Source organism: Sminthopsis crassicaudata, chromosome 1, assembly GCF_048593235.1.
Source record: "Sminthopsis crassicaudata isolate SCR6 chromosome 1, ASM4859323v1, whole genome shotgun sequence".
Lineage (NCBI taxonomy): Eukaryota > Metazoa > Chordata > Mammalia > Dasyuromorphia > Dasyuridae > Sminthopsis > Sminthopsis crassicaudata.
In genome coordinates, this window is record NC_133617.1 from 303,844,175 (window position 1) to 303,988,353 (window position 144,179).

The 144,179-nt window shown below is 33.2% G+C and overlaps 1 pseudogene; it reads right to left on the minus strand.

Moving 5' to 3' along the window:
- Positions 1–44,337: 44,337 nt before the first annotated feature.
- On the minus strand, positions 44,338–104,621 carry LOC141549804 (glutamate decarboxylase 1-like; annotated as a pseudogene).
- Between the last annotated feature and the right edge of the window lie 39,558 nt (positions 104,622–144,179).

The following is a 144,179-nucleotide window of genomic DNA, read 5'->3' on the forward strand; positions in this document are numbered from 1 at the left end:
GTACGGGATAATCTACCTATCAGATCTTTGGAGAAAGGAGGAATTTATGACCAAAGACGAAATAGAGAAAATTATGAAAGGGAAAATGGACAACTTTGATTACAGTAAATTAAAGTTTTTGCATAAACAAAACCAACAGAAACAAGATTAAAAGGAAGTAGAAATCTAGGAAAAATCTTTATAGAAAGATATATTTTTAAATATTCAAGGGACTATGTCAAAATTATAATAATACAAGTCATTTCCCAGTTGATAAATGATCAAAGAATAGGAAACAGAAAATTTTCAGATAACTAAATTAAAGCCATCTATAATCATATGAAAAATGATCTAAATCACTATTCTTTAGAGAAATATAAATTCAGATAACTCTGTGTTGTCACCTAATACCTCTCAGATATGAAAACATAATGATATATGTTAGAAGGAATGTAGAAAAACTGGGAATGCAGTATTGATGGAATTCTAAAATTATCCAACCATTCTGGAGAGCAATCTGAAACTATGCCCAAAGGGCTTAAAACCTGGTCATACCCTTTGGCCCAGCAATACCACTACTAGATCTATATCCCAAGGAAATAATAAAGAAAGGGAAAGGACCCATATGTGCAAAAATGTTTGTAGCGACTCTTTTTGTGGGAGCAAAGAATTGGAAAATGAGTAGATGTTCATCAATTGTAGAATAACTGAATAAGTTGTATATGGAGATAAGGGAATATTACTGTACTATAAAAATGATGAACAAGATGATTTTAGAAAGGCCTGGAAAGATTTTTGTTAATTGATGTTGAGGAAAACAAGCAAATTCTGGAATACATGGTACACAAATGCCCTAAATTGATAAATTTGTTAGAGTAATGTAAATTTAAACAAGTATGAAGCACTACTTCACACCTCTCAGATTCACTAGTATGACAGGAAAAGATAATAATAAATATTGGAGGAGATGTGGGGAAAACTGGGATACTAATACATTGTTGGTGGAGTTATGAACTTATCCAACAATTCTGGAGAGAAGTTGGACCAAATAGACCAAAAAGACTATCAAACTAGGCATAACCTTTGATTCAGCAGTATTTTTACTGGGCTTGTATTCCAAAGAAATTATGAAAAAGAAAAGGACTCACATGTACAAAAATGGTTATATCAGCCCTTTTTGTAGTGGCAAGAAATTGAAAATTGAATGCATGCCCATTAGTTGTGGAATGGTTGAATAAGTTATGATATATGAATGCATTAGAATATTATTTTCTATCTGAAATGATGAGCAGGCTGATTTCAGAAAAACCTGTAAAGACTTACTTGTCATGATACTAAGTGAAATGTGTAGAACCAAGAGAACATTGTACAGAGTAATAACAAGATTATGTAAAGATCAACTGTGATAGATTTGGCTCTTTTGAACAATAAGGCATTTCCAATAGACTTTCATGGGAAAATGCCATCACATATGTTTGTTGCTATTGTTGTTTTTGCTTGTTTCCCCCCCATTTTTTCATTTTTGATCTGCTTTTTCCTAGGCTACATCATGAATATGGAAATATGGTAATAGGTTTAGAAGAATTGCACATGTTTAATCTATATTGGATTGCTTTCAGTCTATGAGGGGAGTATAGAGGAAGAGGTAGAAAAATTGGAACACAGTGTTTCACAAAAGTGAATGTTGAGAATTATCTGTGTTTTTATTTAATAAAATAAAAAGCTATGAAAGTGAAAAAAAAGAATTCATTGATCATCTACTGAAAGAGATCCCACAATAAAAATCTGAAAATGTATTATAGCATAAATCCCAAGGTGCCAGAAAGAAACAATTAATTGCATCAAGGAACTAGTCAGGATTTCCCAAGATTTGCCAGCTTCTACCAAAAAAAAAGGATCATAGAGCCTGGATAAACTATATTCCAGAGGGCAAAGACCTTGGAGTGCAACCAAGAATCGATTATCCAGTAAGTCTGATCATCATCTTTCAGAGGAGGAGATGGATCTTCAAGGAAGGATTCAAACATTTATAATAAAAAGGCCAAAACAAAACAGAAAAGTTGATCTTCAAATATAAGAATCTAGAAAAGCATAGAAAGATAAACAGGAAAGAAAACAACAATAACATATTATTTAAAGGTTAATTTGTTTACATCTCTACATGGGAAGATAATAGCCTTGAGAAAATGTATCTTTTAGTGGGGAAGTTAGAATGGATATACATAGACAAAGGATATAAATATAAATTGACTGTTATGTGATAATATTTAAAGGAAAAACATTTAAGTCATATAGAAACATTGTATTGGGAGAAGTGGAAAGGGGGGGGTAAAATGAAGTAAATTAGTTCACATGAAAAAGCACAAAAGAATTATTATACACAGGTAATAATCATAATTGTGAATATGAGTAGGATGAACTCTTACATAAAATGGAATAGATTGCAGATTAGATTTAAAATTAGAACATTACAATATGTTGTTTATAAGAAACACATTTGATATTAAGGACTATCAGAGAGATACACATAGAATAAAGGTAAAAGGTTGCAGCAGAATATACTATATTTCAAGGAAGAAAGAAAAAAGAAAGGAAGGAAGGAAAGAAGGAAGGAAGAAGGGAAGGAAGTAAGGAGGAAAGAAAGGAAATTAAGATGAAAAGAAAGAAAGAAAGAAAAAGAAGGAAAGAAAGAAGGAAGAAGGGAAGGAAGGAAGGAGGAAAGAAAGGAAAGGAAGGTGAAAAAAAAGAAAGAAAGAAAGAAAGAAAAAGAAAGAAGGAAGGAAGGAAAGAAAGAAAGAAAGAAAGAAAGAAAGAAAGAAAGAAAGAAAGAAAGAAAGAAAGAAAGAAAGAAAGAAAGAAAGAAAGAAAGAAAGAAAGAAAGAAAGAAAGAAAGAAGGAAAGAAGGAAAGGAAAGAAGGAAAGAAGGAAAGAAGGAAAGAAAGAAAGAAAGAAAGAAAGAAAGAAAGAAAGAAAGAAAGAAAGAAAGAAAGAGAAAGAAAAAGAAAGAAAGAAAGGAAGGAAGGAAGGAAGGAAGAAAGAAAGACAGAAAGAAAGAAGGAAGGAAGGAAGGAAGGAAGGAAGGAAGGAAGGAAGGAAGGAAGGAAGGAAGGAAGGAAGGAAGGAAGGAAGGAAGGAAGGAAGGAAGGAAGGAAGGAAGGAAGGAAGGAAGAAACAGCAGGTGCAAAATTCTGATCTCAGACCAAAAAGAACAAAAAAAAAAAAAAAAAAAAAAAAACATAGATTTAATTAGAAGAGATGAGGAATGAAGTTATATCTTGTTAAAAAACAATGAAGTAACATCAATACTAAACATATACAAACGAAGTGGTACAGCGTCCAAATTCTTAGAGAAAAAGTTAAGTCCACTACAAGAAGATACAGACAGTAGTTGGTTTTAGAAAGATGCTTCTTACCATTTTAAGGAAAATTCCATGTATTTCTATGATTTCTAGTGTCTTTTAGTAGGAATGGATATTGTACTTTGTCAAAACTTTTTCCTGCATTTATTGAGAACATCATATGACTTCTATTAGCTTTATTATTGATATGGTCCATTATGCTGTTAGTTTTTCTGATATTAAACTAACCCTGGTTTCTGGGTATAAATCTTACTTGGTTATAGTGTATTATCCTGATGATAATTTGCTGGAATGTCTTTAATTTAAAATTTCACATCAATATTAATTAGGGAAAATTTTCCATAAATTTATTTCTCTGCTTTGACTCTTCCTGGTTTAGGTACCAGCACTATACTTGTTTGATACAAGCAATTTGGCAGGATGTCTTCTAACTATTTTCCCAAATAGTTTATTTTAAAATATTGAAATTGATTGTTTTTTAAATGTTTGGTGGAATTCACTTTTAAATTCATCTGGCCCAGAGATTTTTCCCCCCTTAGGGATTTTATTGATATCTTGTTCAATTTTTTTTTATTTTTTCCTAAGATGAGGTTATTTTTTTTCCTGTTAATCTAAGTAATTTGTATTTTTGTAAATACTTTTTTTTGCTTAGATTGTCAGATTTATTTGGATATAGTTGGACAAAATGGCTCCTAATTATTGTTTACTGTCTTCTTCATTGGTAAATTCACTCTTTTCATTTTTTTTCTTCTTTTTTTTCTAATGAAATTATTTATTCTATTGGTTTTGTTTGATGTCTTTTTAAGTATAGTAGGAAAATGAAGCACATTCAAGGGAGATTCTAAGATTTCTCATGTTCATGGCATACAAACAATGGTTGAAGAAAATAAGAATGAAATGTCTTAAAGATATATATATATATGTGTGTGTGTGTGTGTGTGTGTATATATATATATATTTATACATATATATATATATGTGCATGTGTTTGTGCATGCACATATTCTTAAATAATGTAAGAATTTTCAGTACATTAAGAGCTATTGCATTTCAGAGGTAGCTAATTAGATCAGCAAGTCCTTAGTAAGATGAATTAAAAACTATGAATGAAAATTGCAGAAAAGCAAGTTTTGCCTTAGTGTAAAGGAAAACTTACTAGTAATTTGTGCTGCTCCAAAGTGGATTGTACTACCTCAGGGAGTATTAGATTTTCCATCATTAAAGGCTGTTAATTAGAATCTGGATAACAGTTTGTCAGGTACATGGAATAAACCATTCTTGCCTTTTCAAGTCATTAATAATTTGATCTTTGATGCCTCTTCCAAATTGGAAATTTTGTGATTCTCTCTACAAATATCTAAACTGTACCAAATACGTTGAAACACCTACACTTTTTCATTTACAATAATTTTTTGTACACATTTGCCTATCTAGTTATTGCAGATTCTGGTTGTGTCTATGGCTAAAGATATAGGTATTGTGATGCAATGGTCACTTAAATTTAGTTTATGAGTTATGAACTATGAGAAAAATGCTTCATAGACTACAAAATGATATGTAAATGGGAATAGTTGATGGAACAGAGAGAGGCTTTTCAGAAATAAATCAATAAGCATTAAACACTGGAGATACAAAGAAAAAAATTGCACAGTTACTGAATTACAAGGGTTTGAATTCTGTAGTTCTGTAGAAAACATATATATATATATATATATATATATATATATATATATATATATATATATATATATCTCCAAGAATGGCATTCGGAGCTGAGGGGTAATCCAGAAATGCTTCATAGAGAAAGTGATATTTGAGTTCAGCTCAGATAATGAAGGTCCTTAAAAATCACATAGCAATTTTAATTTTTTTTCTAGAAGTGATAAGGAGCCATTAGAGATTACTTAGTAGTGAAGTTGTATGGTCACATCTGTGCTTTTAGAATAATCACTTTGACAGCTGTATGGATAATGTGTAGGAAATGGGAGAGACTTGAAGAAGTCTAAAAATTAATATTCTATTGTAATATTTCAGGCAAGAGTTAATGATAATTTGGAGATAGAGTATACTCTCTACAGAATATGATTTTTTTAAATATGAAATTTAAATATATTTTTCACATTTTACATCAGAATTTCTTTCATTACTCCTGCTCCTCCCTGAGAGCCATCCAATATGACAAACGATATTTTTGAAGAGAAAAAATTAGTAAAACTAATCAAAATACTGAAAAAATCTGAAAATATATGGGATATATTATAATCACTGACTCCAACTTCTGCAAAGCAGTGGAAACATTCAAATTTTTTATAATTTTGAAACATTCACTTTCACTTTTGATTAATTTGTAGTTGTTCACATTGTTGTAGTCAAGACTGGAGGAGGTGTTTGGATCGGATTATTTCACTCTTCATTTTATTGTTCAAATCTTTCCATGCTTTTCTATGTTCACCATATTTCTTATTTCTTATTAAGTAGTACTGTAATTTATTTAACTATTACCCCAATCAAAGGGCTTCTATTGTATTTCACATTCTTTGGAACCAGATAAAATTCTATTGTATGTGTTATATATATATATATATATATATATATATATATATATATATATATATATATATATATATATATATATAAAGGTATATACATATATATATAATATATATGTATATACATATATACATATATATAAATATACATATATATAATATATATTTATATATATATTATATATATATTAATATATATATATTATATATATATAAATATTAATATATATTATATATATATATATATATATATATATATATAAAATATACATATATATATATATATATATATATATATATATATATATATATATATATGGAACCTTTTTATTTATCATTTACTTTCTTAGGGTAGAAGTCTTTTGATGGAGATACTGTCAAGGGGAATATAACTTTTTCCTCATTCATATAATTTTAAAATACTTCTAAATATTCTAGTACCACTAACTAATTCACTAGTGTGTAACTTCCCACAAATTCTCCAACTTCAATAATCCCCACCTATTTTATCATTTGTAATGTTCCTATGGTATAAATATTTATATGTCCTTGATTATTAATTTCATTCCTACCCCTGCCCTACCCATGCTTTTTCTACTTACTATGTAATCTTTCTCTGTGTTTATACTCTTTTATCTTATTGAATGTCACTTTTGCCTTATTGATTCTGAATCCTCTTCTCCTGAACCAGTCTATGGAAATGAAACATTTATTCAGAAGTAGTAATAGTTTACCAAATATGAAATAGAATACTAAATCCCTGAAGATTATAACCATTTAAAGCTCCTAGAATATCTTTATTGAATATCTTTTCCCACACTATGGTGGTAATCTTTACTTGAATCCTATGCTCCTAGTGAATCAAGATTTTCTCTTTTCTCCCCTTGTTTCAATTATTTCCTTTATAAATGATCCCATGTTCTTATAAGTAGTCTTATTCCTGAGACCATAGAAGTTATTTTCCATTCTTTACTACTGATTTTGTTAGAATACATCACACAAACCTCTTTCTGTTCTTCCTCCTTTATTTGTATTTTAGTCACATACACAAATACTGACTCACCTGGAGATACAGTATAATGAGATATAGTCCACAATATTATGAAACTGTTCCTTCACTCTATGCTCTGCTACTTAAGTTACACTTTTAACCTTATCTTACTACTCTGTGAAAGAAATCTACTAATGGTTACTCTGCTATCATTGTTGCTATTGTTATCATTGCTGTAAAAACTACAGTTGTCTTTTCCTCTTTTCTTGGAGTAACTAATTTCATTATTCATGATTTCCTTATTTGTTGTATTGGTTTACTTTGCATTTCTTTCTGTTTTCTTTGGTGTTTACAAAGAAAATCCTAAAATTATTTTTGTAGAAATATTTCAAATACCTTTCTTGTTTTAGTGAATGGCTATCTTTACCACTGATTACTAGATTTGGGTTTGTAAGGTGTGTCATCTTGGGTATTGTCAGGCTTTTTGGTTTTAAGATAAAATGTCTATTCCCTTCTGCTATTCCCTATGACTTCCAAATGATATTATTTGAATTTACTTTCCTTTTTATTTGAAAATATATATTTTGGTAACTTACAAAATATATTGTTTATCATAGGAATTATTCAACTTAACAACAGTGTCTTGGTGTATACAACATAATTTTTGTGTTTGTGTGTCTTTCTGGAAAATTATATAGATTCTTTTGAAAGACAGTTTACTAGTCATGTTCCAAAATTATGTGAGATTGTCTTTTGTTGTTTTGTGCATTATGATGTTCAAGATTTTTATTAGTTGTAATGTTATTATGGGAGATTTGTAATTGTATTCATTTAGATGAATATATTTAACTTCTAAATTATGTATTTGAGTATTTTTGCTTAATGCTTCTCCTTCCATACTATATTTTAATTTTTTCTTCGAAATTGTATTTGCAGTCCCAAGGTCTCAATATATTCTATCATTTCCTTAGTAAGACCTTCCTATTGTGCATTAAATTTTTTTAATTCTGATAATTACTATTTTCCCTATCAAGGCTATAAGTTAAAATTTGACACATATTATATCGGCCTGAGACTTTGAGAATGATTCTGTTTTGATTCCATGCTTTCTTAGAAACTGAAAGGAGAGCCAAGATGGCGGAGAAGAAACACACGACTCTGTGAACGTCCTCACTCCCTCACAACCAATTAGATAAATCAGCCTCACAAATAGCCCTGGACTGATAGATACCACAAGTACTGGAAGCATGATTTACCAGCTGAAGAGAATCTGGAGTTTCAACAGAAAAGGTCAGTTCCCAGGGGAGGAAGAAGAGAGGCCAGCACAGACGGCTGGGTGCTAGCATACTGCGCCGATCAAGCTGGGAAGGGCTCTGGGATCAGAGAAGCCACTGAGATAAAGGAATCTGGCACAGGCCGTTAGCTCTTCTCTGCTTATAATATAGCAGTTCAGAAGAGAAAGCTAAAATACTTTAAAAAAACTCGGATAGATTAGATTTTCCAGGACCCTGGGGGTAACTCAGCAGATCTTGGCACCAGGGGGTGTGGCCTCAGCTACCACCTGAGAATAGTTAAGAGATTGACAAGTGGGTGGATACGGCCCAAGGCAACACACTTTGCCTAGCTTAGCTGGAGGGAGTGGAACTCAGATCCGGAAGTACCAGAGAAGCGGAACCTTGCAACTAGGGACCACGGTTTCTGGCAGACACTTCCAGTTTCAGCACAGGGGCTTCTCACGTCACCTGCTGCAGACATCCACTCCCCACCGGGACTCATAGGCTGGGCTTCGTGCCATATTTACTGTTGAATCTCAACCTCAGGAAAGCCAGTAAAACACAGCGCCCTCAAGGCACAGCAGTGCTAGTCACCTCTGAGGCACTTCCAGGGAGGGGATGGGGAACTCTCTCCCAGAGCTCTATCTTAGCTCAGGCACAAGAGCCGCTGCATCCATCCGGTCTGGGAGGAAGCTGGTAAAGAAGTAAATAAATAATTTCCTACCCCAGGGACAGACCCCAAAAGATTTTTTAAATATGAACAAAAAAGGCAGAAAAACCATAGATTCCTTCTACACAGAGAAAGAGCGGGTATCCAACCCCGAGGAAGTTAACAGCAGAGAGACAGCAGATAACAACCTAAAGGGGAACGATTCCTGTCCCCCATCACATAACTCTCTCCTAGATGAGACTATTAAAAAGTTAAGAAAGCTTGAAGAAAAATGGGGAAAGGAAAGGGAAGCTATGATAGAGAATAAAAACGTCCTGAAATTGGAGTTGGAAAAAATAAAGAATTCACAGGAGATGCAGGGAAACAAAATTAGTGAATTAGAAAAGGTTAAAAAAACACAGGAAAGTAGGATTTCTGAATTGGAAAAGATAAAAAAGTCTCAAGAAAATAGAATTTCTGAATTGGAAAAAGAAAATAATTCTCAAAAAAAAAAATTAGGGAAATGGAAAAAAACTCAATAGAGCAAAATAATTCATTTAAAAACGAAATTGGGCATTTACAAAAAGAACTAAAAACTGTGAAAGAAGAAAATAACTCCTTAAAAGTCAGGATGGAACAAATAGAAATGAATGATTCACAGAGAATCCAAGAATCAGTATAACAAAACAAAAAAAAAAAAAAAATGAGAAGCTGGAGAACAATGTCAAATACTTACTGGGAAAATCTATAGACCTGGAAAATAGATCTAGGAGAGATAATGTGCGGATCATTGGAATTCCTGAAAACTATGACCAAAAAAAGAGCCTAGATTCTATTTTACAGGAAATTATCAAAGAGAACTGTCCAGAGATAATAAAAACAGAAGGGAAAGTAGATGTGGAAAGAATTCATCGAACTCCTACTGAAATAGACCCTAAAAAAAGAACACCACAGAATATTGTGGCTAAGCTGCAGAATTACCACACAAAGGAGAAAATCCTGCAAGCAGCTAGAAAAAAACAATTTAAATACCAAGGTGCCACAATAAGGGTCACTCAAGATCTGGCTGCCTCCACATTAAAAGATAGAAGGGCCTGGAACCTGATATTCCATAAGGCAAAAGATCAAGGACTGCAACCAAGAATGAACTACCCAGCTAAGTTTAGCATCTTTTTCCATGGAAGAAGATGTTCATTGAATGAAATAGAGGAATTCTATATGTTTCTAAGAAAAAAACCAGACTTAAACAAAAAATTGATCTACATCCACAAGACTGAAGAGAAACAGAAAAAGATACACAGAACCCTTGAGAACTGTAACTTTGTTGTGGGTATATAAAAAGTACTCAAGGATAATTTGATTTTACTGATATAAAAGAAAAAAGGGGGGGTAGTAAAGAGAAGGAGGTTGTTTCAGAAAAAGGGGAAGGAATGATAAAAAGAGGAAAACTACATCCCAGGAAGAGGCATAGAAAATACACCATATCTGAGGGAATTTAGTGAGGGGGAGAATCATTGTGTGAATCTTATTCTCATCAGGAGAGGCTCAAAGAGTAAATAATTAACATATTTGTTTTTCAGAGAATTTCCTCTCACCTCAATAAAAGGGGGAGAGGAAAAAGAAAAAGGAAAAGGAGAATAAGTGAAGGGACTTGGAGGGAGGGGGGAGGGATACTAAAAAAATAAGGGGGAGGGTTGCGCATCACAAGGGGGCTCTGTAAATTAAATATCAGGGAGGGGGATCAGGGGGGTCAAGGGAAAAAGCATAATCTGGGGATAATATGATGGCAGGAAATACAGAATGAGTAATTTTAACTGTAAATGTGAATGGGATGAACGCTCCCATCAAATGGAGACGGATAGCAGATTGGATCAAAAATCAGAACCCTTCAATATGTTGTCTGCAGGAAACACATTTAAAGCAGGGAGATACGTACAGAGTAAAGGAAAAAGGTTGGAACAGAGTCTATTATGCTTCAGGTAAAGCCAAAAAAGCAGGGGTAGTTATCCTTATCTCAGATCAAGCAAAAGCAGAAGTAGATCTAGTTAAAAAAGATAAGGAAGGAAACTATATCCTGCTGAAAGGTAGCATAAATAATGAAGCCATATCAATACTAAACCTATATGAACCAAACAGTATAGCATCTAACTTTCTAAAGGAAAAGTTAAGAGAATTGCAAGAAGAAATAGACAGTAAAGCTATAATAGTGGGAGATCTCAACTTTGCACTCTCAGATTTAGACAAATCAAACCACAAAACAAACAAGAAAGAAATTAAAAAAGTAAATAGAACATTAGAAAAACTAGGTATGATAGACCTTTGGAGAAAACTGAAAGGCAATAGAAAGGAATATACTTTCTTCTCAGCAGTTCATGGATCCTATACAAAAATAGACCATATATTAGGACATAAAGATCTCAAAATTAAATGTAGGAAGGCAGAAATAATAAATGCCTTCTTCTCAGATCACAATGCAATAAAAGCTACATTCAGTAAAAAGTTAGGGGTAAATAGACCAAAAAGTAATTGGAAACTGAATAATCTCATCTTAAAGAATGACTGGGTGAAACAGCAAATTATAGAAACAATTAATAATTTCACCCAAGGGGCGGAGCCAAGATGGCGGAGAAGAAACACACGACTCAGTGAACGTCCTCACTCCCTCACAACCAATTAGATAAATTAAGTCTCAAAATTAGCTCAGGACTGATAGATACCACAAGGACTGGAAGCACGACTTACCAGCTGAAGAGAATCTGGAGTTTCAACAGGAAAGGTCAGTTCTCAGGGGAGGAATAAGAAAGACCAGCACAGACGGTGGGGTAGGGGCACACTGCGCCCATTGCGCTGGGAAGGGCTCTGGGATCAGAGAAGCCACTGAGGTAAAGGAATCTGGCACAGGCTGTTAGCTCTTCTCTGCTAATTATTTAGCAGTTCAGAAGAGAAAGCCAAAATGTTTTAAAACTCAGATTAGATTTTCCCTGGACCCTGGGGGTGACTCAACAGACTCGACACCAGGGGGTGTGGCCTCAGCTACCACCTGAGAATAGTTAAGAGATTGACAAGTGGGTGGATACGGCCCAAGGCAACACACACTGCCTAGCTTAGCTGGAGGGAGTGGAACTCAGCTCCAGGAAGTCCCAGAGAAGGGGAACCTTTGAACTAGGTACCGCGGTTTCTGGCAGACACTTCCAGTTTGAGCACAGGGGCTTCTCACGTCACCTGCTGCAGACATCCACTCCCCACCCGGACACATAGGCTGGGCTTCGTGCTGTCTTCACTATTCTACGCCCTCGAAGCACAGTAGTGCTAATCACCTCTGAGGCACCTCTAGGGAGGGGGTGGGGAACTCTCTCCCAGAGCTCTCTCTTAGCTCAGGCTCAGGAGCCCCTGCATCCATCCGGTCTGGGAGGAAGCTGGTAAAGAAGTAAATAATTTCCTACCCCAGAGACAGACCCCAAAAGATTTTTTTAAGTATGAGCAAAAAAGCTAGAAAAACCATAGATTCCTTCTACACAGAGAAAGAGCGGTTATCCAACCCCGAGGAAGTTGACAGCAGAGAATCAACAGACAACAACCTAAAGGGGAACGATTCCTGCCCCCCATCACATAACTCTCTCCTAGAAGAAGCTCTTAAAAAATTGAGGGAGATCGAAGAAAAATGGGGAAAAGAAAGGGAAGTTATGATAGAGAATAACAACGTCCTGAAATTGGAGTTGGAAAAAATAAAGAATTCACAGGAGATGCAGGGAAACAAAATTAGTGAATTAGAAAAGGTTAAAAAAACACAGGAAAGTAGGATTTCTGAATTGGAAAAGATAAAAAAGTCTCAAGAAAATAGAATTTCTGAATTGGAAAAAGAAAATAATTCTCAAAAAAAAAATTAGGGAAATGGAAAAAAACTCAATAGAGCAAAATAATTCATTTAAAAACGAAATTGGGCATTTACAAAAAGAACTAAAAACTGTGAAAGAAGAAAATAACTCCTTAAAAGTCAGGATGGAACAAATAGAAATGAATGATTCACAGAGAACCCAAGAATCAGTATAACAAAACAAAAAAAAAAAAAAAAATGAGAAGCTGGAGAACAATGTCAAATACTTACTGGGAAAATCTATAGACCTGGAAAATAGATCTAGGAGAGATAATGTGCGGATCATTGGAATTCCTGAAAACTATGACCAAAAAAAGAGCCTAGATTCTATTTTACAGGAAATTATCAAAGAGAACTGTCCAGAGATAATAAAAACAGAAGGGAAAGTAGATGTGGAAAGAATTCATCGAACTCCTACTGAAATAGACCCTAAAAAAAGAACACCACAGAATATTGTGGCTAAGCTGCAGAATTACCACACAAAGGAGAAAATCCTGCAAGCAGCTAGAAAAAAACAATTTAAATACCAAGGTGCCACAATAAGGGTCACTCAAGATCTGGCTGGCTCCACATTAAAAGATAGAAGGGCCTGGAACCTGATATTCCATAAGGCAAAAGATCAAGGACTGCAACCAAGAATGAACTACCCAGCTAAGTTTAGCATCTTTTTCCATGGAAGAAGATGTTCATTGAATGAAATAGAGGAATTCTATATGTTTCTAAGAAAAAAACCAGACTTAAACAAAAAATTGATCTACATCCACAAGACTGAAGAGAAACAGAAAAAGATACACAGAACCCTTGAGAACTGTAACTTTGTTGTGGGTATATAAAAAGTACTCAAGGATAATTTGATTTTACTGATATAAAAGAAAAAAGGGGGGGTAGTAAAGAGAAGGAGGTTGTTTCAGAAAAAGGGGAAGGAATGATAAAAAGAGGAAAACTACATCCCAGGAAGAGGCATAGAAAATACACCATATCTGAGGGAATTTAGTGAGGGGGAGAATCATTGTGTGAATCTTATTCTCATCAGGAGAGGCTCAAAGAGTAAATAATTAACATATTTGTTTTTCAGAGAATTTCCTCTCACCTCAATAAAAGGGGGAGAGGAAAAAGAAAAAGGAAAAGGAGAATAAGTGAAGGGACTTGGAGGGAGGGGGGAGGGATACTAAAAAAATAAAGGGGAGGGTTGCGCATCACAAGGGGGCTCTGTAAATTAAATATCAGGGAGGGGGATCAGGGGGGTCAAGGGAAAAAGCATAATCTGGGGATAATATGATGGCAGGAAATACAGAATGAGTAATTTTAACTGTAAATGTGAATGGGATGAACGCTCCCATCAAATGGAGACGGATAGCAGATTGGATCAAAAATCAGAACCCTTCAATATGTTGTCTGCAGGAAACACATTTAAAGCAGGGAGATACGTACAGAGTAAAGGTAAAAGGTTGGAACAGAGCCTATTATGCTTCAGGTAAAGCCAAAAAAGCAGGGGTAGTTATCCTTATCTCAGATCAAGCAAAAGCAGAAGTAGATCTAGTTAAAAAAGATAAGGAAGGAAACTATATCCTGCTGAAAGGTAGCATAAATAATGAAGCCATATCAATACTAAACCTATATGAACCAAACAGTATAGCATCTAACTTTCTAAAGGAAAAGTTAAGAGAATTGCAAGAAGAAATAGACAGTAAAGCTATAATAGTGGGAGATCTCAACTTTGCACTCTCAGATTTAGACAAATCAAACCACAAAACAAACAAGAAAGAAATTAAAAAAGTAAATAGAACATTAGAAAAACTAGGTATGATAGACCTTTGGAGAAAACTGAAAGGCAATAGAAAGGAATATACTTTCTTCTCAGCAGTTCATGGATCCTATACAAAAATAGACCATATATTAGGACATAAAGATCTCAAAATTAAATGTAGGAAGGCAGAAATAATAAATGCCTTCTTCTCAGATCACAATGCAATAAAAGCTACATTCAGTAAAAAGTTAGGGGTAAATAGACCAAAAAGTAATTGGAAACTGAATAATCTCATCTTAAAGAATGACTGGGTGAAACAGCAAATTATAGAAACAATTAATAATTTCACCCAAGGGGCGGAGCCAAGATGGCGGAGAAGAAACACACGACTCAGTGAACGTCCTCACTCCCTCACAACCAATTAGATAAATTAAGTCTCAAAATTAGCTCAGGACTGATAGATACCACAAGGACTGGAAGCACGACTTACCAGCTGAAGAGAATCTGGAGTTTCAACAGGAAAGGTCAGTTCTCAGGGGAGGAATAAGAAAGACCAGCACAGACGGTGGGGTAGGGGCACACTGCGCCCATTGCGCTGGGAAGGGCTCTGGGATCAGAGAAGCCACTGAGGTAAAGGAATCTGGCACAGGCTGTTAGCTCTTCTCTGCTAATTATTTAGCAGTTCAGAAGAGAAAGCCAAAATATTTTAAAACTCAGATTAGATTTTCCCTGGACCCTGGGGGTGACTCAACAGACTCGACACCAGGGGGTGTGGCCTCAGCTACCACCTGAGAATAGTTAAGAGATTGACAAGTGGGTGGATACGGCCCAAGGCAACACACACTGCCTAGCTTAGCTGGAGGGAGTGGAACTCAGCTCCAGGAAGTCCCAGAGAAGGGGAACCTTTGAACTAGGTACCGCGGTTTCTGGCAGACACTTCCAGTTTGAGCACAGGGGCTTCTCACGTCACCTGCTGCAGACATCCACTCCCCACCCGGACACATAGGCTGGGCTTCGTGCTGTCTTCACTATTCTACGCCCTCGAAGCACAGTAGTGCTAATCACCTCTGAGGCACCTCTAGGGAGGGGGTGGGGAACTCTCTCCCAGAGCTCTCTCTTAGCTCAGGCTCAGGAGCCCCTGCATCCATCCGGTCTGGGAGGAAGCTGGTAAAGAAGTAAATAATTTCCTACCCCAGAGACAGACCCCAAAAGATTTTTTTAAGTATGAGCAAAAAAGCTAGAAAAACCATAGATTCCTTCTACACAGAGAAAGAGCGGTTATCCAACCCCGAGGAAGTTGACAGCAGAGAATCAACAGACAACAACCTAAAGGGGAACGATTCCTGCCCCCCATCACATAACTCTCTCCTAGAAGAAGCTCTTAAAAAATTGAGGGAGATCGAAGAAAAATGGGGAAAAGAAAGGGAAGTTATGATAGAGAATAACAACGTCCTGAAATTGGAGTTGGAAAAAATAAAGAATTCACAGGAGATGCAGGGAAACAAAATTAGTGAATTAGAAAAGGTTAAAAAAACACAGGAAAGTAGGATTTCTGAATTGGAAAAGATAAAAAAGTCTCAAGAAAATAGAATTTCTGAATTGGAAAAAAGAAAATAATTCTCAAAAAAAAATTAGGGAAATGGAAAAAAACTCAATAGAGCAAAATAATTCATTTAAAAACGAAATTGGGCATTTACAAAAAGAACTAAAAACTGTGAAAGAAGAAAATAACTCCTTAAAAGTCAGGATGGAACAAATAGAAATGAATGATTCACAGAGAACCCAAGAATCAGTCAAACAAAACAAAAAAAATGAGAAGCTGGAGAACAACGTCAAATACTTACTGGGAAAATCTATAGACCAGGAAAATAGATCTAGGAGAGATAATCTGCGGATTATTGGACTTCCAGAAAACTATGACCAAAAAAAGAGCCTAGATTCTATTTTACAGGAAATTATCAAAGAGAACTGTCCAGAGATAATAGAAACAGAAGGGAAAGTAGATGTGGAAAGAATTCATCGAACTCCTACTGAAATAGACCCTAAAAAAAGAACACCACGGAATATTGTGGCTAAGCTGCAGAATTACCACACAAAGGAGAAAATCCTGCAAGCAGCTAGAAAAAAACAATTTAAATACCAAGGTGCCACAATAAGGGTCACCCAAGATCTGGCTGCCTCCACATTAAAAGATAGAAGGGCCTGGAACCTGATATTCCGTAAGGCAAAAGATCAAGGACTGCAACCAAGAATGAACTACCCAGCTAAGTTTAGCATCTTTTTCCATGGAAGAAGATGGTCATTCAATGAAACAGAGGAATTCTATATGTTTCTAAGAAAAAAACCAGACTTAAACAAAAAATTTGATCTACATCCACAAGACTGAAGAGAAACAGAAAAAGGTACACAGAACCCTTGAGAACTGTAACTCTGTTGTGGGTATATAAAAAATACTCAAGGATAATTTGATTTTACTGATATAAAAGAAAAAAAGGGGGGTGTGGTAAAGGGAAGGAGGTCGGTTCAGAAAAAGGGGAAGGAGTGATAAAAAGAGGGAAACTACATCCCAGGAAGAGACATAGAAAATACACCATATCTGAGGGAACTTAGTGAGGGGGAGAATCATTGTGTGAATCTTACTCTCATCAGAAGAGGCTCAAAGAGTAAATAATTAACATATTTGTTTTTCAGAGAATTTTCTCTCACCTCATTAAAAGGGGGGAGAGGAAAAGGGGAAAGGAAAAGGAGAATAAGTGAAGGGACTTGGAGGGAGGGGGGAGGGATCCTAAAAAAAAGAGGGAGGTTTGCGCGTCACAAGGGGGGTCTGTAAATTAAATATCGGGGAGGGGGATCAGGGGGGTCAAGGGAAAAAAGCATAATCTGGGGATAATAAGATGGCAGGAAACACAGAATTAGTAATTTTAACTGTAAATGTAAATGGGATGAACGATCCCATCAAACGGAGACGGATAGCAGATTGGATCAAAAAGCAGAACCCTACAATATGTTGTCTACAGGAAACACACTTAAAGCAGGGAGATACATACAGAGTAAAGGTAAAAGGTTGGAACAGAGCCTATTATGCTTCAGGTAAAGCCAAAAAAGCAGGGGTAGCTATCCTTATCTCAGATCAAGCAAAAGCAGAAGTAGATCTCGTTAAAAAAGATAAGGAAGGAAACTATATCCTGCTGAAAGGTAGCATAAATAATGAAGCCATATCAATACTAAACATATATGCGCCAAGTGGTATAGCATCTAACTTTCTAAAGGAAAAGTTAAGAGAACTGCAAGAAGAAATAGACAGTAAAACTATAATAGTGGGAGATCTCAACCTTGCACTCTCAGATTTAGACAAATCAAACCAGAAAACAAACAAGAAAGAAATTAAAAAAGTAAATAGAACATTAGAAAAACTAGGTATGATAGACCTTTGGAGAAAACTGAATGGCAATAGGAAGGAATATACTTTCTTCTCAGCAGTTCATGGATCCTATACAAAAATTGACCATATATTAGGACATAAAGATCTCAAAATTAAATGTAGGAAGGCAGAAATAATAAATGCCTTCTTCTCAGATCACAATGCAATAAAAGCTACATTCAGTAAAAAGTTAGGGGTAAATAGACCAAAAAGTAATTGGAAACTGAATAATCTCATCTTAAAGAATGACTGGGTGAAAGAGCAAATTATAGAAACAATTAACAATTTCACCCAAGATAATGATAATGATGAGACATCATATCAAAATCTTTGGGATGCAGCTAAAGCAGTAATAAGGGGAAATTTTATATCTTTAGAGGCTTATTTGAAGAAAATTGAGAAAGAGAAGATTAACGAATTGGGCATACAACTTAAAAGGCTAGAAAAAGACCAAATTATAAACCCCCAACCAAAAATTAAACTCGAAATACAAAAATTAAAAGGAGAAATCAATAAAATTGAAAGTAAAAAAACTATTGAATTAATAAATAAAACCAAGAGTTGGTTTTATGAAAAAGCCAATAAAATAGATAAACCTTTGGTAAATTTGATCAAAAAAAAGAAAGAGGAAAATCAAATTGATAGTCTTACAAATGAAAAGGGGGATCTTTCCACCAATGAAGAGGAAATTAGAGAAATAATAAGGAGTTACTTTGCCCAACTTTATGCCAATAAATTTGACAACTTAAGTGAAATGGATGACTTTCTCCAAAAATATAGGCTCCCTAGATTAACAGAGGAGGAGATAAATTGCTTAAATAGTCCCATTTCAGAAAAAGAAATAGAACAAGCTATTAGTCAACTCCCCAGGAAAAAATCCCCAGGGCCAGATGGATTTACATGTGAATTCTACCAAACATTTAAAGAACAATTAGCCCCAATGTTATATAAATTATTTGAAAAAATAGGGGATGAAGGAGTCCTACCAAACTCCTTTTATGACACAGACATGGTACTGATACCTAAACCTGGTAGATCGAAAACTGAGAAAGAAAATTATAGACCAATCTCCTTAATGAATATTGATGCTAAAATCTTAAATAAGATATTAGCAAAAAGACTTCAGAAAATCATCTCCAAGATAATACACTATGATCAAGTAGGATTTATTCCAGGAATGCAGGGCTGGTTTAATGTTAGGAAAACTATTAATATAATTGACCATATTAATAATCAAATTAATAAGAACCATATGATCATCTCAATAGATGCAGAAAAAGCATTTGACAAAATCCAACATCCATTCCTACTAAAAACTCTTGAGAGTATAGGAATAAATGGATTATTCCTTAGAATAATCAGGAGTATATATTTAAGACCGTCAGTAAGCATAATATGCAATAGAAATAAACTACAACCTTTCCCAGTAAGATCAGGAGTGAAACAAGGTTGCCCACTATCACCATTACTATTCAATATAGTACTAGAAATGCTAGCCTCGGCAATAAGAGCCGAGAAAGAGATCCAAGGAATTAGAGTAGGAAATGAGGAAATTAAACTATCACTTTTTGCAGATGACATGATGGTATACTTAGAGAACCCCAAAGACTCTGCTAAAAAGCTACTAGAAATAATTCAAAATTTCAGCAAAGTGGCAGGATACAAAATAAATCCACATAAATCCTCGGCATTTTTATATATCACTAACAAAATGCAACAGCAAGAGATACAAAGAGAAATTCCATTCCAAACAAATGTTGAGAGTATAAAATATTTGGGAATCCATCTACCAAAGAAAAGTCAGGAATTATATGAGAAAAATTACAAAACACTTGCCACAAAAATAAAATCAGATTTAAATAATTGGAAAGACATTCAGTGCTCTTGGATAGGCCGAGCGAATATAATAAAGATGACAATACTCCCCAAACTAATCTATTTATTTAGTGCTATACCAATCAGACTCCCAAGAAACTATTTTAATGACCTAGAAAAAATAACAACAAAATTCATATGGAAGAATAAAAGGTCGAGAATTGCAAGGGAACTAATGAAAAAAAACTCAGAGGAAGGTGGTCTAAGTGTACCTGATCTAAAGCTATATTATATAGCAGCAGTCACCAAAACCATTTGGTATTGGCTACGAAATAAACCGGTAGATCAGTGGAACAGATTAGATACAAAGGACAAAAAAGGGTACATCTATAGCAATCTAATCTTTGACAAACCCAAAGATTCCAACATTAGGGATAAAAATTCATTATTTGGAAAAAACTGTTGGGAAAACTGGAAATTAGTATGGCAGAAATTAGATATGGATCCACACTTAACACCATATACCAAGATAAGATCAAAATGGGTCCATGATTTAGGCATAAAGAGGGAGATAATAAATAGATTAGAGGAACAGAGGATAATCTACCTCTCAGACTTGTGGAGGAGGAAGGAATTTATGACCAGAGGAGAACTAGAGATCATTATTGATCACAAAATAGAAGATTTTGATTACATCAAACTAAAAAGTTTCTGTACAAATAATACTAATGCAAACAAGATTAGAAGGGAAGTAACAAATTGGGAAAATATTTTTAAAAACAAAGGTTCTGACAAAGGTCTCATTTCCAAAATATATAGAGAACTGACCATAATTTATAAGAAACCGAACCATTCTCCAATTGATAAATGGTCAAAGGATATGAACAGACAATTCTCAGAGGAAGAAATTGAAACTATATCCACTCACATGAAAGAGTGTTCCAAATCACTACTGATCAGAGAAATGCAAATTAAGACCACTCTGAGATACCACTACACACCTGTCAGATTGGCTAAGATGAAAGGAACAAATAATGACAAATGTTGGAGGGGATGTGGGGAAATTGGGACACTAATACATTGCTGGTGGAGTTGTGAAAGAATCCAGCCATTCTGGAGAGCAATCTGGAATTATGCCCAAAAAGTTATCAAACTGTGCATACCCTTTGACCCAGCAGCGCTACTACTGGGATTATATCCCAAAGAAATACTAAAGAGCGGAAAGAGACATCTATGTGCCAAAATGTTTGTGGCAGCTCTTTTTGTTGTAGCTAGAAACTGGAAGATGAATGGATGTCCATCAGTTGGAGAATGGTTGGGTAAATTGTGGTATATGAAGATTATGGAATATTATTGCTCGGTAAGAAATGACCAGCAGGAGGAATATAGAGAGGCCTGGAGAGACTTAAATCAACTGATGCTGAGTGAAATGAGCAGAACCAGAAGATCACTGTACACTTCAACAACAATACTGTATGGGGATGTATTCTGATGGAAGTGGAAATCTTCAACATAAAGAAGATCCAACTCACTTCCAGTTGATCAATGATGGACAGGGGTAGCTGCACCCAGAGAAGAAACACTGGGAGGGGAATGAAAATTGTTAGCACTAATATCTGTCTGCCCAGGTTACATGTACCTTCGGATTCTAATGTTTATTGTGCAACAAGAAAATGATATTTGCACACATGTATTGTACCTAGACTATATTGTAACACATGTAAAATGTATGGTATTGCCTGTCGTCGGGGGGAGGGAATAGAGGGAGGGGGGGTAATTTGGAAAAATGAATACAAGGGATAATATTATAAAAAAAAAAAATATATATATATATATATATATATATATATATATATATATATATATATATATATAATAAAAAAATAAATAAAAAAATAAATAAATTAATTAATTAATTAATTAAAAAATAATAATAATAATAATTTCACCCAAGATAATGACAATGATGAGACATCATACCAAAATCTTTGGCATGCAGCTAAAGCAGTAATAAGGGGAAATTTAAATCTTTAGAGGCTTATTTGAAGAAAATAGAGAAAGAGAAGATTAAAGAATTGGGCATACAACTTAAAAGGCTAGAAAAAGACCAAATTATAAACCCCCAACAAAAAATTAAACTTGAAATACAAAAATTAAAAGGAGAAATCAATAATATTGAAAGTAAAAAAACTATTGAATTAATAAATAAAACCAAGAGTTGGTTTTATGAAAAAGCCAATAAAATAGATAAAGCTTTGTTAAATTTGATCAGAAAAAAGAAAGAGGAAAATCAAATTGTTAGTCTTACAAATGAAAAGGGGGATCTTTCCACCAATGAAGAGGAAATTAGAGAAATAATAAGGAGTTACTTTGCCCAACTTTATGCCAATAAATTTGATTACTTAAGTGAAATGGATGACTTCCTCCAAAAATATAGGCTCCCTTGATTAACAGAGGAGGAGATAAATTGCTTAAATAGTCCCATTTCAGAAAAAAGAAATAGAACAAGCTATTAATCAACTCCCCAGGAAAAAATCCCCAGGGCCAGATGGATTTACATGTGAATTCTACCAAACATTTAAAGAACAATTAGCCCCAGTGTTATATAAATTATTTGAAAAATTAGGGGATGAAGGAGTCCTACCAAACTCCTTTTATGACACAGACATGGTACTGATACCTAAACCAGGTAGATCGAAAACTGAGAAAGAAAATTATAGACCAATCTCCTTAATGAATATTGATGCTAAAATCTTAAATAAGATATTAGCAAAAAGACTTCAGAAAATCATCTCCAGGATAATACACTATGATCAAGTAGGATTTATTCCAGGAATGCAGGGCTGGTTTAATATAAGGAAAACTATTAGTATAATTGACCATATTAATAATCAAATTAATAAGAACCATATGATCATCTCAATAGATGCAGAAAAAGCATTTGACAAAATCCAACATCCATTCCTACTAAAAACTCTTGAGAGTATAGGAATAAATGGACTATTCCTTAGAATAATCAGGAGCATATGTTTAAGACCGTCAGTAAGCATAATATGCAATAGAAATAAACTACAACCTTTCCCAGTAAGATCAGGAGTGAAACAAGGTTGCCCACTATCACCATTACTATTCAATATAGTACTAGAAACGCTAGCCTCGGCAATAAGAGCCGAGAAAGAGATTCAAGGAAATAGAGTAGGAAATGAGGAAATCAAACTATCACTCTTTGCAGATGACATGATGGTATACTTAGAGAACCCCAAAGACTCTGCTACAAAGCTACTAGAAATAATTCAAAATTTCAGCAAATGGCAGGATACAAAATAAATCCACATAAATCCTCAGCATTTTTATATATCACTTACAAAATGCAACAGCAAGAGATACAAAGAGAAATTCCATTCCAAATAAATGTTGAGAGTATAAAGTATTTGGGAATCCATCTACCAAAAAAAAGTCAGGAATTATATGAGAAAAATTACAAAACACTTGCCACAAAAATAAAATCAGATTTAAATAATTGGAAAGACATTCAGTGCTCTTGGATAGGCCGAGCAAATATAATAAAGATGACAATACTCCCCAAACTAATCTATTTATTTAGTGCTATACAAATCAGACTCCAAGAAACTATTTTAATGACCTAGAAAAAATAACAACAAAATTCATATGGAAGAATAAAAGGTCGAGAATTGCAAGGGAACTAATGAAAAAAAACTCAGAGGAAGGTGGTCTAAGTGTACCTGATCTAAAGCTATATTATATAGCAGCAGTCACCAAAACCATTTGGTATTGGCTAAGAAATAGCCCGGTAGATCAGTGGAACAGATTAGATACAAAGGACAAAAAAGGGTACATCTATAGCAATCTAATCTTTGACAAACCCAAAGATACCAACATTAGGGATAAAAATTCATTATTTGGAAAAAACTGTTGGGAAAACTGGAAATTAATATGGCAGAAATTAGATATGGATCCACACTTAATACCATATACCAAGATAAGATCAAAATGGGTCCATGATTTAGGCATAAAGAGGGAGATAATAAATAGATTAGAGGAACAGAGGATAGTCTACCTCTCAGACCTGTGGAGGAGGAAGGAATTTATGACTAGAGGAGAACTAGAGATCATTATTGATCACAAAATAGAAGATTTTGATTACATCAAACTTAAAAGTTTCTGTACAAATAATACTAATGCAAACAAGATTAGAAGGGAAGTAACAAATTGGGAAAATATTTTTAAAAACAAAGGTTCTGACAAAGGTCTCATTTCCAAAATATATAGAGAACTGACCCTAATTTATAAGAAACCGAACCATTCTCCAATTGATAAATGGTCGAAAGATATGAGCAGACAATTCTCAGATGAAGAAATTGAAGCTATATTCACTCACATGAAAGAGTGTTCCAAATCACTACTGATCAGAGAAATGCCAATTAAGACAACTCTGAGATACCACTACACACCTGTCAGATTGGCTAAGATGACAGGAACAAATAATGATGACTGTTGGAGGGGATGTGGGGAAATTGGGACACTAATGCATTGTTGGTGGAGTTGCGAAAGAATCCAGCCATTCTGGAGAGCAATTTGGAACTATGCCCAAAAAGCTATCAAACTGTGCATACCCTTTGACCCAGCAGTGCTACTACTGGGCTTATATCCCAAAGAAATACTAAAGAGTGGAAAGAGACATATATGTGCCAAAATGTTTGTGGCAGCTCTTTTTGTTGTAGCTAGAAACTGGAAGATGAATGGATGTCCATCAGTTGGAGAATGGTTGGGTAAATTATGGTATATGAAGGTTATGGAATATTATTGCTCTGTAAGAAATGATCAGCAGGAGGAAGACAGAGAGGCCTGGAGAGACTTACATCAACTGATGCTGAGTGAAATGAGCAGAACCAGAAGATCACTATACACTTCAACAACAACACTGTATGAGGATGTATTCTGATGGAAGTGGAAATCTTCAACATAAAGAAAAGCCAACTCACTTCCAGTTGATCAATGATGGACAGAGGTAGCTACACCCAGAGAAGAAACACTGGGAAGTGAATGTAAATTGTTAGCACTAGTATCTGTCTGCCCAGGTTACATGTACCTTCGGAATCTAATGCTTATTGTGCAACAAGAAAATGATATTCACACACATGTATTGTATCTAGGTTATATTGTAACACATGTAAAATGTATGGGATTGCCTGTCATCGGGGGGAGGGAATAGAGGGAGGGTGGGGATAATTTGGAAAAATGAATACAAGGGATAATATTATATATATATATATATATATATATATATATATATATATATATATATATATATATATATATATATATATATATAATAAAAAAAAAGAAACTGAAAGGACTCTACGCTTCACTGTGTTTTAGTTAAGCACCTTCTGGCTTACAATATTTACTCAGAAATTTTGTTTAGCTTTCCTGGGGACCATCTTCCCATCTCTGTTGATTTATCTGCTTGTGTTCAAGATTTTTAACAGAATTTTCTTTTTCCTGCAATCATTGGTAAATTTATTTTTTTTTTCTTCTCCTCTACTTTATATTCTAGTATTACATACTCTCAGTTTTCTTTCCCATTAGTTGTTTATTCCCCTAGGACCAGATTTTAAAGTCACTTTAGCCTTCTCAATTTTAGATATGCTTGATGTATTTTTCAAGGACTTTAGTCTCTATCTCAAGAGATTTATGTGTGAGGAAGGTAGAACACATTTTATTCCTCTTTCACCATTTTCTCCATCTCTATTGGAAATACCACCACCACCACATCCTTGCACCTTAGTCCCTTCTTTTCCATATATATATATATATATATATATATATATATATATATATATATATATAAGCTAGGTACTACTGTAGCACAAATATAGATTGCTTCAAGCAGAGTAAAATCACTGCTTTCTTTCACTGCTACCTCATCTGCAAAGAAGTGGTGTGTGTGTGTATGTGTGTGTGTGTGTGTGTATGTGTGTTGTGTATTAGTGTGAAGAGCATTGAGTTTCATTGCTGTCTCAAAAGGTGTGAAGGAAATGTTGTGTGCTAGCAAAGATTCCAGCAATGAAATTGTTGTGTAGATCACAGGATATAAATTCATAGATCCTTTTGTACAGTTCCATGAAGTCTGCTGAGGGAGGAGATGCTGATTAAGAACTATGTACTCCATATTTAGCCTACTCTGCTGCAAATTCACCAAGTCATTGCTTCACAGGCTGGGGAGACAAGTACAATTTGACTTCTGTTCATATCTAGTATTTATTTTGAGGAAAATTCAGAAGCTATGTGAACTTAGTGGGAGAGAATCCCTAATTTTTTATATTTTTTAGTTGAACAGAATTTTCTTGAATTCCATGCCATTTGAAGAGAAAAGAACTTACCTCTGTGGTCCATATAACTAGAGGACCAATCAAGAAAATAACAACAACAGGAACAAAATGGAAAAGACTTATTATTAGTTTTCATTATTTCTATAAGTTTATCCCTTCCCTGCCCCCAGCCCAGGGATCTCAAATAGGTCTGAGAAAAGAGGAATCACCATTCCAACATACTTCATGTGTGTTTACCTTCCAGAGGGGGCAAGGTCAAATGGTGATATAATGTTGAATTTGGAGCATTGTCAGACTCTGTAAAATAGTGATACTCATGAGAAACAGTGAAAAAATTGTGCCAAATGCTTATAGACTTTTAAAAGTATTTTTGTATAATCTCCCCCTCCCATATTTTGTTATGAACTTTCTAGTCTTCTGCATCTTCTAAATTTTACTAGAAGTGAAAAAATGTGTATCATATTGATTTGTTATTTGTTGGCTATATGGCTTATATGAGAGCTGAGCACTTAGTTTCCCCACTGTTCTGGAATCCAAATAAAAGCTGCTGAATATAAGTATTCGATTTTACCATAATGATATACCACAGAAAAATATAACACTTTCTTGTTCATGACATTAATACTATTGACCCCCTATAATTAACTACTCACTTTTAATTTATGTAAAGAAAAATAATGATCCCTCACATGTAGAAATATGTCCATATACAGTGAGACCTTTATTTTGACAAAGGCTGTTTTTATATATATCAAAGGTAGACAGAATAGATATATCTAGCCTTTTCTCTTCCCTACCCCACCACCTTTCTCCAATGAAGAATTTCATTCTCCCAGGAGGGAAAGGAGAAAATTGGGGGGGCAGAATCCATTATACTATTTTCAGAGAGAGGTACATCAGGCTAGAAGCATATTTATTTCTTCCTTCAAGTAGTGTCAATGTGCATAACTGGGTTTCATCTCACTTCTGATTGTTTTGTTATTTTAGCAGGAAGAGATCTCAAATGCTATTTTCAAGGCTTGAACCCCTTCTCATCTAAAACCAGTTTCATAAAGAAATCAGAGAAGGTATGTGTAGGAGAATATATGCTAGACAAAACAGGAGTTCTCTCATTGAGAGTGAGATGACTTAGTTTAATAAAAAAATTGTTTCCTGGACTTACATCAGCTGATGCTGAGTGAAATGAATAGAACCAGAAGATTGCTGTACACTTCAATGCTGTATGAAGAGGTATTCTGATGGAAGTGTATATCTTCAACATAAAAAAGATCCAACTCACTTCCAGTTGATCAGTGATGGACAGAAATAACTACACCCAGAGAAGGAACACTGGGAAGTGAATGTAAATTGTTAGCAGTACTGTCTATCTACCCACGTTACTTATACCTTTGGAATCTAATACTTAATGTGCAACAAGAAAATGGTATTTACACACATATATTGTATCTAGTTTAGATTGTAACACATGTAAAATGTATGGGATTGCCTGTCATTGGGGGGAGTGAGTGGAGGGAGGGGGGATAATTTGGAAAAATGAATACAAGGGATAATATTATAAAAAAAATTACTCATGCATATATACTGTGGAAAAAAATTCTAAATTAAAAAAATGTTTCCTGGATTGCACCTAAGGGGAAACTCCTCAATATCTCTAAATTATTGCAAAGAAATATTACAAGGAAAGATATGATGGAAATGCTCTCTCATGTCTTCCCAAAATCTTTTCCTCCAACAATCTAAAGTGTGGTTGGATTTTACCATCTTTTTTTTTTTTCTCAAAGCTGCAAGCTAGAAGCACAAAGTAACTTGAAAGATTCTGAGATACTGAACTTCCAAGAGTCCCAAAAGGGAACTGACTTTAATGGATCTGGAAAGAATAATGGAAAACTGGGGCTATCTTTCCTCTTGCCAACTCTGACCTTCCCCTCAAGTACAGCAGGGCTTTCACACAGAGAGAAACACAGAGACACACACATCAATAAGGAAAGAGTTCCATAATAATGGATTTTGAGACAATGGTTACATTTATTTTTTTAAGAAAATAGTGTTAGGGGGCAGAGCCAAAATGACAGGGAGAACACATCTGTCTTTCTGAGCTGTCCTTTACTCTCAATCTATTTTTATGAAACGCGGCCTTGGAATTAGTACCTGATTGTCAAAACCCAGCAATATTAAGAGTATAACACATTATCAACAGAAAATAATCTTGAAATTCACCAGCAAAAGGCCTGTTTTTGCTAGCACGTGGAGACAGAATGGGACTAGGCCAGGCACAAACTCAGGCAGATAGGCAGTGAGAACACTGGAAACAGCTTACACTGAGTAGACATGAAGGGGGTGGAGAATGTTTTTCACTGGTGGAAAATCTGTGGGGAGTACTTTAACACAGTGTGGGCTACTCTGCTTTGGCAGCAAGCCAGTAGATCAGCAGAGAAGCTAAAAACACAGTGGGTAAAGACTATAATCCCAAAAGGTTAGAGTCTCTCAGGACCTGACCACACCCATCTAACACTGGGAATGTAACCACTAATGCCAGTGCAGTGCTGATCCCAGTGTAATCATTGCTGTCCCACTGTTGCTTCACTGCTACTACCTGTTGTCTGTTGAGGAAGCTCAGTAATCCCACATTGCCCCCAAAGTAGACTGTAGCTTTTGTGGTGGTGGTTGTTGTTAAAATGAGTAAAAAAGGCAAAGTGGGCTCTAAATATAGATAGCTTCTATACTTAGATTTCAAACCCTGAGAAAAATAAAAGTTTTTCTCTAGATCCAAAGGTGGGTATGATCTGGTCCCCACCATATAAGGCTCTCATAGAAAAAATTTAAAAATATCTTAAAAGAGAGCTAGATGAAAAATTAGGAAAGGAAAGGAAAGCTTTGCAAGAGGGTCAGGATAAGTCACTAAAGGATAAAGTGGATAAAGAAATCAACTCCCTGAAAAACAGAATTAGTAAATTAGAAAACTCCATAAAAATAAAATTGGTGAAATGGAAAAAATACATAAAACAGAATACTCATTTAAAAACTCAATTGGAAATTATAAAAACAAATTTTAAAAGTTAAATTAGAGCCAATTCTCTTTATATATTATAAATTAGAGTAAATTATCTCTATATTTTGGAAATGAGGTCTTTATAAGAATCTTTAACTGTAAAAATGTGTGGGCCAATGTCTAGTTTCTGTCATACTAATTTCTAATTTTACCAGCAGTTTTTGTCAAATAGTGCATTCTCATCCCAAAAGTTAGGGTCTTTGTGTTGAAACACTAGAGTGCTATAGTTATTAACTATTTTGTCTTGTGAACCTAACCTATTCCACTGATCAGCTAGTCTATTTCTTAACCAATACCAAATGGTTTTGGTGACTGCTGCTTTATACTATAGTTTTTGGTCTGGTATAGCTAGGCCACCTTCATTTATTTTTTTTTCATTAGTTCCCTTGAAATACTTGACCTTTTGGTCTTTCAGATGAATTTTGTTGAAATTTTATTCTATTAATCTTATATTGTTATTTCTCCTATTAATAATAGGAAGGAAAGAAAAAAGGAAACAATAAGGATTATAGAACAAAAAGCAATAAGTTATTTTCCTCCAAAAGAAATGATGGAGGTTATGGTGGCAGTTCATAATCAGGTCATCAGTTATTCTTGTGAATCCTGGATAAGTTTACCAGTGAAAATCATACATGGTCACAGAAAGAGATCAAAAAATTTACAAACATAGTACCTACCAAACACATAGCAAGGAACTGGCCAGATTGTGAAGATCTTTTATTTGATACTACAAGTAATCAAAAGTTGATGGACTTTGTTAAATGAGTATGATGGTGACATGTTGAAACCAGTGTTAAAAAAATCTCTAGAAGTTATTTGGTCATGAATTGGATTATAGTGAGACTTGAGACTTGAGACATCTCGACAAAGTAGCAGTAGCTTAGATGAAAGATTTTAGTCTGGCAGTGGTGGTGGATGTGTAAGTAGGAAACATCTGGCATGTTTTGGAGAAGGAAACCACAAGATTAACCACTGATGATAATATGAAGTAAATGAGAATGAGAAGTAAAGGACGACATTCATATAGAAATCCTAGGTGAATATAAGGATGGAATGTAAGAGAAAAAGGGCAATAGAACCTAGATATTAGCAAGCCTGCAAAATAACTCATCACAGTTTTAAGTAAGTTAAAATTTTAAGTACTAACTTCAATGCCATATTGAAAACAAAAAGCCAATGACACTGTCTCCTATGATATTAAATCCATATCACCATTATTGATGACAATGTTTATGCAACTAATATTTGTAAAAACATATCTCTTCCAACATTTGTCATTTGCTTTTTCTATCTCATTGACCAATCAATAGGGTGGAAGGCAGTATTATTTTAATTTACATTTATTCAATCAATAGTGATTTAAAATATTTCTCTGCCTGTACATAGCTTTAATTGTTTCATCTCAAAATTTTCTTATTTTTGATCATTTATCAATTAGTGAATGGCTTTTATTTTTATAATTTTGACTCAGTTCTCTATATATATGAAAAATGAGATCTTTATTAGAGAAACTTCAAAAAATTATAATTATGTTTGCTAAATGTATTTTCTCCCAAGATATTTACCATTTATCCCATTTATTCTTCTTTTACCTTGTCTTCCTTAAAAGTGTTTTGCTTCTGACTACCTCCCAAATTCATGAGACAAGTATAATCATTTATACTTTATCAAAGAGGAAATTAATGCTCATATAAGTCATGTTACTTATTAAATTAACGTCGCTAGTGATTGAAATAGGATTAAACCTAGAAATTCTTTACTGAGGATATTATATCTACTATGATATAATTATACTGAGTCCTCTTTCCAAAGAAATTTACATGTCTCATTATCTTAGTAATATTTACTGCCTGCCTATAGAGTAGTCAAGTCTTAACTACCTGAAGTAGTAAGGAATCTTGAAAGAGAGTAAGAGTCATTATGTGCCAGTTATATCAAAACATTATCATCCTTTCAAACAACCCCTAAATTATTGGGGTAGCCAAAGTCTCTGGGATCCTTTACATCAGAATCAAATGAAAAGATGTGAAGAGAGCCAACTAAAAATACTGAATTATATCATTGTATTACATGTCAAATATTATTTTTGTTTTATATTTAATGTATCCAAAATTCTTTCAGAAACTTGTAATTTACAGGGACCTTAGTTACTAGTCATATATGTCAAATAATACAGAAATATTGTATTTTGTTTTGTTTTAAATATTTCAAAAATTTTGTTTTAAATATTTCTAATTATCCTCAAGCAAAAAAATGTGTGTTTATTGATCAATGGAAAAGAATTATTATAAAATATCAATTATGTTCATCTCCTTAGCTATTGACTGAATCATGAATTACTTGATTATGACAGGCCAGAGTGGTATAAATAGAATGGTGCCTAGTATACTCTGGATTATCTGATATAACATAACTCTCAATTTAGTTTTCCTTGTTGCCCTATGGCTGAAACTGAAAGTATTATGTTCTCTTTTTCAGAAAATATGAAGATCATCTCTCATTTTATATGCCTTAAAGTGTTTGGATGCAAGGAAAATAGGGATGCTGTGATTTCAAAGGAGGAATGTGGTATCTTTGAAAGATTCAATGTGTCATGCAATATTCCCAAATGTCCACAGTGGTAAAATACTCTCAGTTTGATATCATGGATGCCAAGAGGCAAATTCAGGCAAATGGTATCTGTTCTAAATACTTGTATGCCTCTGCAGTCCTAAAATCATGTATGTATGTAGTTTCTCTCAGCCAATCTGACATATGTTATTTAAGCCTATTTTTCCAGGGGAGTCAGGGATTTCCTAAATTTGCCATGCTGCCTCAATGTTAGTGAATTTCAGAAATATAATTCAAGAAAATAATGTGGATTTTTACTAATATTTTTGATGGTGGCACTGAGATATCAGAGATAGCTATCTTAAAAACCATATATGTATGTAAATACACATATATACATATTTACTATTTTCTTTTTTGGTTTTTAACTCTTTTGGGATACAGACAAGTAATGTTATTGCTAGATCAAAAGATATACATGTTTTATATGCTTTTGGGCATAGTTCCAAATTGCCCTATAAAAATGTTTGAGTCAATTCATAACTCAACCAATATTGATTAAAGTCTCAATTTTCCCACATTTCTTCCAGTATTTATCATTTTCACTTCTATAAGCAATGCTCCCTCTCTTATTTCCCTTGCATTTTATTTTATTGAAGGATAAGATAGATTTTTTTTTCCAAGTGAATGTGTGCTATTCCCTTTTTGAGACAATTCCAGAAAGAGTATGGTTCATACATTTCCCTCTCCCTTCCACATCTTCAAACAAATATGCGTTTCTTTTATGTAAGATAATTTATTCCATTCTATCTCTCCCTTTCTTTTCCTTCCAGTGAATTTTTCTCACCCCAATTTTATTATTGTTATTATTTATTGTTATATTATTCAATCATCCTCAGCTCATATCCAATTATGTCCTTTATCTATATATACTCCTTTAAACTGTCCTATAAAAATATCATTATTTCCAAGCCATTCTCCAATTGATAAATGGTCAAAGGATATAAACAAACAATTCTCAGATGAAGAAATTGAAACTCTTTCTAGTCATGAAAAGATGCTCCAAGTCATGATCAGAGAAAAGCAAATTAAGACAACTCTAAGATAGCATTACACACTTGTCAGATTGGCTAGAATGTCAGGGAAATATAATGCGCAATGTTGGAGGGGATGTGGAAAAACAGGGACACTGATACATTTTTGGTGCAATTGTGAATACATCCAGCCATTCCAGAGAGCAATTTGGAACTATACTCAAAAAGTTATCAAAATGTGCAGTGCTACTCCCGGGCTTATATCTCAAAGAGATCTTAAAGAAGGGAAAGGGACCTATGTGTGCAAGAATGTTTGTGACAGCCTTCTTGGTAGTGGCCAGAAACTGGAAATTAAGTGGATGCCCATCAATTGGAGAATGGATGAATAAATTGTGGTATATGAATATTATGGAATATTATTGTGCTGTAAGAAATGACCAGCAAGATGATTTCAGAAAGGCCTGGAGAGACTTACATGAATTGATGCTGAGTGAAATGAGCAGGACCAGGAGATTGTTGTATACTTCAACAACAATACTATATGATGATCAATTCTGATGGATGTGGCCCTCTTCAACAATGAGATGAACCAAATCAGTTCCAATAGAGCAGTAATGAACTGAACCAGCTACTCCCAGCGAAAGAACTCTGAAAGATGTCTATGCACCACTAAATAGAATTCCCAATCCTTCTATTTTTGTCCACCTGCATTTTTGATTTCCTTCATAGGCTAATTGTACACTATTTCAAAGTCTGATTCTTTGTTTACGGCAAAACAACTGTTTGGATATGTGTACATATATTGTATTTAATTTATACTTTAACATATTTAACATCTATTGGTCAACCTGCTATCTGGGGGGTGGGGAAGGAGGGGAAAAATTAGAACAAAAGGTTTGGCAATCGTCAATGTTGTAAAATTACTCATGCATATATCTGGTAAATAAAAACTATTAAAAATAAATAAATAAAATAAAATCCTTATGCCTCAAAAAATATTATTTCATATAATGGTGGAAACAAATTAATCTCATTAAATCCTTTATTTTCCTTTTCTTGTTTAATTTTTATGCTATTTAATTATTCTATTTGAAAACCAAATTTTGTTTTCAGCTCTTGTCTTTTCATCAGAAATGCGTGAAAGTCCTCTACTTCATTCAATTTTCATTTTCCCCTTGAAGGATTATTATTCAGTTTTTTAGGAGGAGGTGATTCTTCGTTATAATTCCAACTACTTTGCCCTTTGAACTATCATTTTCCAAGACTTCCAATCTTTTAACTTTTGAAGCTGCTAAATCTTATGACATCCTGGCTGTGGCTCCATGATACTCTAATTCTTTCTGACTGTTTGTAATAGTTTCTTTTTGAGCTGGAAGTATTGGCTTTTTTGAAGTTTTCTATGTTCTGAGCACCACAGTAATTTTTTAGAGTTAGATATTTTCTCTATTGTTTTCTCATTTCTTCACTTTAAAATGGGGTTCTGCTTCAAAGGTGGAGTGTATAATATACCAAGCTTCAGGGATTTTGTGCACCTTTTCCCAGAAATATTTCTGGGGCCCTGTAAATTTTCAGTTATTTCAAGGTGGTAAGATCTAAAATTAAGTGTGTTTACGATTGTCCTCAATTGTGCTTTGGTCTATGACTGACCACAAGCACTCTTTTCTTTGGAACTGGGAGGAAAGGTAAAAGGGACTCTTGAGAACTGTATTTCTGTTGTGGATATACATTAAGATTACATGTATAATTTGATTTTAATAATGATATAACAATAAAAGAGGAAATGGAAAGGGAATAGTGTCAGAAAAAGGGAAAAGGGGAGATAAAAAGAGGGAAACTACATCCCACAAAGAGGCAAAGAAAACATATCATATCTGAGGGAAGTTAGAGAGGTGGAAGAACATTTTGTGAACCATACTCTCATCAAAATTGGCTCATAGATTGCTTTATAGAAAATTCTCCTTCACTACAATAAAAAGGGGGAGAGGAAGAGGGAAAAGGAAAAGAATAATAAGGAAAGGGAACAAGAAAGGGAAAGGGATTTAAAGGGAGGAGGAAGGGATAATAAAGAGGGAGGGCTACGTGATGCAAGTGGGGCTGTAAGTTTAATACAAGGGAAGGGGTTTGGGGGGCAAGGAAAAAAGGCATAATATTGAGATAATATGATGGTAGGAAATACAGAATTTGGAATTTTAACTTTAAATGTGAATGGGAATGAACTCTCCCAATAAGCAGAGGCAGATAGCGGACTGCATCAAAACTCAGAACCCTACAATATGTTGTTTACAGGAAACACACTTAAAGCAGGGAGATATATACAGAGTAAAGGTAAAAGGCTGAAACAGAATCTATTATGCTTCAAGTGAAGTAAAAAAAAAAGCCGGGGTAACCATCCTTATCTCAGATCAAGCAAAAGCAAAAATTGATCTAATCAAAAGAGATAAGGAAGCAAACTATATCTTACTAAAGGGTAGCATAGACAATGAAGCAATTTTAATACTAAATATATATGTACCAAGTGGAATAGCATCTAACTTCCTAAAGAAGAAGTTAAGAGAGTTGCATTAAGAAATAGACAAGAATGTGCCAAAATGTTTGTGGCAGCTCTTTTTGTTGTAGCTAGAAACTGGAAGATGAATGGATGTCCATCAGTTGGAGAATTGTTGGGTAAATTATAGTATATGAAGGTTATGGAATATTATTGCTCTGTAAGAAATGACCAGCAGGAGGAATACAGAGAGGCTTGGAGAGACTTACATCAACTGATGCTGAGTGAAATGAGCAGAAGCAGAAGATCACTGTACACTTCAACAACAATACTGTATGAGGATGTATTCTGATGGAAGTGGAAATCTTCCACATAAAGAAGAGCCAACTCACTTCCAGTTGATCAATGATGGACAGAGGTAGCTACACCCAGAGAAGAAACACTGGGAAGTGAATGTAAATTGTTAGCACTAATATCTGTCTGCCCAGGTTACATGTACCTTCAGGATCTAATGCTTATTGTGTAACAAGAAAATGGTATTTACACACATGTATTGTATCTAGGTTATATTGTAACACATGTAAAATGTATGGGATTGCCTGTCATCGGGGGGAGGGAATAGAGGGAGGGGGGGATAATTTGGAAAAAAAATGAATACAAGGGATAATGTTATAAATATATATATATATATAATAAATTTAAAAAAAATAAATAAAAGTAAAAAAAAAAAAAAAGAAATAAAGAAATAGACAAGAAGACTATAATAGTGGGAGATCTCAAACTTGCACGCTCAGAATTAGATAAATCAAACCACAAAACAAATAAGAAAGAAATTAAAGAGGTAAATTGAACATTACGAAAGTTATGCTCTGATAAAGGCCCCATTTCCAAAATATATAGAGAATTGACTCTGTATAAGAAATCAAGCCAATCTCCAATTGATAAATGGTCAAAGGATATGAGCATACAAATATTGGATGAAGCAATTTAAACTATAATAGTGGGAGATCTCAACCTTGCTCTTTCAGAATTAAATAAATCAAACCACAAAAAAAGAAAGAAATTAAAAGGTAAATATAATATTAGAAAAATTAAGTATGATAGATCTTTTGAGAAAACTGAATGGAGACAGAAAGGAGTATTCTTTCTTTTCAGCAGTTCATGGAACCTATACAAAAATTGACCATATATAGGACATAAAGACCTAAAAATTAAATGCAGAAAGGGTTATCAGATTAACAGAGGAGGAACTAAATTGCTTAAATAGTCCCATTTCAGAAAAAGACATAGAACAAGCTATTAATCAACTCTCTATGAAAAAGTCCCTGGGACAGAAAGATTAACATGTGAATTCTACCAAACATTTAAAGAACAATTAACTCCAGTACTATAGAAATTATTTCAAAAATAGGGAATGAAGGAATCTCAGGTACTGATAAGTAAACCAGGTAGGTTGAAAACAGAGAAAGGTATTTATAGATCAATCACCCTAATGAATATTGATGCTAAAAATCTTAAATAAAATATTAGCACAAAGACTATAGAAAATCACTCCCAGGATAATACACCATGACCAAGTAGGATTTATACCACCAATGTGCGGCTGGTTCACTATTAGGAAAAATATTATAGGAAACCCTTTGATTCAGGAGTGTTACTACTAGGCTTATATCCTAAAGAGATCCTTAGGAAGGGACCTGTATGTGCAATAATGTTTGTGGCAGCCCTCTTTGTAGTGGCCAGAAACTGAAAACTGAATGGATATCCCTCAACTGGAGAATGGCTGAATTAATTGAGGTATATGAATGTTATTGAATATTATTGCTCTGTAAGAAATGACCAGCAGGATGATTTCAGAAAGGCCTAGAGAGACTTCATGAATTGATGCTGAGTGAAATGAGCAGGACCAGAAGATTCAATATATTACTTCAAGAACACAATACTATATGACTATCAATTCTGATGGACATGACCTTCTTCAACAATCAATGAAAGAAGATACTAAATCAGTTCCCATAGAGCAGAAATGAATTATTATGATGTTGTTTAAAAAATTAAAAATGAGGTAATATCCATTTGAACAAAAGTATTTTATTACAAAACAAAAAAAGGAATAAATGAAATTGTCCATCTTCTTCCCTGGAAGAAAATGCTCAGCTTATCTGGGTAGTTTATTCTTGGCTGCATTCCAAGTTCTTTTGCATTTTGGGAATATCAGATTCTAGGTCCTTTGATCCTTTAATGTCGAAGATGTTTGATCCTGAGTGATCGTTATTGTGGCTCCTTGAAATTTATTTTTTTTTCTGGTTGCTTGTAATATTTTTTTCTTTAGTCTGATAATTCTGAAATTTAGCCACAGTATTCCAAAATCAGGATCTCTTTCAGAAAGTGTTAAGTTTTCAATGCCCATTTTACATTCTGATTCTATTACATCTGGGAAGTTTTCTTAGATGATTTCCTGAAAAATAATGTCTAGGCTCTTTTTTTTTCATCATGGTTTACCTCCTAAATTTATTTTCCAGGTATGTTTTTTTTTTTTTTTTTTCCGCAAGTAGGTATTTAACATTTTTTCTATTTTTTTCATTTTTTTGGTTTTGTTTGATTAATTCTTGATGTCTTATTGAATCATTCATTTCCATTTTTTCAGTTCTAATTTTTAGTGACTTATTTTCTTCATTTACTTTTTTTAACTTATTTTTGTATATGTTCAATTGAATTTTTAAATGAGTTGTTTTGCTGTATAGATTTTTTTTTCTATTTCACATAATTTTTTTAATGAATTATTTTCTTTTTCCAATTCAGAAATCCTACTTTCCTGGGAGTTGTTTACCTTTTTCAATTCACATTTCAGGGAGTTGTTTTTTTTTGTTTGTTTTTTGTTTGTTTGTTTGTTTTTCCTTTTTCATACCTTTCTTTTAATGAGTTATATGCCATTTCCATACTCTCTTTTGAACTTCTCTTTCCTTTCCCTATTTTTCATCTAAGTCTCTTTTAAGATATTTTATAATTTCTTCTAGGAGAGCCTTGTGTGGTGGGGACCAGGTTATATCCCCCTTTGGAGTTTTGTCTGGAGTCTGTCTGCTATTAATCTCCTCAAGGTTGGAAATCTGCTTTCTTTCAGTATAGAAGGTGTCTATAGTTAAAGCTTGCTTTGCTGTTTTACTCATTTAAAAAAAAAATCCATGTCTACCTTCATGGAAAGGAGGTTCTCAGCTTCCTCTACAGAACAGTGACAGATAGACAGTACCTGTCCTGTGGAAGTGTGACTGCTCTGGGAAGAGTGGCTGGGCTGCAGAAGTGTGACTGCTCTGGGAAGAGTGGCTGTGCTGCAAAGTAAAGCTGTGCTGTGATTGTGCTGAGTCACTTCCAGTGCTGGGTGGGTGTGGCCAGGTCCTGTGAAATTTTGGCATTTTAAGCTACATTCTGTCTTTGATGTTTGTGTAATTCTCTGCTGATTTACTGCTTTGCAATCAAAGCAGAGTAGCCAACCTGTGGTAGAGTCCTTTCTGCAAATTCTCCATCTATGGAGACTGCACCATGCCCTGGTCCACTCAGTGTGTACTAGCCTCCATGTTCTGCCTTCCTGTCTGCATTGGCCTCCTCTTGCAGATCAAGAGAGACCTTTTCTGGCAATCTTCCAGATTATCTTCTGCTCGTAATTTGTTGTATTTCCAATATTCATGAATTCTACCAATCAAACACTATTTTGGAGGCTGAATTTTGTAGTGAAGGTAGAAGGGGAGATCAGAATGAAGTGTGTGTCCTCTCACCCAGAAAGTAATTATTGATGGTAATACTATGCCATATTCCAAGTCCTCCAAACTCTTAATGTAGAATCTGCTAAATCTTATCGTGAGGATCTAAAATACATTTTTTTTCTGACTACTTTCAATATTTTCTCTTTAACATGGGAACTTTTAGATTTGGCTACAATATTCCCAGGTGATGATTGGTGGATTCTTTTTATTTTACTTTTGAAAGTTATTATACATACACACACACACACACACACACACACACACACACACACACACACACACATATATATATATATATATATATATTTACTTTCCTGGGAGTTGTTTACCTTTTATACCTAAATATATAAATATATATATATATATATATATTTACCTTCTGATTCTAGAATAGAATTGATAGTTTTTTTGAAAGATGATTTCTAGGCTTGTAGTTTTTAATTTTAATTTTTATTTTTTTTAAATCATGGCTTTCATATCATTCAATAAGAACTTTTCCATTGTCTTTTTTTTTCTTATTCTTCTGGTTTTACTTTATTGTTTTTGTTTTTTTTTTTTATTTCTACTAAAGTCATTAGTTTGCATTTGTTCATCAAATTTTTACAGAACTGTTTTCTTAAGGGAATTTTTGTACTTCCTTTTACATTTGGCTAATTCTGTTTTTTAAAGTATTTTCCCCATTTTTGTTTTTAAAGGCATTCTTCTGTTAATTGATTTTTTGCACTTCTTTTACCATTTGGTCTATTTTATTTTAAGATACTATTTTTCAGTACTCTTTTACCAAGCTATTGACTCCTTTTTCATGATTTTTCTAGCATCACTCTTATTTCTCTTCCTATCTTTTCTTCTACCTTTCTTACTTGAGTTTGGAAATCCTTTTTGAGCTTTTCTGTGGCCTGATACAAATTCAAATTTTTCTTGGAGACTTTGGATACTAGAGCTTTGATTTTGTTATCTTCTTATTGCATGTTTTATATTCCTTGTCATTAAATTATTTTATGTCATTTCTCATTTTCCACTGTATTTATTAACTTTCAAGTTAATAAATAAAACAATTTTAAAAGTTTAATAAATAAAAGTTAAACTAAAGAAAGTCTCTGCTTCCATGGTTAAAAGTGGGTTTGTATTCCAGAAAGATCATTAAAAATGGAAAGCGACCAACAAGGGCAACAAGTATAGTACCAAGGAACTTGAAACTGATTATTTGTCCATCAGTTGGAGAATGGTTGAATCAGTTATTGTATATGAATGAAATGGGATATTATTTTTCTATTAGAAACAATCAACAAGGTCATCTCACTGTCAATTTCCTAGTTGTCTTTTCTATCATTTAGAAATTTACTATATGTACCTATTTCATCCAATTCATATACTTGTTACTGTAAGCTATTTGTCCAAAGATCATTCAGTCTGCTGTTGATGAGTTCTTCATCTGGCTCAAAATTTTATTTTCAAAAACAGTCTACTTTAAGCGACTTGAATTTTTTCATTTCGTTAAATTGATCTAGGTAGTACAGTGGCTAGAGGGCTAATCCTGACCTCAGGATAACCTGAAGTTAAGTGTAAGAAACTTAATAAATGAATGACCCCAAACAAGTCATTTAAATTTTGTCTGGTTCAATTTATTAAACTGTAAGCAAGTTCTTCTCCCTTCTATTAGCTCTCCCTCCCCTTTTCTTTCCCTTTCCCCCTCCTACTTCACTATAGGGTAAGACAAGCTTCTCTGTGAAGCTGAATGTATATGATATTCTCTCTTTGAGCCAAATCTAATGAGAGATTCACACTATGCTTATATCCTTTTTTCCCTCAATTATATCTTTTTTTTCTTCTTTATGAAATGTAATTTGCCCCATTTTAATTCGATTTTCTTCTTCTTTAAATAGAATCATCTTTCCTCATCTAGTTTTCTTTTTTATATCATTGTAATAAAATTGAATTATACCTGCACTCACTATGTATATCCATAACAGAGTTACAGATCTAACCATATAGGGATATAAACTTTTAACATTTAAAAGAAAGTTCTTTTTTTCTTTCCTCTTTACCTTTTTATGCTTCTCTTGAGTTCTGTATTTGAAGATCAAATTTTCAATTCTGTTCTGTTCTTTTCATCAACAATAAATGATATTTTCAGGAAACATTCTGGTTTCCTATGGTTTGCCTATAGAGCTGGAATTGAAAGCTGTTTCACTGATCTACCCCTCTATTGAGCCAGAACTGAGAGTCTCAGTTACTTATTTAAAGTGAATAAGACCTTCTTAATGGCTTTCTCACAACCTCTCTTCTGTGGTACTGAACCCCTTTTTAATTCCAGTGAGCTAATCTTTCTTGAAGTTTTTCCAGTCCTTCTGGAGCTGGAGAGTGCTTTCATTCTATCAGATTCTGTTCAGAGGCTTTGTTTCACGTGGTTTTAGAGAGAAAGTGGGAGAGATTTTTCTGCTTTCTGGCTTCATTCTGACATCTTGACTCCATCCTGGAAGTCCATACATGCTTTCAAATCATGGAACTCTTTGGCAGTGTGCTAAAACTTAAGTTGATTATTTCCCCAAGTTCTCAATTCTGGGGAGGGGCCCAGATTGACCCAGGTTCATTTCCTTTTTAGGTCTATTAATAGTTCCCTAGATTTTATCATGGAGCCTGTTCAATTTCTTTTTATACATTGTCTTCCCTGTCATGATGTGACCTCCTTTAGGGCAATTTTTTTTTTTTTTGCTTACTTTTCCATGCTCAGACCTTAGTTTTATGCCTCGCACATAGTAAATGTCAAATAAATGCTTGTTCCCTTGTTGGCCTGCCACACTCCCTTTATATCTAATCATAACTTATTATCTGATCTCTCAATTCAGTTTTTGATTTCTTGCCTCTGTCTTTTTATAGCCCGCTCTCCAAAGCTGGCACACACACTTCTTCATCTCCAATTCTTGACTTTTTGCTTCTTTCAAAGCTCATCTCACGTGATACTTTCTACATAAGTCCTGTTCTATCTTTCACCCAGTTTCTTAGTGCTTTCTCTTTCTTCATGTCATATTTATATATGCATGTATATATTGTATTCTACCAAGTACACTCTATTCTTTGAGTCAGACACTTACTACATCCTGAGCATGTGTTAATTACTTACAATGTGCCACCTACTGCTTCAAGCCTGAGGATCCAAGATTTGTTTTGTTTTTGCCTTTCTGTTAAAAGTACCTAGCACTGTACTTCTCCTACTTGGCCCTTAAATATTTGTTAAATTGAATGAAAAGAACTATCTATTATAGCACCAAAGGAAAGAACTAAGACAAATGGGTTCATATTATATTAGAATTATTTCAATTTAGTAAAAGAAAAAAATTTGTTTCAGTCAATTATTTTTAAGAAATGGGATTGATTTCTTTGTAATAGTAAGCTTCCTGTCATTAGGAGATCTCAGGTAGAGATCGGTTGACCATCTGTCAAAATCTCAGCTGTGGTGATTTTCACCTTGAGAGGAAATTTGATTAATTGACTCATGACCATAAGAGTCTGTGAAGTAGGTGTTACAAGATAAAGAATTCGTGGGAATTCCAGAAGTGACTCAGAGATCATTCTCTCCTTTTTGCACTTTTTACCACTTTATCCAGATGTTGCTGCAAGCACCATTGGAATCATGTAATATGCTATACCAGAAATGTTAAATTTTGCACTTTGGGCTTCCTACTATAAGAAAATCTCACATGTGAGTATGGTTGGAGGGTAGCTTTCACAATCAAACTATAACAATTAGGTCAACATTTTTTCTATCTTCTTATTTCTCCAAAGCTTGTGAGACCATGCAAAATCTGAAGTGCCAAAGAATTTATCTTAAATTAAAGGTTCTCTTATTGTGGACTTTGGAGAAATGATCAAGATCTAGTAAATAATAATAATTTTACTTAGGAACAAAATAACTGGGAAAGTGCCAAATTCTATTTGAAAGGAGGGAAAATACATATATCAATGAATAAAATGTTATTTTATTTAAAGATCTTGGTTGAACCAAACATTAACATTTAAATGGAAAATAAGAATAATAAACCTAAATAGGTGCATTTCCTTAAGGAGGCAAAAGAATGATTCCAGTTTGATATGAAATGGAATATTATGAAATTATTGGGGAAAATAAAGAGTATGATAAATGATCAAATTATCTAACAAAAGTCTATATATACTTTATTCCTTTTATCTGTTATGGAGACTACATAATATAATAATAAAATTATTATATAATACAAATTATTATGTGATACAAATATATAAATACATAATAATACATAAAATAATACAATAATACAATGCTAGGGGGAAAAGGCAAAAATAGTCCTGTTCTCAAGGAGCTCACAATTTAATAAGTTGATGTACAGTTCAATGATTTTTACAAAGTATTATTACATTCAATGACACTTATTATTGTGCTGTGATCTAGAACAATATCTTATAACTCAGTATTCCAGAATTCTAATTAAAATTTATTTTTGGTCTTTTGGTCTTTAATTACTAATATAATTTATATCAGTGCATCCCCCTATTTTAATTGCTCAGTACATTAGGCTAATTATCAAAATAGTCCTAAACTAAAAAAAAAACTAATGAGTAATGGTATGCATCAAAATTTAATATTTAAATAATTTTTCATTTTCTTAAAATTTTGTTTTTATAAGCACAATAATTAACTTTTGAGTTACTAAACAATCTTAAACATACAGTCTTTCATAGCATTCCATTCTATGAAACAATGCAATGAGAATGGAGAAAAAGAAGTGGAAGAATAATGAAATGAGAAATTTTAAAATTGCATGTGTGGATGTAGAGAAATGTGATGTTAAAAGAATTAAGAATAGGAATATAGTCAGCTAGAAAATATCAATGATAGTATTTTCAACTGGGAAATTGAGGAGGAGGAAAGGAGCTCATTCTGCCTGGCAAATCTGCTACTTGTGTGCCTCTGTATAATGTTAAACTTTTTTGATTAAGGAATATCACCTGTCTCACCAGGTTGTTGAGAAGATAAGACACTATTTGTAAAGTACTTTGTAAGCCCATTGGTTGTTATGTAAAATTTTGCTAGCTATTAAATGTATCAACTTTTCTCTATTCTAGTCCTATTCTTCAGAAACAGAATATTTAACAAATATTTAATGTTTCACCTAATTTGTCACAAGATGGAAGAGAAATATTTCATAAATATTGCTACTGACAGAACAAATTAAGAATTGTTACAAATAGAGGGAAAATATAAATGTACAAAATAGAACTTGATCTCCATTTTAACTAGTACTAGTGACAAGATTACTAGTAGATACATATTCCCTTGATTACATCCTCTAAACATGGCAAAAAAAATTAAAATTAAAATTAAAGGAGGCAGGAAAAAGGCTCAAAAGAAAGTCTTCTAATAAGAAATTTACATTCATAAAATATGTGATTATTACAAGTGTAAGTAACAGGCATCATAAAGCCTCCCCAAGCCTTTCAATTTCATCAATTACAAAATCAACATCAGATTGTTTGGTAGCAGGGTTAGAGAAGACCATTCAAAAAAAAATTGACTTTATCTACATGTGGCTGATGGTTGACCATGGTTGTACCTTCTTCTATCATCAGAGCTTTAATCTTGGGTGCAATCTGTGTACAACATACAAAAAAAAAAAAAAAAAAAAATATATATATATATATACATACAATTGAACACTATTTTTTTCCACTCTGGATATTTAAAATCATGCATTTAACTTGAGGGGAAACTATGGTAACTGCAAGCTATTAAGCATATTTTAAAGGAAGATGTGTTTAACTCAACGGAGGGAGGAAGAAAGAGCTATAGTTTGCATTCATGTTTGCATCTTTATGTACATAATTCACCATTGTGAATTTTTATAGGAAGATGTAAAACAGCTAGGAAGCATCAAAATAAAATGAGTCACACTTAGACTGTAAAAGTTTTTATGTATGTAGCAAATAAATAACTGAAACACCTGGAAATGGTCAAAACAAAATATTGTAAGGCACATTAGAATTTCTGTCAGAGACAATAATGTTAGATTTTAGTCCTTATTTTATTGCAACATAGGAACCTCATGTATATTGTAATATAAGTATATTTATTTAACAAGTTTACTTTTTAAGGTAGTAAAACATTTTATCTATTCATGTCAAGAAAAAGGGAACCAAGAATTATTTTGGATAGTTTCTTAGAATAGCACTATGCAAACTAAAGTTAGGTTAAAGTTAGGACCCTATGTAGATAACATTGGGGCAAGAAATGCCCCTGCCCTAAGGGGAAATAAGGAGTAAAGAAAACTTGAATTGATATAAAGGAATTCACCATTACTGCTATTTTGTTCATTTTCTTACTTCTGAAACATTGCAGGGCAGTTTGTTATTTGATTTGCTACATGAACCTTGATTAAAAGGTCATTCTAGATAATAATTAGATAAATTAACCATATTGTAGTTTACTTTAAAGCGAATATCTACCTTTCTCCCCAAATGTATTATAGTTACATTGTCACAAAAGAGGGGGCAACATAAAGAATTAGAAAACCAGGGGTCAAAACTTTTCACTAATCTGGATTACCCATGTAACATATGAAATCACTTAAACTGATGGAGTCTCAATTTCCTCAATTGTAAAATAAGCTTAGTGGACCAGATGGCCTAATAAAGAAAGGAAATTGAGAGATTAGAAAATTACATCAATGACTTTCCTTTGTCACAAGAAGTTACAAGAAAGACATTGAATATGAACATCAAGAAAAGATAGTCAAGTAGCAAAAATTAGAAACAATAAGTAGGCAAGTGAAGTAGTAACTTATTATTTCTAATATTAACTTGTAGTTCATTATAGTACTTAGTATGTGCTGAACTGGTGGAATATTTCTGTGGCTATTTTGAATCACGTGATATTCTGACCACTGAAGGCTGTTTGCCAGACTGCTGAAACGTGATAGTTCTTAAAACTGGCGTCTTTCCATTCACCTGGATATGCTGAGGCAAATGCTGCTGTTTGTGTTTGCCTTTTCTATTATTCTGGGCATCAGAACTCATGCTAGTTTGTTGATATGGTGCTTGTTCAGACACTTCCTCTCCTGTATTGCACTTCTCTTTTTTTTTTTTTTTTTTTTTTTTTTTTTTTTTTTTTTTGAGTTAGACAGACCTTTCCTGCCAATCTTCAAGTATCTGGGAATCAAAGATTGTTTTACTGCATCTTTTTGCTGGTGCTGCTGTTCTAGGATTACTTTATGGTTGTTAGATTGAATATAAATAATATAGAGAATATAGAAGTGAAGTGAATATAAAAGAATTACCATGATTTAATGCTTAATTCATCATTTTAGCTTCCAAAAGTTTCTTTTTTTCTTTTTTTTAATTTATGCAACCTAATTTATGTTTCTTTTTCTTTCTTTCTTTTTTTTTTTTTTTTTTTTTTTTGTATCACTAGTGTTTGTCAATGTTGTAGGCCATTATTATTTAGTGTCAAAACCAGGCACCACAAGAATTTTTCTTATGATATTCAAGTTTGTATATTTACTTATATGTGCTTGAATGAACAGAATAAATCAACAATACAAATAAGTTTTCCTCACTTGATGATAATAGTCTGAAATGTGATAAGGCTCAGCTTCCTAGAAAAAATTAATTCTCTTTGCAACTTGTCTCAAATTTCAAGTTTACTGTGAAATGGTATTGCCATTGGTTAAAAAAAATTAAGCAATATTCTTTCTAATTTCTAAGAATAGAAAGATAATTCCCATCATTCTTAAATATCAACACAATATACTTTTAATTTCTATAACACAATGAAACCAAAATTGATAAAGTGAACAAAATTCTGTTGTGTTTTATGTCACTGATGGTAAAGAATAAAAATTTAATAAAGGTCTTAGTATCCTGTTATCATTCCTATATTAAGAATGACACTTTCACTGCATTATTTATTTTAGTTTTATTTCAGCAGAGGGCATAGAATACTGCTTATCTGTCTTTGCTACATTGCCCAATCCAAGAGGATTTGAGAAATATCCAGAAGGATAATTGGCTTTATTCTCGAATTCAGTAGGTCAATTCCATATATTAAGCTTGAAAGTCATAAATTTCATTAGTACTATCCTCTCAACATAGAAGATTAGGTATATAGTTTAAAATACAACATCAAAAAGCAAATCAAAATAAAAACTGACCTTTTGAAGTTCTTGTTGCCTCTCATACTCACTTGAGACACTTTTAAGTCTTGGTAGAATGCACCAGAAACAAACATTAGTGAGTTCAGGCTTGAAAGAAAGGATGAAATATAAAGAATACAATAAAATTGTTAAAGTTTTTAGATTCTTAGTTGCCTTAATTGTTGCAAAGCTGATCTTACTTGTTTTTAGAAAAGGTCTACAGAATTATTTTAATTTCTAAGAATAATAACTTACATTCAAGCAGCATTGTAAGAGTCAAAAATGCTTCATAAAAATTATCATATTTAGTTTATAAAATTCTTCACTTCTAGTTTTCTTTAAAAACTGGGGGTAAATAGAAAAAAAAAAAACCTGAAATAATCACATGATTGTCTGAGAAAACTAATAGTTTTTGTTTTAAAAATACAATTGTTTCAATTATGCCTACTCTTCTTTTTACTACCATTCTTTTGTAAATAACATTCATTTAAACCTGAGAATGAAAAAATGGGCTATAAAGAAAAATTAGTTTAAATTCACCAAACAGTGTTGTTAATTTGTTAATTTATCTCTGTTACAGAAATATTATATGACCTCACTTATGGATATCTACAATGTCCATTTTTCATGCTGATAGGGGTCAAAGATTCCTTTCTAATTCCCATCCCCATGAATCCCAATGGGAGATATCCAGGCTTCCCAGCCCCCACCAGATCTGAGCTAACTTGGGCTATCCCATGTAGCATGCTGTCGTCTCCAGAAGCTGCCAGATCGCTCTCTGGGAAGAGATCTGCTATGTCTACTCAAATCTTTCAGACAGATTCTTCTTCCTGTAGTGAACCGTTGTCTCCAGTTTGTTGCTGTTAACTCTTGTCCAGAGAAGTGACTTCCCTTCCTGCAGAGAGCCCCGTCAGGCCTGATGTAATGCAGAGACCTCTCCTCTTTAACTCTTGTCCTTCTCCAGTCCAATCTGCTCTCCAGGCCCAATGTTGCCTCTTTTATCCTCCCAGAGAATGGGCGTGGGATAATGCAAGGGCTTCTGGGAAGAACCACTTCAGCCAATGAGCTTGCTCCTTCTATCAAGTCAACCTGAGTTCTCACCTTGTAATTGTCCAGACAACCTGAATTCTCACCTTGTCACTGTCCAGACAACCTGAGTTCTCACCTAGTAATCCTAACATCTCCCCCTTTCTTTTGATTTAGAACATAGGACAGTCATGACCTTGAAACATAAATCCATCAATATGGGAAGTATTACACATAATTACATAAATTACATAAGCACATAGTAACATAGTAACATAACACATGCTAGAAGTATATAACAAATAACATAATCAAATAATAATAAATTGAAAAATTATAAATGTCCATAAGTCCATTGTCCATTAGTCTCATCTTGTGTGAGCAAGTCCAATGATTCCTGCTGGTTTTAAAGTTCTTTAACAGTCTATTTATTAGCCATGCTCTTTCGGTGTAAGATGTTTCTTAGATCTTCTTCTTTTATTTTGAGGTCTTTCTCTTTTTCTGTCTCTCTCTGATGGACAAGGCGAATATGACTCGTTGGCACCCATCTGATTCCTTCTTCATCTGAAAAAATACAAGCAAACCCTCTCTCCCAGGCAGTTAACCTATCTAATTTCCATCTATTTACCACTTTCTAAATCTCTTCACATCATCTGGCAATTACATTGGAGTTGTTTGCACTGGACACAGCCCTGTTGGTTTAAAAGGCCTGTATTCTCCCCAAGTATAGTCCATTTTTGCAATCTGATTGCCTTCTGGCTCACTTATCAGGTAATCCCTTTCTGCCATGTGATTGCTTTTCTGCTGGTTGATCAAATCAGAGTCCTGACCTTCTAAAGGCTCTTTGGGTGTAATATCAGCTGCCATCATGCCCCAAGTCTTTTTTGCCTGGGGCCCTGGACCTGGGCCCCTCATCCCATTTCCCTGAATTATTCTACACTCTGATGCCCAATGAAGTCCTCTGTTGCATTTTGGACATGGGGTTTTAGATCTTCTTTCACCCTGTCTTCTCACTGTATCTCCATACCTACACTGAGCTCTTAGATGTCCAATTTTTCCACATTGAAAACATCGCCGAATTTCTCTAGAAGGCCCTTGCCAGGAGGGACCCTGCCTTTCCACATTCATCATTGTCCGGGTGTAAAAAGCATTTGTTCCCACTGTAGCACAGTGTCTTATGATCTCCTCTAAAGGAGCATCTTTGTCTAATCCCCATATAATTCTTTTGCAAATCTCATTGGCATTTTCCTTAGCCAGATGTCTGGTCATTATTTCTGTAGCTGAATTTTCTCCAATAGTTCTTTTGACAGCAGTTTGCAAGCGTCCCACAAAATCTGCAAAAGGTTCATTGGGATCTTGCTCTATTTTAGTGAAAGCCTCTCCCCGATCTTTCTGTCCAGGGAGGACACCCCAAGCTTTTATTGCAGCCTTAGCAATTTGCTCATATATTGTCATGGTATAATTAATCTGTTCTGAATTCTCTCCATACTGACCTTCACCAGCTAAGTGCTCAAAAGTAAATTGTGTGTTAACTCCTATTTCCAAATTGCATCTGACTTGAATTTTACATAATTCATGAAATTCCACAAGCCATAATAAATTTTCTCCACGTTCCAGGCATGTCCTTGCTATGGATTTCCAATCATTTGGGGTTAGGACTTCATAAGACAAACCATCTAGTAACATTTTGACATAAGCTGATGTAGCCCCATAAAGGGTACAACCTTTTTTTCAAATCTTTAATTTTATCCAAATCTAAAGGTGCATATTTTCTCCTTTTATGGCCTACAGAGTCAATCTCTTCAATCACAGGATATGCATGTATAAAATCACTTATATCCTGTCCTTCTCTCTTAGCTTTAACCAATGCTTTTTCTAATCTTGTCATAGGCTTAGACTGCTTCACAGACAATTCTGTTTGTGTTTCTGCCTCTTCCTCTCCTCCTTCTTGCTCCACCCCTGAAGGGTTAATTGAGGGAGGAGATAGGAGGTGCTCCTGTTGATGTTGCTCAGAATTATACTTAACTTCATTGTTATCTGATTCATCCTTTTCAACTAGTTTAGTTGACACTTCCCCATTTTGCTCCTTCATCTCTTCCTTTAGAATAACATTGTTTAAAGCCAATTGGATTACATTGTATATATGAATTGTATCTTTGGAAATTGAGTTTGGCCTGGAATTGTAGTGTTCACCTAATTGCTTTCCTACTAATTCCCATCCATCTGGATCCAATTCTTTTTCCAGAGAAAAAGAAGGACATATGACCTTCACAGTTCTTAAAAGTTCAGTAATCTCCTCTAAAATTATAATCAATCCTTGGCTTTTCATAACCTTGATGATGCTCTCTAAACATTTTCCTTGAACAGAAGGTGTTTGCCCCATTTCACTATAAGAGATTGCTGGTTTAGCCCTTAACAAGTTAAGTTCCTTATTTATCTATTAGCACACTCACTTAATCTTTAACAAAGTTTCCTTGTTACTCATGGTTCTGGGTCAGAGAGACTGAGATCTGGATCGGAAGCTTTTCCACTGGAATCAGGACTGTGTCTGTTCCTATTTGGGAGCCAAATTGAGAAGGTCTGGTCTAGCTCCTCTTGTCAGGATAAGCAAAAGTCCTGGCCCCATGTGTGGAAGCCAATTGTAGCGTGCTGTCATCTCCAGAAGCTGCCAGATCGCTCTCTGGGAAGAGATCTGCTGTGTCTACTCAAATCTCTCAGACAGATTCTTCTTCCTGTAGTGAACCATTGTCTCCAGTTTGTTGCTGTTAACTCTTGTCCAGAGAAGTGACTTCCCTTCCTGCAGAGAGCCCCGTCAGGCCTGATGTAATGCAGAGACCTCTCCTCTTTAACTCTTGTCCTTCTCCAGTCCAATCTGCTCTCCAGGCCCAATGTTGCCTCTTTTATCCTCCCAGAGAATGGGCGTGGGATAATGCAAGGGCTTCTGGGAAGAACCACTTCAGCCAATGAGCTTGCTCCTTCTATCAAGTCAACCTGAGTTCTCACTTTGTCATTGTCCAGACAACCTGAATTCTCACCTAGTAATCCTAACAATCCCAGACCCCACTCTAATGATCTGTTCAGGTTTTCCCAACCCCCAGCACAAACAGTTCCTTATCTAAAAATTCATTGAATTCTATTCAATTCTAACCCTGGCCAAACCAGCCAGGAGCCTTGGACTCCACCCACCTTCAAGATTACCAAAAACCCCCATTATAAAAAGGGGAACCCTGGAGCCCACTCTTTGCAGGAGCTCCAAACATGGCTTCCTTACATCAGCCATGCCAAGGGTTCCTGTCCACCCAGCGCCAGCCTAGCCCTGGCATCTTTCTTCCTTTACCCTTACTTCCAAAACCCCAAATAAACCTCTCTTATTAATCTAGGTTTTCAGGTCTGTAAATTCCTTTACAGGGTACTTTGAACCACTACTAGACCTCTTTTAAATCTGTATCCTTGTGCTGAAACCAAAGGGGTTGCAGGGGAGCTCTATTTGACTCCCTGTACCCAGAACCTGTCACTAGACCTCAATTAACTATGATTTCATATAGGTACACCTTAACTAACTCTCATTAATGCTACCTAGAAAAATTGCATTTTATATAGCCTAGAGGGAAAATTAATATTAGATTGTTCCAGATACCATGTCAAAAAAAAAAAAGAGATTGCATTCAATTTTTAGCTTAACTGGTTTTGAAATTTAGCTTATTAAGAAAATTTCTTCAGTTGAAATAACTTTTATATTTAACTAAATGTAATTAAATTGAAGTCCACATCACACAGGAAGCAGCTATTTTAATTACATGGAAAAACAAGATGGGGGTAGACTAGGAAACAAAACCAAAACCAAAACATTTTTATTGGCTCACCAGAGTACATCTCTTTGAAAAATTGAAAAAGTGAAAGAAAACAGATATAAGAGGATAGGAGGCAGGTTTTAAATGGGAGGAAAGTGAAGATGAAGACAAACAAAAATAAAATATAAGAATGGGACAGAAGGAAAAGGAAAAGAAAAGAAAAAGGAAAGGAATGGTGAGGAATGGAAAGGTAAGGCAGGGTAAAGCAAGGCAAGACAAGGCAAGGCAAGGACCGGAAAGGAGTAGGGAAGGAAAGGGGGGAAAAAAAGGAAAGAAAAGAAGGGGGAGGTGAAAAGTAAAAATGTGAAAGGAAAAGAGAAAAATTAAAGGAAAAAGAGAAAGGGAAGAAAAGAGAAAAGAAGGGAAGAAAAAGACCACTTATAAATTTACTTCTGCATCAAATACAAGTTCAAAATTTTCTTTTTTCTTGAGAATCATGTAAAGATAATCTGCCAGCTCCATAAATGTCTTTATCTGAGCTTCAAACCATAGGTATCCTGCAATGAATACTGGCTCTGTCATTCTTAAAATCTTTATTATAAGTGGTAGTTATTTTCCATATATTTATAAAACTCTGTTTTGCATACATGAGTTAAAATTCTTGAAACATATACATTTCATAAAACAGGAACTGCCAGGTATATGCCAAAGGAAGACTTAAACACATTAAATAGAATAAAAGCCCATTTAAGTTTCTAAACTTTTCTTTTTTCAATTACAATATAAGTGGTGGGATACAAAGACTTGATAGGTTATTTTAGCTGTAATGCTATATAATCCTGTGAATCTATGTATAAGTGAAGGCAAACCAAAGATAAAATGTCAAATTGTCATCAATAGTAAAAAAAAAAAAAAAAAAAAAAAAAAAAAAAAAAAAAAAAAAAAACATATGGTAATTCTACATCACCTCTCCTAATTAAATTATTCCTTTTGCAACATTAAATTGCTTTGTTCAGATATGGAATTTCGACAATGAGGAATTTTAATGCATTTACAATTTCTGGGGGTTTTGAAGGATAGTTGTGGAATGCTTAGTTGGAGAACATATTCTCAAAACTAAGCAGTGTCTTCTCTGAGTTCATTTCATGTCCTGAAATTCAAATTAATGTCAATTTGTTCTACATAGTAATAGGGTAAAAATATTTCAATCTCTTTTCAATCTACTCACTCAATCCCCTCCCTCAACTTTCTTAGCTAAGGAACTTACTTCACTTCACATTTCACCTTTTAAAAAATGGATTTTTTTTAAAAAAGATCAACTCTTTCTTCTGAGTTAGTCTCATTCAACTAATGGTCCCTGGATATTTTAAACTGGATATCCAGTAAGCACCTCAAACTCAGCAATACAAAACAAGCATTAATTTTCATTCTTCCCAAATCCACTTCTTTTTCAAGTTGTTTTATGTTTAGCGCTATCATTTACACTATCATTCTTCCTGTCACCCAGTTTCTCAGTCTTAGTATCATCTTTTACTCTTCATTCTCATTCACTCTGCATATTCAGTTTGTTGTGGGATCTTACAATTTGTATCTCTTATCTTAAAATGACTTCCTATTCAGTAATATTCAGTCACATACCCCATTCCATCCTAACATTATTTTTAAGCTCAAATATCAAATATTGGTTGATATTAAAAATCTTCACAACCTGTACCTTTGTATCTTTCTAATATTTTACACTTTACTCTTCTCTACATCTACAATCAAGATACATACATGTAACACATGATACCTTGTCAATACCATTTCTCTATCTGTCTTTCATCCTTGGAATGCTGTTTCCTTACTTCTGCCTCTTGCCTTCCCTCATTTCCTTCAAGACTCAATTCCAATCCCCTTTTGTAGGAAGTTTTTTTTTTTTTTTTTTTTTCTGTCCTCACCTCCAGAGACTAGAGCCTTCTTTCTTATGAGATAATTTTTTTTTTTTGTACTCTGTAGATATCATGAATATCAAATTGCCTATGCATTGCCTCCCTTACTATAATGGAAGCTCTTTAAGGACATGGAACATGTTTTTGTCTTGCTTTGTATCTACAGTGCTCAGTCCAGTACCTGATAACACAGTAAGATTTTAATTACTGCTTATTGACTATGTAAAATTTTATGTATCCCATCTAATGTTATTCCAAATAATTTATTTTAATTTAAAGGAAAGAAGTCAAATATTTCATGGTTGTAAGTTCTTTTTTTCTTTCAGTTGCCCACATTACAGACACAAAACTGGGAAAATTCTTTATAGTCAGTGTTTCTGATAAAGGTCTCATTTCTAAAATATAAGAAGAAATCAAGTCATTCCCAAATTGATAAATTGTCAAAGGATAGGAAGGGAGAATTTTCAAATGACAAAATTAAAACCATCTATATTCATATGAAAATATGCTCTAAATTATTATTGATTACAGAAATGTAAATTAAAACAACTCTAAGGTACCACCTCAGATTGTCTAAGATGACAGGAAAAGATAATGATAAATGTTGGAGGGGATGTGGAAAAACTAGGACACCAATGCATTGTTGGTGGTATTGTGAACTGATCCAACCATTCTGGAAAGCAATCTGGAACTATGCACGAAAGGGTATAAAACTGTGCATACCCTTTTTCCCAGCAGTGCCATTACTGGATCTGTATCCCAAGGAAATCATAAAGAAGAGAAAAGGATACACATATGCAAAAATGTTTGAAGCAGCTCTTTTTTGTAGTAGCAAAGAATTGGAAAATAAGCAGATGGCTATCAATTGGAGAATGGCTGAATAAGTTATGGTATATGAAGGGAATGTAACATTATTCTCTATAAAAATTATGAACAAGTTTGTTTTAGAAAGGCCTAGAAAAATTTACACAAACTGATGTTGGGTGAAACAAGCAGAACCAGGAATACATTGTACACAATAACAACAACAATGTGTGATGATCAACTATGAAAGACTTAGTCCTTCTCAGTGGTTCAGTGATCCAAAGGAATCCCAATATTCTTTGGACAGAAAATGACATCTGTTTCCAGAAAAATAATATGGATATTGAATGTAAATCAACACATGCTATGTTCACTTATTTTTTCTGTTCTTTTTTTCTCTTCCATGGTTTTCCTGAGTGCTCTTATTTTTCTCTCCCAACATGATTCATAAAGTAATGTATATTGAAAATAAATAAATAAAATAAAAAAGAAATAGTTGTTTAGCAGTCATGGACTTTTGTAGCTTTGATTTCTTCATGCCCTCCTCCTTTTTTTTCAAGCAGACACAAAGGGTACGGCACATAGGACGATGATTACATAACAATAGGTTAATCAGCAGACATTTATGAAATATTTACTATGTGCTAGACACTATGCTGAATGGGTGGGAAAAAGAAGTCAAAAGAAAAAGGAGAAAAGACAAGAAAGGAGTACATATTCTCAAGGAGTATATATTCTAATGTCAGAGACAACATTGAAATTGTTGTATATAAAATATATATCCAGAATAGGTGGAAGCTAATTTTAAAAAGAACAGACTAGCACTCTGAATTTTGAAGGAAATAAGGATAAAGAAGTGAAGAAGGATAAAACCTCTACATAGGTATAGAGTCTGAATATAAAATGTTATGTGCTAGAAACTCCTAGTATGTTACTTTAGTTAGATTGTATGTTGAAAGGATGTAAAAGATAGGAAGGTGTCAGGGTTTGAAAATCTGTAACTTACAAACAGAAGAACATATCTGATACTAGAAATGTAATGAGCTACTTGAGTTTACAGGGAAGTGGGTAATAGGTAAAGAGTGTGTCACATGATAACTGAGTAGAAGATGCAGTAGAGTGGTAAGTTGTAAGAAATTTCAAACCTTAAATCATAGATTTATCTCAGACCTGAAAGTGTAATTCAATATAAAAGTGAAACAAATGTTAGATGGACTTTAAAGCTAAAATACTTGAAGGCAGAGAGTGTATGACATCACTATTCACTATTTAGCACAGAAATGGCATGGCCAGAAAAGACAGTATTTCCAGTATATATTACTAAAGAACAGTGTGTTAGAATTACGATTATTGGCTACTTTGCAGTATCAGAGTTATGGGCTGCATGTGCTCTTTTCACACCTCCTATCATGTGTAATGGGCACATATGTTTCTGGTCATTTGGGTTTGGGGCATGTTCCTTTAATGCCTGTGTCCCATACATGTATGTTCTTTGGAAATACTTCTCTGATTATATGCTCTTCCCTATTGGTAATATGGTAACTTATTATTATTATTATTATTATTATTATTATTATTATTATTATTATAACATATTATAATATATATTATAATTATAATATCATATCCAATGCATACATTGGAAATCTCTTTACTATTTTATTTCCTATACTGTTTAATACAGTATCATTTGTTTAAATTAATGATTGGCTAGTAAAAGTAAAAACCTTAGTGCTAGATTATGAACATTGATTTGTTTAGGTGATGATCCATGAAGCTGCTTTTTATATAATAGATTTTCTGGGAGCTTACAATTGAAGGTGGTGCCCAAGAAGGTATGATAAGCTAACATAACCATTTCCCCCAAATAATTCAAAACCCAAATGATATAGATGGTAAACCTTACCTTTGCTTTCCACATTAACCAGAGTTTGAAGGTATCAACATGTCACCACATTGAATTGTCTTATCTCCAGTGTCATAGCCTATATCATAGTATTTATCTGGCTGGAATAGATATTCTGCACACATTTGGTTACATGATTCAAGAAGGCCCTGGAAAAAGAATTATATATTTAGTAAATAAAATGTATTTATCTCAAATTTTTGTAACTATTTTTTTAATCAATTTGCCATTTACACTAAATAATTTGCTATTTTAATGCAGTTTTACTGGGCTTTGTCTACTAATATAGATCATTAGTAATATTTATTCTCATTGATATACATAAAACATACAGTTGATCCTTACTGTACATGTATTCCATATTTTCAAATTTGGCTAAAACTTGTTTTTACACTAAATTAATATTTGCAGAACTTTTTCAGTCTTTTATGGACATGTAAAAATTGCAAAAACATTGAATCACTCAACATACATACATGTTCCAAGCTGAGGGCCAAGAAGATAATGCTATACTTCCATGTTTTAGCTCTTTATAAAAAATTCTATTATCATTTTTCTTAGTACAAATTTTATTTTAGTGCTTGTTTGGGTAATTTTGCTATTCAAAATATTCCCCAAATATAGTGCTGAAATTCTGTCTAGTGTTCCTAAATGCAAGAAGGCTGCAGTATGCCTTGTGACGAAATTAGTCGTAGGTTAACTCTTGTTAGATTATTTTCATTCTAAAATGAGCTATAGCTTAAACTATATATGTTATATGTTCAGTTGTCCCTGAATTCATTATATAGAGAGAGCCAAAGCTCTGGAGATCTATACTTGAAACAAGTTGTTAACTCTGAGGAATTGATGAGGCAATGGTTCTCTAAGTTCACACATAATCAGTATGCTGTAATGATGTAATTACAATAAGGTATATAAGAGCCAACAATGACTGAAAGAGACGCATTTCATCTCCCACCATCCTGGTGGCTCTCCTGTCTCCTGCATTTCTCCACTGACACCAAGGCCCATTTGTAGGAACCCCAGAAAGCTGGCCAGGCCCCAGGTGAAGAAGACAGACTGTGAAGGAGATGATACAGACTTTGGACTTTATTCCTGACTATTCTTATGGTGATTATTCTGCTGAAACCAACATTACAATTATAAATGAAGAAAACAATGCTATTCATCCAAAAAAAAAAAAAAAAGAAAAGAGGAAATTTGCTGATCTGCATAAAGTAAATGTTATGACCAGAGACTTGCATGAATCTAACTCAGTACTGTTCAGGATTCATTAATTCAATGTTCAAGGTGACTTTATAAAATATAATTACTGCAAATGCCAAGAATTTAACTATATATACACAGCACTTTCAAAAATTACTGAATATTAATAATTGAAGTAATTGGAGTGACTCTTTGTAGAAAATAGTATCCTACATGTACTTCGATTCATTTTAAGATGCAGAGATACTTTCAAGAAATTGGGGAAATATTATCCAAAGCAAAGGCACAGAGGCGGGTTATGTAACTCCCTCAAAAATCTGTACAGAGGACAAAACCAACATGCTGGAAGGTTACTCTGGATCTTTTCCCTTTTCTTAGGTACTCAGACACTACTTGAATTTTTTGTGTGGTATCACTTGCTCTTGATAACTGAAAGATCTCTTCCTTTTCTGATCATGAAGGTTCTTATTGTTATCCCTACTACATATAGAATTCTGATTAAATCAGTTCATCTTTCTATTCTAACCAACTCTTTAATACTATTTGGTATAGATAAGGTGATAACTTTGCCTACGAGGAAGCACCCTGTAACAATGAAATCACAGGTCCAGTTTTATTTCCAATCCTTCTTCTCAATGTCATTTGAAATATGTACTTGCACGATTATAGTAACCATGTAATTTAAATAATTTGACTTTGGGGTGGAGCCAAGATGGTGGAGAAGACACATGTTTCTTTCTGAGCTTTCCTACTACCCTCACACTAATTATGAAATTCAGTCTCTGAAATCATTGTGGACTGACAGAATCCATGAATAGTGAGAGTACACCAAATTGCTAGCAGAAAATAATTTCAAAGATTACCAGGAAATGCCTGTTTTGGTTGGGTGTGGGAGGAGGCCAGGCTCAGGCAGAGAGACAGAGAGCATGGAGACCAGTGCATACTAAATAGACTTGAGGCAGGGTGCAGTCTCTGTGGGGCAGAGAATTAGATGGAGGACTCTACCACAGTGTTGCCTTCTCTGCTATAGTTGCAAGTTAGTAGATCCGCAGAGAAGTTATAAAATATTTAATACAAACACAAGAGGTACAGAGTGTACCCCCAAAGGCATAGAGTCTCACTAATACTAGAGAGGGGATAAGGGAAAAAGGAAAGAGAAAAGTATAATCTGATACAATAAGGTGGCAGGAAATACAGAATTAGTAGTTTAAACTATAAATGTGAATGGAGTGAACTCTCCCATAAAGCAGAGGCAGATAGCAGATGAGATTAAAAGCCAGAATCCTACAATATGTTGTTTACAGGAAACACATTTAAAGGAGGGTAATACACACAGAGTAAAGGGAAATGGCTGGAGCAAAATCTATTATGCTTCAGCTGAAGTAACAAAAAGCATGGGTAGTCATCCTGATCTCAGACAAAGCAAAAGCAAAAATTGACATAATTAAAAAAGATAAGGAAGGAAACTATACCTTGCTAAAGGGTACCATAGATAATGAAGCTATATCAATACTAAACATATATGCACCAAGTGGTATAGTATCAAAATTCCTAAAGGAGAAATTAAGAGAGCTACAAGAAGAAATAGCCAGCAAAACTATAATAGTGGGAGATCTCGCCCTTGCACTCTCAGAATTAGATAAATCAAACCACAAAACAAATAAGTAAGAAAGAAGTTAAAGAGGTAAATAGAATCCTAGAAAAGTTAAATCTTTAGAGAAAATTGAATGGAGATAGTAAGGAGTATACTTTCTCCTTGGGAGTTCAAGAAATCTATACAAAAATCGACCATATATTGGGACATAAAGACCTTAAAATCAAATGCAGAAAGGTAGAAATAGTAAATGCATTCTTGTAAGATCATAATGCAATAAAAACTATATTCAATAAAAAGCCAGGGGAAAATAGACCAAAAAGTAATTGAAACTAAATAAGCTCATCCTAAAGAATGAATGGGTGAAACAAAAAATCATAGACACAATCAATAATTTCATCCAATAGAATGACAATAATGAGACAATGTACCAAAATTTGTGGGATGCAGCCAAAGCATTAATAAGGGGAACTTTTATATCTTAGAGGCTTACTTGCAAAAAATAGAGAAAGAGAAAATCAATAAATTAGGCTTGCATCTAAAAAAGCTAAAAAAAAAAGAGCAAATTAAAAACCCCAAATCAAATACCAAACTTAAAATTCTAAAAATAAAAAGAGAGCTTAATGAAATTGAAAGTTTAAAAAAACTCTATTAAACTGAAAAATAAAACTGAGTTGTTTTTATTAAAAAAAAACAATAAAATAGATAAAACTGGTAAATTTGATTAGAAAAAGGAATGTGAAATATCAAATTGATAGTCTTAAAAGTGAAAATGGAGAACTTTTCACTAATGAAGAAGAAATTAGAGCACTAATTAGGAGTTACTTTGCCCAACTTTATTTCAATAAATTTGATAACCTAAGTGAAATGGAGGAGTATCTAAAACACTAGATTTCCCAGATTAAGAGAGGAGGAAGTAAATTGGTTAAATACTCCCCTTTTAGAAAAAGAAATAGAACAAGTTATTAATCAGCTCCCTAAGAAAAAATCCCCAGGACTAGATGGATTTACTTGTGAATTCTTCCAAACATTTAAATATCAATTATTTCTAGTACCATATAAACTATTTGAAAAAATAGGGAATGAAGGACTCCTATCATATTCCTTTTGACACAGACATGATGCAGATATTTAAACCAGGTTGGACAAAACAGAAAAAGAAAATTTTAGACCAATCTCCCTAATGAACTTTTTATTTATTATAGATTTTTATTGACAAAGCATATGCATGGGTAATTTTTTCAACATTGACCCCTGCAAAAACTTATGTTCCAACTCTTCCCCTCCTTCCCTCCACTACTTCTGCTACATGGCAGGCCATCCCATACATGTTAAATATGTGAAAGTATGTGTTAAACACAATATATGTATACATATTTATACATTTATCTTGCTGCACAAGGAAAAAAACATATTGAGAAAGAAGGTAAAAATAACCTGAGAAGAAATACAAAAATGCAAACAAACAATAACAGAAAGAGTGGAAATGTTATGTTGGTGGAATTGTGAACAAATCCAACCATTCTGGGGAGCAGTTTGGAATTATGATCAAAATGTTATCAAACTGTGCATACCCTTTTATCAGGGCTTATATCCCAAAGAGATCTTTAAAAAGAGAAAAGGACCCACATGTGCAAAGATGTTTGTGGCAGCCCTTTTTGTTTTGGCTAGAAATTGGAAATTTTATGAATCCCCATCAATTGGAGAATGGCTGAGTAAACAGTGTATATGAATGTTATGCAATATTATTGTTCTGTAAGAAATGACCAGCCAGAAGAATACAGAGAGACTTAGAGAGACTTACATGAGCTTATTCTAAGTGAAATGAGCAAAATCAGGAGCTCAGTATACACTTCAACAACAATATGATGTGAGGAGCAATTCTGATGGAAGTGGCTATTTTCAACAATGAGTGGATCCAAATCAGTTCAAATTGATTAGTAATGAACAGAACCAGCTAGACTCAGGAAAAGAACACTGGGAAATGCTAAAGTTGAGGATTACTTCTAATAGGTTTTTAAGTAGATTTTTGGGGTTGTCTAAGTATACCATCATATCATCTGCAAAGAGTGATAATTTGGTTTCCTCATTACCTACTCTAATTACTTTAATCTCTTTTTCATATCTTATTGACACAGCTAGCATTTTTTAATACAACATTGAATAGTAAAGGTGATAGTGGGCAACCTTGTTTCATTCATGATCTTATTGGGAATGATTCCAGTTTATCCCATTACATATGATGATTACTGATGGTTTTAGATAGATGCTACTGACTATTTTAAGGAAGAGTCCATTTATTCCTATACTCTCTAGTGTTTTTAATATGAATTGGTGTTGGATTTTATCAAATGCTTTTTCTGCATATATTGAGATGATCATATTTTTTTGTTAATTTGGTTATTGATATAGCTAATTATGCTGATAATTTTCCTAATATTGAACCCAGCCCTGTATTTCTGGCATAAATCCTATCTGATCATGGCTTTTTTTTTTTCCTGGGGAGGATTTTCTGTAATCTTCTTGCTAATATTTTATTTAAGATTTTTGCATCAATGTTCATTAGGGAGATTTATGTATAATTTTCTTTCTCTGTTTTCAGCCTAGCTGGTTTAGGTATCAGTACCATGCCTGTGTCCTAAAAGAAATTTGGTAGGACTCCTTAATTCCCTATTTTTTCAAATAATTTACATAATATTGCAGTTAATTGTTCCTTAAATGTTTGGCAGAATTCACATGTCAATCCATCTGGTCCTGGTGATTTTTTCTTAAGGAGCTGATTCTATTTATTTTTCTAAAATAAATAACCAATTAAGTTCTTCCTCTGTTAATCTGGGCAACCTATATTTTTGAAGATATTCATTCACTTCATTTAAGTTATCAATTTTATTGGCATAAATTTGGGCAAATTAACTAATAATTATTGCTCTATTTTCCTCTGCATTAATGGAGAGTTCTCCCTTTTCATGCCTAAGAATAACAATTAGATTTTTCTCTTTCCTTTTTCTAATCAAATTTTCCAAGAGTTTATCTATTGTGTTAGTTTTTTTCATAGAACCAACTCTTAGTTTATTTATTAATTCAATAATTATGTTTTTTATTTTTTCAATTTTTTTTTTTGGTTTTGCTTGAATTATTCTTGGTATCTCCTCAGGTCATTCATTTCCATTTGTTCAGTTCTCATTTTTAATGAAGTATTTTTATTTACTATTTTATTTCTTTTTATAATTGTTAAATTGGGTTTTTAAATGAATTGTTTTATTTTATGGAATTTTTTTCCATTTTTTCCAATTTTATTTTTTAAGGAGTTATTTTTTTTCCAGTTCACAAATCCTGTTTTTTCAGGGAGTTGTTTTCTTTTTCCACTGTATCTTTCAATGAGTTATATGACTTATCCAGATCCTCATCTTACAGAAAATCATCGCCAGGAAAAAATGCCATGACCAAGTAGGATTTATACTAGGAATGCAGGGTCGGGTTCAATATTAGGAAAATTATCAGCCTAATTGACTATTTCAATAACCAAAATAACAAAAACATATGATCATCTCAATAGATGCAGAAAAAGTATTTGATAAAATTCAACATCCATTCCTATTAAAAACACTAGAGAGTGTAGGAATAAATGGACTCTTATCTAATATAGTCAGTAGCATTTATCTAAAACCATCAGTAAGCATCATATGTAATGAGGATAAACTGGAACCATTCCCAATAAGATCAGGAGTGAAACAAGTTTGCCCACTGTCACAATTACTATTCAATATTGTATTGAAAATGTTAGCTTTGGCAATGAGATGAAAAAGAGATTAAAGGAATTAGAGTAAGTGATGAGGAAAACAAATTATCACTCTTTGCAGATGATGTGATGGTATACTTAGAGAACCCCAGAAAATCTACTAAAAACCTATTAGAAGTAATATACAATTTTAGCAAAGTTGCAGGATATAAAATAAATCTACATAAATCATCAGCATGTTTATACATCACTAATAAAATCAAACAGCAAAGAATACAAAGAGAAATTCCATTTAAAATAACTGGCAATAGTATAAAATATTTGGAAATCTATCTGCCACAGGAAAGTTAGGAACTATATGAGCAAAACTACAAAACACTTTGCACACAAATAAAATCAGATCTAAACAATTGGAAAAAATATTAAGTCCTCTTGGATAGGTCAAGCAAATATAATAAAGATGACAATGCTACCTAAATTAATTGATTTATTTAGTGATATGCCAATCAAAATCCCCCCAAAAAAACTACTATACTTACCTAGAAAAAATAATAACAAAACTCCATCTGGAAGAACAAAAGTTCAAAAATTTCAAGGGAACTAATGAAAAAAAAAATCAAATGAAAGTGGCCTAGCTTTACCAATTAAAATATAAAACCACATTCATCAAAACCATTTGGTACTGGCTAAGAAATAGACTAGTTGATCAGTGGAATAGGTCAGGTTCACAGGACAAAATAGTCAATAACTCTAGCAATCTACTATTTAACGAACTAATAGATCCCAGCTTTTAAGATAAGAATTCATTATTTGACAAAAACTGCTGGGAAAATGGGAAATTAGTATGGCAGAAACTAGGCATGGACCCACACTTAACACCATATACCAAGATAAGATCAAAAAAAGTCTTTAGGCATAAAGAACAAGATTATAAATAAATTAGAAGAACATAGTATAGTTTACCTCTCAGACTTGTGGCCAAGGAAGGAATTTTTGACCAAAGGAGAACTAGAGATCAGCATTTATCACAAAATAAATAGATAGTTTTGATTACAGAAAGTTAAAATTTTTTGTATAAAAAATTAATGTAGACAAGATTAGAAGGGAACAAATCAACCGGGAAAACATTTTTACATTAAAATATTCTGATAAATGCTTCCTTTCTAAATTAGTGAATTGACCCAAATTTAAAAGAAATCATGCCATTGTCCAATTAATAAATAGTCAAAGGATATGAACAGACAATTTTCAGATGAAGAATTTGAAACTATTTGTAGTCATATGAAAATGTGCTCCAAATCACTATTGATCAGAGAAATGCAAATTTAGACAGCTCTGAGATACCACTGCACACTTCTCAGATTGTCTAAGATGACAGGAAAAGATAATGATGAATGTTGGAGGGGATGTGGGAAAACTGGTACACTGATACATTGTTGGTGGAATTGTGAATGAATCCGACCATTCTGGAGAGCAATTTGGAACTATACTCAAAATGTTATCAAACTGTGCATACCCTTTGATCCAGCAGTGTTACTACTGGGCTTATATCTCAAAGAGGTCTTAAAGAAGAGAAAGGGTCCCACATATGCAAAAATGTTTGGAGCAGCCCTTTTTGTAGTGGCTAGAACTGAAACCTGAATGGATGTCTATCAATTAAAGAATGGCTGAATAAATTGTGGTACATGAATGTTATGGAATATTATTATTCTGTAAGAAATGACCAGCAGTATGATTTCAGAAAGGCCTGGAGAGACTTACATAAACTGATGCTAAGTGAAATGAGCAGAACCAGGAAATCACCATACACTTCAACAACAATACTATATGATGATCAATTCTGATGGACGTGACTTTCTTCAACAATGAGATGATACAAACCATTTCCCATTGTTCAGTAATGAAGAGAATCAGCTACACCCAGAGAGAGAATTATGGGAAATGAGTGTGGACCATAACATAGAATTTCCATCCTTTCTGTTGTTTGCTTACATTTTTGTTTTCCTTCTCAGCTTTTTTTTCTTTCTTTCTAGATTTGATTTCTCCTGTTCAGGAAGATACCTGTATAAATATGTATAGATATATTGGATTTAACATATACGTTTACATATTTAACATGTATTGGACTACCTGCCATCTAGGGGAGAGGGTGTGTGGAAGAGTTGGACTACTTATCATCTAGGAGAGAGTGTGTGGAAGGAGGGGAAAAGTTAGAACAAAAGGTTTTGCAAGAATCAATGTTGAAAAATTGCCCATGCATATGTTTTGTAAATAAAAAGCTATAATAATAAAATATTAAGAGAAAAAATAATTTTGATTTTGGAATTCAATGCAATCTAATTCACTTAGAAAAATGTGAAATACCTAGTTTGAACTTGAAAACTTTATCAGATGTTTTCACTGGGACTATACTTCATTAATGATTCATCAAAAAGTAATCACCTCAACTCAAAAAGCAAAGGAAAATGATTATCCCTTTAAAATTAGGCTTAGAATATAGGAAATATATGAGATATACTTAATGATAGGTGCACTATTTCTTCCTATGATAATAGAAAGTAACAATGAATAACTGTATAAATTGCACTCCTATAAATTGGTATGCATAGATAAGATCAGTAAGACCTACAGCTCCTCCACCAATAAAACATTGGGGTTCTCTATTTTGTTCTTGCTCAGAATGCATATTCAAGCTTAATGTTCTCATCTGAAAGATTACTGAGGGCTTTCCTATCCACATTAAAAAGTCAGTGAATGAGTCAGCTCAAGATAGTTCAGGAAAATGTCATTCCACAACAGAATATTGCCCATTCATCCATCAACAGAGTAGGAGGGCTTTACTCCAGGTCCCATTGGTCTCAATCAGAAAAGCAAATCATTCACAAGGAACACCATATTCTCCATTATGAATCACCTCTGTCAGTAGTAACTATTTCTTTGTACTCTTATTTTTTGTGGCAGGAAATACTCAGATTACTGCTTTATGGAAGATGCATGAGAAATGAAAAATCAATTCCTTTCCTTCAAGCTTTCCTGCCCAATAACTATATCTTCAATTCATTGTTTGAGAAAGGAGATTTTTTTTTACTCTTTTGCTCAAGCCTAACATGTTTTGTCTCTTTAATGTTGAATAGCTATCATTCTCCCCCCAAAAAAATTACAAACAAATCTAGTTTAAATGAGTTATAAGCTGTAATCTGACAATTATCTATGACTTTCTGAAATATATTAATACAAATGTACTGTTAAATGTTCTTGTTTAACTTAATGTCTGTTTCCTCACTTTCTAGATTAAAAAAAATTCAACTTCAAAACCAAAAGAGCAACATGTCCATATTAGTTCTTTTATACTTTTGCTCATAATATGACTAGAAAATCTTATAAATTGTCTACCTAGTTATGGTACATTGCAGTTTGGATATGTGATCCAAACTGACATAATCCAGAGATATATTTTCTCTTCGAAGAAGTTCTACAATGATGTTAGTGGAGGAATAATAGTTAATATGTATATAATACCTTAAGATTTACAAAACAGCTTATATATATATATATATATATATTATATTTCACATAATATTATCAATACATATGTTACATATTATCAGTGTATATATAGTTTTCTTAGGTGACTTTTAACACTTTGAGAACTAAAAAAATGAAACAATAAAACAACAAGGCTTTCTCAAGTCTCTTGGTATTTTCAGAAATTAAAAGGTAGAACTGATGCTGAGTGAAATGAGCAGAACCAGAAGACCACTATACACTTTAACAACAATACTGTATGAAGATATATTCTGATGGAAGTGGATATCTTCAACATAAAGAAGATCCAACTCACTTTCAGCTGATCAATGATGGACAGAAACAACTACACCCAGTGAAGGAACACTGGGAATTGAATGTAAACTGTTATCACTACTGTCTTTTTACCCAGCTTACTTATACCTTCAGAATCCAATTCTTAATGTACAACAAGAAAATTGGATTTACACACATATATTATATCTAGGTTATACTGGAACACATGTAAAATGTATGGGATTGTTTGTTATCTAAGGGAGGGAGTAGAGGGAGGAAGGGGAAAATTTGGAAAAATGAATACAAGGGATAATGTTATAAAAATTACTCATGCATATGTATTGTCAAAAAATTTATAATTATAAATTTAATAAAAAAATAAATTAAAAGGTACCAGGAATCTAAAATATAATCAATTAGCTTGAGAATCCCACCCACTTCCATGCAACATTACTTACTTCCTATTTCTCAGTCTTTGTTATTCCTTTCAAACACTTAAGGAACAAATCCTCTCTCTGTTCATGATTATTAGAATCATTATCTTAAGAGAATAGTCTCTTAACTTTTTCGAGATGCAACAAGGTAATCATTTGGGGGAAATAAAATTGCTCTCTCCACTTTATTTTCATATGTTAAGAAAAATAACTAAGAGATGGAATTCCACAAATGAAGAAAGCATACAAAAGCATGTATATAACCTATAATCCCAGTGACTTCACTGATATTTGTAAAAACCCATGATTTTTCCTGGATCAGAACAACAGAACACAGAAGAGGGATCCCATCAACTTATGTGGATTCCAGGTCACAGAATTGGCCCTAATTGACAATTCACTTGTGAATTATATAGAACTCGTATTAAGACAGAAACGAATATTAGCATATTTTTAAAGCACAAATGTGAGCATGTCACCCCCAACCCCAGCTCCTTACTTAGTAAGCACCAATATCTTCTATTACTTTTAGGTTCAAGTATAAATCTCGCTGTTTGTCATTTTAAATTCTTCAAAAGCTGATCCCTTCTTTCCATTCCAGTTCAGTTCTTCTAGTTTTCTTCTCTCCACGTTCTGTGTGGTCTAGTCATATTAGATGACTTGCTGTACCTAACATATGATGCTATTTATCTTGTGTATGCCTATGTATGTCTATGCTATTTCATCCATTTGCTTTTTTTTTTTTCTTTCCTTGGTATTAACACTTAGCATAATACCTAATACATAGTAACTAACTAACAGGTGGTGTTGTTAATGATGATAACAATGATTGATATTTGCCATGCTTGGAACATTCTCCTCCCTCACTGTCATCTATTATAATTCCTCTTCCTGCTAGACTCAGAAGCCTTTTCCACCAGTTGACCCAGGTACTTGAATCTTTCCCTTCTCCTGATTACATTCAGTCAAGTTTGTATGTATCTTGTATATGACTATACATATATATATATATATATATATATATGTGTGTGTGTGTGTGTGTGTGTGTGTGTGTGTGTGTGTGTGCTGTATCATCTCCCTTATATTTTAGCCTTTTATTATATCCAAAGTAAATGCCTTCCATAAAATGAAAAGTGTGTGTGTGTGTGTGGTTTGTATATTGTGTGGTGTGTTTGATTGATACCTACTATTCTTTCATTCCCCAAATCTTTTTCCTTTTAGATTCTTCTCCTTCTCATAAACTTTATGAATTTTCCATATGATTATATATGTACATATTGTATCATGTCCCCAACATTTTTGCCTTTTATGATATGTCCAGGACTTAGTACCATTTCTTACATATAATAAAAGTTATTTTTTTGCATGTTTAATTGATATCAAAGCCAAATCTTTTCCCAAAATAGTGTAATAGCATTTATTCATTTTTTAATTCCATGAAGCTTCCATGAGTGCTTTTTGGACATCAGCAATCCACCTCCCCATGCTGCCTAAAATAAATATGGACAGGAAAATGTTTATATTTTTTCTTAGTTTTAAAAATGTTGATATTTTATTCATTTGCTCAATTTAGCAGATTAATTATAAATTGGGCTGGAATAATACTTCTTTTAAAAAGCATAACACTAATGCTTACTATTCTCTGAGTGTAATTCTATTGCATGGTCAAAGTTTTTATTTATAAATTTATGAAAAATTCTTGAAAACAATTAATATAGATGAAATACTTATTTTTCCATCAAATTTGGTGATAAAATACAACAAAACTCAAATTCTATTCCATTAATTTTTACTGGGGCAAAAGTCTCATTGACAGAACACTGCCAAAGAACAGCTTTATGAATTGCTCATTTCAAAGAGTTTAGATTCTCTTAAATGACTTAAATGATTTTAAGTTAAAGGAGTGTAAGCTATGACTCTATAGTATTAATGAGATGGTCAACCAAGTAAATAGACAGACTATTATGAACACTTAAGATTTAGAATTAGAAGACAAAGAGATCTGAAGATTTGAAAGTGACATATAACAATAAAATGAGAACTAGCCACATTATCATTTTAAAGGCATTTTTCAATATTGCTTTTTCATTTTTTCCAAATTGCCCCAATAGGACAATTTAACACCATGCACACATATATCTATAAGTAAATGAGGTTTGAAGAAAATTATTTGCCTTGCCTTCAGGGCACACAAAGAATTGTAGATGACACATTTTTATAGTAGTTTTTTTTCCCTCAAGGGAATGTATAAGTTACAAACAAGTATATGCCTTCCATCCACATGCATCCAGAGGCTGTGCCATTCACAAACATCAGGAATATCATCTAGAGGATCAAAAGCACCATACACAGTAGTACCTGCTATGGCACTGACACAAAAAGGGAGTAAGTCCCTGTAAAAAAAAAATAAGGTCACTGGCATATGTGTCAGCAGTCTTATAACTTATGAAATAAAACATTAATTTAACTATTGATCCTTCCAAAATAAGTCTTTAACTATTCTTGACACTGATATAATTATTAAATATTTAGATAAATTTATCTTATTGTAAATGTCTTTCATTTAGTCCATTAAAGTGTTGAGGTTTTTTTGTTTGTTTGTTTGTTTTGTTTTTAAATACATTTCATCTATGTGAAAAATATATATATATATATATCTAGTAAGCATGAAAAAAGAATACCACAGATCAGACCATAGGGTGATGGTTTACTGATTCTCTTTTTGATTTTTGCCAGAAACAAATATAGCAGACAAGTAATCCATCATGTCTTATAACAGTAGAGGTAGTGCAGCTCCCTTAGGAGTCAACTTTTAAAGACAATTTTATTTCTTAGGTGTTTCTTTTTTCAATTGCACAGTATGGACAATTAAATGCATTCGTATCACTTAATATTTCATCCACAGGCTTTTTAAAACATACCCTTCTCTTGGTTTGGAGTATATTTTCTTCTAATTCTAATGGAATCATCTTCCCCCTTAAAAGTGCAGATCATCAGGAAAGACACATACATTGGGTAGCTATTAATTTTGGGAAACTAAAGAATAAGTACATAAGTTTTGAAGGGCAGGTTCATTGTATGACATTTTCCAAAGAACATCAACTTTAATAGAAATATCTTAAGTATCTAGCAAATTGACCTATACACACTGGGTGCTCAAAATCATCCTTTTGATTATAAAATGGTCTTTTTAATCAATTGCATTATGCATATACTATTTTTAAATTTTTAGCATTTCTTAGTTAATGGATTTTCTTTTTTCTTTTATAATCAGCTAAAATCTTACTTTCAAATAAAGCTTTGATAATTATAAATTACTTTACATAAATTATCTCATTTTAACTTCAGGATGACCTTTTGGCATTCTATTATCATTTCCCCCATTTTATAGATAAGAAATCTGAGGCTCCCAAGAGGCTTCAGTAACTTATTCAGAATCATTCAGTTAGGAAGTATGTGAGGCACACTATAAATGCAAAGTATTCCTGAATCTGAGTCTTATAAATTACCAATAATGGCATACTGTGGCTTTCCCATTGAGATATTTCAACATTGTAATGACAAAAGCAAAAGAAAATAAGGAAAAACAAATTCGTTTTTTCAGTCCTCTGAAAGTGTGAACAAGTTAATTTTCTAGTCTGTGATTATAGGATAAAGATATTGAGCTAAATGGGATCTCATAAGACATCTAAAAATCACATTTTATATTTGAGGATATCAAGGTCTTGGACTATAACATCTTCTAATACAGTTCTTTTACATCTCCTACTGAACATAGCAGTGTCCTATATATAATAGCCATTCAAAGGTAATCATGCATTGATAATTATATTCAATGCCAACATGGTCATTCTATAAGATTCTTGAGAGGGTGAGTGACCTCTGCAATATCACAAATCTATAGCTCCATAATATACAATGCTTTGAGAAAAGTTTTCTCTGAGATTTTTTTTGGGGGGAAGGAGCAATAATTTTGTCACTTGCTCCTCAGGAAAACTCTTTCAGTGGTAGAATTACTAGTATATCAAGTTGCTAGCACAATGACTATATCTTATAAGTGTTTTTTTGTTTTGTTTTGTTTTGTTTTTAACACAGTAGATACACAAAAATACTTGTGGAGGGATTGTTGGGTTTTATTTTCTTTTGTCACTAGGCTATTTGGAAATCCCAAATTTTTTTACACAAACACAAAATCAATCAAAGTGGACATCTTTCAAGCTCACTATTTCTAAAAATAGTTCCAGAACTCTGAATATGCATATGGCCCTTTAATCCAATGTGCAGAGGTGGAAACTTGCTTTCAGAAACCAATTCATAAACTCTCTAAGGCTCATCATTAAATGATACCACTTACCAATTTCTGCAGGTACTCTTTATTGAGGAAGAATGTGTTGCATTTAATCTAGCAAATGAGAATTGCGCTAATATTTTTTTCTGGCAATGTGAACAGGTTTTCTTTTAAGTATCATATATATTACTTAATCCAACTGTTATAAACCTAGATTCTTTAACAGTAAGTACGATGACTCTATATATTGAATCTCCCTTAAAATATTTGGACAGGCAGAAAGAATCAATGTCTTCTTCTTCTAAAATCTTATATCTCTATTTGCTTACTTGCATAGAATAGAGAAAGAGAAGATCAATGAATTGGGCTTGCAACTAAAAAAGCTAGAAAAAGAACAAATTGAAAAACCCAATCAAATACCAAACTTGAAGTTCTAAAAATAAAAGATTAATAAAATTGAAAGTACAGAAAAAACTATTGAATTAAAAAATAAAAATAAGAGTTGGTTTTATGAAAAAAAAATGACAAAATAGATAAAGCTTTAAGTAATTTGATTAGAAAAAGGAAAGAGGAAAATCAAAGTGTTAGTCACAAAAATGAAAAGGGAAAACTTTCCACTAATGAAGAGGAAATTAGAGCAATAATTAAGACTTACTTTGCCAAACTTTATGCCAATAAATTTTATAACCTAAATGAAATGGAGGAATACCTACAAAAATATAGATTGCCCAGATTAACAGAAGAGGAAAGAAATTACTTAAATAATCCCATTTTAGAAAAATAAATAGAACAAGTTATTAATCAACTTCCCAAGAAAAAATCCCCAGAACAAGATGAATTTGCATGTGAATTCTACCAAACATTTAAAGAACAATTAACTCCAATACTCTATGAACTAGAAAATAGAAAAAATAGAAATAATAGAAAAAAATAGAGAATGAAGGACTCCTACCAAATTCCGTTTATGACACAGACATGGTACTGATACATAAACCAGAAAGGACAAAAACCAAGAAAGAAAACTGTAGAACAATCTCACTAATGAATATGTGCAAAAATTTTAGATAAAATATTAACAAAAATACTAAAGAAAAGATTCCCCAGGAAGATGCATCATGGCCAAGTAGGGTTTATACTAGGAATGCAGGGTTGGTTCAATATTAGAAAAATATTAGCACAATCGACTATATCAATAACCAAATTAGCAAAGACCATAAGATCATCTCAATATATGCAGAAAAAGCATTTGATAAAATCCAACATCCATTCCTATTAAAAACACTAGAGGGCATCGAAATAAATGGACTTTTCCTTAAACAGTTAGTAGCATCTATTTAAAACCATCACCAAGATAAATGTGTAATGGAGATAAACTGGAACCATTCCTAATAAGATCAGGAGTGAAAAAAAGATTACCCACTATTACCATTACTATTCAATATTGTATTAGAAATGCTATCTTTGACAATAAGAGAAAAAAAAAGAGAGATTAAAGGAATTAGAGTAGATAATGAGGAAATCCAATTATCACTTTTGCAGATGATATGATGGTATACTTACAGAACCCCAGAGATTCTACTAAAAAGGTATTAGAAATAATCCAACAATTATTTGCATGAGATATACATGTAATAAACTTGTAAATAAAGATTATGGGCTTTTGCAGGGAAGAGAGGAAGGGGGGGAGTCAAGATGGCCGAGAGGACAGTTGCTTCTTTCTGAGCTCTCCTACTGTCCTCACTACTAATTATGAAATTCAGCCTCTGAAATAGTCCTTGACTCATAGAATCTACAATTATTGGGAGTACAGCAAATTACTAGCAAAAGATAATTTTGAAGATCACCAGCAAAAGTCTGTCTTGATTGGGCTTGGGCACAAGAAAAGGCTGGGCACAGCCAGGGAGGCAGAGTATGGAAACAGAGAACTGAGCAGACCAGGGACAGGATGCAGTCTCCATGGGGAGGAGAATCTATGGGGGCAGGGGGAATCTACCACAGTGTTGGCCACTCTGCTTTGGTTGCAAACCAGTAGATCAGCAGAGAAGTTATAAAACATCCAACACAAATGCAGAGGGTAAAGAGTGTACTCCAAAGTTCTGGAGGCTCACAGGACCTGTCCATGCCCAACCCACACCAGGCATGACTCAGCACTATACTAACATAGCTGCTTTTCCCAGTGCAGCTGCTATTCTTTCCTGGTCTGTAGATGAAGCTTGGAACCTCCTTGCACTAAAGACAGAACCCAACTTTTTTTTTTAATGATTTAAAAAGAAAAGCAGGCTCTAACTATAGATAGCTTCTATAGTGAAAGAGAACAGATTTCCGACCCTGAGGAGACTAATAGAATATTATTTCCAGATCACGCCCCAAAGGGTGATATAATCTGGTCTCCACCACACAAGGCTCTCCTAGAAGAAATTAAAAAAAAGATCTTAAGAGACAGCTACAAGAAGAATGGGGAAAGGGAAGGAAAACTCTGCAAGAAAAGTATGGAAAAAGCATATAACATTTAAAAAAAATATTTGATGAAGCAGAAAAAGAAAACAACTCCCTGAAATGTGAACTGGAAAAGGTAAAGAACTCTCAGGGAGACAGAATTTGTGAATTGGAAAAAAAATAATAACTCCTTAAAAATTTTTTGAAAAGGAAAAATATTCCAGAGAACGAAATAACTTATTTAAAAATTCAATTGGACAAATACAAAAAGAAGTAAAAAAAGTAGATGAAGAAAATAAATCATTAAAAATTAGAACTAAAGAAATGAAAATGAATGACTCGATAAGTCATCAGGAATCAGTCAAGCAAAAGCAAGAAAATGGAAAAATAGAAAAAAATGTTAAATATCTACTTGGGAAAACAACAGAAAATAGGTGTAGGAGAGATAATCTTAAGAATTATTGGACTTCTTGAAAATCATGATGAAAAAAAGATCCTAGACACCATTTTTCAGGAAATTATCAAAGAGAACTGCCTAGATGTCATAGAATCAGAAGGTAAAATAGGTACTAAAAGAATTTATCAAACACCTCCTGAAAAAGACCTAAAATTTAAAACTCCAAGAAATATTATGGCTAAATTTCAGAGCTATTAGACTAAGGGAAAGTATTACAAGCAGCATGAAAAAAATTTCAAATACCCAGGGGCCACAATAATGATCACTCATGATTTAGTAGCTTCCACATTCGAGGATTGAAGGGCCTGGAATCTCATATTCTGAAAGGCATAGGACCTTGGAATCCAGCTAAAATGAGCATTTTTTTCCAGGGAAGAAGATGGACATTCAATAAAACAGGTGAATTCTATTTATTTCTGATGAAAAAAGCAGAGTGAAACAAAAACAAAAACAAAAAAAAATTTGCAAATATAAAACTGAAGAGAAGCATATAAAGGTAAAAAGAATTCTTGACAATTACATTTTTGTTATGAGCATACACCGAAATTCCATGTTGATTTTACTGTTATAATATAAAAAGGAACTAGAAGTGGAAAGGAAATTTTACCAGAAAAAGGGAAAAGTGGAGATAAAAAGAGGCAAATTACATCTCACAAAGAGGCAAAAGAAACCTATTTTATCTGAAGGAAATAAGAGAGGGGAATGAACATTGTGTGAATCTACTGTCTTCAGATTTGGTTTAAAGTGAAAAGGGAAGGAGTGGGCTAAATAGAAGGGAATACAGAAAAAAGTAGGGGAAAGTTATAAGAAAAGGGGAGGGAATCTAAAGGAGATGATTCCAAAAGGGAAGGGTTACTTGATTCATGTGGTGCCCTTAACTTAAATACTGGGGAGGAGGGATAAGGGGAAAAAAAGATAAAAGTATAATCTGTGGATAAAAACATGTCAGGAAATACAGAATACGTATGTTTAACCATAAATGTGAATAGAATGAATTCTTCCACAAGTGGAGGCAGATAGCAGACTGGATCAAAAGCCAAAATCTTATAATATGGTGTTTACAAGAAACACATTTAAACCAGAGTGATACATACGGAGTAAAGGTAAATGGCTGGAGTAGATCCTGATCTCAGATCAAGCAAAAGCAAAAATATATCTAATTAAATGAGATAAGGAAAGAAACTACATCTTGATAAATGGTACCCATAGATAATGAGGCAATATCTAAACACATATACATCAAGTAGTATAGCATCTAGAATACTAGAAAATTTAGGTATGATAGATCTTTGGAGAAAACTGAATGGACACTTTCTTCTCAGCAATTTATGGAACCTATACAAAAATTTAATATATAATAGGTCATAAGGACCTCAAAATCAAATGCAGAAAGGCAGAAATAATAAATGAATGATTTTCAGATCATGATGCAATAAAAATTACATTCAATAAAAAGCCAGGGGAAAATAAACCAAAAAGTAATTGGAAACTAAATAATCTTATCCTAAAGAATGAATAGGTGGAACAGCAAACCATAGACACAATTAATAATTTCATCCAAGAGAATGACAATGAGATAACATACCAAAATGTGTGGGGTGCAGTCAAAGTGGTACTAAGGGGAAATTTTGTATCTCTAGAGGCTTACTTGCATAAAATAGAGAAAAAGAAGATCAATGAATTGGGCTTGCAACTTAAAAAAGCTGGAAAAGGAACAACTTAAAAAACCCCAATCAAATACTAAACTTGAAATTCTAAAAATAAAAGGAGAAATTAATAAAATTGAAAAAAAAAAAGAAAAATTGTTGAATTAATATATAAAGTTAAGAGTTGGTTTTGTGAAAAAAATAGATGAACCTTCGGGCAATTTGATTAGAAAAAAGAAAGAGGAAAATAAAAAAAAAATTCTTGAAAATAAAAATGGAGAACTTTCCAGTAATGAAGAATAAATTAGAACAATAATTTGGAGTTACTTTGCCCAAACTTCATGCCAATAAATCAGTAATCTAAGAGAAATGGATGAATACCTAAAAAAATAGGTTGCCTAGATTAAAATAGGAAGAAGTAAATTTTTAAATAGTCCCATTTTAGAAAAAGAAATAGAACAAACTATTAAACAACTACCTAAGAAAAAATCTCCACGATCATATGGATTTACATGTGACTTCTGCCAAATAAATATTTAAAGGACAACTAATTCCAAAACTATGTAAATTATTTGAAAAAGTGGGGAATGAAGGAACCCTACCAAATTCCTTTTATGACACAGACATGGTACTGTTACTTAAACCAGGTAGGACAAAAACAGAGAAAGAAAATAATAGACCAATCTCCCTAATGAATATTGATGCAAAAATCTTAAATAAAATATTAGCAAAGAGATTACAGAAAATCATGTTCAAGATAATATGCCATGACCAAGTAGGATTTATACCAGTTATACAGGACTGATTCAATATTAGGAAAACTATAAGTAGAATTGACTATATCAATAACCAAATTAACAAAAATGATAAGATCATCTCAATAGATGCAAGAAAAAAATTGATAAAATCCAATACCCATTCTTATTAAAACACTAGGGAGTATAGTAATAAAGTGACTTTTTCTTAAAGTAATCAGTGTTTAAAACTATCAGCAAGACTCATGTATAAAGGGGATAAACTGGAACCATTTCCAATAAGATGATAAGTGAAACAAGGTTGTCCAATATCACCATTATTATTCAATATTGCATTAGAAATGCTAGCTTTGGCAATAAGAGATGAAAAAGAGATGAAAAGAATTAGAGTAGATAATGAGCAAACCAAATGATCACTTTTTACAGATGAAATGATAGTACTTAAAACCCCAAAGAATCTACTAAAAAGCTATTAGAAATAATCCACAAATTTAGCAAAGTTTCAGGATACAAAATAAATCATAATCATTTTTATACATCACCAACAAAATCCAACAGCAAAAGATACAAGGAGAAATTCCATTTAAAATAACTGTCAATATTATAAAATATTTGGTAATCTATCTGTCAAGGGAAAGTCAGGAATTATAGGAGCAAAACTACAAAACACTTTCCACACAAATAAAGTCAAAATAAAGTTGGAAAACTATTAAGTGCTCTTGGATAGGTCAAGCATATATAATATAGATGACAATACTATCTAAACTAATCTAGTTATTTAATGCTATACCAATCAGACTCCCCGAAAAAAATATCTTATTGACCTAGAAAAAATAACAATTAAATTCATCTAGAAAAAGAAAAAAGTCAAGAATTTCAAGAGAACTAATGAAAAAAAAAAAAAAAAAGAATCAAATGAAGTTGGACTAGTTGCACCAGATCTAAAACTATATTATAAAGCAGCCATCATCAAAACCCTTTGGTACTGGCTAGAAATAGACTAGTTGATAAGTGGTATAGGTTAGGTTCACAAGACAAAATATTTAGTAACTATAGTAATCTAGTGTTTGACAGACTCAAAGACCCCAGCTTTGGGGATAAGAATTCACTATTAGAAAAAAAAATTGCTGGGAAAATTGGAAAGTAGTATGGCAGAAACTAGGCTTTGACCCATACTTCAAACCATATACCAAGATGAAATCTAAATGGGTTCCCGATATAGATAAAATGAATGAGATTATAAATAAGTTAGAAGAATATAGGATAGTTTATCTCTCAACCTTGTGGCAGAGGAAAGAATTTGTGCCCAAAGAAGAACCAGAGATTATTAATGATCACAAAATAGAAATTTTTGATTATATTAAGTTTTGTATAAGCTAAACTAATGCAGACAAGATTAGAAGGGAAGCAATAAACTGGGAAAACATTTTTACATTTAAAGCTTCTATTAAGGGCCTCATTTCCAAAATACATAAATAATGGACTCAAATTTATAAAAAAAAATCATGTCATTCTCAAATTGATAAATGCTCAAAGGATATAAACAAAATTTAGATGAAAATTAAAAACCATTTCTAGTCATATGAAAAGGTCCTCCAAATCATTATTGATCAAAATGCAAATTAAGACAACTCTGAGATACCACTACACACCTGTCAAATTGGTTAGGATGATAGGAAAGATAATGGTGAATTTTGCAAGGGATGTGAGAAACATTGTTGGTTGAATTGTGAAAGAATACAATCATTCTGGAGAGCAATTTGGAACTATGCTCAAAATGCTATCAAACTGTGCTTTGATCTAGGCTTATATCACTTAAAGAAGAGAAAGGGACCCACAGGTGCAAAAATGTTTGTGGCAGCCCTTTTTGTGGTGGATAGAAACTGGAAATTGAATGGATGCCCATCATTTGGAGAATGGATGAATAAATTGTGGTATATGAGAGTTATGGAATATCATTGTTCTGTAAGAAATGACTAGATAGAGGTCTGGATAGACTTACATGAATTGATGCTAAGTGAAATAAGCAGAATTAGGAGATCATTATATATGGCAACAATTAGATTATATGATGATCAACTCTGGTGAACTTGGCTCTCTTCAACAATGAGATGATTCAAACCAGTTCCACTTGTTCAGTGATGAACAGAGCCACTACATCCAATGAGAGCACTGGGGGAAATGAGTGTGAACCCCAACATAGCATTTTAACTATTTTTTATTGTTTGCTTGCATTTATGTTTTCCTTATCAGGTTTTTTTTTCTTTCTATGTAGATCGGATTTTTCTTAAATAGCAAGATAACTGTATAAATATGTATACATATATTGGATTTAACATATACTTTAACATATTTAACATGTATAGGACTACTTGCCTTCTAGAGGAGGGGTTGGGGGGAGGGGAAAAGTTGGAACAGAAGGTTTTGCAAGGGTCAGTGTTGAAAAATTGCCCATTCATATGTTTTTAAATAAAAAACTTTAATTTAAAAAAAGAAAAAAAAAGATTAAAACAAGAAAGAACAGTAATATTTTTAGCATGCTGTTAAGAATTCCATGTGAAATTACAGATACATATTCTTGACCGTGAACCTAGAGGTTCTTCAGAATTTGGAAGGCAAAACATTTCCTATCTGTTGTATTAAACTTATTTATGTCTTTTATTATTGACTTGAAAAGATTGTCTCATTTTTTCCAACATAATACTTTCTTCTTAAAACTATAACATCTCCTTTATATCTCCCACTGAACTTAGCATTATCTTGTCTATTCAAAGTAATTATGATAATGCATTGATAATTATATTCAATACCAACAATCACATTCTATAAATATATAGTGCTTTAAGGTTATAGAGTAATTTATAAACATTTGATTTCTTAATATATTTAGACCTCTATTTATGGTAAATTACTCTGGCAGTGGTGTATAGCATGGACTTGAATACTGAATTACTAGAATATAATGAATGACTGAATGTTTAGGTCCAAAGAAAAGAAAATGAGCCCAGTTTTAGATTAGTTAGGATATCCCAAGCAAATCAAGTAGGAAATATGCAGAGAACAACTAGTTAATATATATATATATATATATGTATATGTATATGTATATATACATATATATGTATATATATATGTATGTATGTATGTATATATGTATATATATGTATATATATGCATATATAAATATTTATATACACATATACATACACACATACTTACATAAAGGGATACTCAAACTAATGGAAGAGAGAGGAGAGAGAGAGAGAGAGAGAGAGAGAGAGAGAGAGAGAGAGAGAGAGAGAGAGAGAGAGAGAGAGAGAGAAGAGAAGAGAAAATGGTAGAGGAAGAGGAAGAAAGTGAAGAGGAAGAGAAGCCCTAGATCAAAATCGTGACAAACCTCCAAAAATTGGAAATGTGAAATGGATAAAGAACCAGTAAATGGAACTGAGAAGATGCAATAAGGCAAGAGAAAAAGAAACAATAACAATAAAAAGAAAATCCAACGAAGAGAGAGTATCCAAGAGGATGTCTTCATTAGTCTCAAAGGATTAAGACAGAGAAAAGACTGTCAGATTTGAAAATTAAGATGACACTGGAAACCTTGGAGAGAGCAGTTTCTAATAGAGAGGTTAGAAAGCATTTTGATAACATTGGTCAGAAAGCAGTTTTATTACAGTGAATTCAACAGATTTTTTTCAAGGAATTGAAAAAGGTAAGTGAAATATAGGACAATAGCTAGAATGAATGAAATAATTTAATGTAATATTTTTCTTAATTATAGAGAAAACATATCTTTGAAGGCAAAGGGGAAAGAAAAAAAAAGATACAAATCTTAAATTGCTTTGAACTAGCTGTATTCCTAAGAACCATGAATGAAATTAAGACATAATAATATCTCAGAAGTTAGATTAATTATAGATTTATAAGAAGAGAGTTAAATCTTACGTTTCATCACATTTTACCAGAATCACATTATCAGTTCCAATGCCAAGTATTGCTGCTGTTCTCTTTATAAAATAATGGCACTTGAAAAAAAGGATAGAGACATATTGATATATAAAGGATAGGTAGAGTCAAGAAGGGATTTACAAATTTGTTTCTTTTAGAACAAGAATGGTGTCATATACGTCATTAGTGCTTTGTCTACTGCTCCACACTGTTAAAGAACTATATAAGGAGGGGAGGGAAAGACATAGGAAGAGACAACAAATGCAGAGAGAGAGAGAGAGAGAGAGAGAGAGAGAGAGAGAGAGAGAGAGAGAGAGAGAGGGAGAGAATGGTCTGATGAATAGAGAAGTGTTTTGAAGCCTTAAAGATCTCAGTTCAAGACTTTCCTAGGACACATACTGGTTGACCCCTCCCAAAAAAAATCCATTCAACCTTTCTTTTCCCTGAACAATCTTTAACATTGATAATTGTTGAGCAGATTATCAATCCTGAAGGAAGCTCATCTCCTGTACTGAAATCTCAAAAATTTGAACATATAAATACATGCAGCTTTACTGGTTGACCCCTCCCCCCAAAAAAATCCATTCAACCTTTCTTTTCCCTGAACAATCTTTAACATTGATAATTGTTGAGCAGATTATCAACTCTGAAGGAAGCTCATCACCTGTACTGAAATCTCAAAAATTTGAACATATACATACATGCAGCTTTATGTGTATACATATAAATTATACATATAAACATATAAATATATGTAGCATGAATTGATAATACTTGTTTTAGTTATATTTATGTCTAATATCTAATTTATTTATTATAGCACAATGTTATATTTATTATTAAGAAGCTATTTATCCAGGATTATGGATATTCTCTTTATTTACATTAGTGGTCTCTATTTTCATAACTTCAACACTGACCCTGTGGTTAAGATGATTATCCTATCCTATGTTCTCCTGTGCATATCCACCTCTGAAATTTCCATGCCAAAAAACTTAGATCCTCCCTAACATCTTTCCCAACTTCTCCTCATATTATACATAAAAGAATGAATATAAGTGACTAATTAAAGGTAAAATTTGGCCTAGAAACTAGAGGTGGAAAGGAATTTATAGCATAAAAAAGGGGAAAGTGGTGGTACTACATCTCATGAATAGGCAAAGGTAACCTATTATATCTGAGAGAAAGAAAAGAGGGGGATGAACAAAGTGCATATCAATAGACATATTCTATTTATGGTGAAACTTCTTCTACTTCATTGAAAAGTGAGAGGGAAGGAGTAAGCTAAGGGGAAGGGAATACAGAAATTGTGAGGAAAAGGGGTAAAATAGGGGGAGGAACTTTAAGATGGGGGAGGGATACTAAAAAGGGAGGGCTGTGAAAAGTAAGTGGTGTTCAAAAGTTTAATACTGGGTAGGGGGGTAAGAGGGAAGGAAAGGAGAAAAGCATGAGCAGAGGTTAACAAGAAGGCAAGCAATATAGAATTAGTCATTCTAACCATAAATGTGAATGGGGTAAACTCCCTCATAAAGAGGAAGGAGTTAGCAGACTGGATTAAAAGCCAGAATCCTACTATATATTGTTTACAGGAAACACACTTGAAACAGAATGATACATTCAAAATAAAAGTAAAAGGGTAGAGCAGAATCTGCTTTGCTTCAGGTGAAGCCAAAAAAGCAGGGGTAGCCATCCTCATCTCAGATCAAGCAAAAACAAAAATTGATCTAATTAAAAGAGATAAGAAAGGGCATTATATCCTCCTAAAGGGTAACATAGATAATCAAGCAATATCAATATTAAACATATACACACCAAGTGGTACAGCATCTAAATTCTTAAAAGAAAAATTAAGAGAGCTGCAAGAAGAAATAGACAGCAAAACTGTAAAAGTGGGAGATCTCAACCTTGCACTCTAAGAATTAGATAAATCAAACCACAAAATAAATAAGAAAGAACTCAAAGAGGTAAATAGAATACTAGAAAAGTTTGCTATGATAGATCTTTGGCGAAAACTAAATGGAGACAGAAAGGAGTATACTTTCTTCTCAGCAGTTCATGGAACCTATACAAAAATTGATCATATACTAGGACATAAAAACCTCAAAATCAAATGCAGTAAGGCAGAAATAGTAAATGCATCATTTTCAAATCACAATGCAATTAAAATTACATTTAATAGAAAGCCAAAAGAAAATAGACGAAAAATAATTGGAAACTAAATAATCTTATATTAAAGAATGATTGGGTAAAACAGCAAATCATAGACATAATTAATAACTTCACCCAAGAAAATAACAATAATGAGACATCATACCAAAATATGTGTGATACAGCCAAAGCAGTAATAAGGGGGAATTTTCTATCTCTACAGGCCTACTTGCATAAAATAGAGAAAGAAAGAGTTAACAAATCGGGCTTACAACTTAAATTGCTAGAACAAATTAAATACTCCCAGACCAACATGAAACATGAAATTCTAAAAATAAAAGGTGAGATTAATAAAATTGAAAGTAAAAAAACACTATTGAATTGATTAATAAAACTAAGAGTTGATTCTAAATAGACAAACCCTTATTAAATCTGATTTTAAAAAGAAAGAGAAAAACCAAATTATTAGTCTTGAAAATGAAAAGGGAGAACTCACCACTAATGAAGAGGAAAGTAGAACAATAGGAGCTACTTTACTCAAATTTATGCCAATAAATTTGATAACTTAAATGAAATGGAAGAATACCTTCAAAAATATAGCTTGCCCAAATTAACAGAGGAAGAAGTAAGTAATCTAAATAGTCCCATTTCAGAAAAAGAAATAGAATAAGTTATTAACCAACTCCCTAAGAAAAAATCCCCAGGACCAGATGTATTTACATGTGAATTCTACCAAACATTTAAAGAAGAACTACCTCCAATGCTATATAAACTATTTGAAAAAATAGGGATTGAAGGAGTCCTACCAAATTCCTTTTATGACAAAGACATGGTACTGATACGTAAACCAGGTAGATTGAAAACTGAGAAAGAAAACTATAGACCAATCTCCTTAATGAATATTGATGCTAAAATCTTAAATAAGATATTAGCAAAAAGACTTCAGAAAATCATCCCAAGAATAATACACTATGATCAAGTAGGATTTATACCAGGAATGCAAGGCTGGTTTAATATTAGGAAAACTATCAGTAGAATTGACCATATTAATAATCAAATTAATAAAAAAACATATGGTCATCTCAATAGATGCAGAAAAAGCATTTGATAAAATTCAACATCCATTCCTACTAAAAAATGCTTGAAAGTATAGGAATAAATGGACTATTCCTAAAAATAATAAGAAGCATATATTTAAAACCATCAGTAAACATCATATGTAATGGAGACAAACTGGAACCTTTCCCTATAAGATCAGGAGTGAAACAAGGTTGCCTGCTATCACCATTACTATTCAATATAGTACTAGAAACGCTGGCCTCAGCAATAAGAGGCAAGAAAGAGATTCAAGTATAGTAGGAAATGAGGATATCAAACTATCAGTCTTTGCAGAGGACATGATGGTATACTTAGTGAAACCCCAAAAACTCTGCTAAAAAGCTATGAGAAATAATTCATAACTTTAGCAAAGTTGCAGGATACAAAATAAATCCACATAAATCCTCAGCATTTTTATACATTACCAAGACAATTCAAGAGCAAGAGATACAAAGAGAAATTCCATTCAAAATAACTGTTGATAGTATAAAATACTTGGGAATACATCTACCAAAGGAAAGTCAGGAATTATATGAGCGAAATTACAAAACACTTGCCACAAAAATAAAGTCAGATTTAAATAATTGGAAAGTGCTCTTGCATAGGCCAAATAAATATAATTAAGATGACAATACGCCCTAAACGAATCTATTTATTCAGTGCTATACCAATCAGACTCCCAAGAAACTATTTTAATGACCTAGAAAAAATAACAACAGAATTCATATGAGAGAGAGAATTTCAAGGGAAGTAATGAAAAAAAAATTAAATGAAGGTAGTCTAGCTGTACCTGATCTAGAACTATATTATAAAGCAACAGTCACCAAAACCATTTGGTATTGGTTAAGAAATAAACTAGTTGATCAGTGGAATAGGTTAGGTTCACAGGACAAGATAGTGAATAAAAAGAGCAATCTAGTGTTTGACAAACCCAAAGATCCCAACTTTTGGGATAATAATTCATTATTTGACAAAAAACTGCTGGAAAAACTGGAAATTAGTATGGCAGAAACTAGGCATGGACCCACATTTAACACCACATACTAAGATAAGATCAAAATGGCCAAGATTTAGGCATAAAGAATGAGATCATAAATAAATTAGAGAAACATAGGATAGTTTACCTCTCAGACTTGTGGAGGAGGAAGGGAGTTGTGTCCAAAGGAGAACTAGAGATCATTATTGATCACAAAATAGAAAATTTTGATTACACCAAATTAAAAAGTTTAAGCACAAACTAAACTAATGCAAACAAGATTAGAAGGGATGTAACAAATTGGAAAACATTTTTACAGTTAAAAGGTTCTGATAAAGGCCTCATCTCCAAAATATACAGAGAATTGACTCTAATTTATAAGAAACCAAGCCATTCTCCAATTGATAAATGGTCAAAGAATATGAACAATTTTCAGATGATGAAATTAAAACTATTTCCACTCATATGAAAGTGTTCCAAATCACTATTGATCAGAGAAATGAAAATTAAGACAACTCTGAGATACCACTACACATTTGTCAGATTGGCTAAGATGACAGTAACAAATAATGATGAATGTTGGAGGGGCTGTGGGAAAACTGGGACACTTCTGCATTGTTGGTGGAGTTGTGAAAGAATCCAACCATTCTGGAGAGCAATCTGTAATTATGCCCCAAAAGTTATCAAAATGTGCATATTCTTTGATCCAGCAGTGCTACCACTGGGCTTATATCCCAAGAAAATACTAAAGAAGTGAAAGGGACCTGTATGTGCCAAAATGTTTGTGGCAGCCCTTTTTGTAGTGGCTAGAAACTGGAAAATGAACGGATGTCCATCAATTGGAGAATGGTTGAGTAAATTATGGTATATGAATGTTATGGAATATTATTTTTCTGTAAGAAATGACCAACAGGAAGAATACAGAGAGGCTTGGAGAGACTTATATCCTCTGATGCTGAGTGAAATGAGCAGAACTAGGAGATCATTATACATTTATACATTATACATTTCAACAATGATACTGTATGAGGATGTATTCTGATGGAAGTGGATATCTTCAACATAGAGAAGAGCTAATCCAATTCCAATTGATCAATGATGGACAAAATCAGCTACATCCAGAAAAGGAACACTGGGAAATGAGTGTAAACTGTGAGCATTTTTTTGCGTGTGTGTGTGTTTTTTTTCCCAGATTTTTACCTTCTGAATACAATTCTTCCTTTGCAACAACAATAGCAACAAAATTCGGTTCTGCACATATATATTGTACCAAGCATATACTATAAGATATTTAATATGTATGGGAATGCCTGCCATCTAGGGGAGGAGGTGGAGGTAAGGAGGGGAAAAATTCATAACAGAAGGGAGTACAAGTGATAATGTTGTAAAAACAAAATTACCTATGCATATGTACTGTCAAAAAAAGTTATAATTATAAAATTAATAAAAAATAAATTAACGAAGAAGAAGAAGAAGAAGAAGAAGAAGAAGAAGAAGAAGAAGAAGAAGAAGAAGAAGAAGAAGAAGAAGAAGAAGAAGAAGAAGAAGAAGAAGAAGAAGAAGAAGAAGAGGAGGAGGAGGAGGAGGAAGAGGAGGAGGAGGAGGAGGAGGAGGAGGAGGAGGAGGAGGAGGAGGAGGAGGAGGAGGAGGAGGAGGAGGAAGAAGAGAAGGAGAAGGAGAAGGAGAAGGAGAAGAAGGAAAAGAAGAGTGAAGTTCCAGAAAGGAATAGTTGAGGGCATGCTCTTGATAGCCAAGGCAGTTCACAGGGCTAAAACCCAGATGCCCAGCCCTACAGATTTAGCCCAGTCACATAGGTAAGTGTCTGAGGCTAAATTTGAATTCAGAAAAATGAGTCTTTCTGACTACAGGCCCAGCACTCTATACACTTAGCCAACCAATTTAACAGATGTAGATCCTTAATAAATCCTGTCAGAGACCATCTTGTCCAAACCTGCCCATTGCACAGAGAAACTGAAGTCCTTGTCTGGTCAGAGTTAAAGGCAGAGTCAAGATGAACAATAATGGTCCAGATCTATAATCAGCCTAGGACTCTTGTTACTAAACACTAATTTCTCCATTTCACTCTTTCCAATCTGAAAATGCACTTGCAGACCCCACCTAAGCAAAAGGAAGTCAATTCCATTATGACTGAAACATGAATTTAGCAGACAATACCCAAACAGGGAACCCAGTCAGAACAGTGTTGAATGGAGCCAGAGTGTAACTTTATATCCCTGTAAAGATCTCCTACTATTCCAAGCCCACCTAGCATTACCAGGACTTTAACTTTTCCCCCCATTTTTAAAAACAAGCACAGCTGGATGTTCCAGTAGATAAAGCACTGGCCCTGGATTCAGAAGGATAAATTCAAATCAGACTAGCTGTGTGATGATAAAATTTAGCTAAGCAATTAATGCTGGACTTCTTTAATGTTTAACGACTATCTCTCCAGGGTCTGTGGGCCCCAGCTGGTGTGGGGTATAACCTGTTGGACTGAGCTGGCCTTAAACTGACCCCAACTGGTTCTTGGACTATGTCCAGTTCCTCTGGAGGCCAAGGTAGATGAAATTTTCGTGTTAAAGCCACCCACATCTAAGCTAGATCTTTAAAATTGGAAGTGAGTTTTTGTGGGTCTTTTTGCAGGTTGGAAAGATTCCTTTGAAAGATTCTACATAGCTACAGTCTTTACAGGTTTGTTTTTTTCTGAGAATTTTTCATATAATTTTACTATTTCAGAAATGGAAGGATTTTGGCCTTTGCCCAAGGCCATATTGTTTTCAATGGTATAATCTAGATTCCTGAATTTGCACAGGACTACTGAACCCAAACACAACATTTCTTTATTGCATCACTGAGGAGAGGCAGCTTCTCAAATGTTCTAATAAAATCAAGTCCTTTCCTACTTGGATGGGGGAGATTTAGTTGATTATCTAAGTCTTTTGGAAGGCAGACCTCTTTATTTTTAATTTTTATTATTCTAAATTGTAACATGGTAGGATATCTGAGATCCCTCTGAGTCTAGAGTTAAAACTGAGATCCTTATTTCCTGCCAAAACAAAACAGGCCTTTTTCCTTCCATTATAAGCTGTTAGCAACAACCTTGGATGTCATCCCCTCCCCTCCAAAAAAATTACAGGGAAACCTAGAAAGAAGATAATTATTTAAGGTTACAAAGGTGACAAATGGGCAATCAAGGTCCTGAATTGATCCATCTTCCTACCTATTGGCTGCTTCTGCTGGTGAAACTTTACATGGTGGTTCTTGAACTATACCTTAACTCAAGATTCTGAGAGGTTGATTTTTCCCACTACATCCTCTCACATGAAGATATCAGGGTATCAGGTCCTGGTGAAATACATTACAGGTTGTCGAATTGAGCCCAAGTGAATGTGTGGTATCCCCATGCTGCTTCCTCAGTATGCCTGATTACACAGCAGTAGATGTGTCATGTAGAATTTCCTAAGCAGGTGTCACAAGGGCCAATGCATTGACCAAGTAATGGGGTAGGGATGAGTTGAAGTAATAAGACAGCATGCTCCCAGGACTGGGGGCTCAGGACTTCAGACTGAAGAGATGATGGGAGTGGCCACTGTATTATTTCTAATTTATAAAATTTAGGACTGTTTATTCACTTAAATCTTTACTTACATGTTCAGAAACAAATAATACAATGTGTGGAAGTACAGCCATAACTTTGGTTTTAATCTCTGGAAACATTTTATAACGACCTACTAATATGCTATAGAGATTTGATATACTCCCACCTACAGACAAGAGAAAAGGGGAAAAATAATGATTCAGTTTTCAACAAATTAGAATGAAGAAAATAACATGAAATTCAGAAATTCACCCAATTAAAATTAAATTGTCATTGCTATATTTTGAAAATATTCTCACAATATTAAGAGGAAGGGTTAATAATGTAAGTTACTTATTTTTTAAAGTTCTTTTTCTAGAATAAAGCAAAAATAAACTAAAATACAAAGTCCTATGAAGGAAATGCAATTTTTAAAAAATGCCATCTATATTCATGGGATCATTTAATTTATTGGAGAAGATTTGAATCCATCTCTTCTAACTGGTACCTGAATACGAATACCCTCCATTGAACTGACCTGAAACTACCATTGAAAAAATTATGTATGTATATGTGTCTATACACACACACTCACACACACACACATACACACACACATACACACACACACACACACACACACACACACACACACATATATATATATATATGTAATGTGAAAATATCATGACAGACTTGAAATTGGAAATGCATATAGTCTGCTAGGCTATTAGAATTGGAAAGATCATAGCCAATCATTTAGCTCAATACTGTTATTGTACAGATAAGTATGTTGAAATATAGGTATGCTAAGTAAAATCTTGATTTCAAAGAGCAAAGCTAAAATAAAAAAGACACTGAAACCTAGGATGAATGAGTTTTAGTCAAGTATTTAACTCATGATGTTTCATGAAATGAAAACATTATGGTTCTACAAATGACCAGACCTAGCAGTCCATCAATTCTAATAAAAATAGGAAATTAAGTTAATCTGGCATAAATTATTTTAAGTTATACTTCTTACACATAATTCTTTAGTTGACACATCTTCTTTACTTGTTCAAGTACCCAAAGTCCTTAGGGCAATAATCAATTCTAGAACGTTATAGATTAAGGAAATTTTTACTGTGTGATAATTCTCATAATCTATCCTTTTTTTTTGCATGTGAAAATCTAGTAATTTTTCTATTTTTAGTTTTACAGCTCCTCACTACCATATCTGAGATGATCAACAGAGGTTTAAAAATCTCATCTGTCAAAGTTTATAGGATTTTAAGTAGGATCAGAGCTATTATTGTGGAATATCATAATTCAAATCCAAACATTTGAATATATTTAGAACAGCTAAGTATCCAACTTAATTAAAGTAATTTTTATTATGGTTTTCCATTGCCTAATATTTCCATTTTACCTTTCCCTTTCTCTGCTTTTAAATAGACATTATTTTGTTAAATATTAATTATTTTAAATAAGGGAAGAAAAATCAGCAAAAATCAATCAATATATTATAATCAATGCAACTTAATTATGTTTTTTTTCTATTTTTTCCAGTATAAAGAAAAGGAACAAAAGTGGGGAGAAAAGAATCCAAGTGAAATAAATAACTAGCATCATTACTATTAAAAGAAAGATATGCCTAAATTTTACTTTAAAAATAAATATCTTTTTTTATGTCTCATTATACATGATTTAAATTGGTCCTTAAATATTCTGCTTACTAGGAGAAAATATTCTCCCCAATTTGGCTTCTCCCCAGCCAATTATTTCATGCATTTTCTTGAGAAGTATCATTTTCATTACAATAAACACAGGGGATATTTCATATGTAAACCTGTATAAGATATAAATTAAATTGCTGATTGCATTATAAACTATACATCCATAAGTAAATGTTATCTGTAGTAATGAATAATATTTACATAGAATTTAAATATGTATAATATATTTACATAGATTATCTTAATCTCTTCACCACAATATGTGATGTTGGTCCAATTTTGAGTCACATTTTATGTGTGAGAAAACTGAACCTGAAGTGACTTACATAATCAGACATTCAACAAGTATTTCAGAGATGACTTGAATCTATATGTAAGTCTAATGTTATTTACATTATATCATATGTCTTCTATATTGGCTATGCAAAATTACATAATACTATATCTGAAAGATGATAATAATGATAATTATAATATTGTTAGAAAAAAAAAAAAACTTGGAAGATATATTTAAATAAAGGTAAAAGTTCTATCACTGCTGCATCACACAATAATCTGTCTCTTTTCTTTTTCCAATATATGTTTAAGGAAAATTGTTGGTTTGAAGAATTGTAATTCTCTAAATTATCAACTGTGCTTCATAAAGCAGAATTATGAGTATAATTACAGAATTACTCCTGACAAATTTCTTATGCCTCTATCTTAAGATGCTTATACTGTCTTAAAATACATTTAAAATAAACCTAGGAGAAATACAACAAAATTAATAAGGACTAAGTAGGAATAGTACCTTGTTTATAGAGTACTATAAGATTTACAAAGTATTTTTAATACTCTATCTCATTTGAAGCTCATGGCAGCTATATGAGGTAAGTTCTATAGGTACTATCAATTTTTTCCCTTTATAGATAAGGAAATGAAGATTAAAATAGTGTTGTTCAGTTACTTCCTGGCACAGAATGAATAGCAAAAAAGAAAATTCAAAACCAGGTCTCCTCAATGTCATTTCCATAACACTGCACTGCCTCTCAAGAAAGAAAAAAAAAAAAACAACAACAACAACAAAAAAAAAAAAACAAGCAATAGATATGAATCTAGTTGATTTTAAATCATAATTTTAAAATTTATAATAGCTATAGTCCTACTTTTTAGTGCTTGTGAAATGTCAAGTAGAAAAATACATTTTTCAAAGCATTAATAATATTGAAATGAAATAATTTTTGTGGGAAAAATATATTAAATGGGTATCTAGCTCAGTTGTTTCAGTTTGGCTTTTAAGGTTCATTCTATAAGGCATTTCATTTGATTGCTACCTACATATTTCTGATCTCTGACAGAGATTACTTTCATTTTTCTTTAACTCATCACCTCCTATTCCTAATTGTCAAAGGCACTGTTCTAAAAATCTTTATTTGCTTCAAAACATCTTGGCAACAGAACCCATGAGTCAAGAGATCAATTTTCTGATTATCAAAGTTTTGTTTTACAAAAAAAATGTAATAAAGTAAATTCACAGGGAAAATGAATTCAGCATTAAATAAAATAACTTTTATGTTCTGCAAAGCTTTTTATATACATGATTTTATTTCATCTTCAGAACAATACTAAGTAGATTCTATTATTATTCCCATTTTAAAGATGAAAATATTAATTCCAAATTTTAGTAACATGATCAAAGCTAGTAATTATCTGAGGCAAGAATTGAACTCAAAATTCCTAATTCCACGCACAGAATTTCACCAATTATACTAATTGGCTTTTATATCCTTCTTTTTCACATTATATTAGCTAATAAGGAAGCACCAATTCTGCACATTGCAATCTGTATCATAGCAGTCAACTAGGTCCTGCAGTGGAGAGAGTTCTCTGGACCTGCAGTAAGGAAGAATCATCTTCCTGAGTTTAAATCTTATTTTAAACCCTTTCTAGCTTTCTGACCCTAGGCAAGTCACTTAAACCTATTTTTTTTAGTTTCCTTATCCACAAGATGAGCTAGAGAAGAGACTAGATATTATCTTTGCCAAGAAAACCTCAAATACAGTTAACAAGACAAGATTAAAATGACTGAACAACAGCAATAACAATAATAAACTTATAATTGAAGTGAATGATCTTTTTGTATAAATATGTAAAGATAAAGCATTAGATAAAATTCTTGACAGAGGAAACAAATGAATAGATTTGTGATTTAAGTTATTTTCATATTCCAATAGAGAAGGAAAAACATTGAGCATGTGAGGTTACCTCAAAATCATGACCACTTAAGTGTAAGGTGACTCATTATAAAAGCACAGGAGATCCTATTTGTTTTTTATAGATACAACATTAAGACAAAGAGAATAAATCTCTGGAGACTAGTCTTAGTGGCCTTCAGTCAGAAGCATCCTAATAGAAGCAAAGCCAAGATAGTATAGAAAAAGAAGGAACTCATTTGAACTCTCCCAAATTCCCCTCCAAATGACACCTCAAATCAAATTGTAAATTGCCAGAATAAGCAAAAAAAAAAAAAAAAAATCAGGATGAAACAAATTTTGGAACTGAAGTATTTTAGGTAATCAAGAAATGTTTGTCTCACTGGGTTGGTGGTCAAAAGTGTAGCACAAAGCAGCATAGCTCACCCCAGCAAGCTAGCAGCCAGCCTTGAAGGCAGCTGCATCAGAAACAGCAGCTTTTAGAGCTCTCAGACAATTGAAGAAAATGAGATTATATGAGATCTTTTGATGCTACTAGGTATATAACTCTCACATTGACCAAATGGAGTTTCAGGTCACAATCCTAGAAAAGCCATCACTTTTGTCTAGATTCTGGTCACATGGGCTTTTATCACAGCTTCAAGGTGGAGAAGAGATCTTACAACTCTTTACAGATAAGAACATAGGCAGAGACAGCAGAGTATAAATAAAAGACTGAAGTGAAATTCGCTGTCCTCAACTGAACAAGAAAAAAAAAAAAAAAAAAAACACAGGGGTTGCAATCAGATTCTCAGATAACCTAATTAAAAGAGATATGTAGAAAAACTACATTATCCTAAAAAAAAATGCCATGGGCAATTAAGTAATATCAATACTGAATAGATATACATCAAATCATATAGCATACATATCCATATTAGTTTTTTTTTCCCCTGAGGCAATGGGGATTAAGTGACTTGGCCAGGGTCACACAGCTAGGAAGTGTTTGTAAGTGAATATGAAAGCTTTACAATGATTTAATGCTTATTCTGCCATCTTAATTCCCAAAAATCAACTTCCCCTTTCCTTTAATTTTTAAAAAACTTTTTGAGTTCCTCTAAGAATTTTTTGGACTTTTGTCTAATCCTGATTTTTCTTCTTTGATGTGACTATTTTGATTTTTTTTTGTTGTTGTTGTTGTTTAAATTTGTGTCTTGAACTTTCATGGTACCATAGTAACTTTCTTACTCTAATTATTTTTGGTCATTTACTTATTTTTCAAATCTATTTCTTGACTTTTAACTTGATGTTAAAGTTGGACTCCATTATCACGGTGGAAGGATCTCATTTCACGTTTCAGTTATTTGTTTTCCTAGTAGCAGATTTTGTTCTGGAGGTCTGTAAGTTTTCAACTCATTGAAGGTGGTATGATCTAAGAAGATTTATTGTCTCAAATAATGAGCATCAATAATGAAAAGGATGAATTCACTACCAATGAAAAGAAATTAAAGGACTTAATTTGCCAATTTGCCAATAATTCTAGCAATCTACGAAAAATGGATGAATATCTCCAAAAATATAAATTGCTCAGATGCACAGAAGGGGTAATAGGATGCTTAAATAACCTTATCTTAGAAAAAAGTAATTGAACAAGCAATAATTCCGTTTTCTAAGAGAAAAAAAAGCATTAGGACAAAATGGAATCACAAGTGAATTCTACTAAATGTTTAAAGAATAATTAATTGCAAAACTATGTAGAAAAATTGGCAAAGGAATCATACCAAATCCCCTTTTATGGAACAAAAATAGTGCTTATAGCTAAACTAAGAAGTGTAAAAACAACAACAAAAAAGAAAACTATAGATAAATTTCTCTAAAGAATACTAAAGTTATTTTTGAGATGAATTTTCATTCATATTTGAAACATACTCCTAGCTACTTAGCCTTCTGCAGTATCATATTCCAACTCCTTTAATCCTTTAATGTAGAAGGCTGTGTTTCCCTGATTCATTCTCCACGAGATTTGAATTGCTTCTTTCTGGCTTCTAGCTATATTTTATCTATAACCTGGGAGCTTTACAGTTTAGTTACATACATAAATACACACACATATACACATATATATATATGGATATATTCATATATATGTATATATATATATATATATATGTAACACTACAAAGAAAATTAAAGCAATATCTTGCAAAAAGGAAAAGAGGGAGGGAGGAAAAAAGGAGAGAGAAAAAAAGAAAGAAAGAAGGAAGAAAGAAAGAGGAAGGACATACTAAATGATAGACTCTGTGCTAAGCACATTCAAATAACTCCTTTGATTCTCACAACAACCTTGGGCTATTATACCCCTGAGGAAAATGAAGTAAACAGAATGAGTGTTTTGCCTAAGACTACAAAGCTATTAAATGTCTGAGATCCATTGTAAACTTAGGTCTTTAGGACTCTGTTGATTATATAACCTGGGTAATGAAAATCCCTCTACCATTTCTCTGAAATGTCTTTAAGTGAGAAGTTAAGTGACTTATACAAGATCATATAACCAGTATGTGTCACAGATAAAACTTGAACCCATGTTTTTTGTGGTTTTAAGAGAAGGTGTCTCTCTAAGCACTACTCCTGACTACCTCTTCTCCAAATTAAGAGAACTATAAAAAACTTCAACTTATCAATTGCTCTTCTTTGTTAAGTGTTTCTGATGCAAGTCTCATTGTTAGGATTGTTGCATCCTTGTGTGTGTATGTGTGTGTGTGTGTATATATATATATATATATATATATATATATATATATATATATATATATATATAACTCATCCCTTCCTTTGCATTCCATGTAATTTCTGTTCTCTTATATTCCAGAAGAAGTTTATATATTATTATAGGGTCATTTTTTTTCTTTGCTTTTGTTATGTAAGCAGCCTTTATCCCACTAGACATATATCTCTCTGTTGATGTCTTTCACAATGCTTCTCTTGTGCATTTCTTTTATGACAATACTATAGTATACTTACTCCTATCATGAAACCCTCCATTGCCTCTTGGCTTAACCATTAATATTAAATGTTTGGAGCCTATTGTATTATATGACATAAAGCCATACACAATATCCAAAGGAATATATATTTTACAAAGATGGTTTCTCATTTCAGGGAGAAGTGAGAAGTCATTAATATACCTTAAAATTTCCCAAAGACAATCCATTTTATTTTATTCCTGATCCATTTCATTATCTATGTGTAGCACCTGCCATATGTGTGTGTGTATATATATATATATATATATATATATATATATATATATATATATATATATATATGCATACATATATATACACATATATTTATAAAGCATTACTTATTCCCTGTTTTCCTTATGTGGAAAATTATCCTGAACTTTTTGGAGAATCACAATTATGATGATTTTCAGAGACAAATAGACAAATCATCACAATTGATTATATAACAAAATTACAAGGGATTTATATTTTGGGCATGTCCCTACATATTCATTCATTTACTCACTTAACAATTCTCCATTCATTCAACAAGCACACATTGATTGCCTGTGTTCTAGATACTAAAATATGCATTGTCAGGTGATGGAAATAAATTGATTTACTACTTGCAATGGGGTTATGGTAATGAAGATCAAATTAAATTATTCTGGGGATGTACTTTGTGTTCAGGAAGTTCTGATCCCTGAGCATCTGGTGACTGATTGGCTCAGCAACTTTACATGAATATCTCAGGTGTCAGAATGTATTGTACAAATGGTGCATAAGGCTGATTAATATCATGATATAGATGGTGAAAATTTCCAGGCTATAAGCTGGCTCTAATGATACTTCAATATAAAAATGACTTAGGCCTATTTCCTAGGCTTTGATGTCTCAAGTATCCCAACTCTATTAACAATATCACCATGTGATAGGATTCTCAAATTTGGGGGCTACTTTGGCCAGAGCAAAATATTGTCTCAAAAGAATTAGTTTGTTTGGTGATTTTGGTTCTAAGATGTAAGGTAGGGAAAACCTACTTACATGTTAGTATTTGCAGTAGCTGTCAATCATTCACCAGCTAATCCAGTTATATCAAGCCCACTGGGGAGCTGGTTAAAAAAGCGAGGGTGCCCTGGGAAGAAACAACATAACAGAGGCTTTTTATATGTTATCAAGAGGAAAGGCTTTTAAATGTAGTCAGTTAGTTCAAAGCATTTATTAAATGCTAACTCAGGCTAACTGTTAGAATATAAAGAAAGACAAAAATAGTCCCTGAACTCAATGGTTTTGGAATCTACTGATGTTAAAACTAGACACATAAAAGATACAAATAAAAGATAATCTGAGAAAGAAAGATATAGCAATTTAGGACATGGGAAATACTTCATGTAGAATTTGGGATTTGATCAAAACCTTGAATGAAGCTTGAGAAACTAAGTTGTGGAGGTAAAAAGAAAGGGACCTCCCTGCATAGGGGTGTGTGATTATATTCCTCAATATTAGAGCTGAATAAATTGAGGCAGACAGGTAAAGTGACTTTCACAGGTCACACAGATAATAAACATCTGAGATTGAGTTTGACCTCTGGCTTTTCTGACTTCAGTTCAGAACTCTTATCTATTGCTACCTGCTTGCCTAATCTGATCAAACCTATTGTAAACAATGAGAGGAAATAATGTGTTGGAAAGAAGAGAATGGGTGAGATCAAGAAAGAAGGCACTGCTAAATGGAAATTGAATAGTGAAAGTTATAAATAATCAAGAAAGGGGGTTACCCTAATGGGTAAAAATATATTCTATAATGATAAATAGATCCTTTAATGGGTCTTTATTTCAGAGAATTGATGAACAGGAGAAAAAAATTTTTTTTTTTTTTTTCTGAGAGTGTTTTCCCTTTTGTCTCCCAAGAATGAAAATTAGAACACTTGGGAGAAACTGCCATCCAGAAGTGTTGGAAGTCACAAATCCACAGAAGAGATTGCAAGGCAAATGAGAAAGAAAATAATAATGAAGAAGGGAGAGAGTAAATTTATGGAACACAAGAAGATTTTAACCATGAGCTAATGCTTCTATCTTGATTATCTTTCTCATGAACTGGTATTTCTAAGATTGAGATACAAAAGTGGAAAAAAAAGAAAGAAGGCACAAAATATAAAAAAAAATAGGATAAAATTAGAAAAGAGATCATCGCTATTTTAGAAGCTTGAATTCCATGTGATGTGCAAAGAACCAAAAGAATAAATAAAAATGTATCAACAGTATGAATAAAAATAAGCATTTAGGATTGACAGAGAGAGAAAGAAGAAAAAGAAGAGAATGAATATAGACAAAAAGAAAAGCAATCCTTGTGAAGATCCAGAAAGATAAAAACAAAAGCTAAAAAACAAAATAAGTTGCAATGGAGGGAAACTTTTTTAACACACATAAGAGGGAAAAAAGAAACAAGGATGACTATAGACAAATGCACTGAAAAGCATGATAAAATCATTCATATTAAATCAACAGCTAAAATCAAAGAGAGTACTACCCTCACTAAGAGAGAGGGGGTAAACTTAACATGCAAAATAGAGATGGAGAACATGAGAATTTTTTTTTTACTTGATAATGCACAAGTGATATGTTATAACAGTTTTACAGATATGCTGTAAGGATTTTATGCTTCTCTTTTTTTAACCCTCCCATTTAGGGCTAGGAGTATAAGAAGTGAGGCAAGAGGCTGAAAGATGAGAAAATTAAAACATTTTAATTTTTTCAAAGTTCTATCTCACTGAAAAAAAGTCAGATTATTCAGACTTTTTTCAATAACACTGTACACTTGACAGGGTTTAGGAAGAGCCTTTCTTCTCATGGAGTCCCATTATATAAATTTATGAATACATTTAATGAGAATATTCTATGTATAATTTAATTTTGAATTTTAAAAGTTTTTTTTTTAAATTAGAAAAAAAACTGAATAAAATCCTGATTTCTGACATTTACTAACTGCTTTTTAGTCAACTTCTACAGATCTCAACAAGATTCACCTATCAAGAAATAGAAAATTTGTGACAAGTATTTAAGAAGGTAATCTCGGACTTCCAGCCAAGATGGCGACGTGGAGGCAGACAGCTGCTTGAGCTCCCTGTTTTCTCTCAGAACTTACTTCATGACAAGCCTCAGACTTAATGCTTGACCCAGAAAGAAATCCACAAATAATCACCAAGAGAAGACATCCTTGAAAGTCGCCAGAAAAGGTCTGTGTTTGCTCGGGGGAGGGTCAATCAGACTTGGCACAGAATGAGGGCAGGCAAGCCAGAGCTAGAGAGGCAGCTCACACAGCTCTGACCAGAGGGGGAGGGGTATGATCTCTGCCGTTTCTGTGAAAAGACTTTTTCCCCAGAGGGGATACTCTGTCTTGGCAGCAAGCCAGGAGCATCAGAGAGGATGTAAACACCGGAAGTGAAGATTAAAACCCCAGAAAGCCAGTGTCTCTCAGAACCCGGCCACCCCCAACCCCCAACTGGACTGACTCAGTGCGTTCTCAGAGCCTCAGAGCGCAGAATCAGTACAGTCATTGCTGTTCTGTTAGTGGCTCTCTGCTGCCCTACCCCCAGTCTGTAGAGGAAGCCCATTAATACCATCCAGCCCCATCCCCCGCAAAACAGACCAATTGTTTGTCTTGGCAGTTTGTTTTCTTCGATTCCTACTCTGACAAAATGAACAAAAAGTTCAAAAGGGCTCTAACCATTGACAGCTTTTGTATGGAGAGAGAGCAGACTTCAAACACTGAGGAGACTAAAAACAGACCGTCCCCAGATGAATCCCCTAAGAGGGATATGAGCTGCTCCTCAATACAAAAGAATCTCATAGAGGAAATCAAAAAGGCTCTCACAAGAGAGCTGGAAGAGAAATGGGAAAAGGAAAGGGAAGCTTGGCAAGAGAGCCTGGAGAAGTCATCCCCTGCATTCAAAGACAGAGTGGATAAAGAAATCAAATCATTGAAAAACAAGATTAGTGAGCTGGAAAAGGTAAACAACTCCAAGGAAAACAGGATTAGTGAGCTGGAAAAAGAAAACAGCTCTCTAAAAAATAAAATGGATAAAGTGGAAAAAAATTCCATAGAAGATAAAAACTCAATTGGACAATTACAAAAAGATATAAAGAAAGTGAATGAAGAAAATACATCATTGAAAATTAGACTGGAACAAGTAGAAATGAATGACTCAAGGAGAAACCAAGAGGGAGTCAAGCAAAACCAGAGAAATGAAACAATTGAAAAGAATGTCAAGTACCTTACTAGAAAGACAACAGACCTGGAAAACAGATCCAGGAGAGACAATTTGAGAACAATCCGACTCCCTGAAAAATGTGAGGAAAAAAAGAGCTTGGACACCATTTTCGAGGAAATTATCAAAGAGACCTGCCCAGACATTCTGGAAACAGAGGGTAAAATAGACATTGAAAAAAATTCATCAATCACCTACTGAAAGGGACCCTAAAATCAAAACGCCAAGAAATATAGTGGCCAAGTTCAAGAACCATCAGACAAAGGAAAAGATATTGGAAGCTGCTAGAAAAAAACAATTCAGATATGGAGGATCCACAATAAGGATAACCCAGGATCTAGCAGCGTCCACATTAAAAGAACGAAGGGCCTGGAACATGATATTCCGAAAGGCTAAGGAACTCGGTATGCAGCCAAGAATAACATACCCAGCAAGAATGAGCAAAAAACCAACAAAATAGACAAACCCTTAGTAAACCTGATTAAAAAAAGGAAAGAGAAAAAGCAAATAGTTAGTCTTGAAAATAAAAAGGGTGAACTCACCACTAATGAAGAGGAAATTAGAACAATAGTTAGGAGCTACGTTGCTCAACTTTATGCCGATAAATTCGATAACTTAAATGAAATGGAAGAATACCTTCAAAAATATAGCTTGCCCAGATTAACAGAGGAAGAAGTAAGTAGTCTAAATAATACCATCTCAGAAAAAGAAATAGACCAAGCTATTAACCAACTTCCTAAGAAAAAGTCCCCAAGACTAGATGGATTTACATGTGAATTCTACCAAACATTTAAAGAACAACTAATTCCAATGCTATGTAAACTATTTGAAAAAATAGGGATTGAAGGAGTCCTACCAAATTCCTTCTATGACACAGACATGGTACTGATACCTAAACCAGGTAGATCAAAAACTGAGAAAGAAAACTATAGACCAATTTCCTTAATGAATATTGATGCTAAAATCTTAAATAAGATATTAGCAAATAGACTTAAGAAAATCATCCCCAGGATAATACACTATGACCAAGTGGGATTTATACCAGGAATTCAGGGCTGGTTTAATATTAGGAAAACTATTAGTATAATTGACCATATTAATAATCAAATTAATATAAACCATATGAGCATCTCAATAGATGCAGAAAAAGCATTTGATAAAATCCAACATCCATTCCTACTAAAAACGCTGGAGAGTATAGGAATAAATGGACTATTCCTTAAAATAATAAGGAGCATATATTTAAAACCTTCAGTAAACATCATATGTAATGGCGATAAAGTAGAACCTTTCCCTATAAGATCAGGAGTGAAAAAAGGTTGCCCACTATCACCATTACTTTTCAATATAGTACTAGAAACTCTAGCCTCGGCAATAAGAGCCGAGAAAGAGATTCAAGGAATTAGAGTAGGAAATGAGGAAATCAAATTATCACTTTTCGCAGATGACATGATGGTATACTTAGAGAACCCCAAAACTCTGCTAAAAAGCTATTAGAAATAATTCAGAATTTTAGCAAAGTTGAAGGATATAAAATAAATCCACATAAATCCCCAGCATTTTTATACATTAACAACACAATCCAACAGCAAGAGATACAAAGAGAAATTCCATTCAAAATAACGGTCAATATATAAAATATTTGGGAATATATCTACCAAAGGAGAGTCAGGAATTATATGAGCAAAATTACAAAACACTTGCCACAAAAATAAAGTCAGATTTAAATAATTGGAAAGACATTCAGTGCTCTTGGATAGGCCGAGCGAATATAATTAAGATGACAATACTCCCTAAATTAATCTATTTATTTAGTGCTATACCAATCAGACTTCCAAGAAACTATTTAAATAACCTAGAAAAAAATAACAACAGAATTCATATGGAACAATAAAAGGTCGAGAATATCAAGGGAAGTAATGAAAAAAAAAATTAAGTGAAGGTGGTCTAGCTGTACCTGATCTAGAACTATATTATAAAGCAACAGTCACCAAAACCATTTGGTATTGGCTAAGAAATAGACTAGTTGATCAGTGGTATAGGTTAGGTTCACAGGGCAAGATAGTGAATGAAAATAGCAATCTAGTATTTGACAAACCCAAAGATCCCAAATTTTGGGATAAGAATTCATTATTTGACAAAAACTGCTGGGAAAACTGGAAATTAGTATGGCAGAAACTAGGCATGGACCCACATTTAACACCACATACTAAGATTAGATCAAAATGGGTCCAAGATTTAGGCATAAAGAACAAAATCATAAATAAATTGGAGGAACATGGGATGGCTTACCTCTCAGACTTGTGGAGGAGGAAGGAGTTTGTGTCCAAGGGAGAACTAGAGACCATGATTGATCACAAAATAGAAAATTTTGATTACATCAAATTAAAAAGTTTCTGCACAAACAAAACTAATGCAAACAAGATTAGAAGGGAAGTAACAAATTGGGAAACATTTTTACAGTTAAAAGTTCTGATAAAGGCCTCCTCTCCAAAATATACAGAGAATTGACTTTAATTTATAAGAAATCAAGCCATTCTCCAATTTATAAATGGTCAAAGGATATGAACAGACACTTTTCAGATGATGAAATTAAAACTATTTCCGCTCATATGAAAGAGTGTTCCAAATCACTATTGATCAGAGAAATGCAAATTAAGGCAACCCTGAGATATCATTACACACCTGTCAGATTGGCTAAGATGACAGGAACAAATAATGATGAATGTTGGAGGGGCTGTGGAAAAACTGGGACACTGATGCATTGTTGGTGGAGTTGTGAAAGAATCCAACCATTCTGGAGAGCAATCTGGAATTATGCCCAAAATGTTATCAAAATGTGCATACCCTTTGACCCAGCCATACTACTACTGGGCTTATATCCCAAGGAACTACTAAAGAAGGGAAAGGGACTTGTATGTGCCAAAATGTTTGTGGCAGCCCTTTTTATAGTGGCTAGAAGCTGGAAGAGGAATGGTTGTCCATCAATTGGAGAATGGTTGGGTAACTTATGGTATATGAATGTTATGGAATATTATTTTTCTGTAAGAAATGACCAACAGGAAGAATACAGAGAGGCTTGGAGAGACTTACATCAACTGATGCTGAGTGAAACGAGCAGAACCAGAAGATCATTATACATTTCAACAATGATACTGTACGAGTATGTATGCTGATGGAAGTGGATATCTTCAACATAGAGAAGAGCTAATCCAATTCCAATTGATTAATGATGGACAAAATCAGCTACATCCAGAAAAGGAACACTGGGAAATGAGTGTAAACTGTTATTTTTACCTTCTGAATCCAATTCTTCCTGTGCAACAAGAAATTCGGTTCTACACACATATTGTATCTAGAATATACTGTAATATAATTAACATGTATAAGACTGCCTGCCATCTGGGGGAGGGGGTTGGGGGAGGAAGGGAAAAAATCTGAATAGAAGTAAGTGCAAGGGATAATGTTGTAAAAATTACCCATGCAAATGTACTGTCAAAAAAAAAAGTTATAATTATAAAATAAAATAAAAATTAAAAACAAAAAAAGAAGGTAATCTCTATGCTGCCAATATCTCAAATTTGATGAAATAAGAGATATTTATATAAAATATATAACTCATGTACTTCACTTGTTTTTCTCAAAGAATTAATATGCATTTTATAAACTCAGAACATTGGGTACAGGCATTATAAAATAAGGAAAATTCTGAATAATGATTATAAAAAATGAGAAAAAGATCAGGTTAGAAGGGTCTATAGTAGCTATACTATATGAAAGTAAGAGTAAATATATTAATGAAATTACATTTTCAAGCAAGTACCCCAGTAATATTCTGTCAATGCTAAATAAGATTACATACATACATGTATATGCATTATATATTTATATATAAAACACTATTCAAATTTCCCAAAAATTTACATTTGATAATAAACTTAACAGTAGTATTACTTTCTATTCTCAAAAGTGTACTTTTCTCTTTTATGTATTACCTGTTTTAACTCCATATTTTAACGTCTTTCTACAAACAACAAGTAATTGCTCCAATGTTTTGGGTTGGTCAGAGAGTTCTATGTTGAACCCATCCAAACCTTCAAGGAGTTGTTGAGGGTGATGAAAATCCAGTATTTTACTTTCTTCATCAAAGGTTTTTCTAATATAATGCAGGATAATGTCGACTACTTCGAGGAGAAAGTGTTCTGTAATTCTAGTTCCATGTTTATGTGGTAATAAATCTAGAAATAACTCAAAGAAATATGAAGATTTAATTCAGATTTAAATAAGCAATAGTTCCCAAGAAAATCTATCAGGAATTTATTTCAATTGTACAGTAACAATCATTTAGGATCAAATGGCATATAAAGTATGGAAGAAAGGAAGAAAAGAAGAGAGGAAGGGAGGAAAAAAAGGAGGAAGGAAAAGAGGGAGGAAAGCAGAGTGGAGAGGAGGGAGAAAGAAAAAGGCAAAGAAAGAGAAAAAGAAAATGAGAAAGAAAAGAAGAGAGAAAAAAGAAAAATATGCAGCAATTTAATTTGACCATATAGTGCAATATATAGTAATCATAGTTATCCCTCTTTTCTACAAGAAATGGTGGATGGAACACTCACTCTGATTTTTCATAAAATATATTATTTTCTTTCAGCATGATACATCAAAAATGAGATTCTTTTATACCACATAAAATATTTTTTCAAAGGGGAAAGGTATCTGATTTCTTCATTCTTACCTGAAGTATAAACACTTGAAAAATTTGTCATGAAACTTTCAATATTGTAATCTTCTTCCTTGTCTTCTTTACCACCTTGAATACCACAAATAGATTGTTTTCTCCTCTGTACTTCATGCATCTGCACAGCTGGACAAGAACATTTTGAGGGAAGCTTGTTTTGTGTTTGTAAAGATATTTTATGTGTCTTAATTGTATGTGATTCTTTTTGAAATTGGGTAACTAAATGGATTTCAACAAGAAAATAACCATAGTAATAATTCATCTAAAACCTTATCACATTGTTTTCAGTAAAATCTATTTGTTATGAATTTGCTTGTAAAGTTCCTTCTATGGTTATTTTGTTCTATCAGTTTGCTCGTTGCTGTGATTTAATTTTTCATGCATCTGTCTTTTGTCCCTCCAACTAAATTAGAAACCCCTTAAAAGCCAGATTGTGCCCTACATTCATTTTTTCCATGTCATGTAGCACTATATGTACAACTGACATGTAATAACTATACTCTAAAAGATGTAATATTACATAGTGCATTTGTATAATACGCATAATACAATATATATCTATATATATATAAAATAAAAGTTATGAAATAGTTATTTTACCTAATATGAACTGTCCCTCATTATTGAGTTAAAGAAAAAAAATCTGTTTTTAAAAATTGTATTTTTAAAAAATTGTATCAACTATTCAATTATCATTGAAATTTGAACACATTTTGGCATCAAAAGTCAATTAGCATTAATCAATACTTTCTTTGTGGAAGATTTGAACCTGCTAGAGTTAAAAACTTAAGCTATTGCATCATTCTTATTGGGAAGTTTCCTGTAAGAATACTCCCTCTACCAATACAGGGTGATACCTTGTCTGCAGCCTATAGCTTTAATTTAGTTACCTAGAAACAGAAGTTAAATGGCTTGCTCTGGTTCACACAGTCAGCATATATCAAATGAAACAGTTAAATCATATTTCTGTGGCTCTAAGGCATTTTCTAACCAACAAACTATATATCTTTGTCTCTGACTTTTTGTGTATCTCTCTGTCTCTTTATCTGTTTTTGTCTTTATCACTTTCCCAATCTTTTTCTCTTTGAATCCCCCCCCTTTTCTTCTTCCTCTTTCTCTTCCTCTCTTTTTCCCTTTCTTCTCTATCTCTCTGTCACCCTCTCTGTATCTCGCTGTCTCTGTTTCTCTGTGTCTGTCCTTGTCTCTGTCTTTCTGTCTGTCTGTCTGTCTCTCTCTCCATCTTAGTGTTCTCTAGCAGTATTGGGTTATATATATATATATATATATATATATATATATATATATATATATATATATATATATATATATATATATATATACATTATTTCTATATTTATTTCTTCTATTATATTAATGACTCTTATTAATTAAGATCCAGACTTATTTTTTCTCAGGGATCAGCCCTTGTATGTCAGTTAACCATGCTTTAAAGGATAAGATCGATAGATCAAAGTACCACTATACTATTTTGTTTCTATCATTTTTTCATTCTTTTCAGTTTTTGATGTCTTACACAATCATTAGCTTCCATTTCCCAATTCTAGTTTTTAATGTGTGATTTTTTTCAATTAGCTTTTGTAACTTTTTTCCCATTTGCTTAATTATACTATTGAAAATGTTTTCCTCAATAGAAGTTTTTTGCATTTGTCGTATTGTATTTTTAAGCAGTTGTATTCTTCAATGTTTTCACAAGCTGTTAACTCTTGTGCATTCCTCATTTCTTATCTATTTTTTTCTTCTACCTCTCCTACTTGCTTTTAAAAATATTTTATGGACATTTTCAAGAAGTTTCTTTCAGTTGGATACCAATTCATATCATTCTGAGACCTCCTCAGTCAACATTTTGTTCTGTCTGAATTGGTGTTTTGGTCTTCCCTGGCTCCATATTAGCTTTTTTATGGTGAAAGCATTTTTCTGTTTCATACTCATTTTATTTCCTTTTCTTTTGGTATTTCCTTTTTTTTTCTTTTTTTAACTTTTCTGGTGGGGCTCTGCTCCTGGTATAAAGGATATTTACCCTTATTTTAAAAGACCAAATATGCCATTAACACTGTGGATTTGACTATGTTGAATTAAAATGTACTAGGCAAGTAGATAGTCCAGTAGAGTATTTGGCTTGGAGTCAGGAAAACCCAAATTCAAATCCTGCTTCAGATGCTTAGTATTTGGGTAATTTTGGAAAAGCTAATTGACTCCTCTCTCAGATTCCTCATTTATAAAATGTGCATATTAATAGTACCTACATTTGAGTGTAACTATTAAGTACAGATTCTTGCACTTCAAACTATAATATATGTGAAGTATTTCCCAAGCCTTAAAGTCTAACTATTATTATTAGTTGCCAAAAATAAGAAATTATATATATATATATATATATATATATATATATATATATATATATATATATATATATGCGTGTGTGTGTGTATATTACAAAATCAAATATAATATATGGTTACATAAGTAAATAATATTTAAATATATGCACATGTTATACAAATATTATGATACACATATAAATATAATATAACCATATGTAGTTTTTCTTTCCATCTCATTATATTCAAGGGAGAAAAATAACACAAGATGGAAGCCTTTTAGTAATAATAAGCTTTTCAGGTTTATAGTATATGTCTTTTGATTTCATGATTGGTTATTTCCTTGGTCTAAGGCATTCTCTGGTGAAGAAAATCTCTCTATTAATTCAGGTGAGCATTTTGTCTGTAACTTACAATCACCTAAGATGAAAAAAAGTTAGGCAATTTGCTCAAGGTGGAAGACCTAATTTGTGTTAAAGGTGAGACTTGACCTCAAGTCCTTCTGGCTTTAAGGTCTGTTCTCTATATTCTACCATGTTGTAACTCCTTTAATACTAGTCATGGAGAGGAGGGGAAGCACCAATTTATATGCAAGTCCCTACAATATAGCTCCAAGTATAAAAAGAAAAAAAAAAAAAAACACCCATTGTACTTAAGAATCTTAAATTCTATTGGGAGGGAGAAAATAGCACATGAACATATAAGTGCATAGTGAAAGAGTATCAAGAAGGAGATCTTAAGAGGAACCTTAATTTAAACCCATTGTTGTATTATAGGCAGCTCCTAGATTATCCCTACAATGATTACCCCTATAATTATTATTCTAAAATTGTCCGGCAAAATCATGAAATGAGGTGTCTGAAGAACATTAATTCACAAAAGTATGAAGCTTAAGGACTTTATGTGAATTCCATGATGGAGACTTCTTCAAGTGGAGTATTCTGCTCTTTTAATTCAAAGATATTATCATTTTGCAGCTTTCTGTGCAAATATGATCATCTGTAAAGAGGAATATTTTAGAGCCAGTTAAGATATGAGAGGATATTTATCTTACATCAATCTAGATAATATTCAAAGCTTGGTTTCCCCTAGATATTTCTTAAGCTAAGGACCATTTCATTTATATATTATATGCTATGCTTATTGAGCTTTTACCCATCATAAATGACAACTAACAATCATAATCATAAAAACTGATCTTTGTAAAAGCTGTAAAATTTGAAAAGTGAATTTTCTCATTTGATACAAATTATAACAATTGCAACTGTAGAGCAAATGAAACAATATATGAATAGTGGCTCTCAATCAATAAATATTTATTATATGTCTATTATGTACCTTGTCCCGTGCTAAATATTTGGTATACAAAGAAAGACAAAAGACATTCCTTTAAGGAGTTCAAAATCTACTATAATAAACAACATGAAAACAACTATGTATACACCAACTATATGCCGAAGAAGTAGGAAATAAATGGCACAAAAGCACTAGAAAAAAGAGCTTGAGAAGGGTTTCCTGCAAAAGATGGGATTTTATTTCAAGGAAGTCAGGGAAGTCAGGTGGCAAAGATGAGGTAGAACATTCCAGATATGGGGGACAGCCACCAAGATGCCCTGAGTTAGGAGATGGAGTATTTCTATCAGAAGATCATAAAGCAAACCATTGTCACTGAATCAAAAAGTATAGACAGAACTGAGTGGGTATGTAGATTGTAAAAAGGAAAATAACTGGAAAGGTAAAGCATTGAGCAAGATGCAAGGCACTATATAAATGTAAGCAGCCTCTATCACCACCATTACCATCATCACCACCCCACCCCCATCACCATCACCATCACCAACACCACCATCATCATCCTCATCCTCATGCACATTTTCATCATCTGCATTTTAGATACAAGAGAGCTGAGGCATCTCTAAGTTCAGAGATTTACCATTAATCATACTAGTAAGCTAAAACCATAAGATTGAATCAAGGTCCTTTGTGACCTCTGTCCAGAAGGTTTTGCATTGTACTATGCTACCTAAATAAAAATTGTTTGTTTGTTTTTAAAATAATTTTAAAATTTGTTTGTTGTTGCTGGATAATCTTTTTTTTTTGGTTATATACTATACCAAATGTTTCTTCCATCACTTTAACATTGAAATGTTGGGCTCTGATTTTATAATTTGGGGGCATATATTTAAATATGCCCCATTGTCTATATTTATATTTGTGGGTCATCAGATCACCATTAGAAGGCAAATTAAAATTGAGCCTTAAAAACACTATGTCTTCACTTTCCTTTTTTATATTTACATTTTTTTTCCTTATGGCAAATCAGATGACATTGACTTTCACTTAAATAAATGGAAACAATGAGATGTGATGTAAGAATGATTTCATATTCATAAAGAAACCTTTTCCCAGGAGCTTAAAATATTTAAATTAAATTTGTTAATCCTAATATCTATGGTTTCAAAATTACTATCCTTATTCTTAGAGTATAAGAGAGAAATATCTACTGAAAAGGAAAGAAAGGGAATATAGTCTACATGTACCCACCAAACTATTAGCCATAAGGAACAGCTAAGATGATGGAAAAAGAGGAATACAGACACACACACACACACACACACACACACACACACACACACATTCACATTCACATTCCTCCTCTTCTTACATTTTAGCTATTCTGTCTATTTTCTTTTCTTTCTCTGTCTCTGTCTCTGTGTCTGTCTGTCTGTCTCTGTCTCTCTCTTTCTGTTAAGGGACAGCATCCTAGAGATGCATTGGCAATAAAATTTATAGTGAGAGAATTGAAATGTATGGTGGAAACAATGCTGAATTTGCCTTCAAAGAATCTGAAGTCTGAATTCTGGACCTTCTGCTTACTAATTGTCTGATCATAGAGAATTCACTTCTCTGAGCTTGTTTCTTTATCTGAAAAAAATGAAAGTTGACAAGGTGATTGTCAAGGTTCCTTCCATTTCATAATCTTCAATCATATACATCATACTGACAATAAAAATTAACTACAGTGCCTAATGGAAAGAAGTGATTTTAACCTGTTAAATATTATTAAGAGGGGGCATCTAGGTGGCGCAGTGGATAGAACACCAGCCTTGAATTCAGGAGGACCCAAGTTCAAATCTGGTCTCAGACACTTAACACTTCCTAACTGTGTGACCCTGGCAAGTCACTTAACCGCAGCCTCAAAAAAAAAAAAAAAAAAAAAAAGAAAGAAATATTATTAAGACTTGTTGAAATGACCCTCAAGGATTTGAAAATGACACTACCTCTGTAAGAGGTGTTTTTTTTTTTTGTTTGTTTGTTTATTTGTTTGTTTTTTTATTTTGTTTCTATTTTATTCATTTATTTGTCCTTACCAAAACTGTGATTTCGTTGTTGGAAGGAAACCCCAGTTAGAAAGGACATACCATATTTAGAAGCAATAGATAAAAAGAAAGATGGAACAGAATTATGTATTAAGAAAATATACTTTTGTGAGCAAATCATAGTGCAAGACATTTGAAGAATAACCAATAGATGCAGAAAGAGAAGTAATATCATTATAGTAATCTACTACAGAAAGGGAAAAAAAAGAAATAGATTAGAAAGTAGATCAGATACTTAGCACTGCATATCATGGGGAATGTAACATTTTTGGAACTATATGCCAAAAATTGGCAAAATTGTTTCTCCTTACACATTAATAATTTCCCTTTCCTCCTGTTACCAATCCTATGCTATAAAACTTGAAAAAAAAACCTTCTATGTTTTACTTCAGTTGAAGTTCTCTTCATATAGAAAATCTAGGGACAATGGGGACAAATTTGAAAGGGGCCAGATTCATGCAATATAACTTGAAAAAAAAACTTCAACATTTAAAACTGATCAAATTCACAATAGGTTACTCCATGAGGATTTCTCTCACTTGCTGGAAAATCTGTAGTAAGGATTCTTTTTTGGTTATATACTATACCAAATGTTTCTTCCATCACTTTATCACTAAAATGTTGAGCTCTGATTTTATAGTTTGGGAGCATATATTTAAATATGCCCCATTTTCTATATTTATATTTGTGGATAATCAGAAATATCACAGCCTCTCTAAATCTCAATTTCCTCAGGCACAAAACAGAGTGACTAAGTCTTCCATTGCCTTTCTCACTGGGAATTAGTAAGAAAAAAGAAATTTGCAGTTTTTTAAAGTGTTATATTATTGTGAATTATACATATTTATACTAAATTTATTACAATTATCTTGATTCTCCTATTTCACCCTAATATGTATGAGGAACTCATTTCAGGTATTAATACTAAGATTTAGAGGATCCATATATCTGCTAACAAAGCGTATTTTGAGGGAATGTTTCACTGTTCAATTATATCAAGAGATTTAAATTGACTAAATATATATAATATAGTAGTAATGCATTTGTTATTTGGGATTTTATAAAATATTTTATGATGCAATACTATATTCAATTATTATCATTCATGATTTTGGGATGTATTATTTGTCTATAACTGAAATATTTAATCAAATCCAACTAATATGAAAGTTCTACCAAAATCACAGTCCATTGCTTTATCAAATAAAGGAATAAAATATTCATTTATCATAGCAGTTGATAGGTGACTTGCTTTATTTTTATACTGGACTTGCTCCATTTCAATTTAAATATATATTTTAAGGCCTTCTCTTTCCTTATTTTTTCCTGGTATTTATTATTATTTGATCTTCAATAAAAGATTTATTTTGTTCTATTATCAAAATGACTGAATATTTGATTACATTTGTGGAATTCATCTCCCTTACTATGAGTCAGGTAAAGAACAAATAGTGCTTGTTATTAGTCTTTAAAAGTAAATAGTCTTATATTCTTAGGTATAATGAATATGTATAATTGATTAGAATAAAATTATAAAAATGAAAAAGTTTTAATATAAAGTTTATTTTCAAATAATATGTCTTATTTGTTGATCCTGTTAACACTCAGTAACTCTTTTTGGAAAGAAAATTGGTTTTCTTGGGTTTCACAACTAGAAAAAAAAAAGAATAAAATAATATAACATTTTAAAGAGAAGTATTTGTTTTAATTATTGGAAGGTAACATTCTAGAAACAAGGTTTTTAAAGCTATATTTGTGTTATGTAACTACTACTTTCCTTGATGGGGAAAACAGAATGTATGACAAATTATTCAGTAAATATTTTTCCCCTATAACACACACACATATACACATAGAGAAAAAGTGTTTAATTTCTCTACCTCTGCATCTGAATGAAGTTAAAAATTTTAGTACATTGTGCAAATATAATTTGATCCTTTGCTCTATCACATCAACCCCTACCCCACTTTTTAAAAATCCAGATCTATAAATGAAAATGAACAATCACTGTTTTTCCATATGACTTCTACTTACTAGGCTGATGAATAAATGCATGCTGTCTGAAATCCATGTCCTCTGAAAAATAATCTAAAATACAAATACCATTCCTGATGCTACAGAATTCACTCTTATAAATATAGGAAAATTATGTTTCTCCAAATTTCAATGGATATAATTTATATAGAAAACAATTTTAAACCTCTTTATTTGAAACATAAAGAAACTTTAGGGTCTTTCTATTTGTTGAATGAAGTGGGTGGAGATGGGAAATTTTCCCTGGGAAATAAATGATGAAATAATTTAAAACAATTCTACATGCTTAAATACTTTTTAAAAAAAGTTTATATTTTAATAATAAACATTAGCTGCTACTACTTTCATAGTTTTTAATTATCTTCAATATAAGTGACACTATTAAAAGTTTGAAAAGTAAAATAAAGCCAAGTGGCAAAATATATTGTATTATCTAATGACAATATTAACAGTAGTCTTTTGCTGATGAAGCAATACCCTTTACATTTAAATATTGAATATTGCATTATTCATTTCTGGATTACTGCTCTTGTCTCACTTCTTGACCTCTTTTCCAGAATTTTATTGCCTCATAGCACTGCTATTACCTTATCTCCTGGGATTTAGAGAAAATCTGGCAATACTGAAATGAGTTGTTTATTGAATAGTTTGAAACAATATATGGTGATTTTTAAACTGGGTCAACTTGGAAGCATGCAAAGACTGACCCCTCAACTCCCTTCCTAAAAAAAAAAAAAAATTAGTCTAATCACTATAAATTCATATAATGATATAATGAAATGGATTCTTTCTGCTTTTAAGAGTAAATTAGACTCTATCCCAGGCCACCAGAATACTATTTGTATGCAGATTTTGTTACTCTCAATTTTATAATAGTAATGGGACAATGGGGTCTCATGAATAATCAAAATCCCAAAACAAATTCTAAATGTTTTATGTCAATAATTTTAACCACCTCTCCCAAACACAAGTTTGAGCACTTTTTTAGCAAGCAAAAAACATAAGTAATTTTAATTTCATCATTTTTAGTATCTCCCACAATCACCAACAGGGAAGATTCTCAGTAAGCTGAAAATAGTAAAAGGTATGGCAAAAGAAGTCCAAAAGAATTATCATTTTTTGAAGCTTACCAAAATTACTTTCCAAAAGAACTAATATAATCTTGCCAGAGAGGGTTGGAAGGAGTGGGTAATGAGGTAGAAGGTAAACTAGCTTTGATATATCTGATTCTGAAACCTATTACATTACTAACTATCTTGTCTCTTGTGAAAGATGATTCTGCATCTTCAGTACCATAGAAATCTTTCATGTGTATAAACTTTCATGTGTATAGTTAACCCCTGAATTGATTTCTAACATTCTACATCTTAGTAGACAGATTAAAAGAGTTATTATAGCTCAACACATAAATTAGCTGATATGCACAACATCACCCAGAAGCCATGAATCATAAGTGAAATTCAAATATATATTGTTTCCAAATATGCAACGTGCTGATGCTATGAATAACACAGTTCTATTTAATATTGAATATTTCTAGACATATATTTAAATTTTTTTCATCTTACTTAGTTGGAACTGCCTAAATTTTCCTTCAGTTTGCAGAGACTCCCAAAGCCTAGGGCCCTTCTGCCTCAACATAGTCAATGTGATCTTTTCTTTGAAAATAATCATACTACATCTCTCATGGTATTTCCATGGTGTATATCTATATTCATTTCTAAAAATGTTATTTTAAGTCTCCTCATGAAAAAGGTATCTCATAATCCCCTAAATTAACTGTTTTTATCCCTCATGTTTTCTTTCAATTGAGAATTCATCCTCTTCTTGCCTATGGAAGTTTTTATCTATGCATAAAAAACGGTATGTAGTAACAGCCAAGGAAGTAATGAATCCCCCATGATTCTTTGACAGTGGCATTGTGTGCCAGACTAGGGAACTAAAATTATTTCCTTGCTTGTTCCAATCAGATCACAACATGTTCAGTTTTGGGTGCTGAGTTTTAGAAAGACTACAGATAAGTTGGATTTTGACTTCTTGCCATATGAATATTTAGTGAAGGTAACATTATTTTTTGAGTGTAGTTTTGTTTTGTTTTTGAGACAAGTTAGAAGAGATGATAACTATCCTCAAGTATTTGAAGGTTATTGTGGAAGGGAGTTTAGAAATATTCTAATCTGTCATAACTGAAAGGAAAGGGTAGGAAAGGAAAAATATAAATATTTGTTCAATTTAAGGATAAGCTTTCTAATGATTGGACCTTTCTTAAAGGAAAATGGGCTTCCTCAAGAGTGAATAGAGGGGCATCTTAATATTGTCAAGCATTGACTGTATGACTGATTGTCAGGTAAGCTATTGGTTAGCCAATAGAAAGCTCTCCTTCAAAGCTCAGTTAAGAAGTTTAACACATACTATGACACTGACATTTTATTTGGGAGGAAGGCAATGGGTTAAGTTACTTGCCCAGGGTAGTACAACTATTGTCTGAGGCCAGATTTAAACTCAGGTCTTTTTGACTTAGAATCGGTGCTCTAATCTCTTCACTATCCTTCCATTGACATTAAAATTTATAGGGTTAAAGATTTTTTTCCGAAAAAATGTCAGTACACATCAAGTTTTAAATTCACATCTAAAAACTTATCCAGTATCTACTTTTTAAAAAATAAATGTGTATGTGTGGAGAGACAGAGACTTAGACAGAGGGAAAGGAAGAGGGAGAGGAAGAGGGAGAGGGAGAGGGAGAGGAAGAGAGAGAGGGAGAGGGAGAGGGAGAGGGAGAGGGAGAGAATTAAAGCCAATTTCAAAAGCTGTTCCAAAACTGATAAACTCTGGGACCATCTATTCTGGAGTTGCCCTTTGGCAATGATGTTTAGGGAGACACTTGTGAGCCAAGGGTTTATGTTGACATTAGACTACCATATAACCATTCAACTTTCTTCTCTCTTTTATTTTTAAATGTCAGTATTGAAATGTAGACAAGACATTGTAGCGAGCTGTCGTCTCCAGAAGCTGCCGGATCGCTCTCTGGGAAGAGATCTGCTGTGTCTACTCAAATCTCTCAGACAGATTCTTCTTCTTGTAGCGAACCGTTGTCTCCAGGCAGTTGCTGTTAACTCTTGTCCAGAGAAGTGACTTCCCTTCCTGCAGAGAGCCCCGTCACGCCTGATATAATGCAGAGACTTCTCCTCTTTAACTCTTGTCCTTCTCCAGTCCAATCTCCTCTCCAGGCCCAATGTTGCCTCTTTTATCCTCCCAGAGAATGGGCGTGGGATAATGCAAGGGCTTCTGGGAAGAACCACTTCAGCCAATGAGATTGCTCCTTCTATCAAGTCAACCTGAGTTCTCACCTTGTAATTGTCCAGACAACCTGAATTCTCACCTTGTCATTGTCCAGACAACTTGAGTTCTCACCTAGTAATCCTAACAAGACATGACTATAGATTAATGAAACATAGCCTTTAAGTCACAGTGAGGTATTAATCTTGATGGATTTTAGTCACTTTGGTCATACCTAAGAAATGTCTATAGTGTATTTCAGTGAAATAAAATAAGTGTTTATTGTAAAATATATGAAAGGCTAGATGATGTGTTATGTACAAATGTAACATAGATCCTATCCCTAGAAAACTCATTTCCTGGTAGCAGAGACTACTTAATAGAAAGAAAAGCAATTGACAATTTGAATACCAAAATACTTAAATAACAATTCAGTGAAAGAATGGAAAAAATATTACAACAGTAGTTACACTATAGCCGATAAACTGAGCAGATAATAACTGAGTTAGGAATTCAGAGGATCAAAAATAATTTTCAATAAAAGAGTAAAGAAGAAGTTGTATTTTGAGAAAAACATAAATTGAATTGGGTCTATAATTTTCAAAGGTAGAAAGGAAGGAGAAATATATGAGAAAATACATGAAAACAGGAGAGTATGGTTAGGACAGATCTAATAAAGCAGTTTGTTTTGAACTGAGGATTCATGTGAATGGGATAAAAAAGAAAGATGAAGTCAGAAATGTAGGTCTATGAATGACCTTAAGTGTCACTCTAAGGGATTTGTCAAATATGTGAAGAGGACTTACATAATTTGATTATGAAAGGGAACTAAATCATATCTGTTCTTTAAAAAGCTTACTCTACCAGGATGGATTGGTTGGCAGTAAGAAAACTGTTGGAGAGTTGAGTAAAGCTTAAAGGTCAGAAAACTAATTAGGAGATTTCTAAATGTCTTAGGCCTATAAAGCATAATTTATGAAGCACTATAATCTTCCCAAATACTGTCACCACCACTGTCACTTGTCTGATATAGCTCCTTAAGTTTTACCATTAACATTTTACTCTTTTCAGTTAAGATAATTCCTCTCCAAGAATAATCTTTTAAAATGAGAATGTGTCTCATGGAAAGATAGGATTACAAAAGCAGATTGATTTCTGCTAAAAAAAAAAGCTAACCCAAATCAAGAAACTAAGCAAATGAGAATTTTATTGGAATGAAAATGGTGGTAGAAATTGTAATGTGAATGGGTAGGAATAATGTTAAAATATGAAGGAAAATTTTAGAAGACTTTCCATTGTGGATAAATAATGAGAGCTTGAGAGAAATAGGAGCCCTCAGGATTACAAGGTACTAAAATTAAATATTTTTAGAATAGTATATTCCCTACTAATTTTTAAAATTAAACTTGGAAATATTTAATATAATGTATCTTTTAAAAATTTGATTTAGGGTATAAGACTTTAATATACCAAAGTAAAAATGATGATAATGGTGCTAGTGGTGATAAAAGATACTCAAATTTAAATAGTGATAAAATGTAACTGAAATATGTATGATATATTAATTTTCCAAAGGGTGCTTTTTAAACATTTTCTTTTTTTAAGCTACACAACATCTGAGTTAAATGTGTTAAATATTATTTTCCCTATTTTTGTTGCTTAGTCATTTTAAGGTCTTCATTTGAGGTTTTATTAGCAAAGATATTGGAGTAGTTTTCCATTTCTTTCTCTGGCACATGTTGCACATTGAGGCAAAAATGTTAATTAACTTTCTCATTGTCACACAATTAGTGTATAAAACCAGATTTGCACTCAGAAAATAAGTCTTGCTAAATTTGGACGTGCCATTCTAGCCACAGCACACCTAAGTGCCTTTATTAAACCAAATTGTTATAGATATAGTACAAATGTATTTAGAACAAAGTGTATCATTTCCTTTTTCCCAAATTCTATTCCTCTAAACATGATCCTGGACATGTAAGGGCTCATAAAGATATTCAAGGATCCTTTATTTCCCTGTTGATATGGACAATCCCTTAAAATCCAAAGTTCTAATCAGGTTAGTTCTCATGGCACCTCATGCATAGTATCTTTGTGATATAGTATCTTTCCTACAAAGGTCCAGAGAACAGAATTATAAAAGCAAAACGTGTAACTTTAAGTATTATACATGAGGAAAAGGCTAAAGTTCTTTGATATTTACTTTACTATGAAGTATGGTTTATAAGTTCAAAGTGTGGCTTCATCTCTTTTTTCTTACATAACTCTCCATTGTGGCCTTTTCTTTTCATCTTTGTGTACATTATTTTGGCTATCATGTAACATGATATTTCCTATATGGTGTCTATTCAAACTTTATATTCTACAGAAAGGAAGAGTGATTACAACAGAAATTAAAAAAAATTATTTTCAGTTCATTTTTCCATGAGAAAGTTGCAGGCATCTCTAAAGATATCAACTTTTTCCTCTTGTTATTGCTTTATTTTTTTATTTATAATTTTATTTTTTTTATTATTATATATAGTTTTTATAATATTATCCCTTGTATTCATTTTTCCAAAGTATCCCCCCCTCCCTATACTCCCTCCACCCGATGAGAGGCAGTCCCATACATTTTACATGTGTTACAATATAACCTAGATACAATATATGGGTGTAAATACCACTTTCTTGTTGCACAATAAGCATTAGATTCCGAAGGCACATGTAACCTGGGCAGACAGATATTAGTGCTTACAATTTACATTCACTTCCCAGTGTTTCTTCTCTGGGTGTAGCTACCTCTATCGATCATTGATCAACTGGAAGTGAGTTGGCTCTTCTTTATGTCGAAGATTTCCACTTCCATCAGAATACATCCTCATACAGTATTGTTGTTGCAGTGTACAGTGATCTTCTGGTTCTGCTCATTTCACTCAGCATCAGTTGATGTAAGTCTCTCCAAGCCTCTCTATATTCCTCCTGCTGGTCATTTCTTACAGAGAAATAATATTCCATAACCTTCATATACCACAATTTACCCAACCATTCTCCAACTGATGGACATCCATTCAACTTCCAGTTTCTAGCTACAACAAAAAGAGCTGCCACAAATATTTTGGCACATATAGGTCTCTTTCTGCTCTTTAGTATTTCTTTGGGATATAATCCCAATAACAGCAATGCTGGATCAAAGGGTATGCACAGTTTGACAACTTTTTGGGCATAGTTCCAAATTGCTCTCCAGAATGGCTGGATTCTTTCACAACTCCACCAGCAATGTATTAGTGTCCCAGTTTTCCCACATCCCCTCCAACATTCATCATTATTTGTTCCTGTCATCTTAGCCAATCTGACAGGTGTGTAGTGGTATCTCAGAGTTGTCTTAATTTGCATTTCTCTGATCAGTAGTGATTTGGAACACTCTTTCATATGAGTGGAAATAGTTTCAATTTCATCATCTGAGAATTGTCTGTTCATATCCTTTGACCATTTATCAATTGGAGAATGGTTCGGTTTCTTATAAATTAGGGTCAGTTCTCTATATATTTTGGAAAGGAGACCTTTGTCAGAACCTTTGCTTTTAAAAATATTTTCCCAATTTGTTACTTCCCTTCTAATCTTGTTTGCATTAGTATTATTTGTACAGAAACTTTTTAGTTTGATGTAATCAAAATCTTCTATTTTGTGATCAATAATGATCTCTAGTTCTCCTCTGGTCATAAATTCCTTCCTCCTCCACAAGTCTGAGAGGTAGATTATCCTCTGTTCCTCTAATCTATTTATTATCTCACTCTTTATGCCTAAATCATGGACCCATTTTGATCTTATCTTGGTATATGGTGTTAAGTGTGGATCTATATCTAATTTCTGCCATACTAATTTCCAGTTTTCCCAACAGTTTTTTCCGAATAATGAATTTTTATCCCTAATGTTGGTATCTTTGGGTTTGTCAAAGATTAGGTTGCTATATATGTACCCTTTTTTGTCCTTTGTATCTAATCTGTTCCACTGATCTACCGGTCTATTTCTTAGCCAATACCAAATGGTTTTGGTGACTGCTGCTATATAATATAGCTTTAGATCAGGTACACTTAGACCACCTTCTCTGAGTTTTTTTTTTTTCATTAGTTCCCTTGCAATTCTCGACCTTTTATTCTTCTATATAAATTTTGTTGTTATTTTTTCTAGGTCATTGAAATAGTTTCTTAGGAGTCTGATTGGTACAGGACTAAATAAATAGATTAGTTTGGGGAGTATCGTCATCTTTATTATATTCGCGCGGCCTATCCAAGACCATTGAATGTCTTTCCAATTATTTAAATCTGACTTTATTTCTGTGGCAAGTGTTTTGTAATTTTTCTCATATAATTCCTGATTTTTCTTTGGTAGATGGATTCCCAAATACTTTATACTCTCAACATTTGTTTGGAATGGAATTTCTCTTTGTATCTCTTGCTGTTGCATTTTGTTAGTGATATATAAAAATGCTGAGGATTTAAGTGGATTTATTTTGTATCCTGCCACTTTGCTGAAATTTTGAATTATTTCTAGTAGCTTTTTAGCAGAGTCTTTGGGGTTCTCTAAGTATACCATCATGTCGTCTGCAAAAAGTGATAATTTGATTTCCTCATTTCCTACTCTAATTCCTTGAATCTCTTTCTCGGCTCTTATTGCCGAGGCTAGCATTTCTAGTACAATATTGAATAGTAATGGTGATAGTGGGCAACCTTGTTTCACTCCTGATCTTATAGGGAAAGGTTCTAGTTTATCGCCATTACATATGATGGTTACTGAAGGTTTTAAATATATGCTCCTTATTATTTTAAGGAATAGTCCATTTATTCCTATACTCTCCAGCGTTTTTAGTAGGAATGGATGTTGGATTTTATCAAATGCTTTTCCTGCATCTATTGAGATGCTCATATGGTTTTTATCAATTTGATTATTAATATGGTCAATTATACTAATAGTTTTCCTAATATTAAACTAGCCCTGAATTCCTGGTATAAATCCCACTTGGTCATAGTGTATTATCCTGGGGATGATTTTCTTAAGTTTATTTGCTAATATCTTATTTAAGATTTTAGCATCAATATTCATTAAGGAAATTGGTCTATAATTTTCTTTCTCAGTTTTCGATCTACCTGGTTTAGGTATCAGTACCATGTCTGTATCATAAAAGGAGTTTGGTAGGACTCCTTCATCCCCTATTTTTTCAAATAATTTATATAACACTGGGGCTAATTGTTCTTTAAATGTTTGGTAGAATTCACATGTTAATCCATCTGGTCCTGGGGATTTTTTCCTGGGGAGTTGATTAATAGCTTGTTCTATTTCTTTTCCTGAAATTGGACTATTTAAGCAATTTATCTCCTCCTCTGTTAATCTAGGGAGCCTATATTTTTGGAGACAGTCATCCATTTCACTTAAGCTATCAAATTTATTGGCATAAAGTTGGGCAAAGTAACTCCTTATTATTTCTCTAATTTCCTCTTCATTGGTTGAAAGATCCCCCTTTTCATTTGTAAGACTAACAATTTGATTTTCCTCTTTCTTTTTTCTGATCAGATTTACCAAAGGTTTATCTATTTTATTGGCTTTTTCATAAAACCCGCTCTTGGTTTTATTTATTAATTCAATAGTTTTTTTACTTTCAATATTATTGATTTCTCCTTTTTTTTTGTATTTCAAGTTTAATTTTTGGTTGGGGGTTTTTAATTTGGTCTTTTTCTAGCTTTTAAAATTGCAGGCCCAATTCGTTAATTTTCTCTTTCTCTATTTTCTTCAAATAAGCCCCTAAAGATATAAAATTTCCCCTTATTACTGCTTTAGCTGCATCCCACAGATTTTGGTATGGTGTCTCATCATTGTCATTATCTTGGGTGAAATTATTAATTGTTTCTATAATTTGCTGTTTCACCCAGTCATTCTTTAAGATGAGATTGTTCATGTTCCAATTACTTTTTGATCTATTTACCCCTAACTTTTTACTGAATGTACCTTTTATTGCATTGTGATCTGAGAAGAAGGCATTTATTATTTCTGCCTTCCTACATTTAATTTTGAGATCTTTATGTCCTAATATATGGTCCATTTTTGTATAGGATCCATGAACTGCTGAGAAGAAAGTATATTCCTTTCTATTGCCATTCAGTTTTCTCCAAAGGTCTATCATATCTAGTTTTTTCTAATGTTCTATTTACTTTTTAAATTTCTTTCTTATTTGTTTTGTGGTTTGATTTGTCTAAATCTGAGAGTGCAAGGTTGAGATCTCCCACTATTATAGTTTTACTGTCTATTTCTTCTTGCAATTCTCTAAACTTTCCTTTAGAAAGTTAGATGCTATACCACTTGGTGCATATATGTTTAGTATTGATATGGCTTCATTATTTATGCTACCTTTCAGCAGGATATAGTTTCCTTCCTTATCTTTTTTAACTAGATCAACTTCTGCTTTTGCTTGATCTGAGATAAGGATAGCTACTCCTGCTTTTTTGGCTTTACCTGAAGCATAACAGGCTCTGTTGCAACCTTTTACCTTTACTCTGTATGTATCTCCCTGATTTAAGTGTGTTTCCTGCAGACAACATATTGTAGGGTTCTGATTTTTGATCCAATATGCTATCCATCTCCGTTTGATGGGAGCGTTCATCCCATTCACATTTACAGTTAAAATTACTAATTCTGTATTTCCTGCCATCATATTATCCCTAGATTATGCTTTTCCCTTGACCCCCCTGATCCCCCTCCCAGATATTTAATTTACAGACCCCCCTTGTGACGTGCAGCCCTCCCTTTTTTTAGTATCCCTCCCCTCTCCCTCCAAGTCCCTTCACTTATTCTCCTTTTCCTTTTCCCTTTTCCTCTCACCCCTTTTAATGAGGTGAGAGAAAATTCTCTGAAAAACAAGTATGTCAATTATTTACTCTTTGAGCCTCTTCTGATGAGAGTAAGATTCACACAGTGATTCTCCCCCTCACTAAATTCCCTCAGATATGGTGTATTTTCTATGTCTCTTCCTGGGATGTAGTTTCCCTCTTTTTATCATTCCTTCCCCTTTTTCTGAAACGACCTCCTTCCCTTTACTACACCCTCCTTTTTTTCTTTTATAAAAGTAAAACCAAATTTGCCATGAGTACTTTTTATATACCCACAACAGAGTTACAGTTCTCAAGGGTTCTGTGTACCATTTTCTGTTTCTCTTCAGTCTTGTGGATGTAGATCAAATTTTTTGTTTAAGTCTGGTTTTTTTCTTAGAAATATATAGAATTCCTCTATTTCATTGAATGACCATCTTCTTCCATGAAAAAAGATGCTAAACTTAGCTGGGTATTTCATTCTTGGTTGCAGTCCTTGATCTTTTGCCTTACGGAATATCAGGTTCCAGGCCCTTCTATCTTTTAATGTGGAGGCAGCCAGATCTTGAGTGACCCTTATTGTGGCACCTTGGTATTTAAATTGTTTTTTTCTAGCTGCTTGCAAGATTTTCTCCTTTGTGTGGTAATTCTCCAGCTTAGCCACAATATTCCATGATGTTCTTTTTTTAGGGTCTATTTCAGAAGGAGTTCGATGAATTCTTTCCACATCTACTTTCCCTTCTGTTTCTATTATCTCTGGACAGTTCTCTTTGATAATTTCCTGTAAAATAGAATCTAGGCTCTTTTTTTGGTCATAGTTTTCTGGAAGTCCAATGATCCGCAGATTCTCTCTCCTAGATCTATTTTCCAGGTCTATAGATTTTCCCAGTAAGTATTTGATGTTGTTCTCCAGCTTCTCATTTTTTTTTGTTGTTTTGTTTGACTGATTCTTGGGTTCTCTGTGAATCATTCATTTCTATTTGTTCCATCCTGACTTTTAAGGAGTTATTTTCTTCTTTCACAGTTTTTAGTTCTTTTTGTAAATGCTCAATTTCATTTTTAAATGAATTATTTTGCTCTATTGAATTTTTTTTCCATTTCCCTAATTTTTTTGAGAATTATTCTCTTTTTCCAATTCAGAAATTCTATTTTCTTGAGACTTTTTTATCTTTTCCAATTCATAAATCCTACTTTCCTGTGATTTTTTAACCTTTTCTAATTCACAAATTTTGTTTCCCTGCATCTCCTGTGAATATTTTATTTTTTCCAACTCCAATTTCAGGACGTTGTTATTCTCTATCATAGCTTCTCTTTCCTTTCCCCATTTTTCTTCAAACTCTCTTAAATTTTTAATAGTCTCTTCTAGGAAAGAGTTATGTGATGGAGAACAGGAATCATTCCTGTTTTGGTTGTTATCTGCTGTCTCTCTGCTGTTAACTTCCTCGGGGTTGGATACCCGCTCTTTCTCTGTGTAGAAGGAATCTATAGTTTTTCTTGCTTTTTTGTTCATACTTAAAAAATCTTTTGGGGTCTGTCCCTGGGGTAGGAAATTATTTATTTGTTTCTTTACCAGCTTCCTCCCAGACCGGATGGATGCAGCGTCTCCTGCACCTGAGCTAAGAGAGAGCTCTGGGAGAGAGTTCCCCACCCCCTCCCTGGAAGTGCCTCAGAGGTGACTAGCACTGCTGTGCCTTGAGGGTGCTGTGTTTTAGCGGCTTCCATGATGTTTGAGATTGAACAGTAAAGGCGACACAAAGCCCAACCTATGCGTCCCGGTGGGGCGTGGATGTCTGCAGCAGGATATGTGAAAAGCCCCTGTGCTCAAAGTGGAAGTGTCTGCCAGAAACTGAGGTCCCTATTTCAAAGGTTCTGCTTCTCTGGGACTTCCCGGAGCTGAGTTCCACACCCTCCAGCTGAGCTAGGCACTATGTGTTGCCTTGGGCCGTATCAGCCCACTTCTCCATCTCTTAACTAGTTTTAGGTGGGAGCTAGGGGCCACACCCCCCAGTGCCGTGATCTGCTGAGTCACTCCAGGGATCTGGGAAGATCTAATCTGGTTTTAAATTAATTTGGCTTGATTTCTCCTATGAACTGCTGTATTATAAGCAGAGAAGAGCTAACAGCCTGTGCCAGATTCCTTTATCTCAGTGGCTTCTCTGATCCCAGAGCCCTTCCCATCGCGATCGGTGCAGTATGCTAGCACCCGGCCATCTTTGCTGGCCTCTCTTCTTCCTCCCCTGGGAACTGACCTTTTCTGTTGAAACTCCAGATTCTCTTCAGCTGGTAAGTCGTGGTTCCAGTCCTCATGGTATCTATCAGTCCAATGCTATTTCTGAGGCTGATTTATCTAATTGGTTGTGAGGGAGTAAGGACGTTCACAGAGTTGTGTGTTTCTTTTCCGCCATCTTGGCTCCGCCCCCTCCTCTTGTTATTGCTATTGACCTATATCATTCAGGGAGAAAAACTCCATCAATAGATTAAGACTCCCTTTTTTTAAAAATAATATTTCAAAAATTCTGAAATATTTTATCCTAATTTTTCTTTTCTTTTCTTTCTTTTTTTCTGTCAATAAATAAACAATTCTCCTTTCCCACCATCATTTTCCAAATAATATAGATGATGTGATTTTGAATTTCTTATAGAGTGTCCATCTCACTGTGTTTAGCAATAGTCTCAATATCCTTCATTTTAAATATGAGAATATCTCAGGTAATATATTTCTACCTTGCAATATTATACTTTGAATTATTTTCCATTTAATAAGTTTTTGCTTCATTTTAAAGCATCTTTGGTCTTTTTCTCTCTTCTTTTTTCTCATTATTATAGACATTTGCTATATACTTACTTTTAAACTCTTCATAGGGAATATATAATTGTGACTAAATACAGCAATAAAGAAATATTATGTATAGAGATTCTTAGCTTCTCCTCGTTAGCTTTTAGAGTTTGTGTGATTATATCTAAAAGGCTAACTGGCTTTATATCTAAAAAATCAATTATGAGCAACACAAAGAATTTTGTCTTTAATGAAATGTTTCAACTATATTGGAAAAATATGTATTTCATTTATGAAATGTGTATTAAATACATAATTTTATGTTAATGTTTCTATTATTATGCTATTTGATCAGTCTGGATATTATCTACATCATAGCAGTCAGCAATGTTTTTACTCTGGCTAATTATTTTCCAAGTTTTATCTACCAAACATATTAGAAGCTTTCTTCTATACTGTTTCTATTTCCTTGGGATCATTACAGAATTTGGCCTTTACCAAACCTTATGGTAAATCCTGGGATACAAACATAAAACTTGAACAATTCCTACTCTTTAGCTCATATTGCCTGTGGAAAAATTATGAATACATAAGTAGATATAGATACTGAAGCAAATTAAGCTTAAGGATTATCTTGTATGGAAGGGGGAGGCACTTAAACTGTTTTTTTTTAAATATTGGTCATATTTATCAATATGTTTTAGCCTACTTATAAGCTCATGTTTCTCCATTTTTAAAACAAAAGTAATTCATCTATAAAATAAAGGGATTGAATGAGATGACCTCCAGGTTCCCTTCAAGCATAATATATCTTTGATTTTGTGATTCATTTCCATTTGGGCCTTGTCAAACACTTTTGATGATCATAAATGCTGTTTTATACTTTGATTGATGTATGTAGTCAGAGGAGGGCTGAATAGAATTAAGGTTCTATTTATCAAAGACTCTTATGTGGTCTTAACATAGGCATGGGAAAATCTTTTGGGGAAGGTAGCCAGTAAATTTATTCTTTGTTCAACCAATTCAATTGTTTTATCCTCAACAAACAATAAATAGAGCAGAATACTCTATTCTCTGTACTTTTCAACTGAGAGACTAATGATGCAGTTTCTTACTTAAAAAGTCTTATTCATTTTCTCAAATTCATTCACTAAAACATTATGTTGCACATGAATTTTCTGAATAAAACAAACTTAATTTTCTCATAAAATTTTCAATAAGTACTTATCAAACAAAATTTGAAAATTTTAATAACCTAATAGACTATTATGTTGGTATAAACATAAAAATACCCATCTCCAAATAGAACTGGAATAAAATCTATTCATTATTGGTGTCATTTTTAATGTTTATACTTTTTGAGTAGATTTTATTTTCCAGGTAGTAAATGGTAGTTTCTTATATATTTCCTTTTCGTTTGTTTATTTCCTTGTGATCTTTACCTTTGCACTGAATACCTTACCAGATACACTGTTTTGAAATAATTTCTTCTAAAATTTTATATCAATCTGTTTTCTGCTTACAAAGCTGGAAATGAAAATAGGACTTTGAATACTATTTAATTCCTTTGCTTGTATTATTTGAGCAAGTGAGACTGGGTTTCTATTTCCATAAGAAGTCATGACCCCTAGAAAGTGCGTAGTTGCCCTGTTATAGAGGATACAAAGGACTCATTCACCCATAACATACTAAAGAGTAAGAGATCCCACAGATCTTTGTAGAACCTGGATATTAAAAATCCAAGGCCAGTCTCTCCAGTCTCTTTTTTGCCATAAGTAGGCCACTTCATCCAACATTCTGATGACTGAAACTAGTGATATTTATGGCCTTGTTCTATTGAGTGCTCTGCCGTTTCCTTTCTACTCCTTAGTGTTTCATTTTCGACCTTCAACTTTACATTATTCTCTTTAAATACCATAAAACAATTAAATACCATATATCAGTAGTGTCTCTGGTTCCCTGAAAATACCATCTAATCCCTCGGAAAATTCTGATAGTCTTAAACATGTGTCTATGAATTTTTGTGTGTGTGCATATATGTTTGTGTATAACTTGAGCCTCAAAATTCCCTGAAACAGGACTGTCTTCACTAGTGGAGATAAATGTTTCCTATCTAGTTGAAAGGCAAATAGGTAAGATAAAAGAAAGCCTGTTTCTTCAGTCTTCTCTGGGATCTTCTAGCTTCTAGATTCAAGACAGAAATGCAATGACAAATTATCCTCAAGTCACTAAAGGGACTGGGAAGAAACCAGAATAAAAAGAAGTGATAGTCTCTAATATGGCCCTATTGTATGTTGTTTGCTACACGAGAGAATTTGAGGAATTTTGCCCTTTGAGTGAAATCTGGAACTCTTCATCAAGGTGATTATCTAGCTCTTAAATGATTTCCTTTACTCTGTATTACCTAATATATATTCTTCTAAGTGTACTTTCTCTAATTTCTGTTTTTCCATTAACTTGGATAAATTAGTTTCTTTGCTAATTATTATGTGTTTGTTCAGTAATAAAAAAGTATTTGGTGGAATTGGGAATCAAACTTTCAATACTAAGTTTGAAGCCTTCTTTTATTTATTAGGAAAGAGAAAATTACATCCCCTAGTCTTATAATATTTACATATATATATATATATGATGTGTATTACAAAAAAACCTCTAGTAGTACTGAGCTAATCAATTCCCCAGGTCTTTACTTAAAATATAATAAAAGGTGCTCCCTTCCTTGTTATACCAAAGAGTGAATAACCATATGAAACAAAAGACTAGTGATTTACCATATTTACCAAGTCTAGCAATGAGTGCAGATCTAGACTTTGAATGAGCTAAGTTAGGAGGATAGAATTTTGGAAGTATATAAAGAAAGTGAGGATTAATCAAATACTTATAGTTCTGAAAAGCTAAAAGCAAGGAAGATCAAATAGGTCAAAATGTGCTATGGTAACTTAACTATCTTGGTAAGTTTTATTTAATGAACTTTGTAGAATAAAAACATGTGCAAAGTTGATGCTGGAGAATCATTTCTTGGTCTTCTCCTTGGACAGAATCTTAATGATAACTTATCTTACTCTATACTCATAGCATTTAAGGTCTTTGAGCCTCAATCTGATCATCCAGAAGTTAAAAGAGCTTTTTTCTGTATTCAGTTTATGAATATACTTCATGAAGATCAACTTAATTCTTGATCATTCTTTTCCTTCACCTTCAAATATAGTGTTTACTGATACACAGGGTATATCTGATAATGGATTTTTAAAATTCTCAATATCTAGTGAGTAGAAGGAACACACTCTTTAAATTCCTAATCCAGGTAGCCCTTTTGGGCATACATGGATTGGTTATGTCCTTTTACTTTCCTGTGCCCACATACCTATCCTTTGGGAAAGCCAAAAGTTTGTTATTATTCATTTTGTGGGGTTTGTTTTGTTTGTTTTTGCATCTTGTTTTTTATTGTTATTTTTGCCATCAGATGTCAGTGGACAACAAGCTTACAGATGATCTGCCTATCCTTAATTGGATTCAGCAGAGTTGGCATGAGCAATTTCCTTGGTCTCAATGGAGTTTGATTTTTTAGTGATAGAGCAGAGTGTTTTATGCTTCTAAGCTTCCTGCACTTAGGACAGACATCAATGTAAGAGACTACCTTTGGAGCTAGAAAAAAAGTATTACATGTATCAATAGATAATAATATTAGCAAATAAAAGAGACTAGATTTTTCAGGGACTTCTCTAAATAATGAAGGTCAGATGTCCAAACTTATATTATTTTTTCTATAATTACTGAGCTATACTTCCCTGACAGTAAGCTTTTTTTTTTCAAACAGTGACTTTTAAGGAAATAATTTTAGGAGTGGTATGAGAATCAGAAGTGCTAAGGTCTTTTCTTGGTTCTGTCACTAATGAACCATGTAAACTTGGTAAGTCAATTAATTTATCTTTGTCTCATTTTCTTCTTGTATTAAATGAGACAAAGATTCTAAGACCTCTTCTATTTGCAAGATTTTATACTTTTATTTAGTAATTTAGGACTACCAATGTTTTCTGCATTATCTATGTTTTTAGGAGTTGGGAGGAAACACTGATAATAGCCATGATTTTTTTTAAGCTGTATTCAATTTTAGTTTGTTTGATGGCAGAGATTATTTTTCTCATTTGTTTCCCCAGCAATTAACACATTTTCTGACATTAAGTACTTAATAAATGTTTATTGATTTGAATTTATTGAATTGCTATTAATTTTCCTTTCAGATAGCTTGATAAAATATTAACTTAATTATTCTCCTTCCAAAACCTGTCTCCAAGTTATGCAGATGGAGGGGTAAGAGTGAAGGAAGGGAGGAGAAAAAGAAGGAAGGAAGGAAGGAAGGAAGGAAGGAAGGAAGGAAGGAAGGAAGGAAGGAAGGAAGGAAGGAAGGAAGGAAGGAAGAAAGGGCTAAAGGGAGGGAGGGAGGGAACAAGGGAGAAAGAGAGGAAGAGAGAAAGGGAGAAAGGAAGGAAGGACCTAAGGAATGGCAGAAAAAAAAGGCAAAGAAATTGTGGGTATTAAAATTTTCCCACTTACAATAAATGAGACCAAGGCAGAGCTCTAAGCCAATGGCACTTTATTAAAAGTCCCTGGTCCCCTTTAATGAAGCGGACCTCAAATCTTCCTCATGATCAGTGATTCCAACTCCTCTTAGTAATATACTTTTATAGAGTTAAAGTTATGCTACCTATATAACAGTGATCTAACTGACTAATATGTAGGCTAAAATATGAAAACTAGCATGGTCACAAATTGAGTGAAGCTATCACAGTTACTGACCTTAAATGGTCACAAGATAATCATGTGCTCCTATCAGACAAATGATTGGTTCAGAAGTACAAAAGTATTCTGGGGGACTTTCCATGTAGTTGTAATCTCTGCCACACCTGGTTTGATCACCATGGTAAGAAAAAATAAGAGTAGAGGACCTTTAGTTAACTTCCTATAGTTAAGCAAGTGAACTTAAAATCTTCAGCTCACATCTCTGGAAACTTATATATAGAACTTTGTCATGATTCTATCAAATTGGTTAATACTAATTATAATAGATTAGAGGTCCAAATAAATTACTTCTCTCAGAAGAAAGCAAAGAAAGAAAGAAAATGCAAGAAGGTAAAAGAAAGGGAGTAATATTTATTAATTTTAATTATATGATAAATTGATAAGTACTTGGATTATAAAGTCAAAAATGAAATATTAAAATTATATGATTCCTTGTATAATTTAATAGAAATAGTTTTATTTAATGATCTTATGATTATAAGTGGAAAGTGAATCAGTAAATAGCAACATTTTAAATTCCAAAGCTATTGATCACTGTCATGGATAAAGTCTAGTGCAGCAGCCAAATGGTAGAATTCCTTAGACCCTGTTGTTAGCATGTTGTTAGCAGCTATATTGGGCTAATTGGATAAGAGACTAGAACATCCCATTGCTTTCTTGAAGAGATTCGTAGTCTCAAAAAATTACTCAAAGGAATTGAATCTGTCATAAAGAATATCAGATAGATAAATAACTCTACTATCTAGATTATGTTTTACCATTGAATAGATAGTCCAGAGAGCTGGTCTATTTGTATTACTGATAGACACTGGTGATGGACATGTAATTGGACACATATGATATTGCATTAGGCAAAATTTACAATACTTTCAAAAACCATTATTTTCTTCTTGAACTAAAGTAAAACAAATAAAAATTCTTTTTTAACACTAACATTCTTATTGTTGATAAGTTTAATAATTTATAGCTGTGAATCATGGAAAAATATAATATTTTTTGCTGGTACTTATTTTGTTCTGTTTCAGCTGTTTCACCGCTTTTATGCTTCAGGGAATTTCTAATATTTATGAATTATTAAAACATAATACAATTCCTTTTCACTCAAATAGACTTTACACAATTCTTTCATCACTGGACATCCCCTTCATTTTCAGTTCTTTGTTAGCACAAATGGTGTTTTTATTAATATGTTGACAAATTTTAGACTTTTTGTTTCTGTCTTTAACTTACTTGAGAAAAAAAGCTCATTAGTTGAATTCTTGTGTCAAAGCATATGAATAGTGGCTTTTCCTGCAAAATTTGAAATTGCTATCAAGAATGGATAGACTATTATAAAACTTTAGTGACTTGAGGAGAACTTGTCATTGCATTTCTGTCTTGAATCTGGAAGCTAGAAGATCCCAGGGAAGACTAAAGAAGACTAAAGACGGGCTTTCTTTTCTCTTACCTATCTGCCTCTCAACTAAATAGGAAACATTTATCCCCACTGATGTTTCAGGGAATTTTGAGGCTCAAGTTATACACAAACATATATGCACACACACAAATTCATAGACACATATTTAAGACTATCATCCAAGAATCTTATCTTAACTTTTGTGATTTTGCCAGTTTTCATAGATAAGACTTGAGAAGAATTTTCATTTGCATTTCTCTTATTACTGGTGATTTGAAACATTCCTATTATAAAGTATAGCTTGTAAATAATTGAATTTGTTATGTCTCTAATTCCACTGAACTTGGGATGGAAAATGCCATCTGCCTTCAGCAGAGAGAACTATGGAGACTGAATGTGGATCAAAGTGTAGTATTTTCAGTGTTGTTTGTTTGCTTTTTTAAAATCATTTTTCCCCTTTTAGTCTGATTTTTCTTACACAATATGACAAATAAGGAATTGTACATGTTTAACCCATATAAGATTCCTTGTGTCATGGGATGGACAGAGATAAGGGAAAGAGGGAGAAAAATTTGGAACACATGATCTTACAAAAATAAATGTTGAAAACTAACTCCACATGTATTTGGAAAAATAAAATACTATTGAGAAAAAATAAACCAAAACATGATAACATAATGTATTTTTCTGAAACAAAAATAATTCATTAGAATAACAGCATTACTTTATATTTTTTTTGAAATCTTTGTTTCAGGTTCAGTTTAATAAAAGACAGGTGGATTCTCAAAAAAAAGGGAGAAAATATTGTATTTCATCACCATTTATCTACTGGGGAAAGAAAGTGTTCTGTTTCTGTAATCTTAGATATCTTAGTGATATTAGATATTATTAACGATACAAATATTTCCCCATGCTAAAAAAATCTTACTTTATCATAACTAAATGTTTAAGCTAAAATGTTTCATCTTATGTAATTCTATTTATCCATTATTTTATAATAATCAATCCATTCATTGTTTAAGTAAAACTTCTCTATTTAGGCTAGTTAAAAAATACCCTGATCTTCTTTACTTTTTTTTTTTTTTGTATTTACAGTCAGAATGAATATTCATATTAAGCTTATTGTAGTATTGTAATAGACATAAAACATTTTTTCTAATCCTAATATCTATCATCCTGCTTTTTTGATTTCCCAGCAAGTTTAATCTAAAAACCAAAATCCTCCTCCCCTTCCCAGTAATTTTTTCCTTGGGTTTATAAAATACAGCTACCATTTTTAATATATTCATTATGTTTATTGCTTACATAGTATTTTTACGAATCTATTCTTGGGGCTTTTTTAACCACACATACAAAAAATCACATTTGCTTTATAAAACAATTTGAAGTCCAGTGCATCATGTTCCTTTCATTCATACTTTTTTTTCTTTTATTTCTATTGAAATTCTAGATCTTTTGTTATCCAAATAAATTTCATAGTTGTTTCATTTGATTTTGTTCTAATTCTATAGGCTATCTCCTTGGCAATAATATTGTATGCAACTAAATCTGTAAATCAATTTAGATAGTATCATAATATCATTGCTATTGTTCTTGGGAAAGTCAATTCAATAAATTATTTGTTATGTTCTGACTATATGACAGGATCTGTTAACTGTTGGGAATATGAGGACAAAAGCAAAATGTTCTTGCCTCCAAGGAAATTATATTTAACTGGCTTTAGGAAGAAGAAAAAATGTATACCAAGATAATTGCAAAGTATATTTTTAAAATTCAAATTTATTTTGAGACTGAATGCCTGAATAACTGGGTGTATCAGGATAAACCTCATGTAGAAAGATAAACTTGACTAGTGTCTTGAACAAATAAGTTACCAGACTTAATGCTTCTATGGGCCACAGAATTAGTTCCCTAGGGGTAGGAAATGTAGTTCTAAAATGAATGAGATATGGAAATGGCACACATTGTTCTCTCAGAACAGAGGAGCATAGCAGGAAGATCAGGCATATAAATACTTGAAAGCAGAGCAGAGACTAATTCATGACTTGGAAAGCAAACAGACTTATTATGTGGCCAGACTAATAAGGCCACATTTAAATGTAATGGAAGGTTACCCTGATTTATTTTTCCTTTATAAAGTAAAAGCAGAAATCCTTAAGCAGTTTTTAATGTGTCATTTACTCCTTTTGTATTATTTTAAAATACATGCATTCTTTATCAGAATCCATCCATAATGATTCATAATTTATTTAGAATATGTTGGCTTTTGTTTTGTTTTATTTTTCCCTTCCAAGTTTAAAGATCTCTTGAAATCTATCCTTTCACCTCTTTTGGAGTTTATGGATAACAAGTTAGTTATTCATGAATTAAGCAAAAAAAAAAAAAAAAAAAAAAAAAAAAAAAGACCTACATCACTCAATAAATTGGTATATAGGCATGATAAGGAAAATTCAAAATTCATCACTTATTGGCCTAGTTATTGATGGTAACGGTTATCAATTGTCTTGATCACTGAATAGTTGACGTTATGACATCAAAACTAACTCTACTCATGATACAATGTTGTCTCTAAAATTTAGAAAAGTTATACTTCTATCTTTCTCAGTATTGCTATGAGATCAAATGGGGATATACATAAAGGAAACTAATAGTTGCTGAAAAGCAAACTAGTTTATCATGATGTCAGAAATTACAAGTTCCAACAACTAACTGGTCTACCTAGCATCAACTGAATATAAAAGTATTAATTTTTTGGGAGAGATACTGAGAAATACAGTCAAAAAAGACAGATCATTTGTGAGCAGTTGAATAATAAAGAAAGGAATAATATCCATTCAAAGGTATATCATAATACAAGGGACAATGTTATAAAAAAAATTACTCATGCATATATACTGTCAAAAAATTTATAATTATAAAATTAATAAAAAATAAAAAACAAAGGTATATCATAAAATCTCTAGACAATAGGATTTATTCATCTATCTGATATTACCCATAGTAGTTAGATTTAATTATTTGAATATTTTTGTGGCTACAAATCTCTTCAAGAAAGCAACATGATGTTGTAGTCTTTTATCCAATTGGTACAATATAGCTGCTATAGGTAAATTTAAAAATCAATCACAAATGTTTTGAATGCTGGAATAATCACTTTGGATTTTTTTTTCATTTTGGGCAATATGGAAGGATTTAATATTTGAGAAGCAATGGGCAATGGGCAATAGTTAAAATAATGTTTTAGGAAAATGCATATGAAGGAATACTATAGTATAGTGGATATGAAAATTGCCTTGGATCTAGGAAGTACCTGGACTCCACTATCACCACTGACACACAATAGTTGTGTAGTACTGGAAAAATCACTAAACCTTTTAGTTTTCTAGGCAATTCTCTAAGACTACAAATTTTCAATAAATCAATTTGCGTTGGTAGAGAGAATTTCCACATTCATAGTTCACTACGTCAGTGAAGCCACAAGTATTATGCTTACCCAAATGTGATAACTATATGTAAATCTTACATTAAGAAGACAATATATTAATAGTAGAAAGAATACAGAATGAGAAGTAGAGGTATCTGTTTCAATCTCACTAGTCATGTGATTTTTGGCAGTCATTTAGTGTCTTTAAACCTCAGGTTCCATAACTATAAAATGGAAATAATTGATACAGTTAGTTTCTACATCAAAGGGTTATTTGGAAGAACAAATGAAATACTGAACATAAAATCCTTTTATAAATGTTAAAGCTTAATTACTTAATAATATTGCTGTTGTGGATAGGGATGTAAAGGAAGCTGTAATTAGGGAAATTACTAGTTTTGTTTCACCCTCCTTGGGCATGAGCTAATAATTCCTTTTCCTAAACAATGGAGAAGTTATTTCCTAAACTTTCCTTCTTCAGTGAAGCAAGTCTGCTGACAATTAGCAAATCTGGTTTCCTTCTGACAAAAAAAAAAAAAAACATTTACCCATTTCTCATAACTAAAACCTATTTAAATATATAAAACACAGTTTGAATAGTTAAGTGGCACATTTCCCCACAATGCTTGAACTAATTACTTTTCTGTGTAAGTTTCATAATCATTATTCCTTTAGACTCTGTGGAAAACTGAGATCAATGAAGCATTTATTTAACATTTTTGATATTTGTGCTCATCATTCATTTCAGATTTGCTATCTTCTGAAATTAAGTGAACTTAAAGGTCATTGAAAATACAAATGCATGCTTGTAATAGCAATAACAATGTTGAAGTTGTTGGAAGGAAAAAAAAAAGGTGAAAACTACTCAGTCATCTTAACAAAACTGTCCAATTTTCTTGAGAATATGGTCAACGCTTAGTTTTATGAAATTCTCAATATCTCATTTCCAGCATGATAAAATAGCAAAGTTTAGCGATTTTACCTCATCAAAAGGAAATTTAAAACTGGGTATAAAGCTTTGTGTACTGAGTCATTTACTAACAGTTTCAAGTTATTGGGGACAATCCAGAGAGGATACATAGATAAATAGATAGATGAATTCTTGTGGATAAATAGATAGATGGACAAGGACAAGGGAGAGAGAAAGACAGAGAGAATTTAATTTGTGCATTGTTCAAGGGCCATTAATATGTTATAATTGTCTTTGTTTGCAATACTACATTAAATATCATTTGATTTGAAGTACTTTAAAAAAACACATTAGTTTTCCAAAGAAATTCTATTTCAACACTATCATCTTTCTGCTGACAAAAAAGAAGAAAAATTAAAAGGAAAAAAAAATCTCTCCATAATTTAGTCAACATAATAGTAATAGTTTTGGAATGTACTGTATCTGCAACGTTCTCACCCCATAGCGAAAATGGTGATAAGCTTCTCCAATTTAGGTTCTTGGAGAGAAATTCAGTCTATTCCTAAATAAATGTTCAAAGATTTCTACCAACTGTTAGATTGTATGCTTTGGTGAAATAGAATTGGGGAACCCAGAAAAAATTTTTTTTTTCTGTAATAAAGATAGAATTTGATACCACACATATGAAAAAATATACTGTTGCCTGTTATTTTTGGTAGAATTTATACTTTCCAACAATTGAGTATTTTGAAATATAGTGTTTCAATTAATTTTTAACTAATCATTTTTGCAAATCCTTTAATATATTAATAGTTTTTCATTTCACCAATATAATGAATCCTTCCCCTGAAATAGGTTGAAATATTTTAAGATAGGTTTTGAAGGCTACATGTTTGGTCATTTGGGGCATTGCATTTACACCAATTTACCTTCTCAATAGTTGAAAAGGACATAGATACAACATTTTTAACCCAACTTCATCAGAAAATTAGTGGGCTCAAAGCAGTTTTTTATTGTAAATACATCACCATGAGCCACTTGGTTAACACTGTAATGGAGGACTTCTGGCCAAGTTGGCAGCATGGAGGCAGACAGCTGCTTCAGCTCCGCATTTTCTCTCAGAACTTACTTCATGACAAGCCTTAGAGTTAATGCTTGACTGGAAAAGAAACCCACAAATAATCACCAAAAGAAGACATCCTTGAAAATAGCCAGAGAAGGTCTGTGTTTGCTAGGGGTAGGGTCAAACAGACTGGGTGCAGACTGAGGGCAAGCAGCCAGAGCGAGACAGGCAGCCCACACAGCCTAGACCAGACAGGGGAGGGGTACGATCTCTTCCTTTACTTCAAAAAGACTTTTACCCCAGTGTGGATACTCCATCTTGGCAGCAAGCCAGGAGCAACAGAGAGGGTGTAAACACCAGAGGTGAAGAATAAAACCCCGGAAAGCTAGTGTCTCTCTCGGGACCGGCCACCCCCAACCCCACCCAGAGTGATTCAGCTCGTTCTCAGAGCCTCAGAACACAGACACAGCACAGCCATCACTGTCCTGTTAGAGGCTCACTGCTGTCTCCTGCAGTCTGTAGAGGTAAGCCCAGTAACACCATCCAGCCCCACCCCCACCCCCACAGAAACAGACCAATTGTTTCTCTTGTCAATGTGTTTCTTTGAGTCCTGCTCTGACAAAATGAACAAAACATTCAAAACGGCTCTAACCATGGACAGCTACTGTATGAAGAGAGGGCAGACTTAAAATACTAAGAACACAAAAAGCAGATTGTCTCCAGAGGAATCCCCTAAGGAGGACATGATCTGCTCCTCAAAACAGAAGAATCTCATAGAGGAAATCAAAAGGGCTCTCACAAGAGAGCTAGAAGAGAAATGGGAAAAGGAAAGGAAAGCTTGGCAAGAGAGCCTGGAGAAGTCATTCTATGCATTTAAAGACAGAGTGGATAAAGAAAACAAATCATTGAGAAATAAAAGGTGTGAGCTGGAAAGAAGAAAACAGCTCTCTAAAAAATAAAATGGATGAAATGGAAAAAAATGCCATAGAAGAAAAAACTCACTTAAAAACACAATTGGACAATTACAAAAAGATATAAAAAAAAGTGAGTGAAGAAAATACATCATTGAAAATTAGATTGGAACAAGTAGAAATGAACAACTCAAGGAGAAACCAAGAAGTAGTCAAGCAAAAGCAGAAAAATGAAACAATTGAAAAGAATGTCAAATAACTTATTAGAAAGACAACAGACATGGAAAACAGATCCAGGAGAGATAATTTGAGAATAATCCGACTCCCTGAAAAATGTGAGGAAAAAAAGAGCCTGCACGCTATTTTCCAGGAAATTATCAAAGAAAACTGCCCAGACGTTTTAGAAAGAGAGGGTAAAATAGACATTGAAAAAATTAATTGATCACCTACTGAAATGGACCCTAAAATCAAAATACCAAGAAATAAAGTGGCCAAGTTCAAGAACCATCAGACAAAGGAAAAAATAATGGAAGCTGCTAGAAAAAAGCAATTCAGATATAGAGGAACCACAATAAAGATAACCCAGGATCTAGCAGCATCCACCTTAAAGGAATGAAGGGCTTGGAATATGATATTCCGAAAGGCTAAGGAACTTGGTATGTAGCCAAGAATAACTTACCCAGCAAAAATGAGCATCAGCTAGCAGGGAAGAAGATGGACATTTAACAAAATAAATGAATTCCATCTATTCTTGATGAAAAAAACCAGGCCTACACAAAATGTTTAATCTTCAAATACAGAACTCAAGAGATTTCTAAAAAAGTAAAAAGAAATCTTGAGAACTATATTTCTGCCATAAAGATATGTAAAGAACACATGTATGATTAGTCCTAGAAACTAGAGGTGGAAAGGAAATTATATCATAAAAAAGAGTAAAGTGGTGGTACTACATCTCATGAAGAGGCAAAGGTAACCTATTATATCTGAGAGAAAGAAATAGTTAGTATCAATAGATATATTCAATTTATGGTGAAACTACTTCCACTTCATTGAAAAGTGAGAGGGGGGGGCAGAGCCAAGATGGCGGAGAAGAAACACACGACTCTGTGAACGTCCTTACTCCCTCACAACCAATTAGATAAATCAGCCTCAGAAATAGCGCTGGGCTGATAGATACCACAAGGACTGGGAGCACGACTTACCAGCTGAAGAGAATCTGGAGTTTCAACAGAAAAGGTCAGTTCCCCATGGAGGAAGAAGATAGGCCAGCTCAGACGGCTGGGTGCTAGCACACTGCACTGATCACACTGGGAAGGGCTCTGGGATCAGAGAAGCCACTGAGATAGAAGAATCTGGCACAGGCTATTAGCTCTTCTCTGCTTATAATATAGCAGTTCATAAGAGAAATCTAAACTAGTTTTAAAAATTCAGATAGATTAGATTTTCCCCAGATCCTGGGGGTGACTCAGCAGATCTCGTCACCAGGGGGTGTGGCCTAAGCTCCCACCTGAGACTAGTTAAAGAGATTGACAAGTAGGCGGATGTGGCCCAAGGCAACACACACTGCCTAGCTTAGCTGGAGGGTGTGGAACTCAGCTCCGGGAAGTCCCAGAGAAGCAGAACCTTTGAAATAGGGACCTCGATTTCTGGCAGACACTTACAATTTGAGCACAGGGGCTTTTCACGTCACCTACTGCAGACATCCACACCCCACCGGGAAGCATAGGCTGGGCTTTGTGCCTTCTTTACATTTCAATCTCAAACCTCAGGGAAGCAGCTAGAACACAACGCCCTCAAGGCACAGCAGTACTAGTCACCTCTGAGGCACTTCCAGGGAGGGAGTGGGGAACTCTCTCCCAGAGCTCTATCTTAGCTCAGATGCAAGAGCCACTGCATCCATGCTGTCTGGGAGGAAGCTGGTAAAGAAGTAAATAAAGAATTTCCTACCCCAGGGACAGACCCTAAAGATTTTTTAAGTATGAACAAAAAAGCAAGAAAAACCATAGATTCCTTCTACACAGAGAAAGAGCGGGTATCCAACCCCAAGGAAGTTAACAGCAGAGAGACAGCAGATAACAACCTAAAGGGGAATGATTCCTGCCCCCATCACATAACTCTCTCCTAGAAGAGACTATTAAAAAGTTAAGAGAGTTTGAAGAAAAATGGGGAAAGGAAAGGGAAGCTATGATAGAGAATAACAACGTCCTGAAATTGGAGTTGGAAAAAATAAAAAATTCACAGGAGATGCAGGGAAACAAAATTTGTGAATTAGAAAAGGTTAAAAAATCACAGGAAAGTAGGATTTCTGAATTGGAAAAGATAAAAAAGTCTCAAGAAAATAGAATTTTTGAATTGGAAAAAGAAAATAATTCTCAAAAAAAAATTAGGGAAATAGAAAAAAATTCAATAGAGCAAAATAATTCATTTAAAAATGAAATTGGGCATTTACAAAAAAAAGTGAAAGAAGAAAATAACTCCTTAAAAGTCAGGATGGAACAAATAGAAATGAATGATTCACAGAGAACCCAAGAATCAGTCAAACAAAACAAAAAAAAAAAAAAATGAGAAGCTGGAGAACAACGTCAAATACTTACTGGGAAAATCTATAGACCTGGAAAATAGATCTAGGAGAGAAAATCTGCGGATCATTGGACTTCCAGAAAACTATGACCAAAAAAAGAGCCTAGATTCTATTTTACAGGAAATTATTAAAGAGAACTGTCCAGAGATAATAGAAACAGAAGGGAAAGTAGATGTGGAAAGAATTCATCAAACTCCTTCTGAAATAGACCCTAAAAAAAGAACATCACGGAAATAGTGGCTAAGCTGCAGAATTACCACACAAAGGAGAAAATCCTGCAAGCAGCTAGAAAAAAACAATTTAAATACCAAGGTGCCACAATAAGAGTCACTCAAGATCTGGCTGCCTCCACATTAAAAGATAGAAGGTCCTGGAACCTGATATTCCGTAAGGCAAAAGATCAAGGACTGCAAGCAAGAATGAACTACCCAGCTAAGTTTAGCATCTTTTTCCATGGAAGAAGATGGTCATTCAATGAAATATAGGAATTCTATATGTTTCTAAGAAAAAAACCAGACAAACAAAAAATTTGATCTACATCCACAAGACTGAAAAGAAACAGAAAAAGGTACACAGAACCCTTGACAACTGTAACTCTGTCGTGGGTATATAAAAAGTACTCAAGGATAATTTGATTTTATTGATATATATTTAAAAGGTGGGTGTAGTAAAGGGAAGGAGGTCGTTTCAGAAAAAGGGGAAGGAATGATAAAAAAGAGGGAAACTACATCCCAGGAAGAGGCATAGAAAATACACCATATCTGAGGGAACTTAGTGAGGGGGAGAATCATTGTGTGAATCTTACTCTCATCAGGAGAGGCTCAAAGAGTAAATAATTAACATATTTGTTTTTCAGAGAATTTTCTCTCACCTCATTAAAAGGGGGGAGAGGAAAAGGGAAAGAGAAAAGGAGAATAAGTGAAGGGACTTGGAGGGAGGGGGGAGGGATACTAAAAAAAAATAAGGGAGGGTTGCGTGTCACAAGGGGGGTCTGTAAATTAAATATCTGGGAGGGGGATCAGGGGGGTCAAGGGAAAAAGCATAATCTAGGGATAATATGATGGCAGGAAATACAGAATTAGTAATTTTAACTGTAAATGTGAATGGGATGAACGCTCCCATCAAAAGGAGACAGACAGCAGATTGCATCAAAAATCAGAACCCTACAATATGTTGTCTACAGGAAACACACTTAAAACAGGGAGATACATACAGAGTAAAGGTAAAAGGTTGCAACAGAGCCTGTTATGCTTCAGGAAAAGCCAAAAAAGCAGGGGTAGCTATCCTTATCTCAGATCAAGCAAAAGCAGAAGTAGATCTCCTTAAAAAAGATAAGGAAGGAAACTATATCCTGCTGAAAGGTAGCATAAATAATGAAGCCATATCAATACTAAACATATATGCACCAAGTGGTATAGCATCTAACTTTCTAAAGGAAAAGTTAAGAGAACTGCAAGAAGAAATAGACAGTAAAACTATAATAGTGGGAAATCTCAACCTTGCACTCGCAGATTTAGACAAATCAAACCACAAAACAAATAAGAAAGAAATTTAAAAAGTAAATAGAACATTAGAAAAACTAGGTATGATAGATCTTTGGAGAAAACTGAATGGCAATATAAAGGAAAATACTTTCTTCTCAGCAGTTCATGGATCCTATACAAAAATGGACCATATATTAGGACTTAAAGATCTCAAAATTAAATGTAGGAAGGCAGAAATAATAAATGCCTTCTTCTCAGACCACAATGCAATAAAAGCTACATTCGGTAAAAAGTTAGGGATAAATAGACCAAAAAGTAATTGGAAACTGAATAATCTCATCTTAAAGAATGACTGGGTGAAACAGCAAATTATAGAAACAATTAATAATTTCACCCAAGATAATGACAATGATGAGACACCATACCAAAATCTGTGGGATGCAGCTAAAGCAGTAATAAGGGGAAAATTTAAATCTTTAGAGGCTTATTTGAATAAAATAGAGAAAGAGAAGATTAACGAATTGGGCTTACAACTTAAAAGTCTAAAGAAAGACCAAATTATAAACCCCCAACCAAAAATTAAACTTGAAATACAAAAATTAAAAGGAGAAATCAATAATATTGAAATTAAAAAGACTATTGAATTAATAAATAAAACCAAGAGTTGGTTTTATGAAAAAGCCAATAAAATAGATAAACCTTTGATAAATTTGATCAGAAAAAAGGAAGAGGAAAATCAAATTGTTAGTCTTACAAATGAAAAGGGGGATCTTTCCACCAATGAAGAGGAAATTAGAGAAATAATAAGGAGTTACTTTGCCCAACTTTATGCCAATAAATTTGACAACTTAAGTGAAATGGATGAATTCCTCCAAAAATATAGGCTCCCTAGATTAACAGAGGAGGAGATAAATTGCTTAAATAATCCCATTTCAGAAAAAGAAATAGAACAAGCGATTAATCAACTCCCCAGGAAAAAATCCCCAGGACCAGATGGATTAACATGTGAATTCTACCAAACATTTAAAGAACAATTAGCCCCAATGTTATATAAATTATTTGAAAAAATAGGGGATGAAGGAGTCCTACCAAACTCCTTTTATGACACAGACATGGTACTGATACCTAAACCAGGTAGATCGAAAACTGAGAAAGAAAATTATAGACCAATTTCCTTAATGAATATTGATGCTAAAATCTTAAATAAGATATTAGCAAAAAGACTTCAGAGAATCATCTCCAGGATAATACACTATGATCAAGTAGGATTTATTCCAGGAATGCAGGGCTGGTTTAATATTAGGAAAACTATTAATATAATTGAACATATTAATTATCAAATTAATAAGAACCATATGATCACCTCAATAGATGCAGAAAAAGCATTTGACAAAATCCAACATCCATTCCTACTAAAAACGCTGGAGAGTATAGGAATAAATGGACTATTCCTTAGAATAATCACGAGCATATATTTAAGACCGTCAATAAGCATAATATGCAATAGAAATAAACTACAACCTTTCCCAGTAAGATCAGGAGTGAAACAAGGTTGCCCACTATCACCATTACTATTTAATATTGTACTAGAAACGCTAGCCTCGGCAATAAGAGCCGAGAAAGAGATTCAAGGAATTAGAGTAGGAAATGAGGAAATCAAACTATCACTCTTTGCAAATGACATGATGGTATACTTAGAGAACCCCAAAGACTCTGCTAAAAAGCTACTAGAAATAATTCAAAATTTCAGCAAAGTGGCAGGATACAAAATAAATCCACATAAATCCTCAGCATTTTTATATATCACTAACAAAATGCAACAGCAAGAGATACAAAGAGAAATTCCATTCCAAACAAATGTTGAGAGTATAAAGTATTTGGGAATCCATCTACCAAAGAAAAATCAGGAATTATATGAGAAAAATTACAAAACACTTGCCACAAAAATAAAGTCAGATTTAAATAATTGGAAAGACATTCAATGGTCTTGGATAGGCCGAGCGAATATAATAAAGATGACAATACTCCCCAAACTAATCTATTTATTTAGTGCTATACCAATCAGACTCCCAAGAAACTATTTCAATGACCTAGAAAAAATAACAACAAAATTCATATGAAAGAATAAAAGGTCGAGAATTGCTAGGGAACTAATGAAAAAAAACTCAGAGGAAGGTGGTCTAAGTGTACCTGATCTAAAGCTATATTATATAGCAGCAGTCACCAAAACCATTTGGTATTGGCTAAGAAATAGATCAGTGGAACAGATTAGATGCAAAGGACAAAAAAGGGTACATCTATAGCAATCTAATCTTTGACAAACCCAAAGATACCAACGTTAGGGATAAAAATTCATTATTTAGAAAAACTGTTGGGAAAACTGGAAATTAATATGGCAGAAATTAGATATGGATCCACACTTAACACCATATACCAAGATAAGATCAAAATGGGTCCATGATT